General features: G+C 34.6%; 12 protein-coding genes across 15 annotated transcripts; 1 reads left to right on the top strand and 11 right to left on the bottom strand.

Annotated features, from left to right (window-relative positions):
• Positions 1–3351: 3351 nt before the first annotated feature.
• Positions 3352–5790, bottom strand: LOC108990261. Its single transcript, XM_018964203.2, has 2 exons — positions 5665–5790; positions 3352–5348 (listed from the first exon to the last, which is right to left on the bottom strand). The coding sequence occupies exon 2, from the start codon at positions 5317–5319 to the stop codon at positions 3541–3543; it is 1779 nt and encodes a 592-aa protein (XP_018819748.1). The 5' UTR covers positions 5320–5348; positions 5665–5790; the 3' UTR covers positions 3352–3540.
• A 19757-nt stretch (positions 5791–25547) lies between these two features.
• LOC108990462 lies at positions 25548–26471 on the bottom strand. Its single transcript, XM_035690339.1, has one exon. The coding sequence runs from the start codon at positions 26469–26471 to the stop codon at positions 25548–25550; it is 924 nt and encodes a 307-aa protein (XP_035546232.1).
• Positions 26472–27174: 703 nt separating this feature from the next.
• Positions 27175–29220, bottom strand: LOC118343753 (UPF0481 protein At3g47200-like). 2 transcript variants are annotated; one of them, XM_035690235.1, is made up of 2 exons: positions 29139–29220; positions 27175–28879 (listed from the first exon to the last, which is right to left on the bottom strand). In XM_035690235.1, exon 2 carries the CDS (start codon positions 28860–28862, stop codon positions 27249–27251), a length of 1614 nt encoding a protein of 537 aa, XP_035546128.1. In that variant the 5' UTR covers positions 28863–28879; positions 29139–29220; the 3' UTR covers positions 27175–27248. The 2 variants fall into 2 exon arrangements, with proteins under 2 accessions (XP_035546128.1, XP_035546129.1); XM_035690236.1 differs by having other exon boundaries at positions 29142–29210.
• Positions 29221–41276: 12056 nt separating this feature from the next.
• Positions 41277–42656, bottom strand: LOC108990424 (UPF0481 protein At3g47200-like). Its single transcript, XM_035690338.1, has one exon. It carries the CDS (start codon positions 42654–42656, stop codon positions 41277–41279), a length of 1380 nt encoding a protein of 459 aa, XP_035546231.1.
• A 4849-nt stretch (positions 42657–47505) lies between these two features.
• Positions 47506–49807, bottom strand: LOC108990401 (UPF0481 protein At3g47200-like). Of its 2 annotated transcripts, XM_018964371.2 has the most exons (3): positions 49531–49776; positions 49350–49436; positions 47506–49160 (listed from the first exon to the last, which is right to left on the bottom strand). In XM_018964371.2, the coding sequence occupies exon 3, from the start codon at positions 49136–49138 to the stop codon at positions 47741–47743; it is 1398 nt and encodes a 465-aa protein (XP_018819916.1). In that variant the 5' UTR covers positions 49139–49160; positions 49350–49436; positions 49531–49776; the 3' UTR covers positions 47506–47740. The 2 variants fall into 2 exon arrangements, with proteins under 2 accessions (XP_018819916.1, XP_018819908.1); XM_018964363.2 differs by lacking the exon at positions 49350–49436 and having other exon boundaries at positions 49531–49807.
• A 17920-nt stretch (positions 49808–67727) lies between these two features.
• On the bottom strand, positions 67728–70006 carry LOC108990447 (UPF0481 protein At3g47200-like). The gene is made up of 2 exons (XM_018964418.2): positions 69736–70006; positions 67728–69370 (listed from the first exon to the last, which is right to left on the bottom strand). Exon 2 carries the CDS (start codon positions 69346–69348, stop codon positions 67969–67971), a length of 1380 nt encoding a protein of 459 aa, XP_018819963.1. The 5' UTR covers positions 69349–69370; positions 69736–70006; the 3' UTR covers positions 67728–67968.
• A 22915-nt stretch (positions 70007–92921) lies between these two features.
• On the bottom strand, positions 92922–95123 carry LOC108990307 (UPF0481 protein At3g47200-like). The gene is made up of 2 exons (XM_018964233.2): positions 94983–95123; positions 92922–94743 (listed from the first exon to the last, which is right to left on the bottom strand). The coding sequence occupies exon 2, from the start codon at positions 94724–94726 to the stop codon at positions 93050–93052; it is 1677 nt and encodes a 558-aa protein (XP_018819778.1). The 5' UTR covers positions 94727–94743; positions 94983–95123; the 3' UTR covers positions 92922–93049.
• Positions 95124–103509: 8386 nt separating this feature from the next.
• LOC108990413 (UPF0481 protein At3g47200-like) lies at positions 103510–105422 on the bottom strand. The gene is made up of 2 exons (XM_018964383.2): positions 105305–105422; positions 103510–105107 (listed from the first exon to the last, which is right to left on the bottom strand). Exon 2 carries the CDS (start codon positions 105088–105090, stop codon positions 103678–103680), a length of 1413 nt encoding a protein of 470 aa, XP_018819928.1. The 5' UTR covers positions 105091–105107; positions 105305–105422; the 3' UTR covers positions 103510–103677.
• A 4887-nt stretch (positions 105423–110309) lies between these two features.
• LOC108990248 (UPF0481 protein At3g47200-like) lies at positions 110310–112749 on the bottom strand. Of its 2 annotated transcripts, none has more exons than XM_018964149.2 (2): positions 112589–112749; positions 110310–112038 (listed from the first exon to the last, which is right to left on the bottom strand). In XM_018964149.2, exon 2 carries the CDS (start codon positions 111995–111997, stop codon positions 110516–110518), a length of 1482 nt encoding a protein of 493 aa, XP_018819694.1. In that variant the 5' UTR covers positions 111998–112038; positions 112589–112749; the 3' UTR covers positions 110310–110515. The 2 variants fall into 2 exon arrangements, with proteins under 2 accessions (XP_018819694.1, XP_018819701.1); XM_018964156.2 differs by having other exon boundaries at positions 110310–112028.
• A 2442-nt stretch (positions 112750–115191) lies between these two features.
• LOC108987782 (UPF0481 protein At3g47200-like) lies at positions 115192–116583 on the bottom strand. The gene has a single exon (XM_035690337.1). It carries the CDS (start codon positions 116581–116583, stop codon positions 115192–115194), a length of 1392 nt encoding a protein of 463 aa, XP_035546230.1.
• Positions 116584–135662: 19079 nt separating this feature from the next.
• On the bottom strand, positions 135663–137007 carry LOC108987524. Its single transcript, XM_018960455.1, has 3 exons — positions 136063–137007; positions 135863–135934; positions 135663–135671 (listed from the first exon to the last, which is right to left on the bottom strand). The coding sequence occupies exons 1-3, from the start codon at positions 137005–137007 to the stop codon at positions 135663–135665; spliced, it is 1026 nt and encodes a 341-aa protein (XP_018816000.1).
• A 2091-nt stretch (positions 137008–139098) lies between these two features.
• LOC108990242 (RNA-binding KH domain-containing protein PEPPER-like) lies at positions 139099–143957 on the top strand. Its single transcript, XM_018964138.2, has 8 exons — positions 139099–139509; positions 140140–140241; positions 141612–141830; positions 142019–142077; positions 142187–142278; positions 142397–142509; positions 142862–142924; positions 143614–143957. The coding sequence occupies exons 1-8, from the start codon at positions 139165–139167 to the stop codon at positions 143692–143694; spliced, it is 1074 nt and encodes a 357-aa protein (XP_018819683.1). The 5' UTR covers positions 139099–139164; the 3' UTR covers positions 143695–143957.
• The last annotated feature ends 222 nt before the right edge of the window (positions 143958–144179 follow it).

Here is a 144179-nt window from a genome sequence, read left to right as displayed (position 1 = left end):
CACTCAGTTGCTCGGTGTTCTTGTTCGCCACATCTGAAACACCTGATATTGGAGTTAGAACTCTGGCCCTACGATGGTTGAGGTGTAGGAAGAGATCCCTAAGGGCCTAAAACTCGACCATTTTGATCGCTTCTAATTATTGGCTTCCTGTTTAGCTATTTCTCCACAATGAGTTCACACTGGTATACTTCAAAAACTGTCCATAGAAAGTGAAGATTGAGGATATCCTGCAGGGGCTGCCGCAAGCCACCCAAATACCGTGCCACCATCTTCTCCTCTGTTTCAGACAGATCATTCTGAGCTATCAATTGATAGAACTCTTCCGTGTAATCCTCAACTAATCTCGTGCCTTGCCTCAATGTGTGAAGTCGTTGAAACAAGGTTTGAGTGTAGCTGAAAGGAAGGAAGTGACCCTTCATCTTTTTCTTCATCTTCTCTCAGTCAGTAATCTTGGTCTTACCTTACCTGTCTCGTGATTATCGCAACTGCTCCTACCAAGCAGATCCTCTACCCTTTAGTTTGATGGTGACCAATTTTACTTTTACACGATATGGGACTTCCTTATAATAAAAAAGAAGCTCCACTTCAAGCAACCAAACAATAAAACATTCAGCTTGTAACATACTAGAAAACTCGGGCAGATCCACTTTGAAACAAAGGTCCCCATGACTCTCCTCCTGAGCATGGTGCTCCCAGAATAGAACACAATTGTGATACGGGTTCTCAAGATTGGAATCAGAATCGTGATCTTCCATCTCATGACCATTGATATCGTGCGCCGCTAAACGTTAGGTTAACTCTGCAACCTATCTCTGCAAATCCTCAATCATCACATCCTAAATGCCATGATCACAGTACGGGACTTCTTCGTTCGGAACCTACCCACGACAACGATGACCGCCAACCATGGAAATTGATGAGATATAACCCCAGGAAAGATGTTTAAGCTCTAATTCCAACTGACGACGGACATAATTTAGGTTAATTCTGACAGCTAATTTCAACAGATGATCAACACAGAGAAGACAAGAGATTCGGCCAAAAAATACAAAAAAAAAACGGCTTTGATGTTCAATTCAAAATTATCAAAACTCACAAATATCGAAATCAACCCACAAGTCGGGCTGTAATAGCTATAATTCGAAAATATCATAATTTTACCAAACGTAGAAAAATCTCAATAAACATACAAAAAATAAATACGTAAATAAAGAAGTAATCTACCAAAAATATGGCCAAAACTAGGTTCAAAATCACTTCCTAAATGAGAAATGAAATATAACAATAAAAGGCAAAAAAATATCTTAAAATGGAGGTTCGAATGGGAAAATAGATGATTTTGACCTAGAAAATAATGTACACCGAGCGTAGATAAGTGACCACGAAGTGTGTTCCAAAAAGAGTTTTTCGAATTGGGGTCATAGGCGAGGTTCCGATACCCGTAGCCAAAGTTATGACTAAAATACCGACACGTGCTCACAACTGCCCCAAGTCAATGAAAGATCATCGTTTCCTGTTGTACTTGTTTTGGTCTACCATCTCAAGGTAGTTCAGCGTACGGTCGGAAAATGGCATTTTTGGGTCATGTTCGTTGTAAAGTTATGAACATTTGACTATATAAGTCAACCAAAACTAAATCCGTTAAGCTCTAAACGTGTCAAACTTCCAAATCCTAACCCAAGTTATTTAGATAACGAGTCATGTTGTGTTACTCATTGTTACTCGTTTAATAATTAATTAAAAATATATTAACATGATATAACTCATTTAAATCCATTTGTTTCATGTAAATGAGTTGAATTAAAACGTATAACTCATTTGATCTGATTAACATAATTTCACATAAAAGTTAAAATCTATATTTATTAATAATTACCACAATATCTTAAAAAATATATATTAATATTTTTCAAATTTAAAAATTTAAAACCAATATCACAAACCATACAATAACAAATATAAACATACTAAGAAATACCAATATTATAACCTAACAATAATAAAATTTTAATTTTGAAATAAATTTTAAACGGGTCAAAACGGGTTGATTATTGACCCGTTTATAAATCGTGTCTTAACGGGTCAACCCGTTTTGACCCGAACCCGTTATCATCAAACCCAAACCTACTAATTTTGTGTCGTATTCGTATTGAGTTTACAGGTCATTTCACATATTGCCACCCCTAGTTTAGTGCTATCGCCATACAATCTGACAGCTTAGCATCATCTGTCTCAGATCCTCTGCATCAAATTAGGAAAAAAAAACTTCTAGGCATAACAAGCGAAAATGATGTTTTTATTTCATCTGACATTTGATAATATCAAATTAAATTAAAATATAAATTAGTTTAATCACCAAATGTTATCAAGAAGTAAAATAATTAAAAATAAATATTTTTTATTTAAAATGGAGAGATCCTAGTTTATGTTTTACTATAAGAAAATTGTAAATTTATGACCAATTATTTTTAGCGATAATTATTATTTTATATTAAAATAAGTCTATATTATCATAAATAATCGTTATTGTTATAAATATTTTGCCATAAATACTCGTTTTTTTATTATGTACGTGGCCGGTATATTGAAGTTCGTCCACACTAAACCATTGTTTTTAATTTCGTACCGTACCGGCCGGTACGGCCGAAATTTTTCGTTTCGGCCGTCCGGCCGGTACAGGTACTAGATATATACCGTACCGGCCAAAATAACCGTATCGGCCGGTACCGGCCGTTTCGGCCTAAATGTACCGGCCGATATTTTTTTTTTTTTCCTACTACAAGTTTATTTTTTGACCCCCAATTTTGGATTAGACTATTTATAATTTATATGTATGTATGTATTTATATATAATTTATTCATATATAAACTATTATTTTAGAATATAATTGTTATATATATTTATATATATAATTTATTCATATATCGACTATCCCGAAACGGTACACGAAACGGTACCGGTACCGAAATATTTCGTTCCAGTATCTTGACCGGTACGCCATCCGGTACGGTATTCAAAACATTGCACTGAACTCTACCGCCAGTCTGCACGTACAGTGGAATTTGCGAGCACGCCGAGCAGCAGTTTTGGAATGGAAGTTTAAACAATTCATTTTGCTATTTGTTTGCTGTTTGGGCTGTACAAAGTATAGATTATATAAAAGGATTATATAAAAATAATTTTATAAAATAATATAATTTTATATCTTAAATCTATTTTATAATAAAAATAAAATTATGTTTTGATAAATCATATCACGTCACAATAATTTTTGAGATTACTTTTATAAATTACGTCTTGGCTAAACTATTTTTCTTTCTAAAAATATCATCAATTTAATACTTTTTCGCTTGAAGAAAAATTGGACTCTTTTAAGACAATTTCTACATTAATGCCATGCAGCAGCTTCTGGCTTTATAATTTGCTGGTAATAGTAACAGACAGAGAATTTAATTTGCTGCAATACAGACAGACAGACAGACTCTCCACTGATCGTTCGATGCTAAAACACTCCAACAAACACTACAGATGCTTCAAATCTAGTATTTGCCAAGACTCCATCTAAGGAGCCTCTGGAAATTCCACAAAGTCAAACCCAGTACAATAATTCCAGCAACAGTAGCAGTGCCTTTAAAAAAGTCTGAGAAATACACCTTAGTCAAAGTACCCACCAGACGATTCCAATTGTTCTCGTAGTACTCATTAAGCTTTTCACAGAGCTCTTCGTAATGGTTTCCACTTTCTTCAATCTCCAGGCCGAGGTTGTTAACCAGTTTCGTCACTGCAGCGCTGGAACCTAACTCGTTAACAATTATCTTCTTTTCAACAAGCAACGTTACATCTGCTTTAGTTGTGATAAGATCATCCAACAGCACAATGTAATCGCAAATGTAAGTTTCAGATGGATAATGGCACTGCTCCAAAGCCATCAGGTTTCGGAAAAGACCTTCAGTTTTGTCGTCTACCCGAAGGGGTGGGACTTCCAAGAAACGTTGCATATGCACCAAGCAAGTGCTTTTCAGGCATGGTAAGCATGACAAGAGCCATGAGAGATTGAGCACCGGGCAGCGTTTTATTAAGCATTCGCAATTGTTCTCCCGAAATTGTATTTGAAGTAAAGGTCTTTCTGAATCTGGCCTAGCGATTTTCAACCCTGCCTCGTCAAGCTTTGTTGCAGTACATAGGGGTTTAGTTCTTTTCTTTTCTGGTTTTGACCCTTCTCGTTTTCGGTTTGATGGACGGAAAATACGTCTCACCAAATCTGTGCAATGCTTGGGTTCGGGTGGAGGGAAAAACTCATGGCTCACCGAATCTGTGAAATGCATGGGTACTTTGCGCTCTGGTGAGCTTGGTTTTGGGTCTTCTTGTCGAGGGCAACAACATCCCACCCAATCTGGGAAACACTGCTTTACATGGCCACACTTCTTGGAATTTTGCCCCTCTTTTGATGGTGGACAGAAAAAATATCTCACCAAATCTGTGAAATGCTTTACTTCAATGAAATTTGGTGAGCTTCGGTCCTGTGGAAAACGGTTCACCAAATCTTTGATATGATTTACTTCATCGTTCTCGAACTTCTCGGGCTCTGGTGAGCTTGGGCTTGGGTTTTGTGAAGTGCGAAAACATCCCACCAAATCATGATAAAAACACTTTTTGGACTCTGGTTTAAAATCATAATCGAGATGACCAAAAAACCCACAAGAGAGCTCAAGAAGAGTCGGTTTTTTGGTCTTGGGTTCCCCATTTTGGTGGCCTACATTCAGCTCAACATTAAAGTATAACTCCTCAAGAACAAAGAAAGGAATCTGATTCTCAAGTAGAAGCAGGTCATGTTGTATGCCGCGTTCCATGCACGGTCGACATAACATATAATCTTTTTGAGCCATTGATTTTTGAGATTTCCTCCAGAAGAGCTCAAGGATAAACATAGCATCCAGTACAATCATGTTTGCAAACCCTTCACTACTCATGTGTAGAAAGGTCTCTGAATAGTAGCAGCGGATTTTCATTTCTAAGGGCCGGATGATGCGTGCAAGATACTCGATGCTCTTCCCAGTACGATTACAGAAATCCCTCAAATATATGAATTTTTGTCTCTCCATATCCTTCAACTCTTCACTGCGGTGATGAAAAGGACCTATAGAAACCAGCCGAGGGGTGTAGGCCATTGGTTGGACCTCGCGAAGTCTCTTGGGAACTCTGTATATACAGCACTCAGGCCAAGGAGGCTCCAGTTCCGGTGTAAAGTCAATGATCAGCTCTTTATATTCAACTTCTTGTTTACTGAAAGCATTGACTGCAGGTGCAGGGCTGCCCATCTTTTACCTTCCTGATCAAGTTCCTTTTCCTAGTGACAAGAAAGAAGATAGCAACATCATGAGTACTGATTCATTAGTTTTGACAATATCTTATACCTTCAAATATGATGTATATATTATTAGGGATCATTTGTTTTAAAACGAATAATCGGATCTGAGTTTTAACTCTTAAAAAAAAAAGTGATCAACATGGAAATTAATTTAGAACATGCTAACTTATGGGTCCAAAGGTTTTGCCGTTTTGGTCTTTTTGTTAGCAATTAAAGGTTCAAATAGCTACTAATCCGAAAATTTCAACTTTGCATAACAGAGTACTCAAAAAATGGAAGAATAAAAGGTACGTACCTACAAATTTTGGTTGCAAGAAATGCTTGAAAGTACGTACTTGAAGAAGTCGGATCACTCTACTAGACCAACGTACGCCATCGTTTAATCCCTTGTTCAGTGCTGATTGTGTATCCTTCGTTCTTCCCTCAGACGCATATATATAGGGCTGGTCATGTAATTAAACAGGGGTATTTGATTCATTTACTTCCACTTATACCTATTTTGGACAATACCTATTTTGGACAATATGAAAAATATCAGAATTCTTAAAATTTCTGTTTCTTACTTAAACATCATTTAAACATAAAAACATTTTCAAATTTAAATTTTTAAAATTTTTATCTAATCATTACCTAATTATTATTTAAATACAAAATCAATATAATTTTTACAAAATTTTAAGATACTAGCTCAAAGTGTCTAAACATTCCATTAATGTTTGATTTAAATTTAATATAAAATAGAGTTCTAAAAATAATTGAAAAAAAAAACAAATTGTATATACATCATCACATATGGACCAAATAATTGAAAGGAAAATGGTAAATAATTCATATTTGTTTTTTTTAAATAATTGAAAATAATACATATTATAATTTAATGATCGCACCGGCCTTATCCTGATGACGCGGTGTTATCCATCCACCTTGTCATTTTCGTTCAAATGAGATAAAGACATGAGCTATAGTTTTAAAGAAAATAATTGAAATATAGCACTTTTTATAATTGTTTGTACTGTTATATTTTAAATGAGAAGTATTTTTATAAAATAATTTATAAAAATAACATTACTTTATATAAATACTTTCATTTAACAATATAATTATATAAAAATTATAAAAAAAATTGTACATATATTTTACTCATATTTTTAACTCACCACAGACCATGATGGCTTGATCCAAAGACCATAAAGAAAAGTCAATACACATTTATCTTATTTAATGTACCTGTCTGATCAAGTTCTTTTCAAATTTTTATCTAAATTTATGGCGTTAATAAAAGAGAAATAGATAAATAAAATAAATCTTATGAAATTTATTACTATCAATAAAAATATTTTGAGTATAATTAAATGAGTAATCAATAGAACAAAGTGCTATTTTTTTATTTATCTATATTTTGAAGTTCTCGAGTTCGAATAATCACTTAAACAAATCATTTTTTATATTATTCATTGACGTATAAGGTTAAATATAATTTTAAAATGTGTAAGTCAGCATATTCTATTTAAAATAGAGTAAAATTTATTATTAAAAATTAATCTTTTTATATAAATATCACATTTATTCATTTTCTAAAAAATAATATACGAAGTTTGAATACCTTAAAATTAAAAATATTTATTTTCATTCATAACATTTAATGTTCATGTGTAGTCTCTGTTTCATTTTCAAATCAAAAAAAGTTAGTCAAAAAGTTACGAGGCTCTTGATAGCTATTATTACGTACTTGACTAATTACCTAATCGTAATCTACTCCAAATTAAATTATCAACAAATACGACAGGTAGCTTTTAATGTAGTAAGATATTTATGTGATGTATACTGGCTAACACCTGATATATATTGACTGTAGCTGTCAAACATAATTTTGGAGTCTACTGCGAGCCTTTTTCTCTTTGATAAACGCCTCTTATCGATTCTAATTGATATATGGAGGTTATATCTCACATGACAACCTTGCCACATCAGGTATTTAAAACATTTCCTTTTTATATAATAATAATAATAATATATTCACAGGCCTTTTTCTTTGGATTTAAACCGACTGTCTTACATGAACAATATTTATAATTCATGCATGTTTCAATTTATTTACAAAAACTTCTTGACACTAATTTTCTCATTGGGTTGGGGGTTTTTTTTTCACACATAAAGATTGATGAACATGGCATGATGCTCATAAGGCAGGTTTTGTGAATTAAAATGATTTATAAGAAAGTATAATCCACAGAATTTGATTGTTGAAGGGCTCAATGTATGGATCATGAATTAGGTTTTCAGGGTGTTGTTATTGATCTAATGACATCCTCTTCACAAATTAATTGAGACTGAATACGACCTAATTGACTAGTTGTCCATTGATAGTGAAACAAACTCAAGTCCATTCAATCAACCTGTGTGCCTATGTAGCAATAAATATGAATTTTTTTTACGTGTTTTTTCCTAAAAGTTTTTAAATCATTTTAAATATTCACAAATATTTATCCCGTGGTAGCAAGAAGCTTCCCCAAGTGCGACAGCGAGTAAAACTCACACACGACATAAATCGCGCGCGAGGTTTTACGCGCTGCTCGTATGTGCAGATTTCTTCTGCCGTCTAGAAGATCGATGCCTGAGGAGGTCGATGGCGGGGCATGTGTCCTACCTTACTCGCCAGAAAGTAACAAATTGACTACTTTCGATGCTAACAAGTAAAAGCTAATTAAAAAAATGAAAAAAAAAAAGAGACCGAGGCTGCTGATGGAGGGAGGTGGGTGGAGTCGATGCTCCAACCCCCCTCCCCTCAGCGAATGAATCAAAGTCCTGAAAGGGGCGATGGGTTTACAAAAACGAGAGAAAAGTTTCCTATGAGAGATTAAACTTGGACCATCTAGTTACAACTAATTCCTAATCGTGAAGTAAAGTGGTAGGCTTTTTAAAAAAATTTATAATTATTTTATAAGGCAATATATTTTAATAAGATATATCATATTTATTTTATATTAAAAAAAAATTTATAATCTAATATACTACTTCAAACTAACATAATCTTTTATAATTTGTATTTTATGTATCTGCTATTTCCCTTTTAATATAATTGACTATTTTTCTGTCAAATATTTTAAATCTAATCATTTAAGTATCTTATAGTTATAGTCTCTCATATATTATATAAATAAATAAATAAATAAATAAATAAAATGGTGTTGGAATGTGAGTGAGGATTTGTTAATTAAATTAATCCATATAAAGTTTGAAACAATAAAAAAATATAAATATGTGCCAAAGTACTTTTCTACTCATTATTCTCACACATCACACCGCACCACACCACACCACACATTTTTATTTATTTATTTATTATTTTTTAATTTTTTTTTAAAAAAATTTAGTTTTATTCTTCTTAGAATAATTGAATTTTTCTATTAATCATTCATATATCACAAATTTTGAAGAGAAAATTTTTTTAAAAAAAAAGTATATGATATATGATTCTGATGAATATAATTTTTTGTGCCAAAAAATGGATGGTTGGTGTAATGATTGCAGGCGGAACCACCTATATGGTTGGAGCCCCTGAAACATTTTGAAAAATAAGAAATTTGATAAATTCTCTTAGCTAGGTTTATAAAATCATTTTTACCACCACCCAATTTTTTTAAGTCTCGTTTGATTATAAAAATGAGATGAGATAAGAAAATTATACTTAAAAAGTTTATAAAAAATTTATTTTTTCATGTGTCAGTTATTGATATATTAAAAGTTATGAAATTTGAAATTCAGAATTTGAATTTTAAAAAATATTAACAAAATAAATTTTATACGTAAATTATATGTAGATATAATATTATTAATTCAAACATACATGTTTTATGTTGTAAGAGGCGAAACATTGGATTCGGAATTAGAGATGGAATTTTCGATAGTGAAGTCAGTCGGAATTTTTATATCAATCCAATTGGAATCAGAAGCCCTTTTGTTTTTACGAACATTGACATCCTGCTCCAACATTATTTTCTGTATGAAATAAGATATATATTAAATATTCAATTATTTCATAATATGATCATATATTATATAATTATATTGGAAATCTATAACTTTTACTTAATATTAGTATAAGTGTTATTAATTTTGTCATAATATATTATGGTCTAAGGTAGGGGTGTGCATACGGCGATCTCGACAGAAGATCTTATTACCAACAAGGGATTGTCGCATTTATGACAATCTGAATGGACAAGACTTCAACGTGAGTAGGACTGTTCATCTGGATTCCGTATCGAATATCCAGGAATTACTCAAGAGATAAATTCCATTTTATCTAGTTTCTTTTGGGGAGATGTTAATAGTATTCAGAGGATGAAATGACGAGTTTGGCCAAAGCTGTGCAAACCGACATCAGAGGGAGGTTTGGGGCTGAGGGACCTCTTAGAAATTCAATATTTGCTGCATATGAAGTTTGCTTGGAGGATTATGTCGATGGAAAATTTGTGGATTGATTTCTTCTGTGCTAAATATTTGAAGTCCGTACATCTTGTTCTAGCCTCTTCAACCTCATCGGGATTTAGATTCTGGAAATCTATTTTATCAGCTTTACCTGAAGTCATGGAGAACACGTAGGTTTTGGTGAGAGGCGGAAATGCTTCGTTTTGGTTTGACATATGGCTTGCCTTGGGTCCTCTTTCGATTCGAGTGGAAGACATTCAAAATAATTTTTTGGAAATAAAAGATTGTTGGTCCAATAATACATGGGATTATGATCGGTTGGTCGATCTGGTGGGAGTAGAAATCACAACTGAGATTGTTCAAAATATTTCGGTCGGAAGAGCAGGGTCATATGTTTTTATTTGGAAACCTTCCAAGGATGGTATCTTTTCTTCTGCTAGTGCTTGGGAAGTGGTTCCTGAGAGGGTAACCATTACAGTGGCATGAGTGGATATGGAATAAATTGCTTCCGAAAGGGGGGTCTGTGTGTGTTTAGAAAGCTAAATTTCGAGCTCTAGTGGTGGATGGGAGGGTGTAGAGCAGGGGTGCCTCGATGGCGTCGTGTTGTGATTATTGTAATGCTAAAAACTTGGAAACCATTGACCATGGATTAAGTAGGGGTGAGTTTGCACTCTGTGTATGGGAAAAAGCAAGTTCCGAGCTGGGAATTCCTCACTTGCGTTCGACGTCCTGGTGGGCGAAAATGTTGGCTTGGTTTCGTTGTGCAAAGAGGTCCACTTTCAGAGGTATGTTGATAGGTCTCATCTCTTGTTTTATAACTTGGAGGTTATGGACAAGGAGGTGTAGGGTGCGTATGGAAGGGGTGCTTGATTCAGTTGAGAATGTTTGGTGGTCGGTAAAATATTGGATTCGTATGATTGCAAATGACCTTGCAGCATCAGGTCCTCTATCCTCGCATGATAGGCAAATTCTTTGTAATTTGGGTGTGCCTCAGCCAGTCTAAAGGTTCCGTAGACATCGTTTGGTTGCTTAGAAGAGACCCCTTATTGGTTGGGTTAAATTAAACTGTGATGGGAGTTGCCGTGGGAACCTAGGGAGTAGTAGAGGTGGGGCAGTGAGATAATTTAGGCAGGGTCCTGTGGGCTTTCTCCGCTCATTTTGGTTTTGGTACCAACAACGAAGTTGAGTTAAGAGCCATTCGAGATGGTGTTGTTTTGTGTAAAATGCTAATTTTTTTTTAATGTGATCATTGAGAGTAACTCTAAATTAGTGGTGGATTGGCTCATTCAGGGCCGATGTTCAATATGACATTTCTGGGATTTTTGGGATGACTTACTCGGATTTTCTTGCCAGACAAGGTGAGGAAGGGAGGTCCATTTGTTATGTAGGTGATCGGAATTTGTCAAGATTATTGAGGGGGATTGTTTGGATTGATAAGGCGGGACTGAATAGTTTTAGGCCATATATCTCTAGTGGTTTATTTATGTTGTTGGTTTCGTTTTAGGCTATTGGTTTGTTATGTAATATTGATTTTCCTCAGTCTTAAGCGAGAGCTCTTAATAAATTGAGGGGATTTTTTCCTATTTAAAAATAAAAAAAAAGGGTAACCAGGTATACCCGGCCTAGAACTCGGGTATAAATGCTTTCTTTTATTTAGTTTTTCACTTATCAAAACACTTATATAGCATATATGTTTTGGATAAAGTAGCATTTCCTCAGTAGTACTTTAGACAATAGTTTTATAGTTTTATATTATGAGAGAGAGTTTGAAACAATTATTGTACGGATTAGTTTCTTAGAACATATGGTTTTTGCAAAGACAAGTTTCAGGATTTATGTAATTCTCAAAAGCTCTTCTTTTGTTTATAAAAGGTTTTCCTCCACGATGATTATAATTAATAAAATTGAGAGTACTGTTTCTCTCACTTAAAGAAAATTATTAAATAAATATGTATCGTGTAATCTCTTTTTAAAAAAGTGAATTTGTTATAAAAAAAAATAAAAAAAAATCTATTATTTTTTAGTAATACCGCAGATTTCCACGTTTTAAATTTGTGTGTAACATTTCTGTTATAAAATATATGTGCATGGATTTTTGTTTAGGGTTCTCTATTGGATCACGCCAACACGATTGATGGTGAGTTGCATTGTTGCAATACAACTGTCTTCATGTCATTTGCTATTATCATTTTCTACAGTTGGAAAAATAAAGATCATATTTAAGAAGGAGGGTATACACCACACAATTTGGTTGGTTGTTGAGGGGCCCATTGTATGGATCAGGTTTTCAGGGTGATGTCATTCTAATGACGTCCTCTTCGCAAATTAAATGAGACTCATGTTTACAACCTAATTTGACTAGACGTTGTCCATTACGGTGATACACGCTCAAGTCTATTCAACCAGCCAGCTGTGTGCATATTTAACAATAAATATGCTAATTTTTGTTATTTTATGTGTTTTTTTCTATAATTTTTTAAATCATTTTTAATATTAAAAAAATAATATTACAAACTCATTTAAAAATCTTTTATTAATTATTAAGTTGAAAAAATATGATCGATAACCTTTTTCTATAGTTATCCTAAGTAAAATAAACATTTGCCTATTATAAATAGAGAAATAATTTGTACAAATTTTAAATAAACAAATTTTATATATGTTTTTATAAAAATGTAGATCTCACTTAAAAAAAAAAAACTATATAAAATTTATCTATTTAAAATTTATACCTAACATTAATCTTATAAATATTACTATTACATAACTTTTATATAACTATTTAATAAAATTTTACTTTTTAAAAATTTTTACTTTTATTTTTAACATTTAACTTCAAACAATAGTATTTTAGTTGTAACATGTGCAATAATCGTATCTAGCTATTCTAAATTAACAATCATTTGTTAAAAGGAGATACTACATTACAACTAATTCTTAATCGTGAAGTAAAGTGGTAGGTTTGTTTTTTTTAAAAAAATTATAATTATTTTATAAGTCCATATATTTTAATAAGATGTATCATATTTATTTTATACGATAAGATATTTTATAATCTAATATATTGCATCAAATTAATTTATATAATATGTGAAAATGATGTATAGAATTTTTCATATGCCAAAAAATGGATGGTTGGTCTAATGATTGCAGGAACCATCAGTATGGTTGGACGCCCCCAAAAATTTTGAAAATTAAAAAATAGATAAAATTCTCTTAGGTCTATAAAATCATTTTTACCACCACCCAATTTTCTTAAGTTCTCATTTGATTATACAAATGAGATGAAATAAAAAAATAGTATTTAAGAAAATTTATAAAAAAAAAAATTAATTTTTTATGTGTCAGTTCTTGATATATTAAAAATTATAAAATTTGAAATTTAAAAAAATACTAACAAAATAAGTTTTATACATGTAAGCAGATATAACATTATTAATTCAACCACACATGTTTTATATCGTAAGAGGCAAAACATTGGATTCAGAATTAAAGATGAAATTTTCAATATTGGAGCTGGTCGGAATTTTTATATCAAGTCCGATTGGAATCGGAAGCCCTTTTGTTTTTATGAACACTGACATCCGGCTCCAACATTATTTTCTGTATGAAATAAGATATATATTAAATATACAATTATTTCATAAAATGATCATATATTATATAATTATATTGGAAATCTATAACTTTTATTTAATATTAGTATAAGTGTTAATAATTTTATCATAATATATTATGGTATAATGTAGGGGCGTGCATATGGACTGAAAAAAAAAATCATAATCCGGTCCGAAACTCGAAAATTTGGATGAATCCAGACGAGTAAGATGATATTATAATGCACCTATATGTATTCATTACTTTGTAATCATCTCCAAACTATCAATTTGACAATCACATAGCCAGACTACAAATGAATTGTACGTTGTTCAGTTTCCATTTTCAAAGACAAGTAACTATAAAAGTTCAATGAGAAAATATAAAATAATTTTATTTAGAGAAAAAAATAACAACAAAACGACCGCCTAAGTGTGTGGCTCAACCTAGTGTTGCTTGCAAAATTCTTAGTTTGGGGAGAGTATCCTCTAACCGTTTTGCTCCTGTCGTCTTCTTTGGAGGCTATTAGGGTTCGAACGGCTTGGGTGGAGGTGGTCAGTGTCTTCCTCATTCTGGTGGGGGTATTGCAAGAGTCTATGTTTACTGAGGTAGACAGAGGGCAGTGCCATGGAAGGGTTGGAGGATATGTGGGAGAAGCTAAAATTAGGAGAGGAGGAGAGCGAACCCATTGAAATTTCATCCAGCGACAATGATGAACTGAAGAATTTGTGGGAGAGGAGCCTGCTGGGGAAGGTATTTGCTGACCGTAGGATCGGGAATGAGGTTATTAGAAACACCATGGAGAAAATCTGGAAGGTACGTTCACCTCCGACCTTCCGAGAACTGGGTAATAATTGTTTTGATATTTCCTTTGCAAATCGTTTCGATAAGGTATGCCCATGGTTGTTTGACAACCATTTGTTTGTGCTAATGCCATATGAAGGGAAGGCCCAAATCCACTAGATAAATTTTTTTAAACAGAATTTCTAGGTCTAGATGTTCAATCTACCTCTGGATTGTATGAACCGTAGTATGGGAGAGAAGTTGGGGGAATCTATGGGGGAAGTATTAGAGGTAGAAGTCTAGGACTGGGATGTAGCTTGGGGGAAGTGTTTTGAAGGTTAAGGTGATTTTGGATATGATTTAGGATATAAGAAGAAGTCTAGGTAGAGGGAGGACAATCAATCTGGAAGGGAAGAAGTTGTGGATCTCTTTCCAATATGAGAAGTTGCCACGGATTTGTCTAAAGTGTGGGTGCATAGTACATGGGTCAAATGGGTGTTTGAGGGAAAATGGGGGGTCAGGCCAATATGGTCCTTGGTTAAGAGCAAAAATGTGGGGACGAGGTCGAAATGAGAAGGTGAGAGAAGAGGTGGAGGTAGAGGAGCAGAAGAATACTAACCCTGAAAATAGTGAAGAGAGTGAGGGGGCCAATATTGAAGGGTTAGAGAAAATTCAGAGTGAGGTGGAAGGAGTGTCAAAAGAGGGAAGAGGTGAGGGTCATTACGTGGGGAGGGGGGAAATTTTAATGGGTAATGGGGGACTTAAGACACAGGATTCTGTCAATACCTTCATTGTTATAGACAACATACTTAACTATGAGGGGTTGATGATGAAATTTTGGTGGTAAAGGATACAAGGGAGTTTGAGGGAGGGCAAGTGGAAAGAGGGAGAGGAAGGAGAAGGGGTTGGAAGTGGAGAGCAAGGGGGGATGGTGTAAGGGGGGTCAGTAAATCGTTCATTTCTAAAAGATCGAATGAAGGAAGGGGAGACAATGATCTTGTGGAAGGCAATGTGAAAAAATTAAAAAGGGTGGAGAGAATGGAATTGATTGACACTGAGATTATGGCGGAGGCTGCTAGGTTGCCCTGCCAATTATTATGAATTCTTAAGTTGGAACTGTCAGGGGTTGGGCAACCCTCGAACAGTTCAGACCCTTTGCAGTTTAGTAAATGTGAATAAGCCCAGTATTTTGTTTCTTATGGAAGTTATGATCAAGGTAGGAAGGGTGGAAGTTTTAAAGAGTAGATTGGAGATGGAGGGTTGTTTAGTGGTGGAACCCATTGGGAAAAGAGGTGGGTTAGCTTTATTTTGGGGAAAAATGCATTAATCTAGAAATTTTACATTATTCTCAATGGCATATAAGTAGTATTATTAGGGGAAAGGTAAGTAAGAATTGTTGGAATTTCTCTGGCTTTTATGGGCATCCAGAGGCCTCAAAGAGGAAGTTGTCTTGGGAGTTATTAGCTTCATTGGAACCAAAAAAAGGAGAGGCGTGGTGCATTGGAGGGGACTTTAATGAATTATTAGTGCAGAGGTGAAAATAGGGGGTAAATTGAGAGATGAAAAAGGGATGTGACTATTCAGAGAGGTGTTGATAGAAAAAAACCTCATTGATTTAGGGTATGCAGTCTACCCTTTTACATGGAGTAATAAGCATGGGGACCACACCTTCACCAAGGAAAGACTAGATAGATTTTAGCAAATCATGAATGGGGGGAGATGTTTAAAAGGGTGAAGGTGACGAATTTAGCATCGATATGTTCTGATCACAGACTCATCTTGCTTGAGGCAAATGATACATCTTTTGTAGCTGGAAGAAGGGAGAGAAGATTCTTTTTTTAAGCTTCATGGGTGAAAGAGGAGGAGTGTAAGTAGGTGGTGAGAGGGGGATGGAAGGTCAGGATCAGAATGTTGAACCTATAAGTAAAGTCCAAGGGCTATTAAGAGTGTGCAGTGGAAAATTAAAGGAATGGGCCAAAGGTAAGGAAAGGGATAGAGGGAAGGAAATAAACAGGCTTTCTAAGGAGATAAAACAACTGCAAGATAATGAGACGCCAACCCTTTCCCTTTCAGTTTGGTTTATGAGGGTACTCAACCCTTCTGCACATAAGAGAAAAAGGTAGGGAGATAATGAGTCTCCCTCCCTTAGACCCTGAGATGGTACAAAAGAGTTTCCAGGTTTTCCATTCACTACTATGGCATAGGAAACTGTTTGAACACACTGCATTATGAGACCCACCCATTTTTCTCCAAAACTCATTTTTACCATTACTACACTTAGGAATCCCCACTCTACCCTGTCATACACTTTTAAAATATTTAGTTTTAAAGCCTTACTCCCCTTATTACCTCTTTTCTTCTTCTTCATGGAGTAAAGAATCTCATAAGCTGTAATTATGTTATCTGTAATAAGTCTCCCGGGTATAAAAGCACTTTAGTTCAATGATATCACATGGTTGAGCACTCTCTTAAATCTGTTGGCTAGAATCTTTACAATGATTTTATAAAAAACATTGCAAAGACTAATAGGTCTAAAATCCCCAACATTTTTTGGTTCCTTTATATTTGGGATTAGAACCACATGTGTATGGTTTAAACAATTCGAGCTACCCTTCCCCCTAAAAAAACTAAACATTGCCTCTGTCACCTCATCCCCCACCCCCTCCCAGTAGCTTTGATAGAAAGAGGCACCAAATCCATCTGGGCTGGGGGTTTCAAAGGCCCAATCTGTTACACAGATGCCACCACCTCTTCTCTACTAAACTCTCTCTGCAAATCATCATTCATCTTGGTAGTTATGCATTTCTCCATTGCAAAAAGACAAGAATCAATAGCCTCCTTAGATGGGGAAGTTGACTGGTAAACTTGTGTTATAGTGGAAATAAAATGCCTCTTCAATTTCCCCATGCTCCTCCCATAGCCTACCACTAGCATCCCTTACCTATTGAATCTGGTTCCTCTTCCTTAGTTGAGAGGCACATGCATAAATGAAAATTTTCTGTTTCAAAAAATAATATAAAAAAATCTATTGTTGCTCGCAAGCACAACCCAAGCAACAACTGAGTGCTGATGCCTAGTTGGCGCAACATCAGAGTTACCTAATGGCTAATTCCCTTCAAGTCTTCAAGATGGTGGTTTTGTTAAGATCAATTTCTCAAATATGTATAGGATTGATCTGATTAGGCCAAACTCCACCAAGAACAGTCTAGCAGCGAAGATAATTGAGAAAAAAAGAAGTAAAGGAATCCCAATTTCCATTTTAGAACCATAATGTACTAGCTAGCTTCAATCATGAAATCATTTCAACTGTTTTCCATGTCACACTATAGTTACTATAAGTATTGTTGATAAATACCGTTCTCTCATAAGGATTGAGCTGTCTCTATTAAAACAGTTTCTTCAACACTTAATTGCTGGTAAAACATAGTTAAAACTAAGAAGTATGTGCAATTCGATGAGTTTAGTAAAGAGGAAACAAAAAACAGAGTAATTAGAGGGATTTCAGCATAAAAATTTCCGTACAGTTGAGATGTACAAAGATTACAAAAATATGTGCATGGACTTCTTTATGGTCTCTTTGGGATCACGCCATCCTGACGGGTGGTGAGTTCAAATACAACTGTCTCCATGTCATTTGCGGCTATCATTTTCTATGATTGGGAAAATAAGGATATTTATCATATTTAGTATATATCGAGTTTTGTGCTACAAATTAAGTTCCTTTCAAATTCTTATATAAATTAGGACATTAAATTAAAGAGCGATAGATAAATAAAATGAGTCTTATAATATTAATTTGTTGCTATCCGTAAAATTATTTCGGATTACATTAATTAAATAAGTAATAAAAAATATATTTTACTTATTTCTCTCTCTATGTTCTCAAATTCGAATAACAGTTTTATTTTATATGTATTTATATGATTTGTAATAACATCTATTGGTTTCCATAAATATATATATATATATATATATATATATATATATATTTACATAGTGGTAATGTAACGTCCAAGGGACGTTTGCCCAGTGGAGAAAAAAAAAAAGATAATTGCATTATAAAAAAAATTATATTTTCTTAACTATATATAGATAGTTAAGAAATACAAATAACATAACCACATCATTAAAAAAAAAAATTATATTTTCTTAACTATATATAGATAGTTAAGAATTATAAATAACATAACTTCATCATAAGAAATTATAAATTAGATAACTGCAACAATCATACTAATATATACACACAAGAAGTCTTATATAAGTTTACAAAATGAAGTTATATTTAAATTCTAAAGAGGAAGTAAACTTCATATCACAACCATATTAATCAGCAATTTTCTTTTTATTCTGCAGAATCAACCGATAAGATATTAAAATTTTTATGGCATTGTTGGTTCATTTGGTCTATATCTGCACGAAGTTCAATTATCCATTCTTTTTTTGAGATTTCCTTAGTTATATTTTTCAAGAATAGCAAATGCTCTTGTAAATAAATAAAAATTTATTATAAAAATTTATTAGTTTAAAAAATGTAATATTATGTTACATTGCCAGTATGATTCATAAAATGAATTACTGAATAACCCAACGTTTTTTCTGCGATTTCACCAAACATTATCGTAGCTAGTTATCATGTACCATCATCAAGTTCAACATATGCTCGACAACTATTATCAATAAAAATATAGTTATTTGTTAGAATATCTAGAAAAGATATGTTAAATTTTTTTAAGTGAGTGATATAAATTGAAGGTTAAAAAAAAAATTACATACCATGGTTGTGCAACGCTCATGTGTTTACAATGGTAACATGAAAATTTTAGCAAATATAGAACGTCATTATTTATCTTTTTTTTTTTATGTCTCGATTTAATTCAAGGACAACTTCTTTCTAGATTTAATTGAAGGGCAACTTCTTTTCAAAAAAGTGATGAAGGATAAATTGACACGACATATTTTATATACGCAGGTGGGTGTTCAACAATAATGATTCTAGTTGATCAATAATATCATTTCGAGTTATATGTTTATCTTAATTGGTAGTGAGAATGCTGACAAATATTGGGACATTCCAACATGTCGGCCATCCTTGAGGGGAAAGTAGAGGTAAAATAAAAACAGGAAAGAGAAAGTGGTAGGTTTTTTATGATAGATTATAGTGCACTTCGTGTTGCTATCTGATCCTCTCTATAAATCACAACACGGCCAATTGCTATCTTTCGTTCAAATGCTAGACGCTTTCCCTCGTCCTCCGCCTCAATAGTGATGATTATGTAATAACGATTTATTCAACATACAGTTGTTGGATTCCACGTATAGCTATTGCGCACAATGTTAGAATAAAATAACTATATCGTCCAGATGAATTAAAGAAAGGAAACTACTAGGCCGGCCCTGAAAGTTCTGTCCATAAGTGCATTTTATTTTATTTTATTTTATTTTTGTATGTTATTTTTTTATATCATTTTAAATATTTTTAAAAAAATTACAAACTCATTAAAAAATAAATTTGTAACTAATAAAAAAAAGTAATAGCGCCTTTATCTTACAAAATATTAAAATTTTCATTATGATGGTAAATTAGATATATGTCAGGCACCTTAATCTAGGTCTAGTACAGCAGATCGATTGTGGTAATCAAGGTTAAGTTATCATGAGAAGAGTACGTAAAATGTCCACTTTATTATTAATAATAATTTTTTGGCTCATGAGCATACATGAGAAAGGCAACCAATGTGCGGCAAGCGATAAGATAATGTTTTGATGGTTTTGAAGCCCTCCACTCCAAGATTTCACAAGCGATAAGATACACAAGCCAATGCCGACCCATTGTGCACTGTTTGTTCATCCGGTTTTATGTTTTATGTTTCTTTCTTGTTTCTTTTTCAGTGTTTTGTAGTTAATTTATTTATGCTTTTGTTGTTTTTTGTTGACCTGAGGGAGGTTTGGGCCTTTGGATCGGACGTAATCTGGGGCAAGAGTCTTTCGAGAGTGGTGGGCGATGCTATAGCCGGTGGTTGTACGGCCGGGCTGTTGTGATCCGCACTCGAGCTGGGTGCTTGTTCCATCATGGTTCAAGATGACGATGCTTGCGGTGGGCGTGACATCTGGGGTCTCACCAATGCTTGTGGTCTTGTAGTTTTTAATGTGTTTATTTGTAGTTGTTTGTTAGTTTAGGTTTTAATAAAATAGGAATAGGCTTATGGATTTGATGTCCATAGCAGTGTCCCGTACTCTTCTTCTTTAGGAGGATAAAGAAGGCTTTTTAGTTCTGTTTTACAGAGCGTTTTCTCTATTTTGAGAAAGTTTGGTTAGAAGTTAAGACAATGTCCGCTACAAAAGAATTTGTGTGGCGAAACCCCAGAGCTGATGCGTAGTTTGGATTATAGATTGGATTTTCCATGTATTGGATTTTTTTGTATTGATAAGTCACATTTGTAACTTCGGTTCATTAATGAAATGAGTATGTTTCTTTAAAAAAAAAATAACTTAGTGGCCGTATGTATTAATATCGAGAGAGAGAGAGAGAGAGAGAGAGATCAAAATATTGATTAATAAATGGAGTACAATGAGTTTACTAATTTAGTGGCCGCATATATTAATATTGATCGAGAAAGAGAAAGAAAAAGCTTCTATTAAGTGGTCCATTTAATAGAGTACATAATGTATGTAAAAAGAAAGAAAAAAAAGAGTCACGAAAAAACTTACCTTTGCAATGATTTAAATGTTGGGGCTGTATTCCTTTTTCTATGAGTGATCATGAATGTAAACAGTAAAGTCCACGGGTTGCAAAGATATGTATCTTCATTTTCATAAGCTTTTATAAATATGACTAATATGATTATAAAAGACAAAGCAGGGCATTTCTTATGGCTAATATGACTAATATAATCCGGCGGCTCGAGGCAATAAAGTTTTTGTTGGCATATGGGCGGGACTCGAGGCGCCTGCCACACTATTGAATAAAAAAATGCCGCAACCCGATAAATGCTACAAAATCTGGAGCTGCTTGGATTTACCCTTTTGTTTTCTTGTTATTATTGCTTTGATCATAAATCCCAATTTAAAAAGTGAAAAAATAAATAAATATATATTTATCTAAAACAAATCACTAAACATAAAAAATAATAATAAAAATAAAATTTGTTGAGATCCAATTAATACCCAACTCTAGGTAAGAGTATCATTTTTCATTTCATAATACATACTTTTTCTATTTAATTATGATAGTACAAAAAAAGGTAGTCATTTTAACTATATTATCTGCTTAATTGCTTTTGAGCACGTTGAATACCACACAAGCTGTCAGGTTAAGTTTAAAATGAAGGCCCTTTTTCTCTTTAGTTATGCCTAACCTTTTTATGAGTGAAGTGTAAGCTTTTGGTCCGAATTAGCCTTTTAATGATGTCTATCAAGCGATTTAATTAAAAAAATTGACATCTATTTCCAACCAAAAAAATTAAAAATATACAAACTTTAACATATAAGCAGACAATTACTCAATTGTCATATACATAAAGTTTCTCTCCTACTTTTTTGGAGTCTTTTTCTGTTTGATAAAGGCCTCTCATCAATTCTGATGTAAGGTTATATCTCACACAACCTTGTTACATCACATATTTGCAACATTTTCTTTTTACGAAAAAGAAATCATTTGAGTGAGGGAGGGACAAGCTGATATTAGATTATTTTGAGAAAATGTTTTCTTCCACATATCAGAGCAGTCAGATGGATTTCTTAGATAGCCTCGAGGGTAGAGTAACACCTACCATGAATGAGGCTTTGCGTGGAGCCTACTCTGAGATAGAGGTGGAGCTAGCCTTAAAGGAGATGCACCCTTTAAAGGCTCTCGGGCCTGATGGGATGCCTCCTATCTTTTTTCAGAAATTTTGGCCAGATGTGGGAAGAAAGGTGATTGAGGCAGTTCTATCGGCCTTGAACACTGGTGAGTTCCCTTCAAGTTTAAACCATACATTCATTACTCTGATTCCCAAGAAGCTTAGGCCTATAAAAGTTACTGATTTTAGACCTGTGAGCTTGTGTAATGTAATGTATAAGATGATGTCCAAAATGATTGCAAATAGGCTGAAAGGTATGCTCAGTCAAGTTATTTCTGAATCACAATCTCCATTTGTACTAAGACGATTGATTACGGACAATGTATTGATAGCGTATGAACTCATTCATTACCTGAAACACATAAAGGTAGGTAAAAAGGGTTACATGTCGATTAAACTAGATATGAGTAAAGCCTACAATAAGATTATATGGGAGTTCCTAGAAACAATAATGAGGTCTATGGGTTTTGATGAAAGAGTTGTGAGCATGATAATGTTTTGTGTGAGAACTGTATCCTATTCAGTGCTGATTAATGGAGTTCTTAAGGGACCAATTGTTTCAAAGAGAGGTTTAAGGCAACGGAATCCTCTATCCCTTTACCTATTTCTATTATGCACAAAGGGTCTTATCTCTCTATTGAAGAAGGTAGGAGAAGAAAAGAAAATCAACGGGGTGAGAGTGTGTAGGGAGGCCCCAGTGATTAATAACCTCTTGTTTGCAGATGATAGTGTGGTCTTCTGTCAAGCTACTGTTCAAGAGAGTCAAAATGCCCAATCCTTATTGAAGGTGTATGAGTTGGCTTTAGGCCAAAAGATAAATATGGAGAAAACCTCCATAGTGTTTAGTCAAAATCTGAGTACTCAGACCCGTAGCTAGATCATGGACATGTGGCACATTGAGGTTGAGAATAAATTTGAAAGGTATCTAGGCTTACCACCTATTATTGGTAGATCAAAAGCAAGGGCCTTTTCAGATATTAAGCATCGTGTTTGGAAGAAGTTGCAAAGTTGGAACGAGAAGTTACTATCACAAGGAGGAAAGGAGATTCTGATTAAAGCAGTGGCAATGGCAATTCCAACATACACCATGAGTTGTTTCCTCTTACCTAAAGTGCTATGCTTTGAGTTGGAAGTCATGATGGCTATGTTCTGGTGGGGTCAACGAAATGATGAGAGAAAGATACACTTGGTAAGCCAGGCTAAAATCTGTGAGTCTAAAGCTTGTGGAGGCATTGATTTTTAGGACTTGAGAGACTTTAATTTGGCTCTTTTGGCAAAGCAAGGGTGGAGGATCTTAAATAATGAAGGTACTCTGCTTCACAAGATCCTTAAGGCTAGATATTTTTCAAAATCTAGCTTCTTTGAAACCAAATTGGGTTGTAACCCTTCCTATACTTAGAGGGGCATTTGGGAGGCAAAGTCTGTCTTAATTAGAGGGTGCAGGTGGAGGATAGGAGATGATAAGACTACGACGTATATGGCAGGTCTACTGGATACCAGGTGTTGAACCAGTGTTGCTACACGACTCACCTTATACTGCGCAGGGGGAGCTGACAATGGGATCGTGGATCTATTACTGGATAGGGTTACCAAATGGTGGCATGTTGAGAAGCAGAGAACTCTCTTCAATCCAAACATTGCTGACAAAATTCTGAGGTTTCCGGTATTCCCAAGGGCACAAGCTAATAACTTAATATGGGGTAAGGATAAAAGTGGAGGTTTTAGAGTGAAGTCGACTTATAGGTGGCTGAGAGCCAACAAAAGACAGGCTGGAGGGGAATCATCTGCTGCTCAATCCCAAGGGGATTTATGGAAGGCAATTTGAAGGCTGAAAATCCAACATAGGGTAAGGATATTTTCATGGAGAGCTTGTATGGATTGCTTACCAACAAACTAAAATTTACAGAAGAGGAAGGTGGATGTGAGTGATGGTTGCTGCTTTTGTGATGCTGACACAGAAAACTTGCCACATGTATTGCTGAGTTGTCCAAGTATTGCGAGTTTATGGACATGCTATCTCCATGTTATGGCTCAAGTAGATAGAAACCAGAGTTTTTTTAATGTTGTTATGCCGGTGAGGTCTTTAGGGAATTTGCAAGATTTGGCAACTTAATTTCTTTTCTGTAGCCTTGAGTATATGGTTTAGAAGAAACCGCAAACGTCGTGAGGATGAGATTCTTGAGGCAAGATGGGTGTTTGATCAAGCTGTAACCATGCAGAGACTGTATGGGGAGGTGAAGGTATGTCTAACTTTGGGGTTGAAGAGCTTTTGTGGCTAGCAGCCACCACCTGTGGGATCTGTGAAGCTTAATGTAGATGGAGTTGTTTTCCATCATCTTCATAAAGTAGGGGTTAGAGCTATATTGAGAGATGCACAAGGGAAGGTCATTATGTTACTTAGTAAGGGTGAATGGAAAGTGGAACAACCAGAGGTGATAGAGTTCATGGCTGCTCTACGTGACCTACAACTTATTTCGCACATGGGGATCACACACCTGGTAATGGAATCAGACTGCCTGTTGGTGGTGAAGGAGTTGAATGAAGCTTCTTCAGACCAGTCCCCTTGGGGGCTATCATCCGTGAGATTAGGCTACTGCTGGATACTTTTATTGATGTAACAGTTTGTCATGTGAATAGACTAGGTAATGGGGCAGCTCATGGCCTAGCTAGACACGCTTGGATTGTAGATTCCATCGTAATGTGGTGGATTTCCAGACTTTATCTCTCAAGCCATTTGGCTTGATAGTCGTAATATCTTCTTTCGTCTTGAATGCAATTGTTGTTTAAAAAAAAAAAAAATACAGTGTTTGTATTATTTTCCTTCGCTTTAGCATATTCATGGGTTTGTGGGGGTAGTGTTTAGTTGACGACGAAATGTAAGAAATTGGAATTATCTATATCCAATTGAATCGTGACTTGGAAAAGTTTGAGTGGTGTATGGTGTGAAAAATAAAACGGGTTAATGTTTATAATTTTTCTAACTAGAATATGCTTCGTTGCTATTAATTCATTGAATTATGTGCTCTTAGTTATGACAAAAAACTTCTCGGCATAATTAATTAACAAGCGAAATCATATTATCATTTCATCCGAAAATTGGATTATACTCTCCAATTAAATTAAAATATTACAATTTATCAACAAGTAAATAATTAAAAATATAATATTTTTTATTTAAAATGGAGAGATCGACCTAGTTTGGCGTGGGTATATTGATGTTGGTCCAATACAGTGACCTCTATTACACAATGTAGGGGTTCTAAGCAATGTGAGATTCTTATATTGCTTTGATCATTTATAAAAGAATCATCCAACTACACTATAATTTACATAAAATATAAATAAAAATTCTATCTAATACATATTACTATATTTATATATAATATAAGTAATAAATATTTATAAATATATAAATATATATTTATATAATCAAATACAAAAGTACGAGACGGGATTGGACCTTTGCGGGGCACCAGGGTACTGCAAACGCACACTTTTTTTTTTGAAATTGTACCTCTGTATTCATTCATTGAACTATAAACTCATTACATGATTTTTCCTTACAAATAATACTCCTAATACAATTAGGAGTCTCTTCAATCCAAACTATATCTGTATGTAAAAATAAAGCTTCTTGAGCTAGCACATGAGCTGCCATATTTGTTTCCCTATAAACAAAATTAACACTCCAGTTCTCTATAGCTTTTAACAGCTTCTTGGCATCTTCAATTACACTCCCATAAGAGGAGTAGTCTTCATCCCCTTTGTTAACAGCATTCACTATAACTTGAGCATCACCCTCGAATAAAACTCTGTTGAAGTTGAGCTCTCTACACACTTCCATAGCTTTCCATAATGCAAGACATTCAGCTGTTGCAGAATCTGTCAAGTAATTTATCTGTTCTCTTGCAGCAACCAAAATCTCTCCTTCCTCATCTCTAATAACCACCCCGAGCCCCACCTTTCTATCTTTTTTTGACATTGCTGCATCCCAATTTGCTTTAACAAAGGACTCTCTTGGTCTGCTCCACAACACAGCCCCTCTTTCTACTCTTGGAATTGGAGTCTGTTTTGCATTATGTTGAACCAGTTGGAAAACTCTCAATTCATCTCTGGTTGCTTTAATGACTTGGCTTGGACTTTTGAAAACTCCCTCAAAGATGAACTCATTTCTTCTTAACCAAATGTTTCTCATAACCATAACAGTCTCCTCTAACACATCTTTGCTTACCTTCTCCACCAAACTGTCCCATAATTTTAATAAATCAATTTCATACGAGCTCCACTTCTGTATGACAATGTTTGATTCGGACCAAACATCTGCTGCTGCTGGACAGTACCATATTGCATGCATCACTGATTCATCATCATTTTTGCATATTGGGCAAGATGAACTATCTGTTATTTTCCTCAAAGACAGATTCACTCTAGTTGCTAGTAACTCCTTCATAGCTCTCTACATAAAAAATTTGACCTTCCCTGGAATATTCAATCCCCATATTTCCTGCCATCGAGTATCCCCTTCTCTGCCCTTTGAACTTTCACCCTTCAATGCTTCTTTCTTGTTCATTTCCATCTGATATGCACTGCTAACAGAAAATTGTCCCTTCTTGGTACCTCCCCAAATCATTTTATCTTCAGAGTTTAGTCTACTGATAGGGATGCTACAAATCTGTTCAACTTCTTCTTGAGTAAAAATTCTTTCAATCAATTGCTTATTCCATTTTCCTTCATAGATCGGCTCACTGACTTTTGCTTCCTCATCTAGCAAACGCACACTTCATTTTGCAGTTGGGCTGCACAAACTACAAATTATCTTGAAAAACAAAGCATCAGTTTTTTGAGTTTTAACTTGCTCCTGGATGTAAATAAACTTAATTATAAGAGCGGAAAAACAAAAAGTAAATTTGTAAGTTTGAAAAAAATATATATATTCTCGAGCGTGGAGCACATGATTAGTAAAGTATTTGTATGATATAATTTAATTTAAAAAATAAATTTTAAAATTTAAATTTAATAAATTAAATTTTATAATATGATGTGAATGATATTCTCTACTCATAAACTTGAATACAATAAAATATCGTTAGAAAATTTCAATCTAGTACTTTTTCGCATGAGGAAGATAAATTGGCTACATGCGATCCACTGCGCGCATCTAATAGCTAGCTAGCTAGCATTTTATATAGCACTCCAACAAACACTACCCACATGAGATGCTTCAAATCTAGTACTTCCTAGCACTCAATCTAAGGAGCCTGTTGAAATTCCACAAAGTGAGACCCAGGACAATAATCCCAACAACAGAAGCAGTGCCTTTAAAGAAGTCTGGGAAATACACGCTAGTCAAGGTTCCCACCAGACGATTCCAATTGCTCTCGCAGTACCTATTAAGCTGTCCACAGAGCTTGACGTAAAGGGATCCACTTTCTTCAATCTCCAGGGCGAGGTTGTTAACCAGTTTCGTCACTGCAGCGCTGGAACCTAACTCGTTAACAATGATCTTCTTGTCAACAAGCAACCTTACATCTGCTTTAGTTGTGATAAGATCATCCATCAGCACAATGTAATCGCAAATGTCAGTTTTATCTGGATAATGGCACTGCTCCAAGGCCATCAGGTTTCGGAAAAGACCGTCGGTTTTGTCGTCCAACAGAAGGGGTGGGACTTCCAAGAAACGTTGCATATGGACCAAGCAAGTGCTTTTCAGGCATGGTAGGCAAGACAAGAACCATGAGAGATTGAAGATCGGGAAGCTTTCTAAGCATCCATTCGGCCGGAATTTTATATCAAGTAAAGATGTTGCTGAATCTGGCGTAGTGAATTTCAAACCTGCCTCGTCAAGCTTTGTTGCTGTAAAATGTAGGTGTTTTTGGTTTCCTTTGGGCCCTTCTTTTTGGTTTTCTGCACTGGAATCCGGTGAGCTCTGGTTTGGGCCTAGTGGAAGGAAAAAATATCTCACCAAATCTGTGAAGTGCTTTACTTCAATGAAATTTGGTGAGCGTCGGTTCACCAAACCATTAAAACACTTCTTGGACTCTTGCTTCCAACCATGATAGAGATCACCAAAAAACCCACAAGAGAGCTCAAGAAGAGTCTTTTCTTCTGTATTGGGTTTCACATATTGTTGGTATAACTCCTTAAGAACAAAGAAAGGGAGCTGATTCTCAAGTAGAAGCAGGTCATGCCGTATGCCGCGTTCCATGCACGGCCGGCTTAATATATAATCTATTTGATAATGAGCCTTTGAGTTTCCAGAATCTTTTTCTTGAGCCTTTGAGTTTTCAGAATATTCTTCACGAGGCTTTGAGCTTCCAGAATATTCTTTTTCAGATTTCCTGCAGAAGAGCTCAAGTATAAAGATAGCATCCAGTAGAATCATGTTTAGAAACCCTTCACTGCTGAGTAGAAAGGTCTCTGAATAGCAGCTGCGGATTTCCATTTCTTTGGGCCTGATGATGCATTTAAGATCCTCGATGCTCTTCCCAGTACGATTACAGAAATTCTTGAAAATTAGGAATTTTTGTATATCCATGTCCTTCAACTCTTCACGGCGGTGATGAAAAGGGCCGATAGAAACCAGCCGAGGGGTGTAGGCCTTATTATTGACCTCGCGAAGTCTCTTGGGAACCCTGTAGATACAGTACTTATCAGGACAACGAGAAGCCTCCAGTTCCAGTGGAATGTCAATGATCAGCTCTTTGCATTCAAGTCTTCTTTTTTTTTTACTGGAATGATTGGCAATGTCAATGACCAGACCTTTGCATTCATGTAGCTTTTTTTTTTCAATGGAATCACGATCGGTTGGGTTTATTGCAGGGTAGATGAATGTCTGTTCCATTCCTCAAGTTCCTTTTCCTAGTGACAATAAAGAAGATCATATAAGATATCTTATATATATATATATATATTATATATGAGATTTGTTTCAAAACGAACATATAATCGGATGATCTGAGTTTGACAACTTAGAGCATGCATGCTTATGGGTCAAGAGTACTGAGAAATTAATTTGATAACTCGGATACAAACAGAGTACTGAGAAAATGGAAGATTAATAAAAGGAATTTACAACTTTTGGCTGCAAGAAATAATATGCTTGAAAGTAAGTACGTACTACCGGAAGTCTTGCAGCTCCAACGTTCGACCAACGTACCGGCCTATCTTTTATTTCCAGCTTTTGCTGATTATGTATACTCCGTAAGTCCGAAGTTCTTCCCTTACATATATATATATATAACGATCCGATCGGATTCTTCAGTATGGGTCCATTAATAATGCATACGCACATGTTTTGGTCGGCCATTAATGTGTCAGTGTGATCAATAATGTATTGAATATGACGCGACGAGTGTGCATGTGTACTGAGTAATATAGGAGTGAGTAATTACAGTATTGCAAACATGAAAAATTTTTCAGTATTGCTCTGAAAAATGTGCATCAGGTTGAGATGAACGAGTCTTCAAACAAGAAGTTCTCAAGCCTTTCTACGAGATTACAGTAAAACATCAAGATGGTAAGTTTTTTTTATGATTTTTTTGCTTTGAAATATTTTTAGTGAACTTTCTGCTTTGAAATAATTATATGGTTTATTATTATGTTATCAGCTGCAAATTTTAGAATTAATAATGAAGACAAATTATTTATTTGATGTAAATCGGTTTAACAAAAAACAAGAGCCTCCTAATTGAATGCATGTATTTTGAAACGTAGACTTTTTTTTTTTTTTTTATTAAGAGTCGAAGGTCACATGTCCAATTGTGACCTGTCCCAATTTTATTAATACCCTCACTTTTGGCGGAGGAATACCGTGGTTACATCCAGGAGTCTGGAGTTACAAATATAGAACTAAGACCAAAACCAGACCTCAAAAATCCAATTTAATTTAACAACGGTACAAAAAAAACTAAAGGATACAAAACCGAGACCCAAAGTATTAACTTGCAATAAAAACATACCTAGATCGATGTCCCCCCTAGCCAACTCTGCGAACTTTTTGAATATAGGGAAGACCCCCTCTATCAAGTCTAATGTTACCTCTAATGGGAGCAGGCAACTCAGATAACGTAGCCCAAGAACCAGTTAAACCTTTCGCACCCATTTTAGCCAAACCATCAGCAACCAAATTACTTTCTCTGTAACAATGAACTAAATAAACTTGAAGTTCAGCTAGCCTTCGTTGTACTTCTTCCCAATAATCCTCCATATACCATAGACCATATCTCTGAGCCCTCAACCAGTTAAGCACTAACAAGGAATCCAATTCAATTTCCACACATAAAAAACCCAACTGATCAATGTGCTGAAACTCATGGAGTAAACCCATCAATTCAGCAAAGTTATTAGAATTATAACCAATCGTAGCGGCAAACCCACAAATCAAATCCCCTTTATAATCCCTAATAATCCCCTTTATTAGAATTAATTAACATTCATTCTTTATTTACTTTTGAATTAATTCATATTTATAGGGAAGGGAATAGCTTCCCTAATATTGCTTTAGTAAATTTAGTAGTTTCTGGTATAAATGCTTCCTTTTATTTAGTTTTTCACTTGTTAAAACACTTATATAGTCAATGAGTAATGTTACGTACAGTCTTTAAATGGGGACTGTATTGCAAGCCTAGTTAATTTTATTTTAAAATTTTTTTAAAATTACAATGATATCCTTATCAAAATGGTATTTTTTTTTCATTTAATGAAAAGTTTGTACATGCAGTCCCATTTGAGCACATACAGTCCCCATCTAATAATCGTAATTAGAAGAGAAAAAGAGATAAAGCAATATTCATTGGGGACGGTCAAACTTCACCAGCTCTCTCTCTGTCCATAAATAATGAAGAGAAATTCTATTTGCAATCTTTATTTTGAAACTGCATATGCAAGTCTTAAATAAAAAAATATATATATTATTTTGATAAAGATATTATCATAATTTAAAAAATATTTAAAGATCAAATTAATTAAAATTGTAATGCAGTTTTCGTTTAAAGACTATAGGTAACATTGCTCTTAAATTTGTGCACAACATTCCTGTAAAATATATGTGGATGGATTTCTTTTTGTTTAGGGTCTCTCTTGGATCACGCCGTCACGGTGGATGGTGACTGGTAAGTTCAAATCACTGTTTTAGATTTCATACCGTACTGGTCGGTACGATCGATATTTTTCGTACTGATCGTTTGGCCGGTACAGGAACCATACCTGTTTCGTATCGGCCGTACCGGCTTCAATTTCGGTCTGTACCGAACTATATTTCGAAATGTTTTTTTTTTTCCAAACTACAAGCTTATTTTTAACTCCCAATTTAAACTAGATTATTTATAATTTATATATACATATATATGTATTTATATATAATTTATTTATATATAGACAATTATTTTATAATATAATTTATATATATTTATATATATAATTTATTTATATATCAACTAATCCTAAACGTTATTTCGAAATGTTATCACAAAACGATATCGATATTAAAATATTTCGTTTTAATACCGTAATTTAAATGACGTCGGATACTATACTTAAAATATTGAATCAAATACAACTGTCATCATTTTCCACAGTTGAAAAAATAAATATCATATTTAATACGGAGGTTCACACAATTATTATTGGAGGGCTCAATGTATGGATCATGAATGACGTTTTCAGGGTGATGTCATTCTAAAGACGTCCTCTTCGCGTATTAAATTATCGAGAAAATATAAATCGCACTTTACTGTACATAACAGCCGTTGTACACTAAGTGTATTGGGTGAAAAAAAAAAAAAAAAAAACCACAGCACGGATGTGCTGCGGCTATGGGCTGATGCCCAGAATAACTCTAAATTATCATCTAATCATAATTTACTATTACTTTTCGAATATAATTTAAATATAAAAGTTTTAAATTAATTATTATAATTGTTTTAAATTAATCATTATAATTTTTTTAAATTTTCTAATCAAATTAAAAAATAATTCTAACTTTTTCAAATTTCTAAACAAAATAATATTGTAAAACTATATTATTACAATATTTTAATTTTATAATATTTTTTATTCAACTTTATCTCTTTCTTTTTTTAAAATTCAAAAAATATTCAACTCAAACTATCTTATTACTATTCACAAATTCTCATCTCACGTTCCAAACAAACCGTGAGTACGAGTACTTAATGACTAGTCGTCCATTGATAGTGAAATAAGCGCAAGTCCATTCAGGTGAGGTTTAGATGATGAGTTGAAATGAGATGAATAGAAATGAAAATTAAAAATTGAATAAAATATTATTAGAATATTATTTTTTTAATATTATTATTGTTTTTAATTTTTTAAAAATTAAATTATTTATTATATTTTATGTAAGAATTTTAAAAAATTGTAATGATATTTGTATCCAAACCTAATCAGTGGCCAGCTGTGTATATATCTAGCAATAAATATGTAATTTTTATTTTATTTTATGAGTTTTTTCCTATAATTTTTTAAATCACTTTAAATATTTTTTAAAATAATTACAAACTCATTTAAAAGTACTTTATTAATTATTAAGAAAAAAAAATACGATGGATAGACTTTCTCAGTTGCTATCTTCGGTGGAATAAGCACTTGCCAATTATAAATAGAAAAATAATTTGTAAAATCTCAAATAACTTTTATATAAGTATTTAATAAAATATTATTTTTTAAACATTTTTACTTTTATTTTTAACATTTAATTTCAAAGATAGTATTTTAGTTGTAATATGTGCAATTATCTAAATTAACAATCATTTGTTAAAAGGAGATACTACAATTACAAGTAATTCTCTTACCTGAAGTAAAGTGGTAGTTTTTTAAAAAATTTATAATTATTTTATAACTCCATATATTTTAATAAGATATATCATATTTATTTTATACTAAAAGTTAATTTATAATCTAATATACTAGGTCAAACTAATTTATAACATAATATTTTATAATTTCTTTTCATGTATCAAGTATTTCCCTTTTAATATAATTGACCATTTTTTCAATCAAATAATTTAAATCTACTCAATTAAGTATTATATAGTCTATCATATTTTTATTTTTATTTTTATTTCTTATTTTATTATTATTATTTTTTTGTAGGAGAGTGATGAGTGAGGATTTGCTAATTATATTAATCCACATAAGTTTGAAGCATTAAAAAAAATATAAATATGTGCCAAAGAGTTTTGCTACTCATCATCCCTATACATCACACATTACACACCACACATTTTTATTTATTATATTTTTAATTTTTTTCTAATGTTTTCTTATTTTATTTTTGTTATACTAATTGAATTTTTTATTCATCATTCATATATCACACATTTGATAAGAGAAATAATAATAATAATAATAATAAGTATAATTCATAGTGCATAGAAATGATGAATATAATTTTTCATGTTTCAAAAAATAGATAATTAGGTTGTGTTTGGATGTTGAAGTGAGTTAAGTTGAGTTGAGTTAAGATGATAAAATATTATTAGAATATTATTTTTTAATATTATTATTATTTTGAGATTTGAAAAAGTTGTAATGATTGTAGGAGGAATCACCTGTATGGTTTGAGCCCCCAAAAATTTTGGAAATTAAAAAAAAGATAAATCCTCTTAGGTCTATAAAATCATTTTTACCACCACCCAATTTTTTTATGGTCTCGTTTGATTATATTAAAAAAAATAAAAAAATAAAATAAAAAAAATTATATTTAAGAAAAATTTAAAAAAAATTTACTTTTTCACGTATCAATTATTAATATGTTTAAAAGTTATAAACTTTGAAATTCAAAATTTAAATTTTAAAAATATATTAATAAAATAAATTTTATACTAAAATTGTAAGTAGATATAATATTATTCATTCAACCACACATGTTTTATGTCGTAAAAGGCGGGACATTGGACTCGGAATTCGAGATGGAATTTTCAATATTGAAGTCGGTCGAAATTTTAATATCAAGTCCGATTGGAATCGGAGCCCTTTTGTAGTTTTGTTTTTACCAACAGCGACATCCGGCTCTAACATCATTTTCTGTATGAAATAAGATATATATTAAATATACAATTATTTCATAATATGATCATATATTATATCATTATATTGGAAATCTATAACTTTTATTTAATACTAGTATAAGTGTTAATAATTTTATCATAATATATTATGATATTATATAGGAGTGTGCATACGGACTAATAATCTAGAACTCAAAAACTCGGATAAATCCAGATGGGTAAGATGATACTATAATGCACCTATATATATTCATTAGTTTGTAATCATCTCCAAACTATCAATTTGACAATCACACAGCCAAACTACAAAATGATTTGTACCTTGTTCAGTTTCCATTTTCAAAGACAAATAACTATAGAAGTTCTATAATAAAATATAAAATAAAATAATTTTATTTAGAGAAAAAAAAAAATAACAACAAAATGACCGCCCAAGAGTGTTGCTCAACCTAGTGTTGCTTGCACGCACAACCCAAGCAACAAATGAGTGCTGACGCCTAGCTGGCGCAACAATATCGTGGTGACTTAATGGCTAATTTTCTTCAAGATGGTAGTTTTGTTAAGTTCACATTCACAAATATGTATAGGATTATCTGATTAGGCCAAACTCCACCAAGAACAATCTAGCAGTGAAGATTATAATTGAGATAAAAAAAGGAAAGGAATCCCAATTTCTATTTTAGAGAACCATAATTAGGGCTGCAAACGGTCCGATCCGGTTCGGTCTGGCGATGGACCGAAAGTTTTCGGTCCATCATTTTTCCAGACCGGACCGGACCAAACACCCAAAGGGACCGGACCAGACCGATAGCTATCGGTCCGGTCCGGCCTTTTTTTTTTATTTAATTTTTTATATAATTAATAATAAAATTTATTTAAAATACTAAATTAAATTAAGTGACTTATTAATGTGGATTATGTAATAAAATCAATAAAAAAATATTTTATATGGTCAATGATAATAAATTATATGAAAATTATATTATTAATTTATATAATTACTATATAATTAACTAATTGATATTATATATTTATTAATTCATAAAATATTAACAAGTGTTAATAACATATTTAAAATTTTATATTGTTAATAGTGATAGATTAGATGAAGATATATATAAAATATTGTTAATTTATAAAATATTAACAAGTATTAATAATATATTTAAAAATTTATATTGTTAATTGTATAATTATTATATATATAAAATATTTCTTTTTTTAATTTTTCATTCGGTCCGGTCCGGTCCGAAAAAACCGTGGACCGTGGATCGGACCGAATGTTTTCGGTCCTCTAAAATATGGACCGGACCGGACTGGTCTAAGTCTTGATCCGGTCCGGTCCGGACAAAAACGGTTGGTCCGGTCGGTCCAACCGGACCGTTTATCACCCCTAACCATAATGCACTAGCTAGCTTCAATTATGAAACAATTTCAACTGTTTTCCATGTCATGACACTATAGTTACTATAAGTATTGCTGATAAATACCGTTCTCTCAGAAGCATGGAGCTGTCTCTATTAAAATAGTTTCTTCAACAATTAATTGCTTGTAAAAAATAGTTAAGACTAGGAAGAATGTGCAGTTCAATGAGTTTGCTAAAGAGGAAACAAGAAATAGAGTAATTACAGGGACTGCAAGCATGAAAAATGTCCATACCGATGATTACAAAATTTAAATACATTAAATCAAAATCAAAATTAAATAAATAATTTAAAAAAGATTATTTTATTTAAAAATTATAAAAAGATTGTAACTCTATATTTTGTTTTCTTTAATTTTATAACTGGAGAATTCATGATAATTTTACGGCCGGAGACAAGTCGGACTCCCTTTGAAAAGACACAAGTCTATGGACGATTCGCTGATGCCAACTAGGATCAGACATGGAAATTAAATCCACTCTTTCTCATGGTCCAGACATGGATCGGAGCAATTTAATGCATCGTAGGATGAGTCTATATCAGTTTACATATAAGTGTCTATCTAAACATGCATGCCGTTAATCTTTGACAAATGCATACCTGGTTATGTTGTTTCATTGACCTTTGCTTAATTTACAGGTAAGGTTTATAATTTTATCAGCTCCCAAACAAAGAATAATGGATCATATATTTACAATTGCATTAAACATTTATGTGGTAGTACTGTCACTTCGTAAAAGCATTGAATTTTTTTTTTTTTACTTGGATTTAAATTTAATATAAAATAGAGTTCTAAAAATAATTGAAAAAAAATAAAATAAATTGTATATACATCGTCACATCTCGACAAAATAATTGAATGGAAAATGCTAAATAATACATATTATAATTTGATGATCTCACCCTTATCCTCGTGATGCGGTGTTATCCATCCACCTTGTCATTTTCGTGTGCATATGACACGAAGACGTACAGCTCTGTATTTTAACTCACCACACACCATGATGGCTTTGATTCCAGAGACCATAAACAAAAGTCAATGCACATTTATCTTATTTAATATATACTGAGGTTCACTCTGCCAGATCAAGTTTTTTTTTTTTTTCAAATTTTGATCTAAATTTAGGAAGTTAATAAAAAAGAGATAGATAAATAAAATAAATCTTATAGTTTATTACTATCAACAAAAATATTTTGAGTATAATTAAATGAGTAATCAATAATACAAAGAGCTATTTTTTTTATTTATTTATCTCTCTCATAAGAGGTTTTCAAATTCGAATAATCACTTAAACAAATTATTTTTTATACTATTTCATGATAAGTAATACTAGATATAATCTTAAAGTGTGTAAATTTAATGCATTCCATTTGAAATAGAATGAAGTCCATAATTATAATTTTTTAATATGAATCTCATATTTATTTATTTTTTTAAAAGGATATACAAGATTTATACACTTTAAATTGTAAATATCAATTTTAATATTTAATGTTGTGTAGTTTCTCTTTCATTTTCAAATTAAAACAAAAAAAGTTAGTTCAAAAAGTTACGTGCATGCGAGGATCTTGATAGTTTGTTTTTCTGCCAAGTGGATCTTGATAGCTATTATTACGTATTTGACTAATTACCTAATCCTAATCTACTCTAAATTATCAACATATACTACAGGTAATATTTAATGTAGAAGATATTTAAGTGAAAATTAATTCACATAATTATATGATATTCATAAATATAATTTTGGAGTCTACTGCGAGTCTTTTTCTCTTTGATAAACGCCTCTTATCGATTCTCTTTGCACATCAGGTATTTGCAACATTTCGTTTTTTTGAAATAATAATAATAATAATAATATATTCACATGCCTTTTTCTTTGGATTCACACGGATTCTCTTACACGAACAGTATTTATAATTCATGTTTCAATTTATTCGAGAATGAAACTAATGAGAAATTAATCAGCATCTTGACACTGATTTTCTCATTGGGTTGGGTTTTTTTTTTTTTTCACACACATAAAGACTGAAGAACATGGCATGATGCTCATAAGGCAGGTTTTTGTGGATTAACATTATTTATAAGATTAGATAGTATACTCCACACAATTTGGTTGTCGGGGGGCTCAATGTATTGATCATGAATGATGTTTTTAGGGTGATGTCATTCTAATGACGTCCTCTACTCAAATCAAATGAGACCGTGAAAAAGATTGGAAGCCCTAGCCATCTCTCCTTTTCCCCGGCCCCCTCTCTTTCGTAAAAAAAAGTTTATGGCTCCATATCTTATTTTTATGGGAAGACCTCATTCTCCTTCTCTTTCATTCTTTCCTCCATCAATTCATCTTGTCTATTAAAATAATTTTTTTTTTTACTTCATTAAAAGTTAAAAAATACAAATCTACAACTTTCTAACAACTCTCTAGAGACATGCGCGGCACAAACAGACTCTCAAGTCGCAAATCTTTTGAAAGAAAGTGGCAATTTTGCGAGTGGTCCTCACGTGCCACACCTTCAGACTGCTCTTCTCGTCACACGCACTAAATCACCGGAGTCGCCACCACCAGATCTTTCAGATTAGACCTTTGTGACTAAAAGAGACAAGCGTGTTGCCTTCACACGCTGTCATAGATTCCGAAATCTACCGGAAGTCTAAACTGTAATTCGTCATTTTTCGTATATATCTTACTAATATTATTTTTAGTTTCCTTATTGTTAATTAAAACAAAATAAAAAATTTGTCTCTCGGACTTTTTTCTATAGAGGTTGAATCTTCTCCTTCTATTAAGCTTTTTATAAAGGGTCAGGTTGAGTTGTTTCTTAGATGTTTGTCAGTAAAGAGTATCAGCAGTAGTAAAGACCCAACCAGTCATAAAAAAAAAAATTTACTGATAGAGCTCTAAATGTATTATTTTGATTTATGATATTATGTTTGATATGAGGACATCCCATAATGTATTCACTCGTGAATGTAATAATTTTTTGATGAATGAATTATGACAATTTTCTTAAAAAAAAATTAAATAAGACTGTTTACGACCTCATTGTCTAAGGGTAATTGTCCATTATTGATTGTGAAACAAGCTAAGACCGGACCTCGTTCAATCATTCACTCAGCCTGTGTGCAACTCTAGCAATAAAAATTATAAATATCACTGCCACACATATTTTATACAATTATTTAATAAATTACTACTTTTTTAAACATGTTTATTTTATCTTTAATTTGATGCGTTCAAATTCAGAAAGTATTATATATTTTACTGTAAAATTTTAAAATAATTATAAAATAATTATATCCATCTCCTTTTAACATATTATTCATGTTCGACGTACATACAATAAATACACAGACTTTGCAAAATTATATAATAAAATATTAGTTTTTTTTAAGTGTCATTTGCATTATCAACAGATTTTGAAAAATTATATAGTAAAATATTACTTTTTTTAAATATCATTTGCATTATTAATTATTTATTTAATAAGCACAAATATTTAATAGAAATCACGTACTCGCCAACGAACGATCCCCGTACTCAACGAACGATCGATCGTGAAGTGAAGGGGTAGGTTTATAAAATATATAATTATTTTATAAATTCAAATTTTTAATAAAATATATCATAGTTATTTTATATTAAAAAAAATTTTACGATCTAACGCATCAGTAATCTGTTATATATAATTAGCTTTTTCATGTATCAGGTATTTCCTTTTGAGTATAATTGAGTGTTCTTTTAGGTCTCCCCACGTTATGACTTTATGGTTCCCCACGATTGAGACATCCGGCTCCAACATTATTTTTTGTAAGAAATAAAATATATGTCAAATTTTCAATTATTTCATGATACGATCATATATATAAATATATATATACACACATATATGATCATAATAATTCTACAATCTTATTTAATTGGCTACCGTACTCTTCTTTAAAAAAGAAATCATATATATATATATATATATCATATACTTGTATTGGAAATCTTTAACTTATATTTAATACTAGTATAAGTTGTGTTAATTATATCTATTTTGGACATGTTTCACCGTTATCACCGAACGGTCACCTGCAATCAAAAAATATGGTGGCTTGGGGGTTCAAGGGGGGTTCGAGAGAATGCCTCCGATACCTAAGTCAGTAGTTGTAAATCACTCTTAATATCAAAGAAATCATATCCCTTCTACGTACCTGGATTTTCCTCTTATATAAAACTTTTGAACTATTTCGTTGCTTAAATGATAATATATATATATATATCTATTTTAAACTTGAAAATGAGGGTTCATACTTTAATAGATCATCATTGTAACTGTTTTAATCTTTTTATTGCTGCTGGGTGGTTACCTAATCAGTTTTGACAGGGAACTGGCCCCTCTCGATATTGATGGGCCTATTCAATATTGGGGCTAGAACTAGGAATAAGCAAAGGCCCATGTCCATTCTGTGCTAACCAGGCGGGATGCCCTCTCCAATATCGTAATATATTATGGTATGACGCATTACTTCTAACGACGTTGTATGCACTGAATCTGGCAACCCTTGTGGTGGCCCCATTTCGTCGTGTATTTAGATCCGTTAGGAAGTAATCAATTAAACTAAGTCTCGTTTATTTTTACAATTCTTTTTAATTTATCTGATTTTATTTAATTATTATAATATTTTTAAATTTTCACATAAAATAAAATAAATAATTCAATTTTTTTATATCCCAAGATAAAAATAAGATTAAAAAAATATATTCTCGTAATATTTTATTCAATTTTTAACTTTAATCTTAACTTATTTCATCTATAAAAACAAACGAGTTGAGAAAAATAAATGTAGCAAGTGGCTGAATGCATGCATGGGTGTGAAATGAGATTATTTTATTGGCTTTGGCTATTAATTTATTTATTTTTCTACAATATTCCTTTAATTTTTGGCAATTCTTGGTCCAACGTCAATGGTTTTGTAGCTGTCAAAAACTCAAATCATTACATATTATATATATATATATATATAATATAACCAAATATTAAATAATATAAGGAGATATTTGGATTCAGAGATGGGTTGAGATGGATTGTGAATAGTAGAATAAAAGTTAAATTATTTATTATATTTTGTGTGAGAATTTGAAAAAGTTATTTTGAGATTTGAAAAAGTTGAATTGTTTATTATATTTTGTGTGAGAATTTAATAAAATTGTAATAATAAGATGAGATGGGCCGGGTTGAGATGGGTTTTGAATGCAAGTTGCTTATAAACTACTGTACTTCAGTTGTTGTGAGATTGCTACCGGACATAAGAATTTAATTTAACTCTATATATTAATCCATTGAATATTAATATGATCTTTGATTATAATAAAGAACTTCTTAATCATGGATAGTACGTATATATTATTTAATATAAAATATAGAGTAGTTCAATCCTTTCACGTTAAGTTAAATTGTAAATAATTAAAATATTTGCTGGTGGCAAACTATAAATTTCAATTATTAATCTTGACTTTTGTTTATGAAATTACCGCTTGTATAGAATGATGGTTCGAATTTATGATCTCTGCTGTAAAATTATTACTATTTGTAAAAGGTATATATAACAAATTCTTCCCGTAAATAACTTTATAATTATTTGGAAAATATCAAATTGGACTCCTAAGAACATTAGTACATTCAATGCCAGAACTGCTGGCATTATTTGCTGGTAATTAATAACACTGCACAAAACTTTATTTGCTGCAATACATGAGACTCTCCGGTACAAATGCTAAAACAATGCTATAAACTCTCAAAATGAAAATGCTATAAAATTTACTTGCGAAGGAGCCTAGCGAAATTCCACAGAGTGAGACCCAGGACAATAATTCCAACCAGAGTAGCTGTGCCTCTCCAAAAATCTTGGAAATACACACTTGTTAAGGTTGCCACGAGACGGTTCCAACTGTTCTCGTAGTACCCATTCAGCCCTTTACTGAGGTCCAAGTAAAAGATTCCATTGCTTTCAATCTCATGGCCGAGCTTGTTAAACAGATCCGTCACTGCAACGTTGGAACCCAACTCGTTAACAATGATCTTCTTGTCAACAAGCAACCTTACATCTGCTTTAGATGTAATAAGATCATCCAACAGCACAATATAATCGCAGATGTAAGTTTCGAATGGATAATGGCACTGCTCCAAGGCCATCAGGTTCCGGAAAAGACCTTCGGTTTTGTCGTCAACACGAAGAAGTGGGATTTCCAGGAAACGTTGCATACGCGTACTCAGGCAGGTGGATTTGAGGCATGGTAAGCAAGCCAAGAGCCATGAAAGGTTGAGGCACGGGAAGATTTCTAGGCATTCATTCTCAAGAAATTGTATTTCAAGTAAACTCCTTCCTGAAGCTGGCCTGAATTTCAACCCTGCCTCTGCAAGTTTTGTTGCTGTATATAGCTGTTTAATATTCCTTTTACTTTCTTTTGGTTTTGGTTTGGGCGGAGGGAAAAAACATCTCACCAAATCTGTGAAATGCTTTACTTCACCGATCTTGGGCTCTGGCTGCTCATCATCATAAAGATCACGAAAGAACCTGCATGATAGCTTAAGAAGACTATCCTTTTTTGTCAGCAGTACTTCATTCTGCTGATCACCACGGTATAACTCCTCGAGAACAAAAAAAGGAATTTGATTCTCTAGCAGAAGCAAGTCGTACCGTATACCACGTTCCATATACGGTTGGCTTAATATATAATCTTTTTTATGAACCTGAACTGTTTCAGATTTCCTCCAGAAGAGCTCAAGTATAAAGATAGCATCCAGTAGAATCATGTTTACAAACTCTTTACTGCTGAGTAGAAAGTTCTCTGAATAGCTATGGCGGATTCTCACTTCGTTGCGCTCGATGATGCATGTAAGATCCTCGATGCTCTTCCGAGTACGACAACAGAAATCCCTCAAATATCTGAGTTTTTGTATCTCCATGTCCTTCAACTCTTTTCTCATGCAGTGATGAAAAGGGCCGATAGAAACCAGCCGAGGGGTGTAGGCCATATGTTTGACCTCGCGAAGTCTCTTGGGAACTCTGTAGATACAGCACTCAGGCCAACGAGGAGGCTCCAGGGCCAGTGGAATGTCAATGATCAGCTGATCTTTGCATTCAAATTCTTCTTCTTTAATGGAATCATTCGCTGCAGTTGCAGGACAAACCACCATTTCCATTCCTCAAGTTCCTTTTCCTAGTGATCATCACAAACAAGTAACATGAATTTTGGCCCGTCAATTATATACGTTTCAATATTGGAAGGGCCAAACAGCTTGGAAGCATATGATTATTATTTGATTAAAAGTGATAGTTGGAAGATATATATAAATAGTGTATTAAATTTGATATTTCGAATTAAAGCGAAGTGTAAAACATGTTTTATCCCAAATTAATCTTTCATATATATATAAATGCATAACAAATTAAGTGAAATGAGAGAATAAGGAATTACCTACGAGTTTTTGCTTAGCAAGAAATGCTAATTTGTAGTGCTAGCTTGAAGGTTGAAAGCACCGGACGTCTTACTCCTGGCCTCGTCGACCAAATTAGCGCTCTTATATATATCTTTCAATTCCTTGGGTGATTATAATGGATCATCCTCCGTTCTTCTCTCACACGTATATATAGGGTCAGTGCTCTGTCCCGGTAACTTCGACCTCATGGGGAGGGGGGAAAGACAAAACACTTTTGTCCAAAAGCAAACGACTGTCCTAAAAGTACTAGGTCAACAGTCAACTCTGAATGCTCTCTCCTGGTTTCTTTCTTCCACACGAGTCGATCACAAGAATAAAAATAAAATAACATGTTCAATTCCTACTCATTATCATGAGTCCTATGCCACATTTTACTTTTTAATTGGTCTTCAAACTAATTTATTCCCTCTTCCGCAAGACATAATTATTGCTAGGATCCTACGTACCAAATCGCATCAAATCTTAATTGTTGTTATTCATATTTATATATATATATATATATATATGAATATCCTTAATGTTTGGTACAAGATGATAAATATATATTATATTCTTAATATTTAGCGTGATATCCCATTAAGGTAATTGGTGAATGAAATCGGTTCATAATGCTTAAAAATAAGAAATATTTTTATTAACGTCGTGTTTCGTACGTCTTTAGATTAGATTTTAGCAACTCGAGACTTCAGCTTGTGAAAACGAAGAAAAAAAAAAGCTGGAAGAGGGGCAACGTTGAGGTCAGAAATCTCCAATACTAAAGTCAGTAAAGTGTTTTGGGAGTATGTAAATAATGAGAGAGTTGTCCAAAGAGAAAGCGACCTTTTTCGTACTTGAAAATTGCTATTTATACCGGGAGTCTGGAAGACAGATCGTGCCTACCCCCATGGGATCTTCACTATTGTTTTCTTTGTCAAGATTCTTTAATGCAGCGTACCTCTGCAACGACGTCATTAATGTGTCATATTGCTCGAGTAGTGGTGCCATTAATGCGGCATGGCTTCCTGATCGCTTTACTCTGTAGACCTTGTTGGTCATTCGTCAATGTTCCCTTGTCAGAATATCAAAGTTCTTCGTCTTTTCCGTTCTACCATGTACTAATCCCCATAAGCAAGGATGCGAATGGACGGCGTTAGGCCTGTCCGCCCCATCAGTCATCATTGCTTATTTTCTCTTGCAAGCGAGTTGATTCATGGGCAAGTTTGGGTCTTGGGACTGGGTATCGGGACAAAACCCATTACTCTCGGCCGAGCACCCAGTGGGCTTATGAGCAAGGGGGAAATCCTCTTACAACTTATACTTCTTTATAATAGTTTCAATGTGACTCTAATAGATACTTTTAGTATTTACTGTTTGTCATATATAATATATATATATTGTTTTTCACTTCATATACTTCTGCATGCTTAATTCATCTGATCTTCTTTTATATTTTTGCTAGAAGATGCCAAAATTCATTATATATATACGAATTTCTTTAATGAATAAAGTTGACAATCAACAGGGAACTACGGGCCGGGGTTGAAAATGAAATCTGTGCAGCATATATATATATATATATATATAATGTGTGTCATGTGCGCGAGCACAAATATAAAAAGACTCATGAGGTGGGTGGATGGTGCAAACGACCAGTCATTGTTACATTTACTTGCTTAAATACAATATCTGACGAAGTCTTCGATCTGTCTGTGTTCATCCCCTGGATCTCTGGTCTCTTTGTGAATGCATGCATGCCTTATTAATTCATGCAGATCAGCTAGATCATAAATTAAGGAAATTTCGCATGCTTCCACACTTGGCCATTCCGTCAACGGAACGTCGTACAATATTTGCCAAGTCAAAAATATAAGACACTGATGACTCTTTTAATAACTTTTTTTTTTATTACTTTTGTAAATATATTTTAACTAAAGATATATTTTATACAATAAATGGTAAATAAACTTGCTTATTAATTATATAAAAATATCATTTATTTAAAATTTTTAACTTTACATAATTTATAATGTCCCAATGCCCTATAATATAAAAGAAATAGTCAATAATATAATTAGAGTCTTATTTAAAAATTATAAAGAGCATAAACTTCTTAATTTCAAGTAATATGAGATCTCATATATCTCTATACCTTTATCACTGAATAATCCAGTATCACATAATACTATCATTTTTTGTGAAAAATTAGTGGATACACATGCATAATGATCATGAACAGTACTCCTCCGAGAATAATTTAATAGATCACAGACCGTTTTGACAATACATAAATTTCAAACGAATTAATCGAACTTTATGCTAATAAGAGGTAATTTATAATTTATTACATCCTTGGATAAAAAATTAAAATAACCAGATCAAAATAAATTAATTAATGAATATACTTGCAGAACTAGGTTGAACGGGAAATGAAATATATATATATATATAGTTTGGGCAAGTCTTCGTCAACGTACGTCAAGGCTTTCACAGTTGTCATATAATTATACAACATGACATTAAATATCTAAACTTGGGTAGTTGAGAGATGGCCATGCATGCATGCATCCACACACACATGTCTATATATATATATATATATATATATATATATATATATTTCTTTTCACGTGACAAGATGGAAATCGATATTCAACAAGATAAAATATATTTATAATTGTGATCTATGCAACTAGCGAGTAAATATTTTGAAATAAATAAATAAAATATAAAATTTATGTAAAAAAAATTAATTTTTTAATAATAAATTTTATTTTTTTAAAAATAATTACGCGACATTTATATATTTTATGATTATATGTAATATTATTTATTATAAAATAATGTTAGAGAGCAAGTTCGTGATCATCTTTATGAATCTGAATATATATAATACAAAGTTGTTTGTAATCTACACGAATATTAGGACGTACGTGCAGTACTCTTGAAAGATGTTTGCTGAGTAATAAAAAGTACCCTAATTTATTTTTACACTTTCATCACAATTCATTTATCTAATCTTATCACATCTCATCTCATCTAATTATTATAATTTTTTTAAATTTTTATATAAAATAAAATGAATAATTTAACTTTTTTAAATTTTAAAATAAAAATAATATTAAAAAATATATTTTAATAATATTTTATTTAATTTTTTAATTTTAATCTCAATTTATTTTATTTCATGTAACTACAAGAAAAATAAGTTTTTGTGATTAATTTATTATAACTAAAAAGTTAGAGAAATTACTTATATCAGCCTACTGTTGATGTAAGCCTCAACACACCAAGTGTTGTTGAGTTTAAAAAATAAAAAATAAAAAAAAATAAGTTACGGTGTACAGAGAATGCGGCTGATGCGTAGCCGCACTCAAAAAGTTATTTGTAACCTATTTTAATTATAAATAATTATTTTATTAAAATTAACTAATTATAAATAAATAATTTTTTTTATAATGAGATGAGTTTTAATACAGCTTGGGATGGTCAAGTCTAACAATTGTAAAAGAGTGGTTTACTCTATAATGGCAAAAATATAATTTATTTTAAGAATAATGATATATATAATTGTAAAATGTGTAAATATTATATAATTATTTAAAAAAAGAAGATTTATAATTAAAAAGTTAATTTTTTTATATAAATTTTATATTTATTTATTTATTTTTAAATAATTCACGATTATAAGAATGAATTCCTTATTCTAACGAGTAATAGTAGATGGTGTTGAGACATTGCGGAGACGTCAATTATTAGAAGAAAGCATGGGGAATCAATAGCATCAGTGGCAGATGGACTCTTTTCATTGTTACTGATAAAAAAGTTGATCTTCTTTTCGTGTTGGAATGGACGGCAGTAGTACTAATCAATCATCGCGTCAATTTTTATACGTACAATAATTTACATATACGACAAAGTTCGCCACAAATTATTGATACACAACAAATTTTTAAAGTGATGTAAATTGAAGATATTTGTATAAAATAATATTTTTTTATATGTTATTATATAATAATATTTTTTATTTTAAAATATAATTATAAAATAGGTTGTGAAAAGTATTATATATTTATTATTTTTCTTAATTATTTATTTTCTAATTTGAAAAGCGCACGGCATTGTAACTGTAATAATTTATCATAATTTAATTTAGAAAACAATTTTTAAATTTAAATATTATAAATTAAATATTACTATTTAAATAATTTGAATAATATGACGTTCTACCAATTAAAAAAAAATAATTCTTTTAGAAAAATATTTAAGATCCAATTTAGATATAAAAAATATTTCATTTCATCTCATTATTATAATTTTTTAAATTTTCATATAAAATATAATCAAAAATTTAATTCTTTTAAATTTAAAAATAATAAGAATATTAAAAAATAATATTTTAATAATATTTTATTTAATTTTTAATTTTTATCTCAATTCATCTCATATCGACTCGCTATCAATCTGCACCTAAATGGCAAAAAAAAGAAAAAAGAAAAAAAACATAAATCTTCTACTAAAATCATGGGATTTAATGATGTTTGGTTTGTGAAGATTGAAACTCTCAAACTACTCTGAACACGTTATAGCTAGGCATTATATTTGATGGAGTATTATTACAGAGGATATTCAAACTTTATTAGCTGAAAATACAGACTGATCTCCATGGCCGATATTGCGGTAGTAGAACTTATTAGGGTTGAAAAGGAGATCACAACCAAAACATAACGATGATTTCACATGCAACTTCACCAATACAAAGCAAAGCAAAGCAAACTTCAATCAATACTAAAGGAGCGAGAGAATTAGGTCCGAGGCATTTTGACGAAATGTCTAAGGAAGATATTCCAGACAGTCAAAAACAGGATTAAAATTCCAACAACCGTTGCTGTGCCTCTCCAAATATCCCGGAAATAGACCGTTGTCAAGGTTGCCATGTTTCGGTTCCAGAAATCTTCGTAATGCTCGTTTAGCTTTCGACTGAGTTTGTAATGACAGGAATTAACTTCCACAATTTGATGGCCAAGTTTGTTAACTAGTGTCGCCACTGCTTCGTCGCTTCCAAGCTGATTAACGATTACTTTTTTCTCGACCAAAAGATCGACATCTTTTTCTGTGTTGATCAGATAATCCAGGAGAAGAATATAATTGCAGATGTAAGCCTGCGTTGGATAATGACACTGTTCCAAGGCCATCAGGTTTCGGAAAACACATTCAGTCGTGTCGTCTACTATAAGGGCAGGGAGTTCCAGGAAAGGTTGCATGCTTTTCAAGCAGACTAAGCATTTCAAACATGGCAAGCAATTCAGGAGCCAGGAGCAGTTCAGGTACGGGCAGTGTTCCAAGCAGCTTCCCTTGTGGAATTGAATGTCAGTTAAATGTCTTTCTTCGACTGCTTCGAATTTCACTCCTGCCTCGTCAAGCTTTGTGGCACAGTATAAATGATCGATTCTTTGACTTTCATTTTCCCCTTCTTTAATTCTCAACAGGTTTGGTGGAAAGAAGAAATATCTCAACAAATCTGTGAAATGTTTCACTTCCTCACCGATGTTGGGCTCTGTCTTCGGATCATAATAATTAGAGAAGTAATTGCGGCAAAGCTGAAGGAAGGGATCAGTGTCCCCTTTGTTGGGGTAGACTTCTTTTTGATTGGAAGAGCCATAGACGGATGTATACAGATCCTTAAGAACAAAAAAAGGAAGCTGGTTCTCGAGTAGAATCAAGTCATGCTGTATACTGTTTCTCCGCCAGGGTTTGCTTAATATATAATCGCTTTTCATCTCAGAAGTCCTCAAGAAGAGCTCAATTATAAAGATACCATCCATCAGAATCATGCTTACGAACTCTCTGCTTCCGAGTCTTGAGGGCTCTGCATAACAGTGACGGATATTTGCTTCCTTCTTTTCAATGATGAGTGCGAGATCCTTACGGTTCTTCTTTGTTCGAAAACAGAATTCCTTGAAGTATCTCTCTTTCTGCTTTTCCATTTCCCTCAATTCTCTTTTGCGGTAATGGAGAGGGCCGATTGAAACCAGATATGGAGTATAGGCTTCTTTGTTTACGTTGCGAAGTCTTTTGGGAACCCTGTAGATGCAGCACTCATCAGGCCACTCGGCTGGCTCCAGGACTGAGGGGATGTCGACGACGCATTCTTTGCATTCAATATCCTTTTCCGAAACACGACTTGCAACGCGGCAGGCCATCTTCTCAGATGACAGACAAACACTACAACCAGAAAGAAAGAATAGATTCACTGTCTACAAAGCATATTTCTCAATACAAGAGCATGCACAATTCTAAGTTTTGTTGCTAACTTCTCAAATCAATGGTATGAATCAGAGTAATAATTCATAGCACCCTTTAAATACTCCTTAAATGGGATTAAAACTCATAAAAAGTAATGCAATTTCTCACCCAGTACTTGTTGAAAGTCATCTTTTTTGCCTTTTTTTGGCTGTAAAAAGTACTTACAAACCCACTCCTACAACACAAAGTATGTTTCTGACAGCAAGCTAGCATGAATAATAGGAGTGAAAGAGAAAAAGATCTTTGAAGAAATATATAATTCTATCTCATATTCCAGTAGTGAACATACCTTGTCTGCATGTGTGCTTGATGAAGAACCTACAAAATCTTGCTAGCAGGAAATGTCTCACTGATTATATCTGTGTGCTTAATGATGCCACCAGAGTTAGTTCTGTTAAATGTATCTCACCCTCTTTCTCACTGATTATATCTGCTTTCTTCCTCTTTTGCTCGATTATTTTATCTCATGTATGGGGTTAAGTGCTCTCTTTTTCTCACACAAAAAGAGAGATAAAAAGCACAAAGGACAATCAACTTTTGCAAAAGCAAAGAGAAAAAGAAAGGGCTAGCTGCTCTGAATATCCCACTGTAATGAGCTTTATTGACCACACTATACCCTGCATAAATTGACATGAATAATGGAGATACTCGTGATCTTCCCGGCTGTATTAGGAAATAATCTTACGAATATTTCAATTGCTGCCAAATTTTAGTGAAACTGGTAACAAGATTTTAAGTACAGTGATAACGTGAAATTATTACTTTTCTTAAAAGTTAAAAAGAAATAGATTTTAAGTACAAAAATTGACGTTTTCTATTTACACATCCACGTAGAATTTTTGCTCCAATTTCAATTCAGCAGTATTAGTTTAAAAACAAGATAAGATTTAATTTGTGTTTAGCTATAGCTGCATGTTTGTTTTTGTAGAAATGATATTTACTGACGGATGATATTTTAAATGCATGTCTCCTTAATATAGTTTAGTTTTTAGTATTTTACAAATTAAGTGGAGATTGAGCTACTAGTAAAAGAAAAAGTGTTACCGTCACAAAAGAATTATACGTATAGAAATAATTTTATAAATTAATGTACCTTCATATAAACCACTAGATTTATTTTATAATATTAAAAGTAACTTCACAATTTAACAAATCACATAAAATAATATGAATCTATAGAATTATTTTTGTATAATTCTTTTGTCTCTAACATATTTCTACTAATAAAATAGGGTTACTCTGATCTGATCTAGAAAATTAGAAATGGTTAAGAACTGTTTCTCAAGCACCGTACGTTGCAATTGTTCAACGAAAAGAACATGAAATGGGATTGTAGCGAAGCTTTTCCTGATCAATTCTGTGCGCGCGTACGTGGAAGATTTGTTTTACTTTGAGAAACATCAACTAATAATTCATGTCATCATCTTCGCATATATAGCCCTACCGTACGCAATTAACCCGCAGATCAAAGTAACTTTAATAAGTAGTTGATTATATATGGCGAAGTACTCATGTATCGCATGCATGCTGTTTTTCCAAAGCGAAAAAGGAAGAAAGATTCCTTGTGTTCCCCGCTTTAATTATTGTGAGCCTGCCTGCATAAAAGATTAAGATGAGTAATGCTATTAGATCATACAGTCGCAAAGTGATTAAATGTCGCGTAAATTATTTTTTTTTTAAAAAATGTAATTATTATTAAAATATTAATTTTTTATCATGTAAATTTTATATTTATTTAATTTTTTAAAAAAATTACGCGACGCTTTCACATTTCATAACTGTAAATATTATTTCTCTTAATAATATTACGCTTATAATAAATCTTATAAACAGGATCAGTACTGTACCTATTAGGGGTGTACAGGAACCGACCAAACTGGCCGCAACCGACTGGAACCGACCGCCGGAGTCAGGAACCGGTTAGAATCGGTGAAGAACCAGCCGGCATGCGGCAGATATTTGTTAAAACTAAAGTTTTCAAGTTCGATCTCGATTCGACCCAATGAGAAATGGATGAACCTGCCGATCGGTTCTGCTATTCTTTTTTCATTTTATACCTATATAAAAAACGACGCCGTTTCACTTAAATGAGTGAAACGACATCGTTTTAATCCCCCTAGTTGAAAAAAAAAAGAAAGTAAAATGCGTCGTTTGGTCTCAACCAAACAGCGCCATTCTATGATTAGGTTAAGATCCCCCTTCCCCTTTCTCATTCTCATTTCTCTGCAGTCTGCGCCATTCTCTATCTCAGCTCTCTCTCTTAGATTCTCTCATTTTCCGGTTCGGTCTCAGCTCTCTCAAATTCTCTCGTCTCCCTCTCAGCTCCCTCTCTCTTCGATGTCGTCTCTCTATCCCTCCATCCATTTGCGCGGTTTCATCTATTTGCGTCATTTCAAGCTCCCATCTCCGATTCGTTGAGGTTTGTTGATGGGGACGAGGGTTCTTTTATTTTCTCAGAGACGGTACCGATTGTATTGTGATAGTGTGATATTTGTTGTGAATCATTTGATATTTTTTGTATATCTTGTAATTTTGTGAATCTGTGATGATGGAGTTCGAGTTTACGTGTAATTTTGTGAATCTATTTTTGTGTTTCTCATTCCTCTCTCTCTCTCTCTCTTCATGCCACCGACGACGCCGACGAATCGACCTGTAGAAAATCGAGACCGACGTTGACGGTTTTCTTTCCCTTCACCGACTGGTTTTGGTCAAGATATTCTTTTTTTTGAATATATCGGTGCAGTCTCGGTTTCAACGTCTAAACTGAACTGATAGGTCGTTTTTTCACCCGTAGTATCTATGAGCTCATCGATTCGGCTCTATACTTAATTTATTTTAAGAACTTATATAGTGTCCAAGTTAAACATATAGTGTCTATATATTGTTTATTTTATATTTTCATTACGAAAGTGGAAAAACCTTTCAACAGATATGTACTACGTACTTTCAATCCATTTCTATGATCGATCCGAAATGACACGGCTGGCCTGTTGGTTTCGATAATATTGATTAATTGCATGAAGCTGACACAGATCACATGATGAATTTTCTAGGTCTGCAATATTTTTTGGAGTCTACTGCAAGTCTTTTTCTCTTTAATAAAAGACCTCTTATCAACCCTTATGTATGGACTGAATATCTCACCAAACCTTTTCTATAGTTGCAACTACTCCATTATATATATTATTATTTCGCAAGTGTTCAATGAGCTTGCAATTAAGGAGACGTCATTCTAATGACGTCACTGCATGCATCATGTTTAAATTTATTTATTAATTTATGTATTAATATTATTATTTTTATATTTTAAATTTAAATTAATATTATTTTTAATAAAATTTATTTTTTGATTAATTATATTAAATAAATACGCATATTAATAAACAAAATCTCTTCCAATTAGATTTTTCTGCAAATTAATTATTAAACCGAGTCTGCAGATAATGAAAGAAGCCGCAACGACTTTTACGTCGTCCAATCATTCAATGAACCTGCACGCAACTTACGCAAATTATTGTTAATTGAGAGATCATATTTACAGGGTTGCCTAAATTTTGTATATATTTTTAAAAGAATTCCTAAATTTGAAACTTACATTAAAAATTATTTTTTAATAATAATTTCTACTTTATCTAATAGAGTACGTGCATGAATTTACACATCTTAATATTATATTTAACATTATTCTTATTCATGATCATTAGCTGAACACAATAAAAAATCAATGCCGGCCCAATGAACGATTATAACCATGCTTAATGCGATTCTTAAACTTGGAGTGTCATGATTATATAAAGCAATTATATATAAATTGATCGAGTTGTCTAATATAATATATCATGAAAATTAGATTTAAATGTTTCAAATATTTGGATTAATTAGTATATATGCTTTCTAAAGACATGATCTCTTAAATTGATATTCTCAGCTTATTTGTATTATCTTTATCTATCTTAATATTTTCTTAAATAGAGTTATTTGTATGTAACGTAAACAATTATTGATGTCGGACAAAGTAAGAATTATCCTGACCGTGAGTTAATCAATGGAAAGTAAGGAATAAAATTGAGAAAATATGCAAAACAGAAAGAAGACTTTGAAAGTAGGATTATTGATAAAATTCGAACCTAAGCTCTAAAATCCACTAGTCGGGCTCAAATAGTTAAATAAATTCGAGAATATATGAAAATGTAGAATCCCAATTATTGCATAGAAACGAAATATGTAATAAATAGGAATCTTCTAAGAAATCTAACCCAAATCGGAATTAATCGTCATGTCTAAAAGTGAAAGTGAAGTATTTTCATAAAAGACAACAAAATAACTTAAATTGACTATTGGAAAAAGAAAAATGCTTGATTTCAGAGTTGAAACGAGAAAGATCAGGTATAGCATGGTGATCATGACCATCGTGCCGAAAATAACATTTCAAATTGTGGTCATATACACGATTCTAATACTCGTAACTAAAGTTATAACTAAAATATTGACTTATGCACAATATTGTCTCAATTCGACATCATTATGACTCGTGCGATTCTTTGCTAGGAATATGACCAGAGAAATAGTTCATTCATAGAAAATTTTTGTAAAAATAATATATAAACTAACCTGACTTGAAATGGTACACTAGATTGTAAAATTATTTTTACTCGTAAAGTATCTAATGTACCACATCATACTATATATATATATATATATTTATATATATATATGATAACACAAATAATATGATTAAGTGTAAGAAAAACTCTATTTGAAAGTTAATGTGTAAAATACATCATTTATTTTTATTGGCGTGGCAAGACTTGATTTGCTAAAAAAATTTAAAATAAAAATTTTGACAAATTAAATATTGTCATATCAATAAAATAAAGGGGGTAGTTTTAAGTAGAACAACTTGAGTGTAAATATCATAGCATATACAGAACTCTGCTGAAATAGATACACTCACGTACTTGATTACAACAATGCTCTTCCGCAAACATTAATAATTAAACCGCCAATGTTGCTTCAATATTATTGCAGGACAAAAATGTTAGAAATGCAGGTTGAATAAGGAAAAGAATGAAGCTAATCTGAAATATGTTACTGCAAAGAATATTTATCGCAAAATGTTAGTATTCCATCAACAATAGATTCGCTCCGTCAGCAGAGTCCTACTAAAACTAAAACTGCTTTCGGATTGTTTATTTAAGAGATCCTACTGGTTAGAATTTGTAGAGATTTAGAACTGAATATTTTCTAGAGCAATTTTCAGTGCATATTTTGGTGAGAAAATTCTTTGGAGAATTTTCATATTGGTTATCTCAAAGAGTGTGATCGTCCTTCATGATGGAGAATTGATTGGTCGAGTTTCAGCCACTAGAGTTCCAGGAGAAAAGTCAATGTTTAAAAAATGTTAGAGGTCTGGCTGCTACTGCGGTAGATTTGACTCATTTGTCTTGTCAAGTTAGAGTGTCAATTGATAAAAAAATGTTAGAAATTCAAGTTGAATAAGGAAAAGAATGAAGCTAATCTGAAATATGTTATTGCAGAGAAGATTTATAGCAAAATGTTAGTATTCCGTCAGCAATAGATTCGCTCCGTCAGCAGAGTCTTACTAAAACTAAAATTTCTTTCAGATTATTTATTTAAGGGATGCTATTGGTTAGGATCTACAGAGATTTATATCTGAATATTTTTTATAGCACTTTTCAGTGCATATTTTGGTGAGAAAATGTAATTTTCATATTGGTTCTCTCAAATAGTATGATCGTGATCCATGTTACAGAATTGATTGGTCGAATTTCAGTCATTGGAGTTTCAGGATAAAAGCTAATGTTTAAAGACTGTCAGAGGTTTTGCCTGCTACTGCAGTAGAAGACAAATGAGTAATTTGTCTAGTCAAATAAGAGTGTCAATTGACAAATATTTTTGTAATTGAGTTTTACTTATAATTGATTTTCAAATAATAAAATTGATGCTTTTGGATTTGGATGCTCAGTAGGGTTTTAGTTTTAAAGAGTTCTTTAAAATATTTTTTTCCGATACCAACCTTGGTGTTATGCAATTTATTTACTTTATGTTATTGCTTAATTATTTAATAATTACATGATTAACAATTAACCAATTTGTTGAGTGAATTGGTAGATATTTTTGCTGCGTTATAATACAGAAGTACTTGAATAATTTCAAGTTGAAACCAAGATCATAATCACGTGCAAAGGGATCATCATCATCATTAACAGAGAACCATCTCCTTATATAATTGTTCTTTCTCGTTTCTTACTTTGTACGGCTACGGCCTTATGAAGCTTGAGCCAATTCTTTACCTGCGAACGTAGGGCTTGTCGATCTTGTTGTCGTGCCTTGTCCCATATATGTTTATGGGCTTCACAAATATATACCGCATTACTTCTAACATTCATGCTGAATGATCTGGTCACACTTGTGGCCGGACATTGCGTCATGTAATATTAGATAATGGTTTCTTCATAGCACGGGGCTGAATGCAGGCTGTGAATTACTAGTGCTGAAATTGTTTTATTGGATTTGGCGATTAATTCATCTACTTTTCTACAATATTCCCTTAGAATATTCCCTTGGTCGAAAATCAATGCTTTTAATTGTAGCTGTCGAAGACCAAATTCAAATCATTACATATAATATAAATATTGAACAGCAATATTAAGCAAGTTGCTAATTATAATAAACTATAATTCGGTTGTTGTGATCAAATGGCTGTCGGATATAAGAAATTGAAGTTGCTATTAACCCGTACGTTGAATAATATGCTCTTAATTATGATAAATAAGTTTTTAGTTGTGGATATTATTTATTATTTAATGTAAAATATAGATTAATATTTTCATCTTTTCACTTTATGTTGACGAGTAAAATAATTAAAATATCTGCTGGTGAGCTGTACAAACTATAAATCTCAATTACCTGCCATGACTTTTTCCGCTACCAAGGCAATGTAATTTGGACACAATGAGAAATTTTCAGAATTCTCAAAACATCTCATAAATATTTCATTTTCATAATCGCTCAAATATAAAACATATTTTAATTTTAAATATTTAATTTTTTTTATCTAATTATTGACTAATTATTATTCAAACTTAAATACAACTTTTAGGAATTTCAAAATAAAACAAAAAATTAATACATCTTTTACAAATTTTATATTATTTTTATTCAATTTTTTCTCAATTCTTGTCCAAAATCCAATAAAATATCCTCACTCAAATTATTTCATTACAATTCATCAAATTAGATAATCCAAGTATCCAAACAGTTCCTAGTATCACTACAACATATCAAGCCTTTTGCCTACAACATATCAGGCCTTTTGCAGCCAAATCTTTTGCTGCCACATTGTTATTGGTCGCTAAAGGCAACTTTTTTGCCTTTCGGTCCCAATATTTCCAGCAAATACATATTCGTCACAAAATGTATGTTTTTTGCATTGACTATATTTCGTCACAAAAAAAAATTGACCAACTAAACTCTAACACGGCGTTTAGTGAGTTTTTTCCAGCAACTTTACTTTGCAGCAAAAAATACCCCAACACATCAAGTTTTAGCAGCCATATATTTTGCGACCATGTTGTTACTGGTCGCAAAAAATAAATAGCGTCCCACTATTTTTAGCGAATATACATTCGTCACAAAAATAGTATTTTTTGCATAGATTGAATTTCGCCGTAAGAACAAAGTGACCATCGTAAGACAAAAGCGTCGCTTAGTAAATTTTTTACATCGACTTTAAGTTGTTGCTAAAGATCACCCAACACATTAAGTTTTAGCGGCCGTATATTTTACGACCATGCTATTATTGGTCACAAAAGATAAATAGCGTCCCATTTTTCCAGCAAATATGGTTTCCTCACGTCAATAATATTTTTTGCGTTAATTAAATTTCATCGTAAAAATAAGTGCACTGATTGAACTCTAAAGTATCACTTAGTGAGTTTTTTGCAGCGACTTTATACTGCCGCTATAGATCTCAATTTATATATGATTGGACATAAGTGGCCGCAATTTTTGAACCGTGTAATTTAGTTTAAATAGATTACACGTGGTGGAAAAGGTGGGCAAATGTGGCGCGATTTGCTCAAATTGATAGGGATGTTTATGTAATTTTCCCTTGTGTCCTCTTTAGTCTTTATCTTATCTTCTTCTATTTTCTTACTTTGGGCAAATAGACACGCAGATAAACACGCAGTCTCACAGAAAGATCTCAAAGCTGAACAATGGGATTTTGAAAGGTCGGTGACTGGCGTTGACAACAGTTGCTGAAATGTAGCTTCCGGCATACAACATTCTCAGTAAGTTGGAAAAGGAGTGGGAAACATCCATTCTAAGTTTCTTATTTTCTTATCTTTGAGCACGAAGTATGATTTTTTGTAAAGCTTGAGTTGTGGTTTGCGATTATAGGGTTTGAGTAAATTGTTTGCATTTCGTATATGTGGCAGTTTCAGAACATGCAAGTTTCTAAATGGTTAGTGTATCAACAATACTATAAAATTTACTTGCGAAGGAGCCTAGCGAAATTCCACAGAGTGAGACCCAGGACAATAATTCCAACCAGAGTAGCTGTGCCTCTCCAAAAATCTTGGAAATACACACTTGTTAAGGTTGCCACGAGACGGTTCCAACTGTTCTCGTAGTACCCATTCAGCCCTTTACTGAGGTCCAAGTAAAAGATTCCATTGCTTTCAATCTCATGGCCGAGCTTGTTAAACAGATCCGTCACTGCAACGTTGGAACCCAACTCGTTAACAATGATCTTCTTGTCAACAAGCAACCTTACATCTGCTTTAGATGTAATAAGATCATCCAACAGCACAATATAATCGCAGATGTAAGTTTCGAATGGATAATGGCACTGCTCCAAGGCCATCAGGTTCCGGAAAAGACCTTCGGTTTTGTCGTCAACGCGAAGAAGTGGGATTTCCAGGAAACGTTGCATACGCGTACTCAGGCAGGTGGATTTGAGGCATGGTAAGCAAGCCAAGAGCCATGAAAGGTTGAGGCACGGGAAGATTTCTAGGCATTCATTCTCAAGAAATTGTATTTCAAGTAAACTCCTTCCTGAAGCTGGCCTGAATTTCAACCCTGCCTCTGCAAGTTTTGTTGCTGTATATAGCTGTTTAATATTCCTTTTACTTTCTTTTGGTTTTGGTTTGGGCGGAGGGAAAAAACATCTCACCAAATCTGTGAAATGCTTTACTTCACCGATCTTGGGCTCTGGCTGCTCATCATCATAAAGATCACGAAAGAACCTGCATGATAGCTTAAGAAGACTATCCTTTTTTGTCAGCAGTACTTCATTCTGCTGATCACCACGGTATAACTCCTCGAGAACAAAAAAAGGAATTTGATTCTCTAGCAGAAGCAAGTCGTACCGTATACCACGTTCCATATACGGTTGGCTTAATATATAATCTTTTTTATGAACCTGAACTGTTTCAGATTTCCTCCAGAAGAGCTCAAGTATAAAGATAGCATCCAGTAGAATCATGTTTACAAACTCTTTACTGCTGAGTAGAAAGTTCTCTGAATAGCTATGGCGGATTCTCACTTCGTTGCGCTCGATGATGCATGTCAAGAATGTGAAAAATAGAATATTTTTATTGTAATGACTTGCCAAATACAATGATAGGTTCTGGTTTAAATAGATACAAGAGGCTAGACTGCGAATGGAAATAAACATATACAAGGAAAGAAATAATAATTACAAATGAATTCCTAGAATCAATATTTACAAATCAATTCCTAGAATTATGATGAGGATTTCATGGCTGATTTTGTGTATTTTGAGATCCTGGGAATGAGCAGTTTTGGATGGTGTCAATACTCCCCCTCAAGTTGGCGCATGAAGGTCCGTAATGCCCAACTTGCATAAAAAATGATGAAAGAGTTCTCGGCCTAAGGCTTTGGTGAAGATGTCCGCAACTTGTTCATGTGATGACGTATGGACGGCAGTGAGGAGACCAGACCGGATCTTGTCTCGAATAATGTGACAATCAATCTCAATATGCTTGGTGCGTTCATGGAACACAGGATTATGAGCAATGTGCAGAGCAGATTGATTATCACAATGTAAGCTAAAAGGTTCAGGATGGGAAATACCAAAATCAGCGAGGAGTTGTTTTAACCAGGTGAGCTCACAAGTGGTGACGGCCATGGCACGATATTCAGCTTCAGCGGAAGAGCGTGCTACTGTCGTTTGTTTCTTGGTGCGCCATGAAATAGGACTAGTGCCAAGCTGAATGAAATAGCCGGTGGTAGAGTGACGCGTTGTGGGACAGCTGGCCCAATCTGAATCAGTATAAGCAGTGACATGTAAAGTAGTGGAAGAGGGAAAGAAAATGCCTTGGCCTGGGCTACCTTTGATGTATCGAAGAACACGAGTGGCGGCTTGCATGTGTGGAAGGCGGGGGGCATGCATAAACTGACTGAGGATGTTCACTGCGAAGACAATATCAGGCCGAGTGATGGTCAGGTAGATGAGTCGTCCCACGAGTCGTCAATAGGTACTAGGATCAGAAAGAAGGTCGCCATCTTGATTTGTGAGCTTCAAGTTTTGTTCCATGGGAAAGGAAGCGATCCGGGCGCCAAGTTGACCACTGTCATTCAGAATATCAAGAGCATATTTTCGTTGATTCAGGAAGATGCCTTTTTGGGAACGCGCAACTTCGAGACCAAGAAAATATTTGAGGGGGCCGAGATCCTTGGTTTTGAAATTGGTAGAGAGTGCATGTTTGAATTTCTCTATTTGGGAAAGATCATTTCCAGCAACCAGAATATCATCAACATAGACAAGTACGATGGTAATACTCGTGGGTTTGACCAAGGTGAATAAAGAGTGATCTGCTTGAGATTGAGTAAAACCTGCATCAAGAAGCACAGTTGTTTGTTTAAAAAACCAGTTGCGGGATGCTTGTTTGAGGCCGTAGAGGGATTTGCGGAGGCGGCAGACACGAGTCTCCCCCTTAGGGCAATATCCAGGAGGTGGTGTCATGTATACTTCTTCATCAAGGTCGCCATGTAAGAAAGCATTGTTGACATCGAGTTGGTGAATGATCCATTGCTGAGCAGCGGCTACAGCTAACAAGCACCGAACAGTAGTCATTTTTGCAACAGGTGCAAAAGTCTCATGATAATCGAGGCCTTCAACTTGAGTATAACCTTTTGCAACTAAGCGAGCTTTATACCTTTCAATTGAACCATCGACTTTGAGCTTGGTTTTAAAGACCCATTTGCAACCAATGGGCTTTTTACCAGGAGGGAGTGGTTCAAGTGTCCAGGTAGAATTAGCTTCAAGTGCACGGAGCTCATTAGACATTGCTTCACGCCAGTGGGAATGACGAAGGGCAGTGGAATAGCAAGAAGGTTCAACAGAAGAGGTAAGAGCATGTAAAAATGTAAGATGAGAAGGTGAGAAACGAGAATATGAAAGAAATGCAGATAAAGGGTGAGCAGTACCTGAGGTTGATGTGGCGAGTGATGGTGCCGTGGGCTCTGTGTGTAGAGTCGGACAAACATAATCCTGAAGGTAAGTGGGTCGAGAAGTAGTGCGACGAGGACGAAGAGAAGTAGAGGGAGAGGGAGAGTCCGTGGCGGTAATAGAAGGAGGAGGGGGTGGTGTTGGAAGGGTTGGGTCGGGAGCAGGTAATGAGAGGATAGGTTCGGGGACGGGTAAGGGGAGAATAGGGAGAGAGGGATGAGAAATATCTGGGAGATCTTGAAACGGAAAGATGTCTTCATGGAAAGTAACATCTCGAGAAAAGAAGATTTTTTGTGTGTCGAGATTATAGAGTTTGTATGCTTTGTGGTTACTGGGATAACCAAGGAATATGCATTTGGAGGCACGGGGGGAGAATTTATCTCGATGAGCACAAAGAGTTTGTGCGTAACATAAGCAACCGAACACACGGAGGTGATTGTAATTTGGAATGGTATTGAAGAGAATTTCAAAAGGAGATTTATTTTGAAGGAGACGACTCGATGTACGGTTAATGAGATATGCCGCTGTGAGTACACATTCTCCCCAAAATTTTAGAGGCAAGTGTGCTTGGAAGCGAAGACTACGAGCAATATTGAGAAGGTGCCTGTGTTTTCGCTCCGCAACGCCATTTTGTTGCGGAGTTTCAACGCAAGTACGTTCATGAATAATGCCGTGATTGTGAAGATAAGATTGAAATTTTTGCGAAAGAAATTCTTGTCCATTATCAGTACGAATTTTTTTTACTGTAGTATTGAACTGAGTTTGAACAAGGGCAAAAAAATGTATAAGATTTGTATAGGCCTCTGATTTATAACGCATAAGATAAATCCAAGTGGTGCGGGAAAAATCATCAACTATAGTGAGAAAATAATGAGAACCACAAAGAGAAGAAGTATGGTATCCACCCCAAATGTCACAAAATATTCTATTGAAAGCAAAAGAACTTTTATTATCACTAGAGGAAAAAGGCAAACGTGTGTGCTTAGAACGAGCACAAACATCACAATTTGAAATAACATGAGAATTATTAAATAATTGAGGAATAATAAGGCGGGAAGGATGACCTAGGCGTTGGTGCCATAAGTCTTTATTAGCAGTGGATTGAACTGAGAGAGCCAGAACATTGTTGGGCCGGTACACATAAAGCCCATTGCAAAAATCACCCGCTCCAATCAGCCTCGTCGACTGTGGGTCCTGAAACAAAAAAATTTTAGAAGAAAAAGAAACAATGCAATTTGTGTTAGATGTGAGCTGAGGGACAGATAGAAGATTAAAATGAAACTCAGGGATATAATAGACATTTGAGAGGGTAAGATTCGGGGATAAGGTGCAGGAGCCGATACCCATAATAGAGAGGGTATGGCCATTCGGGAGCTTCACCGAGAGAGAAGGGGAGGGGGACTTAAGAGCAGAAAATAGGCGGCGATCGTGGCACATGTGCGCACTAGCGCCGCTGTCCACGACCCAATCGTGGTGGCTGTCAAAGGAGGAAGGAGAAGTAGTGACATTACCGACGAAATTGGAGGAAGAGGGTGTCGGTGTGAGCAAGTCCAACAATTTTTGGTAGAGCTCCGGCGTCAATCCCGGTACCGGCGAGGAATCTGCGGAGAAGGAGGCTTGATTTGCGACCGGAGTTAAGCCAGAAGGTGGTTTGCCGAGTAAGGAGGGGCGCGGCTTGGAGCGTGGGTCACGGCCAGATGGGTACCCGATTATTCTCCAGCATCGGTCGCGGGTGTGACCCGTTTTGCCACATTCAGTGCAGCGAAGATGGCTTCGGGCAGTGCTGGAGTTGGTTGCTGCGAAGGCCATGGATTCCGTCGGCAGTGGGCGGATGTGCAGAAGGCGCTGCTGCTCTTCCTGAAATAAAATAGAGAAAACTTTTGTGATGGAAGGAAGGGGTTCCATAGCTAGGATTTGGGTTCTGAGTTGGGCAAAGGAATCATTTAGACCAAGAAGGAACTGGAAGACGCGTTCGTCATCGAGTTGTTTTTGTAAATCCTTGAGGTCAGTGTTGTTTTGAAGATGGCTTAATTCATCCCATATTTGTTTGATATGGTTGTAATACTCATGAATGGAGGTGGTGTTTTGTTGCAGAGAGGAAAGCTCACTTTTGAGGAGATAGAGACGGGCATTATTGCCGTGACTGAAACGAGATTGAAGGTCAACCCAAACATCTTGTGGATTGGTGTGATATTCAAGGGAGTTGGCTAGAGATGGACTGATGGAGTTTAAAATCCAGGTAAGGACCATATCTTTGGTTTGATTCCATTGGTTGTAATCTGGAGAGGTCGAATCAGGGTTGGGGAGAGAGCCATCAACAAAACTGAGTTTGTTCTTGGCGTTGAGTGCTCGAGTCATGGCTTTTTGCCATTTTGGAAAATTGTCGCCCGTAAGGAGGCCGGATACAAGAATTAGACTAGGGGAATCAGAGGGGTGAAGGGAATATGGGGAGGTAACAGTGGAGTTTGAAGAGGAAGCCATGGAGGTTTCGGGTAGGCTAGGAATCGTCTTTAGGCTGATACCATGTCAAGAATGTGAAAAATAGAATATTTTTATTGTAATGACTTGCCAAATACAATGATAGGTTCTGGTTTAAATAGATACAAGAGGCTAGACTGCGAATGGAAATAAACATATACAAGGAAAGAAATAATAATTACAAATGAATTCCTAGAATCAATATTTACAAATCAATTCCTAGAATTATGATGAGGATTTCATGGCTGATTTTGTGTATTTTGAGATCCTGGGAATGAGCAGTTTTGGATGGTGTCAATAATGCATGTAAGATCCTCGATGCTCTTCCGAGTACGACAACAGAAATCCCTCAAATATCTGAGTTTTTGTATCTCCATGTCCTTCAACTCTTTTCTCATGCAGTGATGAAAAGGGCCGACAGAAACCAGCCGAGGGGTGTAGGCCATATGTTTGACCTCGCGAAGTCTCTTGGGAACTCTGTAGATACAGCACTCAGGCCAACGAGGAGGCTCCAGGGCCAGTGGAATGTCAATGATCAGCTCTTTGCATTCAAATTCTTCTTCTTTAATGGAATCATTCGCTCCAGTTGCAGGACAAACCACCTTTTCCATTCCTCAAGTTCCTTTTCCTAGTGATCATCACAAACAAGTAACATGAATTTTGCCCAGTCAATTATATACTTTTCAATATTGGAAGGGCCAAACAGCTTGGAAGCATATGATTATTCTTTGATTAAAAGTGATAGTTGGAAGATATATATAAATAGTGTATTAAATTTGATATTTCGAATTAAAGCGAAGTGTAAAACATGTTTTATCCCAAATTAATCTTTCATATATATATATATATATATAAATGCATAACAAATTAAGTGAAATGAGAGAATAAGGAATTACCTACGAGTTTTTGCTTAGCAAGAAATGCTAATTTGTAGTGCTAGCTTGAAGGTTGAAAGCACCGGACGTCTTACTCCTGGCCTCGTCGACCAAATTAGCGCTCTTATATATATCTTTCAATTCCTTGGGTGATTATAATGGATCGTCCTCCGTTCTTCTCTCACACGTATATATAGGGTCAGTGCTCTGTCCCGGTAACTTCGACCTCATGGGGAGGGGGGAAAGACAAAACACTTTTGTCCAAAAGCAAACGACTGTCCTAAAAGTACTAGGTCAACAGTCAACTCTGAATGCTCTCTCCTGGTTTCTTTCTTCCACACGAGTCGATCACAAGAATAAAAATAAAATAACATGTTCAATTCCTACTCATTATCATGAGTCCTATGCCACATTTTGCTTTTTAATTGGTCTTCAAACTAATTTATTCCCTCTTCCGCAAGACATAATTATTGCTAGCATCCTACGTACCAAATCGCATCAAATCTTAATTGTTGTTACTAATATATATATATATATATATATATATATATATTTGAATATCCTTAATGTTTGGTACAAGATGATAAATATATATTATATTCTTAATATTTAGCGTGATATCCCATTGATAAAAGGTAATTGGTGAATGAAATCGGTTCCATAATGCTTGAAAATAAGAAATACTTGTGTTAATGTTGTGTTTTGTACGTCTTTGAATCAGGTTTTAACAACTTGAGACTTCAACTTGCGAAAATGAAGAAAAAAGAAGCTGAAAGAGGGGCAGCGTTGAGGTCCAAAATCTCCGATGCTAACGTCAGTAAAGTGTTTTGAGAGTATGTAAATAATGAGAGAGTTGTCCAAAGAGAGAGCGACATTTTTCGTACTTGAAAATTGTTATTTATACCGGGAGTCTGAAAGACAGATCATGCCTACCCCCATGGGATCTTCACTATTGTTCCATTTGTCAAAATTCTTTAATGCAGCGTACTTTTATAACGACGTCATTAATGTGTCATGTTGCCCGAGTAGTGATGCCATTAATGCGACATGGCTTCCTGATCGCTTTACTTTGTAGGCGCTGTTGGTCATCCGTCGATATTTCCTTGTCAGAAGATCAAAGTTCTTCTTCTTTTCCGTTCTACGGTTCTACCCTGTACTAATCCCCATGAGCAAGGATGTGAATGGACGGCGTCAGGCATGTCATTCCCATCAATCATCATTGCTTACTTTCTCTTACAAGCGAGTTGATTCATGGACAAGTTTGGGTCTTGGGATTGGGTATCGGAACGAAACCCATTACTCTCGACCGAGCACCTAGTAGGCTCATGAGTGAGGGAGCAATCCCCTTACAACTTATACTTCTTTATAATAGTTTCAATGTGACTCTAATAGATACTTTTAGTATTTACTGTTTGTCATATATATATATATATATATATATTGTTTTTCACTTCATATACTTCTGCATGCTTAATTCATCTGATCTTCTGTTCAGAAAAAAAAAAAAAAAAAATCATCTGATCTTCTTTTATATTTTTGCTAGAAGATGCCAAAATTCATTATATATATACGAATTTCTATAATGAATAAAGTTGACAATCAACAGGCCGGAACTACGGGCCGGGGTTGAAAATGAAATCTGTGCAGCATATATATATATATATAATGTGTGTCATGTGCGCGAGCACAAATATAAAAAGAGTCATGAGGTGGATGGTTGGTGCAAACGACCAGTGATTGTAACATTTACTTGCTTAAATACAATATCTGACGAAGTCTTCGATCTGTCTGTGTTCATCCCCTGGATCTCTGGTCTCTTTGTGAATGCATGCATGCCTTATTAATTCATGCAGATCAGCTAGATCATAAATTAAGGAAATTTCGCATGCTTCCACACTTGGCCCTTCCGTCAACGGAACGTCGTACAATATTTGCCAAGTGAAAAATATTTATAAAAATATAAGACACTGATGACTCTTTTAATAACTTTTTTTATTTTTTTTATTTTTGTAAATATATTTTAACTAAAGATATTTTTGTATACAATAAATGGTAAATAAACTTGCTTATTAATTATATAAAAATATGATTTATTTGAAATTTTTTACTTTACATTAATTTATAATGTCCCAATGCCCTATACTATAAAAGAAATAATCAATAATATAATTAGAGTCTTATTTAGAAATTATAAAGAGCATAAACTTCTTAATTTCAAGTAATATGAGATCTCATATATCTCTATACCTTTATCACATATTGGAATAATCCAGTATCACATAATACTATCATTTTTTGTGAAAAATTAGTGGATACACATGCATGATGATCATGAACAGTACTCCTCCGAGAATAATTTAATAGATCACAGACCGTTTTGACAATACATAAATTTCAAACGAATTAATCGAACTTTTTGCTAATAAGAGGTAATTTATAATTTATTACATCCTTGGATAAAAAATTAAAATAACCAGATCAAAATAAATTAATTAATGAATGTACTTGCAGAACGAGGTTGAACGGGAAATGAAATATATATATATATGGTTTGGGCAAGTCTTCGTCAACGTACGTCAAGGCTTTCACAGTTGTCATATAATGATACAACATGATATTAAATATCTAAACTTGGTAGTTGAGAGATGGCCATGCATACATGCATCCACACGCACATGTATTTAGATATTTCTTTTCTCATGACAAGATGGCAATCCACATTCAACGAAATAAAATATATTTATAATTGTGATATGTGCAACTAGCGAGTAAATATTTAAAAATATATATATAAAATTTATATAAAAAAATTATTTTTTAATAATGAGTAATAGTAGACGGTGTTAAGACATTGCGGATACATCAATTATTAGCAGAAAGCATGGGGAATCAATAGTATCAGTGGCAGATGCACTCTTTTCATTGTTACTGATAAAAAAGTTGATCTTCTTTTCGTGTTGGAATGGACGTACAATAATTTGCATATACGACAAAGTTCGCCTCTAATTATTGATACACACAACTTTTAACGTGAAGATATTTTAATGAAATGATGTTATTTTTATATAGTATTTTATAATAATATTTTTTATTTTAAAATATGATTGTAGAATATATTGTAGAAAGTATTGTGTTTATTATTATTTTTTAATTATTTGCCTTCTAATTTGAAAGTAGCACCACATTATAAATGTAATAATTTATCATAATTTAATTCAGAAAAAAATTTTAAAATTTAAATATTATAAATTAAATATTACCATTTAAATAATTTAGATAATATGTTCTACCCATTAAAATAAAATTATTCTTTTAAAAAAATATTTAAGATCCAATTTAGATATAAGAAATGTTTCATTTCATCTCATCATTATAATTTTCTAAATTCTTATATAAAATATAATAAACAATTCAATTTTTTTTAAATTTAAAAATAATAATAATATTAAAAAATAATATTCTAATAATATTTTATTTAATTTTAAATTTGTATTTCAATTCTTCTCGTATAGACTCGCTAGCTATCAATCTGCAACTAAATGACAAAAAAAAAAAAAAAAAAAGACATAAATCTTCTACTAAAATCATGTGGATTTAATGATGTTTGGTTTGTGAAGATTGAAACTCTCAAACTACTCTGAACACGTTATAGCTAGGCATTATATTTGATGGAGTATCATTACAGAGGATATTCAAACTTTATTAGCTGAAAATACAGACTGATCTCCATGGCCGATATTGCGGTAGTAGAACTTATTAGGGTTGAAAAGGAGATCACAACCAAAACATAACGACGATTTCACATGCAACCTTCACCAATACAAAGCAAAGCAAAGCAAAGCAAACTTCAATCAATACTAAAGGAGCGAGAGAATTAGGTCCTAGGCATTTTGACGAAATGCCTAAGGAAGATATTCCAGACAGTCAAAAACAGGATTACAATTCCAACAACCGTTGCTGTGCCTCTCCAAATATCCCGGAAATAGACCGTCGTCAAGGTTGCCATGTTTCTGTTCCAGAAATCTTCGTAATGCTCGTTTAGCTTTTGACTGAGTTTGTAATGACAGGAATTAACTTCCACAATTTGATGGCCAAGTTTGTTAACTAGTGTCGCCACTGCTTCGTCGCTTCCAAGCTGATTAACGATAACTTTTTTCTCGACCAAAAGATCGACATCTTTTTCTGTGTTGATGAGATAATCCAGGAGAAGAATGTAATTGCAGATGTAAGCCCGCGTTGGATAATGACACTGTTCCAAGGCCATCAGATTTCGGAAAACAATTTCAGTCGTGTCGTCTACTATAAGGGCAGGGAGTTCCAGGAAAGGTTGCATGCTTTTCAAGCAGACTAAGCATTTCAAACATGGCAAGCAATTCAGGAGCCAGGAGCAGTTCAGGTACGGGCAATGTTCCAAGCAGTTTCCCTTGTCGAATTGAATGTCAGTTAAATGTCTTTTTTTAACTGCTTCGAATTGCACTCCTGCCTCGTCAAGCTTTGTGGCACAGTATAAATGATCGATTCTTTCACTTTCATTTCCCCCTTTTTTACTTCTCAGGTCTGGTCGAAAGAAGAAATATCTCAACAAATCTGTGAAATGTTTCACTTCCTCACCGATGTTGGGCTCTGTCTTCGGATCATAATGAGAGAAGTAATTGCGGGAAAGCTGAAGAAAGGGAGTGTCCTCTTTGTTGGGGTTGACTTCTTTATGATTGGAAGAGATGGATGTATACAGATCCTCGAGAACAAAAAAAGGAAGCTGATTCTCGAGTAGAATCAAGTCATGCTGTATACTGTTTCTCAGCCAGGGTTTGCTTAATATATAATCGCTTTTCCTCTCAAAAGTCCTCAAGAAGAGCTCAATTATAAAGATACCATCCATCAGAATCATGTTTACGAACTCTCTGCTTCCGAGTCTTGAGGGCTCTGCATAACAGTGACGGATATTTGCTTCCTTCTTTTCAATTATGAGTGCGAGATCCTTCCGGTTCTTCTTTGTTCGATAACAGAAATCCTTCAAGTATCTCTCTTTCTGCTTTTCCATTTCCCTCAATTCTTTTTTCCCGTGATGGAGAGGGCCGATTGAAACCAGATTTGGAGTATAGGCTTCTTTGTTTACGTTGCGAAGTCTTTTGGGAACCCTGTAGATGCAGCACTCAGGCCACTCGGCAGGCTCCAGGTCTGGGGGGATGTCGATGAGGTATTCTTCGCATTCAATATCCTTTTCCGAAACACGACTTGCAACGCGGCAGGCCATCTTCTCAGATGACAGACAAACTCTACAACCAGAATGAAAGAATAGATTCACTGTCTACAAAGCATATTTCTCAATACTAGAACATGCACAATTCTAAGTTGTTGCTAACTTCTCAAATCAATGGTATGAATCAGAGTAATAATTCATAGCACCCTTTAAATACTCCTTAAATGGGATTAAAACTCATAAAAAGTAATGCAATTTCTCACCCAGTATTTGTTGAAAGTCATCTTTTTTGCCTTTTTCTGGCTGTAAAAAGTACTTACAAACCCACTCCTACGACACAAACTATGTTTCTGACAGCAAGCTAGCATGAATAATAGGAGTGAAAGAGAAAAAGATCTGGGAAGAAATATATAATTCTATCACATATTCCAGTGAACATACCTTGTCAACTGTGTGCTTGATGAAGAACCTACAAAATCTTGCTAGCAGGAAATGTCTGTGTGTGGCATTAGTTGTGTTAAATGTATCTCACCCTCTTTCTCACTGATTATATCTGTGCTACCTTCCTCTTTTGCTCGATTATTTTATCCCGTGTATGGGGTTAAGTGCTCTCTTTTTCTCACACAAAAAGAGAGATAAAAAGCACAAAGGACAATCAACTTTTGCAAAAGCAAAGAGAAAAAGAAAGGGCTGCTCTGAATTTCCCACAGTAATGAGCTTTATTGACCACACTATACCCTGCATAAATTGACATGAATAATGGAGATACTCGTCTTCCCGGCTGTATTAGGAAATGATCTTACGTATATTTCAATTGCTGCCAAATTTTAGTGAAACTGGTAACAAGATTTTAAGTACAGTGATAACGTGAAATTATTACTTTTTTTAAAAGTTAAAAAGAAATAGATTTTATTATTTAATTTATATCTTAACAAAAATTGACGTTTTCTATTTACACATCCACGTAGAATTTTTGCTCCAATTTCAATTCAGCAGTATTAGTTTAAAAACAAGATAAGATTTAATTTTTGTTTAGCTATAGCTGCATGTTTGTTTTTGTAGAAATGATATTTACTGACGGATGATATTTTAAATGCATGTCTCTTTAATATAGTTTAGTTTTTAGTATTTTACAAATTAAGTGGAGATTGAGCTACTAATAAAAGAAAAAGTGTTACCGTCACAAAAGAATTATACGTACAGAAATAATTTTATAAATTAATATACTTTCATATAAACCGCTAGATTTATTTTATAATATTAAAAGTAATTTCATAATTTAACAAATCACATAAAATAATATGAATCTATAAAATTATTTTTGTATAATTCTTTTGTCTCTAACATATTTCTACTAATAAAATAGGGTTACTCTGATCTGATCTAGAAAATTAGAAATGGTTAAGAACTGTTTCTCAAGCACCGTACGTTGCAATTGTTCAACGAAAAGAACATGAAATGGGATTGTAGCGAAGCTTTTCCTGATCAATTCTGTGCGCGCGTACGTGGAAGATTTGTTTTACTTTGAGAAACATCAACTAATAATTCATGTCATCATCTTCGCATATATAGCCCTACCGTACGCAATTAACCCGCAGATCAAAGTAACTTTAATAAGTAGTTGATTATATATGGCGAAGTACTCATGTATCGCATGCATGCTGTTTTTCCAAAGCGAAAAAGGAAGAAAGATTCCTTGTGTTCCCCGCTTTAATTATTGTGAAGCCTGCCTGCATAAAAGATTAAGATGAGTAATGCTATTAGATCATACAGTCGCAAAGTGATTAAAAGTCGCGTAAATTTTTTAAAAAAAATAAAATTTAATTATTATTAAAATATTAATTTTTTATTATGTAAATTTTATATTTATTTAATTTTTTTAAAAAATTACTCAACGCTTACACATTCCATAACTGTAAATATTATTTCTCTTAATAATATTACTCTTATAATAAATCTTATAAACAGTTCAATACTGTACCTATTAGGGGTGTACATGAACCGACCAAACCGGCCGCAACCGACTGGAACCGGTAAAGAACCAGCCGGCGTGCGGCAGATATTTGCTAAAACCGAAGTTTTCCAGTTCGGTCTCGGTTCGACCCAGTGAAAAACCGATGAACCGGCCGACCGGTTCTGCTATTCTTTTTTCATTTTATACCTATATAAAAAACGAAATCGTTTCACTTAAATGAGTGAAACGACATCGTTTTAATCCCCCTAATTGAAAAAAAAAATAAAGCAAACGGCGTCGTTTGGTCTCAACTAAACGGCGCCGTTTCATGATTAGGTTAAGATCCCCCTTCCCCTTTCTCATTCTCATTTCTCTGCAGTCTGCGCCGTTCTCTATCTCAGCTCTCTCTCTCTCAAATTTTCTCATTTTTCGGTTCGGTCTCAGCTCTCTCAGATTCTCTCATCTCCCTCTCAGCTCCCTCTCTCTCCGATGTCGTCCCTCTCTCCCTCCATCCATTTGCGCCGTTTCATCTATTTGCGTTGTTTCAAGCTCTCATTTCTGATTCGTTGAGGTTTGTTGATGGGGACGAGAGTTCTTTTATTTTTCTCAGAGAGGGTATCGATAGTGTTGTGATAGTGTGATATTTGTTGTGAATCATTTTATATTTGTTGTATATCTTGTAATTTTGTGAATCTGTGATGATGGAGTTCGAGTTTACATGTAACTTTGTGAATATGTTTCTGTGTTTCTCATTCCTCTCTCTCTCTTCACGCCACCAACGATGCCAACGAACCAACCGGTAGAAAATTGAGACCGACGTCGACGGTTTTCATCCCCTTCACCGGCTGGTTTCGGTCAAGATATTCTTTTTTTCAGTGTATCGGTGCGGTCTCGATTTCGACTCTAAACCGAACCGATAGGTCAGTTTTTCACCTCCAATACCTATGAGCCCATCAATTTGGCTCTATACTTGATTTATTTTAAGAACTTATATAGTGTCCAAGTTAAACATATAGTGTCTATATATTGTTTATTTTTATATTTTCATTATGAAAGTGGAAAAACATTTCAACAGATATGTACTACTTTCCATCCATTTCTATGATCGATCCGAAATGACACGGCTGGCCTGTTGGTTTCGATAATATAGATTAATTGCATGAAGCTGACACAGGTCACATGATGAATTTTCTAGGTCTGCAATATTTTTTGGAGTCTACTGCAAGTCTTTTTCTCTTTAATAAAAGACCTCTTATCAACCCTTATGTATGGACTTAATATCTCACCAAACCTTTTCTATAGCTGCAACTACTCCATTATATATATTATTATTTCGTGTGTTCAATGAGCTTGCAATTAAGGAGACGTCATTCTAATGACGTCACTGCATCATGTCCAAATTCGTGTACTAATTTAGAAATTAATATTATTACTTTTATATTTTAAATTTAAATTAATATTATTTTTAATAAAATATATTTTGTGACTAATCATATTAAATAAATATATGTATTAATGCATAAAATTATTTACAATTAGATTTTTTTTTGCAAATTAATTATTAAACCGAGTCTGCAGATAATGAAAGAAGCCGCAACGACTTTTACGTCGTCCAATCATTCAATGAACCTGCACGCAACTTGCGCAAATTATTGTTAATTGAGAGATCATATTTACAGGGTTGCCTAAATTTTGTATATATTTTTAAAAGAATTCCTAAATTTGAAACTTACATTAAAAATTATTTTTTAATAATAATTTCTACTTTATCTAATAAAGTACGTGCATGAATTTACACATCTTAAAATTATATTTAACATTATTCTTATGGATTATTAGTTGAACACAATAAAAAATCAATGCCCAATGGACGATTATAACCATGCTTAATGCGATTTTTAAACTTAGAGTGTCATGATTATATAAAGCAATTATAGATAAATTGATCGAGTTGTCTAATATAATATATCATGAAAATTAGATTTAAATGTTTCAAATATTTGGATTTATTAGTATATATGCTTTCTAAAGACATGATCTCTTAAATTGATATTCTCAGCTTATTTGTGTTATCTTTATCTATCTTAATATTTTCTTAAATAGAGTTATTTGTATGTAACGTAAACAATTATTGATGTCGGACAAAGTAAGAATTATCCTGACCGTGAGTTAATCAACGGAAATTAAGGATTAAAATTGAGAAAATATGCAAAACAAAAAGAAGACTTCGAAAGTAGGATTATTGATAAAATTCGAACCTAAGCTCTAAAATCCACTAGTCGGGCTCAAATAGTTAAATAAATTCGAGAGTATATGAAAATGTAGAATCCCAATTATTGCATAGAAACGAAATATATAAATAGGAATCTTCTAAGAAATCTAACCCAAATCGGAATTAATCGTAATGTCTAAAAGTGAAAGTGAAGTATTTTCATAAAAGACAACAAAATAACTTAAATTGACTATTGGAAAAGGAAAAATGCCTGATTTCGGGGTTGAAACGAGAAAGATCAGGTATAGCGTGGTGATCATGACCATCGTGCCGAAAAGAACATTTCAAATTGTGGTCATATACACGATTCTAATACTCGTAACTAAAGTTATAACTAAAATATTGACTTATGTGCAATATTGTCTCAATTTGACATCATTATGACTCATGTGCGATTCTCTACTAGGAATATGACCAGAGAAATAGTTCATTCATAGAAATTTTTTGTAAAAGTAATATATAAACTAACGTGACTTAAAGTGGTATACTAGGTTGTAAAGTTATTTTTACTTGTAAAGTATCTAATGTACCACATCATACTATATATATATATATATATAGATATATATATGATAACACAAATAATATGATTAAGTGTAAGAAAAACTCTATTTGAAAGTCAGTGTGCAAAATACATCATTTATTTTTATTGACGTGGCAAGACTATATTTGCTAAAAAAATTTAAAATAAAAATTTTGACAAATTAAATATTGTCATATCAATAAAATAAAGGGGTACTTTTAAGTAGAACAACTTGAGTGTAAATATCATAGCATATACAGAACTTTGCTGAAATAGATACACTCACGTACTTGATTACAACAAAGCTCTTCCGCAAACAATAATAATTAAACCGCCGATGTTGCTTCAATATTGTTGCGGGACAAAAATGTTAGAAATGCAGGTTGAATAAGGAAAAGAATGAAGCTAATCTGAAATCTGTTACTGCAGAGAATATTTATCGCAAAATGTTAGTATTCCATCAGCAATAGATTCGCTCCGTTAGTAGAGTCCTACTAAAATTAAAACTGTTTTCAGATTGTTTATTTAAGGGATCATACTGGTTAGAATTTGCAGAGATTTAGATTTGAATATTTTCTAGAGCAATTTCCAATACATTGGTGAGAAAATTCTTTGGAGAATTTTCATATTGGTTATCTCAAAGAGTGTGATCGTACTTCATGATGGAGAATTGATTAGTCGAGTTTCAGCCACTAGAGTTTCAGGAGAAAAGTCAATGTTTAAAAATTGTTAGAGGTCTGGCTGCTACTGCGGTAGATTTGACTCATTTGTCTTGTCAACTAAAAGTGTCAATTGATAAAAAAATGTTAGAAATTCAGGTTGAATAAGGAAAAGAACGAAGCTAATCTGAAATATGTTATTGCAGAGAAGATTTATCGCAAAATGTTAGTATTCCGTCAGCAGAGTCTTATTAAAACTAAAATTTCTTTCAGATTATTTATTTAAGGGATCCTACTGGTTGGGATCTGCAGAAATTTAGATCTGAATATTTTTTATAGCACTTTTCAGTGTATATTTTGGTGAGAAAATAGAATTTTCATATTGGTTCTTTCAAAGAGTGTGATCGTGATCCATGTTACAGAATTGATTGGTCGAGTTTCAGCCACTGGAGTTTCAGGAGAAAAGCTAATGTTTAAAGACTGTCATAGGTTTTGCCTGCTACTTCGGTAGAAGACAAATGAGTAATTTGTCTGGTCAAATAAGAGTGTCAATTGACAAAGATTTTGTAATTGAGCTTTACTTGTAATTGATTTTCAAATAATAAAATTGATATTTTTGGATTTGGATGCTCAATAGGGTTTTAGTTTTAAAGAGTTCTTTAAAAGATTTTTCTCCGATACCAACCTTGGTGTTATGCAATTTATTTACTTTATGTTATTACTTAATTATTTAATAATTACATGATTAACAACTAACCAATTTGTTGAGTGAATTGGTAGATATTTTTGCTGCGTTATAATATAGAAGTACTTGGATAATTTCAAGTTGAAACCAAGATCATAATCACGTGCAAAGGGATCATCATCATCATCAACAGAGAACCATCTCCTTATATAATTGTTCTCTCTCGTTTCTTACTTTGTACGGCTACGGCCTTACGAAGCTTCAGCCAATTCTTTACCTGCGAACGTAGGGCTTGTCGATCCTGTTGTCGTGCCTTGTCCCATATATGTTTATAATGGGCTTCACAAATATATACCGCATTACTTCTAACATTGTGCTGAATGATCTGGTCACACTTGTGGCCGGACATTGCGTCATGTAATATTATATAATGGTTTCTTCATAGCACGGGGCTGAATGCAGGCTGTGAAGTAGTACTGAAATTGTTTTATTGGATTTGGCGATTAATTTATCTACTTTTCTACAATATTCCCTTAGCTTTTGGCAAGTCTTGGTCGAAAATCAATGCTTTTGTAGCTGTCGAAGACGAAATTCAAATCATTACATATAATATAAATATTGAACAGCAATATTAAGCAAGTTGCTAATTATAATAAACTATAATTCGGTTGTTGTGATCAAATGGCCGTCGGATATAAGAAATTGAAGTTGCTATTAACCCGTACGTTGAATAATATGCTCTTAATTATGATATATAACTTTTTAGTTGTGGATATTATTTATTTAATGTAAAATATAGATTAATATTTTCATCTTTTCACTTTATGTTGACGAGTAAAATAATTAAAATATTTGCTGGTGAGCTGTACAAACTATAAATCTCAATTATCAGTCTTGACTTTTTCCACTACTAAGGCCGGCATGTAATTTGGACACTATGATAAATTTTCAGAATTCTCAAAACATCTCGTAAATATTTCATTTTCATAATCGCTCAAATATAAAACATATTTTAATTTTAAATATTTAATTTTTTTTATCTAATTATTGACTAATTATTATTCAAACTTAAATACAACTTTTACAAATTTCAAAATAAAACAAAAAATTAATACATCTTTTACAAATTTTATATTATTTTTATTCAAATTTTTCTCAATTCTTGTCTAAAATCCAATAAAATATCCTCACTCAAATTATTTCATTACAATTCATCAAATTAGATAATCCAAGCATCCAAACAGTTCCTAGTATCACTACAACATATCAGGCCTTTTGCAGCCAAATCTTTTGTTGCCACATTGTTATTGGTCACTAAAGGCATCTTTTTTGCCTTTCGGTCCCAATATTTCTAGCAAATACATATTCGTCACAAAATGTATGTTTTTTGCATTGACTATATTTCGTCACAAAAAAAATTAACCAACTAAACTCTAACGCGGCGTTTAGTGAGTTTTTTCCGGCAACTTTACTTTGCCACAAAAAATATCCCAACACATCAAGTTTTAGCGGCCATATATTTTGCGACCATGTTGTTACTGGTCGCAAAAAATAAATAGCGTCCCACTATTTTCAGCGAATATACATTCGTCACAAAAATAGTATTTTTTGCGTAGACTGAATTTCGCCGTAAGAACAAAGTGACCAACGTAAGACAAAAGCGTCGCTTAGTAAATTTTTTACATCGACTTTATGTTGCCGCTAAAGATCACCCAACACATTAAGTTTTAGCGGCCGTATATTTTACAACCATGTTGTTATTGGTTGCAAAAGATAAATAGCGTCCCACTTTTCCAGCGAATATGGTTTCGTCACGTCAATAATATTTTTTGCGTTAATTAAATTTCGTCGTAAAAATAAGTGCACTGATTGAACTCTAAAGTATCGCTAAGTGAGTTTTTTGCAGCGACTTTATACTGTCGCTAAAGATCTCAATTTATATATGATTGGACATAAGTGGCCGCAATTTTTGAACCGTGTAATTTAGTTTAAATAAATTACACGTGGTGGAAAAGGTGGGCAAATGTGGCGCGATTTGCTCAAATTCAGAGGGATGTTTATGTAATTTCCCCTCGTGTCCTCTTTAGTCTTTATCTTATCTTCTTCTATTTTCTTACTTTGGGCAAATAGACACGCAAATAAACACGCAGTCTCATAGAAAGATCTCAAAGCCGAAAAATGGGATTTTGAAGGGACAGTGACTGGTGTTGACAACAGTTGCTGAAATGTAGCTTCCGGCATACAACATTCTCAGTAAGTTGGAAAAGGAGTGGGAATCATCCATTCTAAATTTCTTATTTTGTTATCTTGGAACACGAAGTATGATTTTTTGTAAAGCCTGAGTTGTGGTTTGCGATTATAGGGTTTGAGTAAATTGTTTGCATTACGTATATGTGGCAGTTTAAGAACATGCAAGTTTCTAAATGGTTAGTGTATCAACAATAGTGATGGGGGTTTACTAGCTTTGTGTTGAGTTTTGTTTCGTAGCCAATAACAAGAATCTGGGTTTGTTTCCTTACTGAAAACATGTGCATTCTCTCTGTGATGCATGAATAATAAAGGAGAGCTTTTTCTTTTTAGCCGTCCACAATGATTCCTCCTTTTCTGGCCCTATTTCTTATTTGTGAAAGAGGTTTTTGTGCTTAGCTTCAAATAGAGCACGATTTTTATATGCTACAAATTTAGTCTTACAAGGCTATGCATCATCGGAGCATAAACATATAGTCTAGAGGGTCCATGGCCCCTAGTCTCCCAAAAAAGAATTAACAATTCTTATTCAAATTCATTAGAAATTTGAATACAAATACTTATAAAAAAAAAAGTTTTGGTAACAAATAACATTGGTTCCAAAGGATTCTGAGAACTTCTTGAAATTTGAATACATTATACAGGTCCATAAATTTTGCCTCCAAAATATAAAAATGCTTAAAGATACTAAAAAAATCTGAAAATATACCTCTTCAAATTTAAAAAGTTGAAGATATTAATTAAAAAAAATCCAAAATTCATTTGCTTAGAAGCTGAATTTATAAATTTACATGCATTCATGCATCATATCTTTTATAAAACCCAAAAGTGATTCTCGGTTTAGAAAAATTTAATGTCTCTTTTTTTAAACCTTTAATGCTAGATATTCATCAACACTCTCCTTGGACTTTATGCAGTTTAGCCACTTGGTATACCCGATTGGATTGTCACAAAATGGTCATAACTTATAGAGGAAGAACACCTGGACGAGCTAGAAGTACACGGGTTGGTCTATCGTCAACCAGCCAATATTTGCAATCACCACCACCCAATGAACCGATACTCAGAGATGACTCTACCACTCAGTCTGATGAATCAACTTAACCTTATTTGAAACGGAGTTCCTGGACCCAATAATCGACACAGGTAGAGTGTTAGGTATTACACTCATGCACAATAGTATAGAGGTGCATTTAGTTATTCGTATTAAACTGAGGAATCTATGTTTTTGCTCGTGTTGGTTAGGGGTGTAACCAGTCCGGTCCGGTCCGGTTTTTGATAAAACCTAGGACCGAACCGATATGTACCGGTTTTGTATTTTTCAAAACTGATTACGCACCGGTTACCCTCCTAAACCAGTACTTTCAGTTTTACCGGTTTCTGGTCCAGTCCGGTCTGGTTTTCCGATTTTTTTAAAATGTAAATTTCACAATTTGTCATTAAAAATTTGTTTATAATAAAAAATTGATTTAAAAAAAACTGTTTTATACTTTTGTTAATATATTAGACTAGGGGTGTAAACCGGTCGGTCCGGACCGGAGAAACCGACCGGACCAACCGGTTCGGTCCGGACCGGACCGGACCGACCAAATGCATGGTCGGTTTCGGTCCAATAAATAAGAATGTTTCGGTCTTCAGTCCGGTCCCGAGGTGGAGATTTCTCGGACCGGACTGGACCGGACCGACCGAATAAAAAATAAAAAAAAAATAAAATATTATATATATTATTTATATAATAATTATACAATTAACAATATAAAATTTTAAATATGTTATTAATACTTGTTAATATTCTATAAATTAACAATATTTTATATATATCTTAATCTAACCTATCACTATTAACAATATAAAATTTTAAATATGTTATTAACACTTGTTAATATTCTATGAATTAACTAATATATAATATAAATTAGTTAATTATATAGTAATTATATAAATTAATAATGTAATTTTCATTTAATTTATTATCATTGACCATATAAAATATTTTTTTATTGAGTTTGTTACCTAATCCATATTAATAAGTCACTTAATTTAATTTAGTATTTTAAATAAATTTTTTTTATTAATTGATTTTAAAAAAATGCCGGACTGGACTGGACCGATACGGTTCGGTCCGGTCCCTATGGGGAGTTCGGTCCGGTCCGGTGATGGAACCATCACCGGACCGGACCGACCGGTTTACACCCCTATATTAGACTATATAATAGTATTAATATTAGACTATTGGTATAGTTATAAGTTATATATTAGTATTAGTTATAAACTTTTAGTGATTTAGTATTAACATTTTATGTAATAATTTATAAATTATGATAAGAAATTATTTCATATATGAATATATATGTTATATATAAACTTTCACATAAAAATTTATAATTATACATTATATATAAAACTTATATATATTAATATTTAATATATATAAAATATTTTGTATAAAACTTATGTATAAAAATATTTTTTTTTATTTTCTTTAATGAACCGGTCCGGTCCGGTCCAAAAACTCCCGGAACCGGACCGAAACCGGCCGGTTTTTACATTTTAAAAACCGGTTATGGACCAGATCGGTTCAAAACCGGTCCGGTTCGGTCCAGTCCGGTCCAGTTTTCTGGTTTGAATTTACATCCCTAGTGTTGGTTGTGACATGGCACTTTTGGTGATCAGTGAGTAAGAAATCTGGACTTGCAAAGTGCGCAATGTTTGAGAAGCTTTGAAAGTTTGGACAGATACCTTTGACCATTAGGAATGGGGATACTAAGTTGTAGTGAGAAAATGAGAGCATATTTACTGGAAGGGTTTCGTGGATTGTCAAACATCATGCTAACATGAGTTATTCTCGATGGAGTGATGTGCCGGCTGTCAAGAAAGAGGAGCTATGTAATCGTGTCTGAGTAAGCCTCACAAACACATTTTGGTAGTGATACATTTTGCTTCTGCAATTTAGTTTAAATAATATAATATGTCATGTTTATACTATGGTGTTTAGGCTGATTTTATCATAAAATGGGAGAGGAATATTCATCGGCAAGCAGCTAAAAACACATTTTAGTATGTCATGTTTATACTATGGTGTTTAGGCTAATTCAACTCATTTTAGTACGAGCTACACAAAATCTACAATGGGTATGAAAGTCATAAAGTGGCATTGGTAGGAGGGACCTCCTAAATTGGTCCTAGCTTTTTTAGAGACTATTGTTGAAAATGTCCACTCTATGTCTAGACAAAAAGAGTATTTTGAGAGAAGTGGATTAGTTTACTTGTAATTTCAACATGGTCAGCAGCTTCTGCCATATGGTTCCATACAAGAGGGACAATAATGCAATTATGGTGCCACCAAATATTGAGAGGTACTATTCCTATGCTATTTGTTTTTGTATATAGTTTAACATGCATGATGGCTAGGTCATATCATATTTTTTGTGTGAATATTTCAATTTGGTAAAGATTAGAACTTTTTTTGGTGGTTGGGTGTTAGCTTTAGGAGTTGAAATTGGTATGCATGATTGGGTATGCTTATATATCTGAAACTGCTTATGCTGGTTGCAATTTGTCATTTTATTACTGTAGTACATGATTGATATAGTACCTTACATTCCAAGAGCAAACCTTTTTGCTTACCCTTTTACTATATTCAAAAGCTATGTTTATAGGGAATTGTTAAGGAGGAGAAAGTAGGTATTTGGCCTAAATAGTTGTTAAAATTTAAGTTTAAATTTGCAAGAGATTTTAATTCGGTTTGATCTCAGATTGCAGCAGGATTTTCCCCTTTTGCTATAATCATGCATATTATATCACTTTGTGATATGATATCATATTCTAATGTAATGTCATATTGTGATATAATATCATATATATTCTAATGCACAAGGGTTGTTCTCTCCTGCATGGTACCTTTTACTTTATTTTGTCTAACCGAGGCTTCTAAGTACTGCCCATGTGCACCATAGTTAGAATTAAAAAGAAATGAGAGTAGAACTGGTAGTTAGGTGAATATATCCAACTTGTCACCTTAATGTATATGGTAGTTATTTAGTTGAACATCATATGGTAAACCTAATTGTGGCATTTTTGGTGATATGTTAATCCATTAATACTTACATCATTGTTCATCACATTGTTGGATGCAGGAAAGTGGAGTTTTAGAGCTGATTAATGAAGAGACACAAGGAATGCTAATAGCACTCTAAATGTTGTGATAGGGTACTATTGAAATGTGATATGAGCTTTCTTTTTTGATATAGAAGCGGTGTATATATGGATAGAATGCTTGGAATATAAATGATAGTATTGAAATTACTGACATATATATGAGTGATTTTTTATTACATGATCTTTTTTCAATTTCATGCTTGAGCATTGCCTTCGATATTATTGGCAGATTTATTCATAACTAAATGGACAAATTTATTCATGATCAGGTTACTAAAATATACTCATTACTAGATAGACAATTAATTGTTAATTTAGAAATTTATTTGTGTCCAGTTTTGGTCAAGCTCAAACGATTTCAAATACTAACGTTAAAAGAAAATGCTCTTGAAATTGGATAAAAAAAAGGGAAATTGCATATTTTTGCCAAAATTGGTTGGTTTAGGAAACCTTTTGCAACAACAATTGTAACCAAACTAACTAAATGAAGACCACATTTTTAGGTCGGAAATAAGGTTGCACTTATGTCAACGCTAATGCATATTTGCAACTATTTTTTTTTGGTCGGAATTGCATTTGGCGTTTGTGGCTTCAATTTAAGTTTTGCGACGACATCACGTTGGTTGGTAAAGGCTGTTATTGCGTACCGTCTGTAATATTTACTGCCAAGATACAATGTTCTAGCGACAACATTAACTGCCGCTAAAGGCTTCAGTATTTGTGACCATAAGAATAGATCACCACAAGAAATCTTTTGTGGCGCTTCTTTCACGGTCACGTTGCGGCCGTCGAAAATCGTTGAAAATAATCATTGCGGCGAAAAAAGCTACTTATTGCAGCCATTTTTGACGCCGCAAATACCTATATTATGAAGTTACGTAACTTCATAATCGGGAAAATATCAAATTCGAAGACTTTTGCTCGAAGAAAAAATGTACTCCTAAGCACATTATTAGAACATTCAATGCATGCCAGCACTGGCTTTATTTGCCGGTAATAAGACATGAGCAGAAAACTTTATTTGCTTCAATAGAGACTCTCCAAATAATGCTATAAACTCACAAAAAGAAAATGCTATAACATTTACTTGCAAAGAAGCCTAACGAAATTCCATAAAAGTGAGACCCAAGAAAATAATTCCAACCACAGTAGCAGTGCCCCTCCAAAAATCTTGGAAATACACACTTGTTAAGGTTGCCACGACACGGTTCCAACTGTTCTCGTAGTACCCATCAAGCTCTTTACTGAGATCCAAGTAAAAGATTCCATTGCTCTCAATCTCATGGCCGAGCTTGTTAAACAGATCCGTCACTGCAACGTTGGAACCCAACTCGTTAACAATGATCTTCTTGTCAGGAAGCAGCTCTACATCTGCTTTAGTTGTAACAAGATCATCCAACAGCACAACTCTTTTCTCATGCAGTGATGAAAAGGGCTGATAGAAACCAGCTGAGGGATGTAGGCCATATGTTTAACTTCGCGAAGTCTCTTGGGAACTCTGTAGATACAGCACTCAGGCCAACGTGGAGGCTCCTGGGCCAGTGGAATGTCAATGATCAACTCTTTGCATTCAAATTCTCCTTCTTTAATGGAATCATTAGCTGCAGTTGCAGGGCAAACCATCTTTTCCATTCCTCAAGTTCCTTCTCCTAGTGATCATCTCAAACAAGTAACATGAATTTTGCCCCGTCAATTATATACTTTTTCAATATTGAAAGGGCCAAACAGCTTGGAAGCATATATAAATTAAGCGAAGTGTAAGACATGTTTTATCCCAAAATCTTTCACACACACATATATCTATTCTCTATTAGTGAATTCTTGTCCATCCCTTTTTTTGTATTTTACCGGTTTTGACCTGCTATTCAATACATAGGTGCTGTGCATTTTTCGTGTATTGTAAGGGTATAATTGTCTTTCGGTGGTCAGAAGCTTCAGTGTTTTTTTTTATCTCTCAGTCTTATCTCTTTCATCGTCTCTTTCCTCTGCATATTCTCCTTCCTCTTCACTCTGAAAGCAAACATTTTCTCGTCTTCTCTCTTCTCTGCTTCTTCTCATCTTCTCTCTTCTTTGGTCTTTGTTTCTTCGTTTTCTTTGTTTAGGTTTATTTTTCCAGTATTGGGTTTATTTTTTCCTTTCATTTCGTTGTTATTATGTTTCCGTTTGTTAAAACCTTAAAGTTATATTCTTTATTTCTTCTTTCTCTTCTTTTCTCTACTTCCTTATTTCTCCTCTATGTGACACCCACCTTGAGCCCTCTCTCCTTTGCAACCGATGTCGCCACCCTCGAATTGACGGATTTGGCTCAACACTCAGATCTGCCATGGATCTCAACCCTCAACCAGCCGCTCAGATTCACCATCGCACGGCATCTTCTCTCTTCCAGTAGTTTTTCACCATCCATTTTTTGCCTATTTTATCCCTTTTTTTTTTTATCGATGTCCCAGTGTTCTGTTTTATCTCTATGGGATGTGAATCTGAATTGTAGTTTGAAATTTTTTTGTTGTTTCATTCATTCTGGATTCAAAAGATTTTGTGGATTTTTTTTTTTATTTCATCTTTTGCTTGTTGAATTTTTTATCTCAATTTTTTTTTGTTCGATGTGAATCTACTTGATGGATTTCCGTTTGTTGGTATGGACCATTTTTTGTTGGGTTCGCCATTTGTTTGGATGTGAAATTTGTTATTTTTTCTTTCGGATATGCGACATTTCTGAGCTCTCATTTGCTCCTCTTTCGTCGAAGCAGCCCTTGTGTTTCTCCTAGTATCTTTCCATCTTGTAGGTGGCATTTCGGTGTCTCTCTCTTCCGTTTGGTCACACGCACACACAACCCTTGATTGAGAACACATTTCTTTGAGATTTGAGAAACTGACTCGGTAGTGGAGTCCCAAGTCCTTGAGATATGAGCAACACATCCTGATTCTGAAACCTATAAATAAAAGAATTAACCCAACAACATTCAGTACATACTTGCCAAAGAACCACTATATCGGGTATGTTTTTCATCTGTAATATATTTGTGCTGGTTGTTGGTTGAATATATTGTGTATTGCATTGGTTGCTTTGATTGCTTTCCCTCTATAAGATCAAGAGTCATAATTTGAATGATTTGCTTTCTTATGGAAAGTTTGTTGAAAACTTGATTGGGAAATTAATATACTTTTAGGTTTGAGTTCATATCCGCTACTAATTTAAGCTACTTGTAGCAAGTCTCAAAGTTGTATGTAGGTTTTGTCCTTATGTTTTGTTTCATAATACAGCAACCAATTCATTGTTTTCTAGGTTTTATGCTTAAAATCAATCAACAAAGATTCCACTGCCCACTATTATATCTCTTTGTATGCGCAGATCATTTATGAGTTCTCAAGTAGCATTAAAAATTATTTCTTAGAGTCAAAAGCATGTCTAATATAAAAATATTGGTTAAGAACCGTGAATAAATGACACTTCAAGTCATGGTATCTTTAACAATATAAGCATATAGATGAGTTTCGGCTATAAGCTTGGGTTGTAAGACTTGCCTTTGAGATTGAAAGATGTGGGCATTATAGTAAATTTTATCTCTTTTTTGTCTAGATTAAATTATCGCAAGGAGTCTATCTCTGTTCTTACTGAATTTAGTCATCTTAGGGGATCAATCTCTGGGTTCAGGTTTGTATGGTGTTAATTATTTTGAAATTGACGTTCCAAATAATCCTCCTCCTCTATTAACGTTTGCTTTGTAAATTTAAGAATTATAATTAATAATGCATAGGCTTTATGTATATGTTAAATTGTGTATTGTTTCTCTTGTGTGTTTGTTTGCTCATTTCTCATGTCTACATTCAAAAAGGGATTTTGATGGGTGCTACTCTTAGGTAAGGTTGGAGGCGTGGAAGTGGGGCTTACTCTAGGTTTGGAAGTGGGTGCTGCTCTTAAAGAGGTACATTTTTTATTTTGTATTTTGGTACTTTCGTTGTTATTTTTCATTATTATTTAGAATTTATATAAAACTTATTCCAAGTTTAGATTTAGTACTCTAGGGCTGTAAAACACAAAGTCGAAATGGTTCTATACACATCTCGGCCTTGCATGTGGGTTATTTTGTTGAAGAATCGGTGGATTCCTTTCGTTTCAATGGCCACTGAGCCGACTCAGCCATTGCTGAACTTGATCTAGTTAATGTTCGAACGTTTTCATCACGTTCAAACTTTAAGAACCGAAAAGACTTTATTGGGAAAGGTGTCTCAATCGTTCGACTGCCTATATACAACACCGTTCGAATGATTAGAACTCAAAAGACTTTCTTGGGAACGATGTCTCAATCGTTCGATTGCCTATATACAACACCATTCGAACGGTTTGAGGCTGGTCGAACGAGTAGAACCCAAAAGACTTTCTTGGGAACAGTGTCTCAACCGTTTGACTGTTTATATACAACACCGTTCGAACTCTTTGTCAGTGTTCGAACGTCTATAACCCAAAAACAAAACCTTTCAAATGCTATCGAACAGTTGAACACAGAAAACATATTTATAATTTTTCATTAAATTTATAATTTTATGATTGTTTTGAATATTATATTTTGTAACTAATCTTTATAATTTTATTATTTAAATTTCAGGTTGAAATGTCTGCTAGGCGAAGGTCAAAGCAAGCCAGACTAGGGGAACTAGGTTCTTCTAGTAGTACGGCCGATACATTGTTAGGCCATAAAGTTTTACTGGAGCGCGTCAAGTGAAGATCGGCGATTTTTAGGATCTTCTCTTCAAAGGCCAGTCCTTGACATCAGTATTTATGGAGCACGGTTCGTCACCGATTTTGGACCACAGGGATGAAGTGTTCTAATTCATGGCATATATTGATCTTGTCACTGACTTTTATAAAGAGCTTGGTGCCTCTAGTCTAGATGCTGAGGGCAAATATATTATTGGCGTGCGAGGTATTTCATTATCATTCTCAGCAGACATACTTGTCGATTTTACCGGTATCGCACGTTTGGAGACTGCATATCCAAACGTGGTGCCCAGGGAGTCTACAGCTAGTAAGGAGACAGTTGAGGAAGAGGGCACTGATCCTGATGGACTGGATGGCCTCTCAGATGCAGAGGTAAGGCAGTTGGTTGTTGGTCAAGATGTTCCTCCTTATAATGGGATGAAGAGCATCAAACAGGTTCATTTATTAGATTTTTTCAAGATTTTGAACTTAATCATCGTCCACAACATTGACCATTGGCAAGACAAGACGGAGGTTGTCATAGATAGGGTGAGATTTATAATACGTGTCGCTCATATGATGCCTATCGACCTAGTGGATTATATATTCACTAGGATGTGATCAGAGGTTTCATACGTTACGATAGATATTTTTCTGTTTGGCCCCCTAATCACACGATTCCTATTGTTGGTTGGGGTCTTACCTGATGTTGCTGAGTGTATTCGGGAGCCGATTGGACCAATCAATGCCTCCACCCTTTCACAGAGCACGAGGCACTAGAGACTTCATTTTCATGCTCCTACTACAGAGCAGGTTGATACTTAGACCAGAGATGCACACCCAATTGATAATGGAGTATCAGCCAGTCAGACATCCACCCAGCCTGATGCATCACGCACTGTTATTGCTGATCAGATTGCTGATATAGTGCGTACGGAGATCCATACTACCATTGGAAGCTTATGTACAGAGTTCATGGGTGCCATTGATTGCATGTCCCAGACTCAGAAGACGATATCTATTCGATTGACACAGATAGAGGCAAAAGACGATATCTATTTGATGTTTTCTAAGTTTAATTAATTGTGCATTATATATTTCTTTTATAAATTAATTTTTTATTACTATTATTAATTCTTAAATTGATTATTTTCTTTTATTAAATTAGATGTGACCGTTCAAATGTTAACTGATTGTTCGAAAATGGTGATTTACATGTTCGAACAGTTTTAATGGACGTTTGAAGGGCAAATTACTTTCTCGCGAACGACCCGCCAATTTTTCCCGCAACCACGAATGATTATTTCATTAAGGATGAAATTTATTGTCCTTAAGTATAGCGTTGGAATGCTTTTGAATGGGAAGCATGTTTCATAATTGTTTTAGAACGAAATCAGAATTTCATCCTTAAATCTTACATTTTGGGAAGATTTTCATTTTGTTCCAAAACAAAATTGTCCCAAAACTCAAAATTGTTGTAGTGATTGAAGTTGGTCCACACTGAACTCTACTGCAAGTCTGCACGTAGAATGGAATTTGCCAGCAGCAGTTTTCTAATGGAAGTTCAAACACTTCATTTTGTTGTTTGTGCTGTACAAACTATAGATTATACAAAAGGATCATATAAAAATAAATTTATAAAATAATATAATTTTATATTATTTATTAAATTTATTTTATAATAAAAAAATTTTATAATCTAATAAATTATACCAAACCACATTAATTTATGAGATTATTTTTATAAATTACGTCTTGGCTATACTATTTTTCTTTCTAAAAATATCATCAATTTAATACTTTTCCGCTTGAAGAAAAATTTGACTATTTAAGTTAATTTATACATTAATGCCATGCAGCAGCCTCTGGCTTTATAATAAAACAAAAGGTGATTTGTTGTGTTATGCTCTCTACCTCTAATGGCTGATGAGAGATTGTATATATATAATAAACTGTTTACAAGATAGAGTCAGTTATAAGATTTGATATTCTTAATATGATAAACGTGATCTCCTATAAACATGGGCTTGAAACGATAGTATCCGAATACTCTGGGATGGCATTGGACTTGAAGTGGATGTCTTTTGAATCTGCGTTGAACTTATCCTGGAGTTGGACTTGTTGTTTGAATCTGTTCAACCTTATCCTTATCACGCCCCTGCAAGTTCAACGGGGAAGACCTCACGTTGAGCTTGTCGCGTAGATGGGAGAAACGAACAAAAGCTAGTGGTTTAGTGAGCACATCGGCAATTTGGTCCTTACTGGATAGAAACCGAACATCCAATGATTTATTATGAACTTTTCACGGACAAAATGATAATCTATTTCCACGTGCTTTGTACGAGCATGAAACACTGGATTAGCTGCCAAATAAGTCGCTCCTATGTTGTTTCACACCATAAGATCGGACGTGAAGGGATAAATATATGAAGTTCACGAAATAAGGATAATAGCCATAAGGTCTCGGCAGTAGCGTGAGCAACAACATGATATTCAGCCTCGGTGCTTGATCTAGCCACAGTAGGCTGCTTTTTGGAGCTCCATGAAATAAGGTTGTGACTATAGTAGATGCAGTAGCCAGAAGTGGATTTACGATCATCAGGTGAGCCAGCCCAGTCCGCATCGAAATAAACTGAGAGTTGTGTTGAGGGACTAGATTTGAGGAGTAGGCCGAAATTAATAGAAAATTTAAGGTACCGTAGTATCCATTTAACAGCAGTCCAGTGGATGTCCTTTGGCTTATGCATGAATTGGCACACTTTGTTCACAACAAAGGAGATATCTGGGCTAGTGAGTGATAGGTACTGAAGAGCTCCCACCACGCTTCGAAATAAATTCTCATCTAGATACGGGTTGCCATCAAAAAGTGATAACTGTTGGGAGGAGGACATGGGAGAGGAGACTGGCTTAGCCTCTAACATGTTGGTGCGTTTCAGGAGTTTAAGAATATACTGTCTCTGAGAAAGGAGAAGACCCCCTGAAATTGAGATGACCTCCACACCTAAAAAATAATTTAAGGGCCCCAAATCTTTGATAGCAAAGTCACAGTTGAGTTGAGCAAGAAGATAAGTGATGGCATCTGCATTTGATCCTGTGATTAAAATATCATTGACATACACCAATACATACATTGTAAGAGAATCTGAGACATAAACAAATAAAGAGTTGTCGGACTGGGAGTTAATAAACCCAAGATCCATCAATATGTCACTGAGACGTGAGAACCAAGCCCGCGGGGCTTGTTTTAATCCGTATAATGCCTTGTTCAACTTACAAACATGGGTAGGAAACTGATGATGGACATAACCCACTGGCTATTGCATGTATACAACTTCAGAGAGAAAGCCATGGTGAAAGGCGTTACTGATGTCTATCTGATGTACAGGCCAGTTGTGAGATACGGCATGACTAAGAACAAGCCGAATAGTTGTAGGCTTGATGACTAGACTGAAAGTTTCATCATAGTCTAACCCTTGCTATTGGTGATAGCCCTTTACAACTAGACGGGCTTTCCATCGTTCATGAGTGCCATCAGAATGAATTTTTGTTTTGTAAACGCATTTGTTGCCAACCAAGTTCATGCCAGCTTTAAAAGGAACTAAAGACCACGTACCTTGCTTCATAAGAGCAGAGAGTTCTGCATCCATGGCCTCACGCCAGTTGGAGAATTTGTGAGCTTCAGAGTAACACGTGGGATCAGTAGAAATGGTGGAAATGGTGAGGAGAGCAGTGGGCAAAGGATACCTAGTAGTGCCGTCGAAAAATTGTTTGGGCTTCACAATATTGTTCTGTGAGCAAGTGGTCATCGGGTGAGAACGAGTCAGAAGCGATTCAGATGGCAAGGCAGTAGCGGATGGAGTAGGAACCAGAAATGGCGTTGACGATGAAGGAATTGAAAACAGGGGAGAAGACTCAATCGTCGCAGCAGAGGAAAAGGATAAGTGAGACGCTGACATTTCAGGGGGATCCGTATGCGACGTCGTAATAGGAGATGATGGAGGAATATAAACGGCAGGGTCAGAGTGGTCGTTTGAGGACACTAGAATAGGTAGCAGAGTGGACGACGATGTAGGATGAAATTCGGTAGGAACTGAAGGCAGTGTAGGTGTTGTGAATGGAAATAAAGACTCATAAAAAATTACATGCCGGGAGACGAATACTTTGCCAGAGTCAGGATCAAGGCATTTGTAACCTTTGTGCAGGTTACTAATGCCAATGAAGACACATTTTTTGGACCTAAAATCCAACTTATGTTTGTTACAGGGTCGGAGATAGGGATAGCAAGCACAACCAAAAATCTTAATGGTAGAAAAATCGGGTGCTTGATGAAATAATTTTTCAAATGGAGATATGCCGAGAGGAGCAGTTGGAAGATGGTTGATGAGATAGGTTGCCATTAAAAAGCATCATCCCAAAAACAATGAGGAGTATAACTTTGAGATAATAAGGATAAACCCATTTCAACAACATGTCGATGTTTTCTTTCAACAGAGCCATTTTGTTGCGATGTGTAAGGGCAAGAAATACGATGTTGAATTCCCACTTGGTGAAAATACCGACTAAGAGTTTGAAATTCATCACCCCAATCAGTTTGGACACATTTTATTTGACGATTAAATTGATGTTCAACCATTTTTTGAAATTGAGTAAAAATGGTCAAGACGTCAGATTTATTTGCAAGAGGATAGAGTCAAACAAATTTGCTAAAATGATCAACGAATGAAACATAATATTTATTGCCTTTTGTGGATAAAATAGGGAATGGACCCCATACATCAAAACAAATTAAATCTAGAGGATGATATGAAATAGATTGAGAAACTGGGAAAGGAAGATGATGGCTCTTCCCTTTTGCCGAACAAACACCTGGAATTTAATTGGAAGAAACTGGAAGAGAGAATTTAGACACAAGATGCTTGACGGTTTGATAGGTGGGATGTCCCAAACGACGGTGCCATACTTCCAAAGAAACACGTTGACATAAAAAAGATTGAGACGGTGAAGAGGTCGAGATGGATGAGGGGAAGGGATAGAGTCCATCTTTAGGCGTGCCTTGCAGAAGAACCTTCTTCATAACCTCGTCCTTCACAAAAAAATGAGATGAGTGGAATTTAATAAATACATTATTGTCTTTGGTAAATTGGCTCACAGAAATAAGGTTCTTTTTAATTTGTGGAACATGTAAAATATTGTGAAGGGTAAAACCAGATTGTGAGGATTTAATCTCAGAGGAACCAATGTGAGCAATAACCAAACCTGCCTCGTTTCCTACTTGAATTTGATCCACACCATTATAGGTCTCAACATGGAGATTCAAGTTCTGAATATCATTAGTAAGATGATTGGTGGAGCCGATGTCGGGATACCAACTCGTATCAACTGAGGCTTGTGGTGCTGTAAAAAATGCAGACATGTTGTTCGGCATGTTTTGATAAGCCTGATCAAAACGATGAAAGCACTGGATGGCGAGATGTCCAACTTTGCCACAGATCTGGCACATTGGGCGATTACCACCAGAAGACCCACGACGACCACCTTGGCCCCTATTATGACCACGCGAACCGGAGTACGATGGGGCACGATTTGGGTAGTGTGGCTTACCAGAGGGGCCACGGGATTGGTTAGTAAGGGTGACGACGTTGGCAGAACCAATTGTAGCTTCAATAACTTGATGATGTTGCTGTAAGCGTAACTCAAAGTTGAGAAGATGACCAAAGATATCTTCAAGCTCCATGGGATTATCCCGTGTTTGAATGGACCTAACAATAGGATCATAAGAAGAGTCTAGGCCACAAAGCAAATATGAGATAATTTCAGTGTCTGGAAGTGGATGTCCAAAGGCTGCAAGAGTGTCAGCCAGTGACTTCACACTCTAAAAATAATCTGAGATGGACAAGCCCCCCTTTGTGACAGTAAAGAGTTGACGCCGAGTTGTCGAGAGATGAGCTCGAGAATGAGAGGAATACATTTTTTCGAGTGCAGACCATACCTCTAGAGACGTGGTAACACCAACCACTTTGGCAAGAATACTTTCCGATAAAGAGGACATGAGAATACTCAAGACAATCTAGTCTTGGTCAAACCAGTGAGTAAATTCTGGATTGAGAAGCAGAGGGGCTGTAGTGGACGAATCAGCTGTAGGGTTTGAAATATATTGGGCAGGTTGAGGACGATTCCCATCAATATAGCCAAAAAGACGTTGGCCTTTGAGATATGGAGTGATTTGAGCTCTCCATAGCAAGTAGTTGTTACTACTCAGTTTGATAGTCACCAAGCTTTGGATGCTGGGAGGAATAACGGATGTGTTTGAGAGAGACCAAGCGGAAGAGGATGCCATTGACGTTAGTCACGTTGGCTCTTAATACCATAAAACAAAAGGTGATTTGCTGTGTTATATAATTTGCAGGTAATGGTAACAGACGTAGAATTTAATTTGCTGCAATACAGACAGACAGACAAAGACTCTCCACTGATCGATCGATGCTAAAACAAAGCCATAAACTTCCAAAATAAAAATGTTTAGAAAAACCCAGTCCATCAAACACTACAGATGCTTCAAATCTAGTACTTGCCAGCACTCCATCTAAGCCTAAGGAGCCTCTGGAAATTCCACAAAGTCAAAACCAATACAATAATTCCAGCAACAGTAGCAGTGCCTTTAAAAAAGTCAGAGAAATACACACGAGCCAAGGTTCCCAACAGACGATTCCGATTGCTCTCGTAGTACTCATTAAGCTTTTCACAGAGCTTGACGTAATGGGATCCACTTTCTTCAATCTCCAGGCCGAGGTTGTTAAAGAGTTTCGTCACTGCAGTGCTAGAACCTAACTCGTTAACAATGATCTTCTTTTCAACAAGCAACCTTACATCTGCTTTAGTTGTGATAAGATCATCCAACAGCACAATGTAATCGCAAATGTAAGTTTCAGAAGGATAATGGCACTGCTCCAAAGCCATCAGGTTTCGGAAAAGACCTTCAGTTTTGTCGTCTACCCGAAGGGGTGGGACTTCCAAGAAACGTTGCATATGCACCAAGCAAGTGCTTTTCAGGCATGGTAAGCATGACAAGAGCCATGAGAGATTGAGCACCGGGCAGCGTTTTATTAAGCATTCGCAATTCTTCTCCCGAAATTGTATTTGAAGTAAATGTCTTTCTGAATCTGGCCTAGCGATTTTCAACCCTGCCTCGTCAAGCTTTGTTGCAGTATATAGGGGTTTAGTTCTTTTCACCAAATCTGTGCAATGCTTGGGTTCGGGTTCGGGCTCTCGTGAGCTTGGTTTTGGATGGCAACAACATCCCATCCAATCTGGGAAACACCCCTTTACATGACCACACTTCTTGGAATTTTGCCCGTCTTCTGTTGGCGGACAGAAAAAATATCTCACCAAATCTGTGAAATGCAGGGGTACTTTGGGCTCTGGTGAGCTTGGTTTTGGGTCTTCTTGTCGAGGGCAACAACATCCCATTGGAGCTGTGAAACAGTACTGCTTTACATGATCACATGACTTCTTGGGCTTTGGCTTCCAATGTTCATAGAGATCACCAAAAAACCCATAAGAGAGGTCAAGAAGAGTCGGTTTTTTTGTATTGGGTTCCCCATTTTGGTGGCATACATTCAGCTCAACATTACAGTATAACTCCTCAAGAATAAAGAAAGGAAGCTGATTCTCAAGTAGAAGCAGGTCATGCTGTATGCCGCGTTCCATGCACGGTTGGCTAAATATATAATCATTTTCATGAGCCTTCGAGTTTTGAGAATCTTTTTCATCATGAGCCATTGATTTTTCATATTTCCTACAAAAGAGCTCAAGTATAAAGATTGCATCTAGTAGAATCATCGTTACAAACTCTTTACTGCCGAGTCGAAAGTTCTCTGAATAGCAATGGCGGATTTTCATTTCATTGGGCATGATGATATTGCATGCAAGTTCCTCGGCGCTCTTCCGAGTACGATTACAGAAATCCGTAAAATATCTGAGTTTTTGGTTCTCCATGTCCTTCAACTCTTTTCTCATGCAGAGATGAAAAGGGCCGATAGAAACCAACCGAGGGGTGTAGGCCTTTTTTTTTACCTCGCGAAGTCTCTTGGGAACCCTGTAGATACAGCACCCAGGCCAACGAGGCTCTGGTGCCGGTGGAATGTTACGAATGTGGATGGTCAGCTCTTTGCATCGATCAGGTCCTTCTTTTTTAGTGGAATCATTGTCTGCGGTTGCAGGACTGTCCGTCTTTGCCATCCCTCAAGTTCCTTTTCCTAGTGACAATAAAGAGATAGCAACATCACGAGTTTTGACATCATATACCTTCAAATATGATCTCTTATTAGGGATTTGTTATAAAACGATAATCGGATCTGAGTTTGAACCCTTAAAAAAAAAGGGCTTTGTTCTTTCTGTTAGTAATTAAAGGTTGAAATAGCTGTAGCTACTAATCCGAAAATTTCAACTTTGCATAACAGAGTACTCAAAAAATGGAAGAATTAAAGGTACGTACCTACAAATTTTGGTTGCAAGAAATGCTTGAAAGTACGTACTTGAAGAAGTCTGATCACTCTACTCGACCAACGTTAACGTACGCTATCTTTTAATCCCTTGCTCAATGCTGATTGTGTATTCTTCGTTCTTCCCTCAGAAGCATATGTATAGGGCTGGTCAGTGGTCATGTAAACAGGGGTATTAATTGATTCATTTACTTGTATACCTACCTGTTTTGGATGCTATGAAAAATATCAGAATTCTTAAAATTTTTAGTTTCTTAAACATCATTTAAACACAAAAATATTTTCAAATTTAAATTTTTAAATTTTTTATCTAATTATTATTTAAATACAAAATCAATATAATTTTTACAAAATTTGAAGATACTCAAAATGTCTAAACATAACGTTAATGTTCGATTTAAATTTAATATAAAATAGAGTTGTAAAAATAATTGAACAAAAAAATTGTGAATGATAAAGTTGCTCTTCTTTTTGCGTTGGAATGGACGTCACTAATCAATCATCACGTCGATTTTCGCACCTACAATAATTTGCATATACGACAAAGTTCGCCACTAATTATTGAAACACATAACACTTTTCAGCACGAGGTGGAATGAGAACATTTCACTGTCCTCGTTAATCGTTGGTCAAATTTTTTTTTTTTTTTTAGTGTTCAAGGAAGTAATTTTAATTAGGACTGCAAACGGTCTGGTCCGGTCCGGCGATGGATTGAAAATTTTCGATTCATTATTTTTTCGGATCGGACCGGATCGAACACTTAAAGAAACCGGACCGGACCGATAGCTATCAATCCGGTTCAATCCGGTCCGGTCCGGTCCAGTCGGTCCGCCCTTTTTTTTTTTTTAAATAATTAATAAAAAAATTTATTTGAAATACTAAATTAAATTAAGTGACTTATTAATGTGGATTATGTAACAAACTCAATAAAAAAATATTTTATATGGTCAATGATAATAAATTAGATGAAAATTATATTATTAATTTATATAATTACTATATAATTAACTAATTGATATTATATATTTATTAATCTTTAGAATATTAACAAGTGTTAATAGTATATTTAAAATTTTATATTGTTAATAATGATAGGTTAAATGAAGATATATATAAAATATTGTTAATTTATAGAATATTAACAAGTATTAATAATATATTTAACAATTTATATTGTTAATTGTACAAATGTTATATATAAAAAATATTTTTTTTTAATTTTTCATTTGATCCGGTCCGGTCTGAAAAAATAGTGGACTGTGGACCGGACCGAATAATTTCGGTCCTCTAAAATATAGACCGGACAGGATCGGTCTAAGTCTCGGTCCGGTCCAGACCGAAACGGTCGGTCCAGTCTGACCGGACCGTTAATCATTCTTAATTTTAATTATATTAGTTAATTTTTTATTTTTTAAAAATATTAAATATATTAAATAAAAAAACCTTGAACGGCACCGCCTTAAACGCTGGCGGCATAATAGCTTTATCGGGAAAAGTATCTGTGCCCTCTACATTTGACCGCCCTAGTTGCACAATAACTAATTTGCGCATGCAGTGGACGTCATTAGAATGACGTCTCCTTGCAAGCTCATTGAACACGTACGAAATAATAATGTATAATATTCACGTACAAAGGGTAGATAGGAGGTCTTTATCAAAGAGAGAGAGTTGCAGTAGACTCCAAAAAATGTTGCAGATCTAGAAAATTCATCTTGTGATCTGTGTCAGCTACAGCAATGAATCAACATTATCGAAACCAACAGACCGTGTCATTTCGGATTGATCATATCTAGCCAAATCGATGGGCTCATACGGATCCTGTTAAAGACGTCTTTCGTAATACCAGCTCGACCACCGCCAAGTATCTGCGAAAGACATAAAAAAGAGTTGGTGTGTGTCCGTACACCTTCGATTTCAAAATTAAAAATAATCTCTCAAAAAAAAAAAAAAAAATTAAGAGTTTAATATAAGAGTGACTAACATTTTTCCTTGCCAGCTTTTGGCTACTTATATCTTGTAATCGATCCGATTTGATTTTATTTTGAATAAAATTTAAGATCAAATCGATATGTATCGATTTTATATTTTTTAAAATCGATTACGCACAAGTTATTCTTATAAATCGGTACTTTTAGTTTTATCGATTTCAGGTCCAGTCCGATCTGATTTTTTGATTTTTTTTTTTAAATATAAATTTCACAGTTTTTCATTAAAAATATTTATAAAAAAGAAAGCTGATTTAAAAATATATGTTTTATACTTTTATTAAAAAAATCTGTTTAAAAAAAATCTATTAGATTATATAATAGTATTAATATTAGACTATTGGTATAGTTATAAGTTATATATTAATATTACTTATAAATTATATATTTAATATTAGTATTAGTCATAAACTTTTAGTAAAAACTTGTATTATTAATTATAAGTATAACTACAGTCATTAGTCTATATTAGATTATTAGTATTAGTTATAAAGTTTTAGTGATTTAGTATTAACATTTTATGTAATAATTTATAAATTATAATCAGAAATTATTTCATATATGAATATATATAATTATATATATTATATATAAATATTTCACACAAAAATATATAATTATACGTAATATATAAAACTTATATATATTAATATATATATATAATATTTTGTATAAAAGTTATATATATATACAATAATATAAATATTTTTTTATATATATATTTTTATCAACCGGACCGGTTTGGGCCGAAAAATATTAAAATCGGAACCAGCCGGTTTTCACATTCCAATAAGCGGTTCTGGACCAGACCGGTTCATAATCGATAAAACTGGTCCGGTCCGGACCAGTTTTCCGGTTTAAATTTATACCTTTACTTATACCCCTCACGATGGGGTCTTGTCCACTCAGATTGTTATAAATACATCAATCCTTTGCCAATACGTACTAAGATCCTCGGTCGGAAAAAGTATAGGATAAATCTAATTGCAAGTAATTATGCGTACTAATACGTGTATTTATTCAATATAATTGGTCAGAAAGTAGATTTTATTAAAAACAGTGCCAATTTAAATTTAGAATATGAAGATAATAATATTAATACACAGATTGATATACAAATTTACTTGTACATGACAAAATTCGCATATTGTAATATGGCCTTTTTTTACGTTATTCAGGCAAGAATGCGCCGACATTTATTCTGACCTGGGCCTTCTCTCTATGACTGTGGGCCAAATTTTTCTACGCCCGGCCCTTAGGCCTTAAAGAACTGAGAACATGGGCCCAGCCACACGAGGGGGAAAAATATTCCCTTCCAGTTCCATATATAGAACTTCCATTTATCAAATATTATTTGAATGCACAGTTTAGGACTTGTTTGGATAGAGAAATAATCTCATTTTATCTCATTTTATTAATATAATTTTATCAAATTTTTACGTAAAATATAATAAACAATTTAATTTTGTAAAATCTCAAAACAGTAATAAAATTAAAAAATAACATTCTAACAATATTTTATTTAACTCATTTAAAATTATCTTATCTCATCTGATTATCTCACTATCTAAACGAGTTTTCGATCTTTCAATGAGTTCATATAATTCTATTATATATACCGAGCTTCTAAGTTAACGGTATCATAGTTTATCAGAAAATGATATGTTTAGATTATTATTTGAACTTGTACACATAGCGTGAGTTATATAACATTAATTATTGTTGCTCATTAATACTCACATTAAATCCTCAAATTCGGACAAACAATTTAATGGGAGCTTCATCCTCCAATGCATCTTTATTGATCTATACATTAACTTATTATAAGAGTAATATTATTAAGAGAAATAATATTTATGGTAGTAGAATATGCAAGTGATACATAATTTTTTTAAAAATTGAGTAAATATAAAATCTATATGATAAAAAATTAATATTTTAATAATCAATTTTGTTTTTTTTTCAAAAGAATTATGTAACATTTATGCATCTCATATATGTGTATATAACATTATTAATCTCACTTTTTATGCAGGCTGGCTCACAATAATTAAAGCGGGGAACACAAGGAATCTTTCTTCCTTTTTCGCTTTGGAAAAACAGCATGCATGCGATACATGAGTACTTCGCCATATATAATCAACTACTTATTAAAGTGACTTTGATCTGCGGGTTAATTACGTACGGTAGGACTATATATGCGAATTAGATTATGACAATTAATATTAGTTGATCATGTTTCTCAAAGTAAAACAAATCTTCCACGTACGCGCGCACATAATTGATCAGGAAAAGCTTCGGTACCATCCCATTTCACGTTCTTTTCGTTGAACAATTGCAACGTCGTGCTTCAGAAACAGTTCTTAACCAGTTCTAATTTTCTAGATCAGATCAGAGTAACTCTATTTGAGTAGAGCCACAAAAAAAAATTATATAAAAAGAAATTTACAAATTCATATTATTTTATGCGATTTGTTAAATTATAAAATTATTTTTATTATAAAATAAATCTAACAATTTACATGAAATTACATCAATTTATAAAATTATTTTTATACGTATTATTATTTTGTGACTGTAATACTTCTTTTTTATTAAGAGAAATTCTATTTGCAGTCCTCAAATGGGGACTGCATGTACAGACACATTATAAAATGAGAGAAAACATAATTTTAGGAGGGATAATTTTGTAATTTTAAAAAATTTTAAAGTTAAAATAGCCTAGGCTTGTATTACAGTTCCCAAATGGGGACTGTATCTAGCATTGCTCTTTTATTAATAGCTCAATCTCCACTTTTGTAAAATACTAAAAACTAAACTATATTAAAGAGACATGCATTTAAAATATCATCCATAGTAAATATCATTTCTACAAAAGAAACAGCTATGGCTAACACAAATTAAATCTTATCTTGTTATTAAACTAATACTGCTGAATTGAAATTGGAGCATGAATTCTACGTGGATGTGTAAATAGAAAACAACGTCAGTTTTTATTAAGATATAAATTAAATAACGAAAAATTATTTTTTTGAACTTTTAAGAATAGTAATAATCTCAGTACGTTAGCAGCGTACTTAAAATCTTGTTACCAGTTTCAGTAAAATTTGGCAGCAATTGAAATATTCATAAGATCATTTCCTAATACAGCCGGGAAGACGAGTATCTCCAATATTATTCATGTCAATAATGCTCTTTACTGTAGTGGGATATTCAGAGCAGACATACGTCCTTTCTTTTTCTCCTTGCTTTTGCAAAATTGATTGTCCTTTGTGCTTTTTATCTTTCTTTTTGTGCGAGAGAGAGAGCACTTAACCCCGTGATACAATAATCGAGCAAAAGAGGAAGAAAGCACATATAATCAGTGAGAAAGAGGGTCAGATACAGCACTTGAGTTTGGCATTTAACAGAACTAACTCTGGTGGCATCAAGCACACAGGCATGATCGATGATACGGGTGACAAGTAAGGAAGTGCATGGGATGATACGGGTGCCAAGTAAGGAAGGTGAATAAAGAGTAGCGTCAACGTGATACTTTCTCCTTGAATATTGCGCTGTTTTCGCAATTATAATTCCATTAGCTTTAATTACGTATGTTGCTTTATTTTGGAAAGTTGAATAACGTAACGAGTATATCATTGTATGAGAGAAACAAAGAAGTTATGAAGAAAATTATTATTCAAACTTGTTTTGACAATTATTAGCCAATTGTTCTTGCAATTTTAATTCAACATAAGTAAGGTAGTACTCGATCTGGCGTCCTTCCCAGTTGAACCTCGTTTGACTCATTCTGTCGCCAAAGCTCATAACAATTTGGCATCAAAGCAGGTCATGGCAAATTCCCAAATCAAATGCCTAGAGTAGCAAATGGCGAATTTCGTAAATAGAGTTATTTGTATATAATGTAAACAACTAATGATGTCGGAAAAATAAAAAAAAATCTGATCGTGAGTTAATTAACAGAAATATTTAAATATTGAAATTGAGAAAATATGCAAAACAAAAAGAAGACTTTGAAAGTAAGGATTATTGATAAAATTCGAAATTAAGCTCTGAAATTCATAAGTCGGACTCAAATAGTTAAGTAAATTTGAGATTATATAAAAAATTAAAATATCAATTATTGCATAGAAACGAAATATGTAGTAAATAGGAGTCTTCTAAAAAATCTGACGCAAATCGAAATCAACATCATGTCTAAAAGTGAAAGTGAAATATTTTCATAAAAGATAACTTAAATTGACGATTGGAAAAGGAAAAGCGGTTGATTTTAATGTTGAAACGAGAAACATCAAGCATAGCGTGGTGATCTTGACCTTCGTGCCGAAAAGAATATTTCGAATTGAGGTCATATATACGATTCTAATACTCGTAACTAAAATTATGGCTAAAATATTGACTCATGTGCAATATTATCTAAATTTGACATCATTATGACTCATGTGCGATTCTCTACTAAGAATGAGACAAGAGAAATACTTCATTCACATAAATTTTTTTATAAAAGTAACATATATATATATATATATACAAACTAACGTAACTTATTGTGGTATGCTAAATTATAAAGTTATTTTTACTTGTAAAATATATAATGTACCACATTATACTATATATATATATATATGTATGATAGCACAGATAATATGATTAAGTGTAAGAAAAATTTTATTTAGAAGTCAGTGTATAAAATACACCATTAATTTTATTAACATGATAAGACTTAATTTGTTAAAAAAATTAAAATTAAAATTTCTTACAAGTTAAATCCTGTCATGATATCAATAAAATAAAGTGTGTACTTTGCACACCAACTTTTAAGTTGAACAACTTGAGTGTAAATAGCATATATAGCATATACAGAACTCTGCTGAAATGATACATTCACGTACTTTTTTTTTTTTTTGGGACACGATCTACATTCACATACTTGATTACAACAAAACTGATCTTCCACAAACATGAAGATCTTGTTTGTTTTTGTATCTCATCTCATTTCATTTCATTTAATGATTATTATAATATTTAAAAATTTTTATATAAAATAAAATTAATAATTCAACTTTTTTAAATATCGAAATAAAAATAATATTAAAAAAATATATTCTAATAATATTTTATTGTATTTTTTAACTTTAATCTCATCTCATCTCATCTTCAAATATCATAGATCAATGATTAATCATGTGCAAATTAGGGATCTCCTTAATTATAATATATAAATTGTTCTTTTTCGTTTCTTTACCTTGCGTATAGGGCTTGTCGATCTTGTTGTCGTGCCTTGTCCCATGTTCATGGGCTTCACAAATATATACCGCATTACTTCTAACATGCCTTCTAACATTGTGCTGAATCATGATCTGGTCACACTTGTGGCCGGACAGTGCGTCATGTAATATTATATAATGGTTTCTTCATAGCACGGGGCTGAATGCAGGCTGTGAAGTAGTACTGAAATTGTTTTATTGGATTTGGCGATTAATTTATCTACTTTTCTACAATATTCCCTTAGCTTTTGGCAAGTCTTGGTCGAAAATCAATGCTTTTATTGTAGCTGTCGAAGACTCAAATTCAAATCATTACATATAATATAAATATTGAACAGAAATATTAAGCAAGTTGCTAATTATAATAAACTATAATTCGGTTGTTGTGATCAAATGGCTGTCGGATATAAGAAATTGAAGTTGCTATTAACCCGTACGTTGAATAATATGCTCTTAATTATGATATATAACTTTTTAGTTGTGGATATTATTTATTTATTTAATGTAAAATATAGATTAATATTTTCATCTTTTCACTTTATGTTGACGAGTAAAATAATTAAAATATTTGCTGGTGAGCTGTACAAACTATAAATCTCAATTATCAGTCTTGACTTTTTCCACTACTAAGGCCGGCATGTAATTTGGACACTATGATAAATTTTCAGAATTCTCAAAACAACTCATAAATATTTCATTTTCAAAATCACACAAATATAAAACGTATTTTAATTAATTTTAAATATTTAATTTTTTTATCTAATCATTGACTAATTATTTTTCAAACTTAAATACAACTTTTATAAACTTTAAAATAAAACAAAGAATTAATACATCTTTTAGAAATTTTATACTATTTTTATTCAACTTTTTTCTCAATTCATTTTCAAAATCCGATAAAACATTTTCACTCAAATTATTTCATTATAATCCATAAAATTAGATACTCCAAGTATCCAAACATTTCCTAGTAACTATATAATCCGGAAAGGGTGGCTCTACAGCCACCGCTCCCAGTCTCGTTGGGAGCAACCGTTAGTGTAAAATGTTATTTTTTTTATTTTACTTTTTTATATATATATTTTTTTAACATTGTAAAATATTTAAAAAAAATCATAATATCATTAAAAAATACTTACTTAATTACTAAGTAAAAATAATATATTAAAAAAATAAAAAAACAAATACAATAGTAACTGCCAGCGGGACTAAGAGCGGTGAGAGTAGCTTGACTCAATCCGGAAAATATCAAATTTGAAGACTTTCGCTCGAAGAAAAAATGTACTCCTAATTAGAACATTAGTACATTATTCAATGCCAGCACTAGTGGCTTTATTTGCTGGTAATAACACATGAGCAGAAAACTTTATGTGCTGCAATAGAGACTCTCCAAATAATGCTATAAACTCACAAAAAGAAAATGCTATAAAATTAATTTACTTGCGAAGAAGCCTAACGAAATTCCACAAAGTCAGACCCAGGAAAATAATTCCAACCACAGTAGCAGTTCCTCTCCAAAAATCTTGAAAATACACACTTGTTAAGGTTGCCACGGCACGGTTCCAACTGTTCTCGTAGTACTCATCAAGCTCTTTACTGAGATCCAAGTAAAAGATTCCATTGCTCTCAATCTCATGGCCGAGCTTGTTAAACAGATCTGTCACTGCAACGTTGGAACCCAACTCGTTAACAATGATCTTCTTGTCAGCAAGCAGCCCTACATCTGCTTTAGTTGTAATAAGATCATCCAACAGCACAATATAATCGCAGATGTAAGTTTCGAATGGATAATGGCACTGCTCCAAGGCCATCAGGTTTCGGAAAAGACCTTCGGTTTTGTCGTCAACACGAAGGGGTGGGATTTCCAGAAAGCGTTGCATACGCGTGAAGCAGGTGGATTTGAGGCATGGTAAGCAAGCCAAGAGCCATGAAAGGTTGAAGCACGGGAAGCTTTCCAAGCATTCGTTCTTCAGAAATTGTATTTCGAGTAAACTCCTTTCTGAAGTTGGCCTGAATTTCAACCCTGCCTCTGCAAGTTTTGTTGCCGTATATAGGTGTTTAATATTCCTTTTATTTTCTTGTGGTTTTGGCCCTGCGTTGGGCGGAGGGAAAAAACATCTCACCAAATCTGTGAAATGCTTTACTTCACCGATCTTGGGCTCTGGCTGCTCATCATGATAAAGATCACGAAAGAACCTGCATGATAGCTTAAGAAGAATATCCTTTTTCGTGAGCAGTACTTGTTGGAGTTCTCCATTTTGCAGGCCAGATTCATTCTGCTGATCACCACAGTATAACTCCTCGAGAACAAAAAAAGGAATTTGATTCTCTAGCAGAAGCAAGTCATACCGTATACCCCGTTCCATATACGGTTGACTTAATATATAATCTTTTTGAGCCATTGATTTTTTAGATTTCCTCCAGAAGAGCTCAAGTATAAAGATAGCATCCAGTAGAATCATGTTTACAAACTCTTTACTTCTGAGTAGAAAGTTCTCTGAATAGCTATGGCGGATTCTCACTTCGTTGCGCTCGATGATGGATGCAAGATCCTCGATGCTCTTCCGAGTACGACTACAGAAATCCCTCAAATATCTGAGTTTTTGAATCTCCATGTCCTTCAACTCTTTTCTCATGCAGTGATGAAAAGGGCCGATAGAAACCAGCCGAGGGGTGTAGGCCATATGTTTGACCTCGCGAAGTCTCTTGGGAACTCTGTAGATACAGCACTCAGGCCAACGAGGAGGCTCCAGGGCCAGTGGAATGTCAATGATCAGCTCTTTGCATTCAAATTCTTCTTCTTTAATGGAATCATTAGCTGCAGTTGCAGCGCAAACCATCTTTTCCATTCCCCAAGTTCCTTTTCCTGGTGATCATCACAAACAAGTAACATGAATTTTGCCCCGTCAATTATATACTTTTCAATATTGAAAGGGCCAAATAGCTTGGAAGCATATATAAATTAAGCAAAGTGTAAGACATGTTTTATCTCAAAATCTTTCATATATATATATATGAATGCATAACAAATTAAGTAAAATGAGAGAATAAGGAATTACGTACCTACGAGTTTTTGCTTAGCAAGAAAATGCTTTGTAGTACTGCTTGAAAGTTGAAAGCACCGGATCGATCGACGTCTTACTCTGGCCTCGTCGACCAAATTAGCGTTCTATATATATCTTTCAATAATGTTATTACACATCAATCACTATTTATTTCTATATCTCATATTTGATATATTTTTTTAAAAGATATGCTGTGTGGATAAGAACGAGTAATACTAGGTGGTGTCAAGAGATTGCGGAGACATCGATCAATAGTTCAGTGGCAGATGCGCTCTTTTCATTGTTACTGATAAAAAAAAGTTGCTCTACGTACAATTATTTGCATAAACGACAAAGTTCGTCACTAATTATTTTGCCTTCTAATTTGAAAAGATCAGCACGACGTTCAATGTTACTGTGCAAGCTGAATCTGGCCACCCTTGTGGCGCCCATTGCGTCAGCGTGGTATGCATTTGGATCCATTAGGATGTGAAATGAAATTATTTTATTGGATCTGGATATTTATTTTCTACGATATTCCTTTTAACTTTTGGCATGTCTTGGCCGCCGAACGTCAATGCTTTTTCAAAGACTCAAATAATTACACGCATACATATATAACTAAACTATATTGAACTGCAATAAGCAATTGTTGCATATAAACTATACTTGGGTTGTTGTGAAATGGCTACCGGACATATATAAGAAATGGAAGTTGCTATTAATCCATTGATTAATATTAATATGCTCTTAATTATGATAAATTAAAAATATTTTAATTATGGATATTATTTATTTTGACTAGTAAAATAATTAAAATATTGGCCAGTGAGCTGTCCAGACTACGAGGGGTGGCGCTGCTACTCAGTCCCATCATTTTGACTCCCAAAATTGTTATTAGTGCAATTGCATTTTTTTTTCTTTCAAATATTTTTTAAGTATATATATTTTTTTCAAAATTGCATGCTGCTAACGTGAAATTATCACTTTTCTTTAAAAGTATTTATGAAATGATGAAAAGAAATAAATTTTATTATTTAATTTATATTTTAACAAAAATTCAACGTTCTCTATTTTCATATCCATATGGAATTCAGAATTCAATTTCAATTCGGCAGTGTTTAGTTTAATAACAAGATAAGATTTAATTTGTGTTAGCCATAGCTGTTCGTTTTGTAGAAATGATATGATATTTACTGATGGATGATATTTTAAATGCATGTCTCTCTAATATAGACGTTTAGTTTTTAGTATTTAATTTTCATAAGTATTGGTTTTGGATTTTCTCCAAAGCTTTTCTTTGAAGAAGATATATATATATATATATATATATATATATTTATATATATATAGGATCTGTCAAAAGTGGAGCTTGAGCTAGCTATTAATAAAATAGGGTTACTCTGATAATCTGATCTCGAAAATTAGAAATGGTTAAGAACTGTTTCTGAAGCACGACGTTGCAATTCATGTTCAACGAAAAGAACATGAAATGGGATAGTACCGAAGCTTTTTCTGATCAATTCTGTGCGAGATTTGTTTTACTTTGAGAAACATCAACTAATAATTCGTGTCATAATCTAATTCGCATATATATATATAGCCCTACCGTACGTAATTAACCCGCAGATCAAAGTAACTTTAATAAGTGGACGTTGATTATGGCGAAGTAGTCATCTAGCTATCGCATGCATGCTGATTAATTTTCCAAAGCGGAAAAGGAAGAAAGATTCCTTGTGTTCCCCGCTTTAATTATTGTGAGCCAGCCTGCATAAAAGATTAAGATGAGTAATGCTATTAGATACAGTCGTGGAGTTCTAAAAAATCTAACCCAAATCGGAATCAACGCCATGTCTAAAAGTGAAAGCTAAATATTTTCATAAAACACAAAAAATAACTTAAATTTACAATTGGAAAAGGAAAAATGGCTCGTTTCAGGGCTGAAACGAGAAACATCAGGCATAGTATGGTGATCATGACTTTCATATAAAAAACAATATTTTAAATTAAGATTATATGCATGATTCTAATACTCGTAATCAAAATTATGATTAAAATATTGACTCATCCGCAATATTGTCTCAATTCGACATCATTATGACTCATGTGCAAGTCTCTACTAGGAGTAAGACCAGAGAAATACTTCACTAATTCACAAACATTTTTTACAAAAGTAGCATATAAATTAATGTGATTTGATTTGGTACGTCAGATTGTAAAATTATTTTTACTTATAAAGTATCTAATTTATAACATCACACACTATATATATATATATATCAGTTTATAAATTTATTATTTAAAATTTCTTTATAAACATAGCATTTGTAAACAAATTATACGCATTATCATTAATAGAGGAAGGATATATGATTAAGTGTAGGAAAGATTCTATTTGGAAGTTGGTGTACCAAATACAATATTTATTTTATTGACATGACAATACTTGATCTGTTAAAAAATTTAAATTAAAATTTTTTACAAATTAAAATTTATCATATCAATAAAATAAATGATGTAATTTGTACACCAGCTCTAAGTAGAACAACTTGAGTGTAAATAGCATAACATATACAGAACTCTACTGAAATAGATACATTAACATACTTGATTACAACAAAGCTCTTATGCAAACATTAATAATTAAACCGCTGATGCTGCTTCAAAGCTACTGGACAAAAAGGTCGAAGAAAAATCCAAAAAGTAACTAGAAGTCTAGGACTCAGAACGATAAGTCCAAGCACAATTGCAGTACATGCGTACCTCTACTCTCCAATTCATGTCGGGAAATATAGTCTAGGGGTGGGTAGCTGGAGCCCGCCTCCATTCGCCCTGCCATCTCATGGGAGGGCTATCCCGCATCGTCCATGTGGGGCACAAAAGGCACCTAGTGGAGGCAAGGGCAGGCTGACCCTAGTGGGCCTCACCCCACCCTACGCACTCCACTTATATATTTATTATTTATATATATAAATAATTGTATATTACAATCACGTATATATATATATATATATATATATATAAATATATACTACAATTTGTTAGATTTGTTCACATTCACAAGAGTGTTATGTATATTACAATCACGTATATATATATATATATAAATATAAAATATTGTTAGAAATAATATTCTAACAATATTTTATCATCTCAACTCAACTCAACTCAACTCATTTTAACATCCAAATACAACCTAAGACTTTTGTATTGCCTTGACATCTTATATAAAAGTTGGCCTAGGAGATCAATCCAAAATACAATCTTGTGAACAAGTCTAACAAATTTAAAAATTGACAATATAATTTTTATATTATCAGTTTTTAAATTATTGTTATATATTTAAATTTTAATTTACAATTTAAATTATATAATAATTTGAGTTTGAATTTAAAAATATTTTTTTGTACCCAGAAATAATTTTTAGACCGAATGAAGTATCAGTACCCTTATAGTGGGCGGGGGGTGGGGCGGATGGGATGTCTGCCTCTGCCTCCCGGGAGCGAGTGCAGGGTTGAAAACACCACCCCTACATATGCAGAGAAGGGGTGACCCCGCCCTCATATGCACAGGTATCACACCTAAAATATAAATACTTGACATAGTAATTGCCACGACCCGATTCTAGGGGCTATCAAAAGCCGGTTCATGAGGATAATACTAATGAGTAATGCTACATACAGTCGTGGAATGCGCAAACGCCGTGCAGTCGCTTTGAAAAAGAGTGGGGTCCACTATTAAAAAATTAATTTCTTTTCATGTGGGTCCCTTATTTATTCACTTTTTTCAAAGAGACTGCACGGCGACTGCACGCTCACGACTGCAAGTATCATTTCTCAATACTAATTTTGTCAGCAAGTAATTCCACATCTTTTTCAGTTTTTTTTTTTTTTTTTGTCTTTTCCAAGAGGATGGCATCCAGTAATTTATTAATAAATCCTCATTTACAGAAGAGAAATACCATGATTACAATTAAGGACTCCTTGACATGCAATAGCGTACGTTAAAAATCAAAACCTACAGAGTTTATGTAAAGCCTTCAGATCTCTAACATCCTGGTGGTTACAAATTTTAATAAAACCATTCAAAACCAAGGCCACATCTTTTTCGATGTTGATAAGAGAATCCAATAGGCTAATATAATTACAGAAGTAGTGAGCTTAATTCCTGTGGGTAATGACACTGCTGATCCAGAGCAATGATGTTTTGGAACACATGATAAACAAAAGGAGATCAATGTTATAGATGAAAGAAGACACAACGTAACAAATAATTACGATAAAGAAGTTTCTACATTTGATTCAACTTCTTAATTCCTGTAAATAAAAATCTGATAGGAATGAAGATTATCAACTTACATTCTTTACTAACTATTCTATAACTCTATATAAAATGGATGATAGTTTTATAAAATTAAAATTTATTATTAACGAATTAGTGGCACGAGTTTATTGGTTAATTATAAAATTGGGTGGTTAAATTAATTGTAAAAGAGCTATAGATATATCTTTATCGTCCGGATAATATGATAAATGAGAGCATAGATATTGATATATGGTTTTTGTAAGAGTTTTGATTTTGGGATTTATTTAATTCCAAAACTCTTTCCTAAATTATAAAAGAAATTTCGAAGCTGTAAGTGAGAATTCTTAATACCACCAAGGTGGTAGCTCAGTTGATACGAGCTGGTATTCCATAATTTTGAAGTTAGGAATTCGAGTCTAGCATAAGTCGAAACTGTTTGCAGGAGTAGTGCCTAACCAAGAGTCTATGGGATGGGTATTAGACCGGCTGATATCTTGGTGGGGTTGTGGTGACGGGCTTGCCTATTAGGTAGTAGCTATAGCTCAAATCGGATATTCCACAACGATAAAGACTTCTATGATTATGTCCAGAAAAGATAGTTACACTGGCTATTCCCATCTCTCTTTTTTTTAAATGAAAAAAAGTGATAATTATTAATAAAATTATTACTACCGTACCTCTTAAAAAAAACATAAAGATAATATGATCATTCGGCGTAAACGGCATAGCAAAGAATTCTGCAGAGTACAGATAATATTTCAACCGACACTCACGTACGGATGCTAAAAAAACACTCACAAACTTGGAACACGAATATATAGGTAGAACCTGTAAAGAATCTAAAGATGCAGGGGAACTCAGCAACCAGGTAACCAAGTTCAACTAAAAGCAAAGCACTTGAACAAACATTACAGTACCGCCGATGTCAATGCCTCATTAGTACAAAAGGCCGAATAAAATTCCACAGAGTGAAACCCAGGATAATAAGTCCAAGCACAGTTGCAGTACCTCTCCAAATATCAGGGAAATACACGCTTGACATGGTTGCCACGACCCGATTCCAAGGGTTCTTACAGTGCTGATTCATTCGACGGATGCTGTCTTTGAAACAGGAGCTAGCAGGAACGGGGACAATCTGAGAACCCAGTTCCTTAATTAGAGTCAACACTGCTGCATTACTACCAAGACGGTTGATGATAACACTTTTGTCAACAAGTAGTTCCACGTCTCTTTCAGCGTTGATGAGAAAATCCAACAGGCAAATGTAATTACAGAAGTAATAAGATTCCGATGGATAATGGCACAGCTCCAGGGCAATGAGGTTTCGGAAAAAAAGTTCAGTTCCGGTTGTTATCTCCAATTGTGGGATTTTCAGGCATGGCTGCGTACGCTCCAAAATTGGAAGGCATTTGAACCAAGGTAAGCAATTCAAAAGCCATGAGAAATTGATGCACGGACAGTGTTCCAAGCCCTTCATCTTCCGGAATTCTATGCCGAGTAAGCCTACTTCTTTTGCAACTATCGCCTTGAAATTCACTCCTGACTCATCCAGCTTTTTTGTACTGTGCATAGGTTTAGTCCGTTCACGGCCAGTACTAGGCCTTTCACTACAATCAATACTCACAGCTTTTAGGATCGGAAGAATGTGAAATGTTCGCAGCAAATCAGTGAAATGTTTTACTTCCTTCAATTCCTTTGAAATCTCAACCTTAAATTTCAAGCAAAAGAAATTGCAGGCAAGCTCAAGAAAGGTACGAGGACAATCATCACCTACAAATTGGAAGAATTCGTCGAGAAAAGAATATGGAAGCTGATTCTCGAGTAATAGGAAGTCTAGCCTTATAGCATGTATCATCCATGGTTTACTCAATATCAAATCGTTTCCATGAGCATGAGTTTGAGAGTTTGAGAACCTCAAGAAGAGCTCCACGATAAAGACAGCATCCAGTAAGATAATTCTCAAGAACTTATCATGAGCGATATGAAACATCTCTGAATACGATCTCTCGACTTCGCATCTTTTATCTGCAGCGAACTTTACAAGATTATGCTCGGCGTTCCTAGTCCGATAACAGAATTCCTTGAAAAATATGAGTTTCATGTTCTCCATGTCCTGCAGTTCTTGGTTGCCGTGGTGAAAGGGGCCTATTGAAATTAGCTTTGGAGTGTATTGTATAATTTGTTTGTCCCTGAAGACTCGGAGTTCTTTGGGGACCCTGTAGATGCAAAGCTCGGGCCACGTGGAAGGCCTCAAGGGTTCGGTGTCAAAGAGCGAAGCAGTAAGCTCTTCCATCTCTTCATCATGAGTAGCATCCTCTGGCTTCTCTACAAAAGCAGTAGCGCCCTGATCTATATTAATCTGTACAACAGCAGCCTCGCTCAACTGTATAGAAGGGGCCTCGGCCATTTTAATCTCACGTCCAAGTACTTCCTTTTTCCTACGTGATGCTGGAGGATCCAAGTTAGATGATGCTAAGTTATCAGATTGTACGATATTTGCACTGAAATACCTTGAAGTATCATATCAGCGCAAAGATGGCAGGAGATCGTGACAGATCAATAGATCATAATCTTTTCAAGATATATATATATATAGCCAATTTAATTGATTCTTGTAATACTTTTTTTTAGTTATTATATTGCTTTAGACTAATGCTAGATCATATAGTCGCAGGGTGTACAAATTGATAAGAGTTATAATTTTGTACCTCGATCAATAGTACGAACCGATCATGCATGTAATACTTAGAGTTTCCTAAAATTTACTTGTAAAATGCAGTAGTTCCATATAATAAACATTAATCAATTTATGAAACATTGCAGCCGTGCCACGTCTTATTTATTGAAGTTACACTTAATTTCTACAAATTATTGGCAAGAAATTTATACTTTTCTACTACAAATCGGAAAAAATAAGAACTGCGATAATAGGAGGTGAAAATCAATAATTTCTCAAAAAAAAAAGAAACAGAGTTGCAGAGGTAGAGTAGATCAACACCTTCAAATCATGCACGAAAGGAATGCTTGTACGCCTGAGATCGATCGAGCGCCTGATCTTAAATGCCACATCTGCCAGGACGGAATGAGCTAGCTAGCAATTAGCAGCTCCCCGCGGCCGCTTTCTGATCATTGATTGATAATACTATATATTGCATGTATCATCCTCCTTGCACTACTCGATCGTGTTTATATATATATATATAGATTGGCTACATCTCTGATCTCCCTCTAGCTCCTCTCTGATGATCACACGCAAACACAAGCAAAACAAGCAAAGAACATGACAGCCTTTTTTTTTAACTTTTTCTCGGGCGCTAAATTAATTAATAACCGGATATATATAGCTTAATTCCTCATCGTCACTGTCACAAATTCACAAACTTTGATATTCTCTCTTTCTTATACATCATCTCAAGTTACAAGTGATACTTCCTTGATGATCAATATCAACATGCACAGTAAAATCAAACTTTACTAAAGGTTTTGTGAATAAATACTTTGTCTGTCTGACGACAATGTACTCATTGTTCCATTAGCATGACCTGCTTGCTTCAGTCTCTCTCTCATTCCTTTTTGGGTTGCAAGAAAAGAATTCAGGTTGATTTATATGCATGGTCGCAAGAGATATATGGCATGCAACATCTCTCTCTCTGTCATGATAAGCCATGCACACATGAATGCGGCCTGTTGTATGATGAACATATCTAAGAGAAGTGCTATATAATATATTAATTGCAAGCATGATGAACATTAATATGATCATAAGATAAGTGTTATATTGAATCATCGTCCTTTCATTATCCCTTAATATATTAAATTATTAGAAAACTGTTTATTAAGTTTTACTTTATCATCTTCCAATAGTTAATTAATTTGATGTCACATAGGAAATTAAATAATAATTAAAATGATACTTTTTAAACATAATTCTTTAATTTCGATAGCCCCCATGCAGCTTCTTTAGTTTCATTAATCAGATTCCTCAAAACACTACGTACTTTGCTGTCCCACGCTTTCGTAAGTACACCTCGTCACTACAAGAAAAAAGGGTATTTGTGACTATTTGTTTGCGACGAAAAGATTATTTGTGATCAAAACAGACTCATTTTAGCTGTAAATAGTCATTTCGTTAAAATTAACTGACTACAAATAAGTAGTTTTCTTGTAGTGCGTCGACTAATTTCAAGATTATGCATGCCAATATTTTTTAGATATAAGAAACTTATAAAGAGATATCTTGTCAATTATTGAAGCAGTTTATATATATAGCAATAAATTAAGTTGTGCGTACTCTCATTTTCGCCGGCTTTTTTTCCTTGAATAATGATAGGGTTACTATCCTACTACTATCTATTTACTACCTAATTTGTATTTGATTTTTTTTTTAATTTTTTATTTTACTTAATGATTAAGGAAGTGAATATTAGTAAAATTATATATTTTTTTAATTTTTTCTTAATGATCAAAGATGTTAAAAAAATACTTAAAAAAAATGATAAAAAAAATTTAAAATGTACTTGGATAGTAAACGGGTAGTAACCCTATTACTACCCTATTTCTTTACTTTGCTTTATTAAATTGCGTAAGCATCTTAGATAAAAAGGGGAAAAAAGTGTCTACGTGTTTCGATCTCGATCCCACACACAACACATGCAGAGCTTTTGGATTTTTTTTTTTTTTTTTTTAGAGTAATGCCACATACCGTCTCCATTTGGAACTGTTCATGTAAGTCTGGATAATTTTATCTTTAAAACTTTTTTAAAATTACAATAATATCCCTCTCAAATTATAATAATTTCCATTTAATAAAATATATCAATGAGTCTGTATACGCAATCCTCACTTGAGGACTGCAAATAGAATTTCTCATATTTTTTTTATAAAAAAAATTATTTGTAAGTTAGTGTAGATATTACATTATCCACATGACCATTTAGTATTAACTACCTAATAAAATTTAATTTTTCAGAATATTTAGTTTTAATACTCCTTTTATAAAAATAATCCTATATATATTATCCATGCATATATGTGTATTATTAATGTCGTGTACCGCCTAGCACTGTATGGGACTCGATACCAAGAAAGTATTTTAAGCATGCAATATGCATGGTAAGCAATTCAAAAGCCGTGAAACATTGAAGCATATATACATGGAGATGAGCAATCGAGCAAATAATCTTCGATCTGGAGTTTTCTGTCAAGTATTTAATCACTCCTGCCTCGCCAGCTTTCCTTGCACATACAGATTTTTTTATAGGAACGGACGACATGAGTGAAATTATTAAATAACATCATGATTTCCTTAGTATTACAGCCATAAATTACTTAATATATATTCATCATTTTTTTATTTTAATGAAACTAGGCGACGCCTAGACTTTATTAAAAAATATCTTCACTTATGGCGAAGTAATGCTGTAAGCTGACATGCATTCCAAGATGATAACCAGCTTATTACCAAGCTCATTGCCACAAAAAAAAAAAAAAAACCAAGCACAAAAACCCAAACAGCCCGTATACAAACAACATATGAAAAAATTCGGTAGAACATATTAAGATGGAGGTTATTGAAGCAAAGCACTCCAAAATATTAGACGTCTACGAAACATAAGGCCTAAGAAAATTCCAGAAAGTGAATCCCAGGATAATTAGCCCAACCACAGTTGCAGTACCTCTCCAAATATTAGGGAAATACACGCTTGACATGGTTGCCAAGGTACGGTTCCAAGGGTTATCACAGTGCTTATTCAGCAGTCGACTGAGATCATAGAAAATGGATGAAGCATCCCCAATCTGATCGGGGCACAGATTGTTAATCAGAGTCGCCACTTCTGCATTGCTACCAAGTTGATTCCGAAAAACCTTTTTGTCGACAAGCAATTCCACGTCTTTTTCATCGGATATAAGAAAATCCAAGAGGCTAACGTAATTACAGAAGTAAGCTTCCCTTGGATAATGGCACTCCTCCAGGGCCATGATGTTTCGGAAAAGAGTTTCAGTTCGATCATCTACCACCAAGTGCGGGACTTCCAAGAAAGTTTGCATGCGCACCATGCATGGGAAGTATTTCAGGCATGGTAAGCAATTCAAAAGCCATGAGGAAGTGAAGCATGGACAGAAATCCAAGCAACTATTCTTCTGGAATTTTATGTCAAGAAAGCTTACGTTTTCTTCTACTGCCTTGAATTTCACTCCTGCCTCGTCCAGCTTTGTCGCAGTATATAGATGTTTGATGGGCATGACCACCATCCTGATCTCCCTCTCGTCAGGGTCTCTTGTTGCCGGGATAATCTTTGAAAGGAACGGACGACAATGAAATGTTCGCAGCAAATCAGTGAAATGGTTTGGGTCTCCTTCCTCTTCCATGTGTCCCTGCTCATAACTCAAACAAAAGTAATTATATGTAAGCGTAAGAAAGCTGAGGGTAACAACACGTTGCTCCTCGCTTCGATTATCGTCCATGAAGGCATATTCATATAATTCCTTGAGAACAAAATATGGAATCTGATTCTCAAGTAACATCAAGTCAACCCTTATAGCATGTCTCAGCCATGGTTTACTCAATATTTCATCGTTTTGGTCATCTGGGTTCCTAGCAGTATTCAAGAATAACTCGATGATAAAGATGGCATCCAAGAGGATCACTTTAAGTAAATATTCAGGAGCGAGATCAAACTCTGAATAGGACCTTAACACTCGATGGAATTCGTTGTCAATGAGTTTATAAAAATCCTCCTGTTTTTTCTGGGTCCGATAAAAGAAATTCCTGAAATATCTGAGCTTCAACATATCCCTCTTCTTCAGTCCTCTCTTGCCATGATGAAGAGGGCCGATTGAAATAAGCCTTGGAGAGTAAGCCTTTTCGTTGAACATGCAGAGCTCTCTGGGGATCTTGTAGATGCAACACTCGGGCCACAGGAAGGCAGGCGGCAAAGCTAGCTCCATGTCAATGATCGTAGTATGATCAGACGTCCCGTCCTCCGCTGCCATCAGTTTTGAACCTCAAGTTCCCTTTTTCTCCTACAGAGTGACATGCAGATCATGGATAAGCAACAATCGTGACTAAGACACACAAGATCAAATATAGAAATATTCAGTTCCTGCTCATATCAAAGATCAGGCACCATTTGCTCCAGCGGCCAGCCCCCAATTCCAGATCAGTTTGCCAAAGCCACTACTACTGCACATCACTGGAGCTAGAAATGAATCACAATATTGCTTTTTTGCTTCTCCCCTCTTTTCATTTTTAATTTACCTTTCATTTTTTGTAAGAGAAATATTTTAACTATAAAAAGATTCTATATAGATAAACTCACAAATTGACGTGACTTGATCATGTGATACGTTAAATTCTAAAACTATTTTTATTGTAAAGTAGATATAATGTGCGTAACATATAAAGTCATGTCAGTTTATAAATTTACTTTTATGTTATTTTTTTTAGCTATAATACTTCTCGGTTGGTAAAACAAAAACTTGAGCAAGAGATTCCATTGATCATAGAACCGGGGACACATGCTTTGTAGTACTTTAACCGTCAATAGATCTGGAACATTTTGACATTGATATATTATATATAGTATTGTCCTAATTTGATGAGGATTATAAGGCTATATACCTCAATATATATGACTAATCAAATTATAAATGAATCTGTCTACAATTATTAACGTAATTAATCCATGCTGTTTCATATTGAATTCATATTTCGTATCACATGTTACCACTCCTAGCTACCACACAAATTATAATCATAGGGATAACCAAATCTAGTGACCAGTATCTTACCTATCTAGGCATCCATGTCATGATGAGTTATTAGAATAATTACAAGATAATGTACGTACCAGCTGCTGGAGTACTCGACTCGTATACTCAGCTCAGCTCACTGATATTTCAGCTTTGAAAGATTGTTCTAAACCCAAAACTATATTATATATATATATATATAGGTGTAAAGTAGTGAAACGGGGGGAGTAAATTAAACACACCTGCAAGATTAAGTTTGCTAGAAATTAGAAACGATCGTACAGTACCTGAGAACGCCTCGCCACACTGATATATGGAATGTTCAATTTCTCTCTTTATGGTAGATCACAATGTACCCTGATAGTTACCCTCCCCTCCTATATATACTCTCTCTCTCTCTCTCTCTCTCTCTCAAAACAAAATGCATGCTTTCCACGTCATAGCTATCACAAATTAACGAGCTTTGCAGTCTTCATCGCTACTCTTAATTTCTGCATGCAAGTTACAAGTGATTCCAAAATCAAAGGTTATGAAAGATCTTTAAGCCATTAATTATTCTTATGCTTCTTTTCTTGACCATCAGTTTCTGTTTGAGCTTATTCTTAGGGCCTCATTAATTACGAGTTTAACGTTGAAAACGATTCTCATGCACATCGATCGATGATTGGTACCAATTAATCATATCGAATGATCAGTTCTATGACAGCATGATCAAATTTATACCCATACTACACTTAATTAAGCTTTATAGTTTAAACTCTTGCGCACGTAATGTAGTGTGGTGTTGGGGGAAAAAAAAAAAAAAAAGACGGTGTCAGCTTTGCTCGATTCCTTTCGAATTTCTTCTATGCTACTCCATCTTTGATTCTTTGGAAACCAACAAATTAACTTTATTTCATGATTCGTATTTAGCGGGTTTGAGTTTGATGTTAATGATTTCGGGTCAAAACGGATTAACCTGTTAAAACATGATTGATAAACAGATCAATCTACTTAACCTGAATCAACTTGTTTTTACCTATTTAGATTTTATTTCAAAATAATTATAATTTATAATTGTTGGATTGTGATATTGGTATTTTTCAGTATACTTATGTTTTATTGTTGGAATTATAATTCTGGACCTATGTTCATATTTGTTATTGTATATTTTATAATATTAGTTAATTTATTATATGTTAAAATTTGAAAAATTTTGATATTTTTTATTAGTTGATAGTCTTAATTTTTTTTCAAGATATTGTGGCAACTAACAAATATATATTTTAACTTTTATGAAAAATTATATTAATTAGGTCAAATGAGTTATGCATGTTAGTTCATCATATTTATATAACACGGTTTTAAATGAGTTGTGTCGTGCTAACCTATTTCTAATTACTTATTAAACGGGTCAAAACAGGTGATACGACACAACCCATTATCTAAATGGGTCAGATTTAGGGTTTGAAATTTTGACATGTTTAGCTTAACAGGTCGAGATCGGGTTGACCTATATAGTCGAATGTTCATGATTTGAGATGACACGGACATGACTTGAAAACACGAATTGTCATCTTGAGTGGCAACTAGAGAAAGAATATTGGCCAGCTAAATTAATCAGCGTTGGTATTTATTACATGAAATTGCATGGATTAATTAATATGTAAATAATTGTAGACAGATTCATTTGTAATTTGATTAGTCTTATATATTGAGGTATATAGCCTTATAATCCTCATCAAATTAGAACAATACTATATATAATATATCAATGTCAAAATGTTCCAGATCTATCAATGGTTAAAGTACTACTAAGCATGTATCCCCAGCTCTATAATCAATGGAATCTCTTGCTCGAGTTTTTGTTTTACCAACCAAGAAGTATTATAGCTACAAAATAATCATACAAAAGTAAATTCACAAACTGACATGAATTTATATATCACGTACGTTATATCTATTTTACAATAAAAGTAATTTTAGAATCTAACGTACCACATGATTAAGCCACGTCAATTTGTGAGTTTACCTTTACGAAATCTTTTTGTAATTAAACATTTCTCTTACAAAAAAATGAAAGGAAAATTAAAAAGATTGGAGAAGCAAAAAAGCAATATTGTGATTCTCTCCTAGCTCTAGTGTGCAGTTGGGGCTTTGGCAAATTGATCTGGAATTGGCGGTTGGCCCTGGAGCTGGTAAGTACATAGGTATATATAGCTTCAATTTGTTCAGAAATAAAAGCTATTGTTGTTCTTATAATATACCTTCGATCGATTCTACAACACCCTTTGATCCGTAGTTTTCGTTATATATAGATGATCCTTGTTAAGGCATCAGAAACATTAGCACTTACGGATGACTTTGGAATATTGGAAAACATTGATGCCGAATCTTCTTGTAACAAATTAGTGTGACTATGCTAGACAAGTGTCACTAGCTAAATGGTTGTTATCTGACAATTTTGTTATGTAAAAGTCTATATATTGTACTAGCATACATTGGAAATGTACGTGAAGAAATATTTTGAAGCAAATGGGATTATTCAAGAGCAAAATATTATTTAAGAAATTTTTACAATCACCTGCTATGCATTTAAATTTTCTTAGCTTCAACATGGTGTCTTGAGCCAAAAGGACTAACATCCGATTCTTCCTTTTCCCATTCATGGCTTCTTCTACAAATACATCCTCTCTATCCCGTTTAATCCCTCCCTTCTCAACACTGCTTCTCATTTCATTAACATCAAACTTACCATTGACAATTATTTACTTTGAAAAGCCCAAATCGTCCCTTTCTTGGAAGGACATTAGCTCATTCGGCTTGTTGATGGCTCATTTCTTCAACCATCTGCAACTCTTAATGATCAGCCGAATCTTGCGCATGCTTAATGGAGCCTTCAGAATAAGTTCATCATCTCCACCATAAATTCCTCTCTATCGATTTCAGTGTTGGCTCAGGCTTTGGATTGTTCTACCTCTTGTGAGGTCTGGACAATCCTGCAAAATCTGTTTGTTGCTAAGACTTCTGCTCATCTTATTCATACGAAATTTCAACTGGCCTCCATCAAGAAAGGGCCCAAATCTATGACTGACTATTACAACAAAGTCAGATCACTTGCTTCAACTTTGATTGCTTCGGGACATCCTCTAAATGATGTCGAGCTCTCGATTTATCTTCTTGCCGGTCTTGGTACCGAATACGAAAGCCTTGTCACCTCTCTCATTACTCGCCCATATTCTCTCTTCCCCCATCAAATTTTTAGTTATCTCTTGAATCACGAATCCAGGCTTTCTCATCAAACCCAAACCTTTCTCTCGGGTACTACTGTTGCTGCCAATAATACTTCCAAATATACACCTCATGCTCATCCCTCTCGAGGTCGCGGTAATTCTTTTCTAGGTGGACGACAAGGTCAGTGTAATGGCAGAGGCATTATTCCTCAACCCCCTCAACAGCCATACTCCTTTTTTCTCTACCCAGACATGCGTCATGTGTGTCAAGTTTGTTACAAACCTAGCCATCTAGCCTCTGCCTGCTACTATAGATATGATCACGTTTATCCCACTCCTCCTCCACCTACATTTACTGCCAACTACTCGACTCTTAACTCGGCTCCTACATCATCAACTACATGGTTCCCAGACACAAATGCTACACACCATTTCACCTATGATGTTCAGAACCTTAATGTGGACTCAAGTCTTTATCAAGGATCAGATCAAGTGTGCATTGGGGATGGATCTGGTCTACCTAGTCAGCATGTTGGATCCACTCATTTCAACACCAATAATGGCAAATTTCTTCTTAAAAATCTTCTTCATGTTCCTTGTATATCTCGTAATCTCCTCTCTGTCCGTCAATTTTTTCATGATAACAATGTATTTTTTGAGTTTCACTCTTCCATGTTTTTTGTGAAGGATGCTCGTTCCCAAGAAACACTTCTTCAGGGGCGCGTTAAGGATGGCATGTATGTATTCCAATCGGCTGTTGTGCCCCGTTCGACTACTGCTCAAGCCTTTTTAGGTGTTCAGACTTTAGCTCAGTTGTGGCACTCTCAACTGGGTCACCCTTCCTCCTGTACCACTTCATTGATTATATGACGGTTTTGTCTTCCTCTCACTATAAGCCTCACTCTTGCTCAACTTGCTCCATTGCCAAAGGTCATGCTCTACCACATTCAACATATTCTTATCGTTCTAGTTTACCTTTTAATTTGTTGTTCATGGATGTATGGGATCCAGCTTCTGTTATTTCTACAAAAGGGTCTCGTTATTTTCTTTCTATTGTGGATGATTGTTCTAAGTTCATCTGGCTTTTTCCTATGTAACTTAAATCAAATGTTCCCGCTATCTTCTCGGCCTTTCTCAACTACGTTCATACTTAGTTGTCTACAAAAATCCTTGTTGTCCAAACTGACGGAGGGGGTGAATTTCGACCCCTCCATCCCATTTTTCAACATTTTGGAATTATCATCGTCTAAGTTGTCCTTATTCTCACCAATAAAATGGAAGTGTCGAACGGCGTCATCGCCATATAATTGAAACGGGCTTGTCACTACTTTCTCATGCTTCGGTCCCAAAAATTTATTAGGCCGAAACTTTCCAAACTGCTACATATTTAATAAATTGTATGCCCACTCCAGTGCTTCAAAATCACTCTCCATTTAAAATTTTGTTGGGTACACCACCGGATTATTCATTTCTTCGGGTGTTTGGGTCAGCATGTTAGCCTAATTTAAGGCCTTATAATCATCATAAACTTGAGTACCACTCCAAACATTGTGTTTTCTTGGGCTACAGCCCGGATCATAAGGGTTATTTCTGCTATCATATTGGATTGGGCCGTACCTATGTTTCCAAGACGTTCTCTTCAATGAAACCATATTTCCATTCTCTCAACCCACTAATTCAACTCAACGCTCTAGCCCAGATCCGAACACGTCCTCATGCCTTAATTTCCCATTTTCATTAAGTGTTTTACCTACTACGTCTCAGCCCATACTCTTGAGCCCATACACTATCCGTCCATACACACTCAGTCTGAACCCACATCACCCATTTCCTCATCTCACTTAATAGACCCATACTCTTCACCTCAACATCCACATCCATCGAGCCCAGACCCATCACACATTCATTCTCCTCCATCTTCCTCTCACAGAAACCCTAGTCTTGCCGATGCGCCTTCTTCCATTCCCTCTGGTTCTTCTTAGCCATTGAGCTCCCACACTTCTAAGCATTCCATGGTTACACGATCTCAAACAAATAGTCTACGCCCTCTTCAGCGCACAGATGGGGCTATTTCTTAGTCTCTCTTTAAACCCTCGGTCTCTCTCTCTCTCTCTTCCTTTGCTTCAAATCCTTCACATTCTTCTACCATCATTCCTGAGGAGCCCCCTTGTTTCACTGAAGCTTCTAAACACCTTGAATGGAGAACAACCATGGCCACTAAGTTCGATGCCCTACTTCTAAATCAAACCTGGTCCCTTGTTCCTTTCTCTTCCACATATAATCTTCTTGGTTCTAAGTGGATCCTAAAGACCAAACGGATAGCTGATGGAACACTTAAGAGACGCAAAGTTCAGCTTTTAGCTCAAGGGTTTCATCAGCAACCCAGTATTGATTTTATTAAGACTTACAGCCTTGTTGTGAAATCCACCACAGTCCAACTTCTTTTTTCTCTTAAAGCCTCTTCAAACTGGGCACTTCACCAACTGAATATACAAAACGCATTCCTTCACGGCGACCTTGAAGAGGTGGTGTACATGAAACAACCCCTCGGGTTCATCAATCTTGATTTTCCTCACCATGTATGTAAGTTGTAAAAGTCTATTTATGGGTTAAAACAGGTGCCTAGAGCCTGGTTTGCCAAGCTCAGTGACAAATTCTTGTCATTAGGGTTTCGTAACTCTGCTTCAGATTCATCATTGTTCATCATGCATATTGGATTGGATTGTTTGTTTGTTTTAGTTTATGTTGACGATATAATCGTGACTGGGTCTAGTTCTGTGTTGATTACTGATTTCATTGCTACCTTGCGAGACTCCTTCCCTATTAAGGATCTCGGAAATCTACATTACTTCCTTGGTATTGAAGTGCACAGAACTTCCTTTGGTATTTTCTTATCTCAATTCAAATACATTGATGATTTACTACATAAAATCAACATGCATTAATCTTAAGTCTATTTCCACTCCAATGTCTTCATCTGAAAAATTGTCTGCTCTAGATGGTCATACCTTTGAGGATCCTCATTTGTATCGTAGTGTTGTTGAGAGTTTACAATACATTTCCTTTACTCATCTGGATATCTCTTTTGCTGTAAATCGTGTATGCCAATTTATGCATTCTCCTCAGCTTCCCCACTAGACAGCTGTTAAAAGAATTCTTCGTTTCTCAACAACACTCGGTACTTGGGTCTATTTCTTTCTGCAAAATCTCCTCATCTTTTATCTATTTTCTCTGATGTCGATTGGGCTGGATACCCTGATGACCGTCGATCCACAAGAGGGTTCTATATTTACTTTGGGAACCATTTGAGTTCTTGGGGATCCAATAAACAGCTTACTGTTGCTCGGTCTTCTACGGAGGTCGAGTATAAATCCTTGGCTAACACTACTTGTGAGCTTCTTTGGCTGCAATCTCTCTTGGGTGAAATTGGCATATCACTTCCTGCTCCTCCTACACTATGGTGTAACAATCTTAGGGCTACCTACTTGTCCATGAATCCAATTATGCATTCTCGCACCAAACATGTGGAGCTTGATTATTACTTTGTTTGTGAGAGGGTGGCAACAAAATCATTGCAAGTATCTTTTGTCTCTAGCAATGACCAGCTTGCTGATATTCTTACAAAACCCCTTTCTACTAATCAATTTTTGCAACTCTGATCAAGCCTTACTCTTACCATAGTGCCGCTTGAATCACGGGGGGATGTTAAGGCATCAAAAACATTAGCACCTAAGGATGACTCTGGAATATTGGAAACATTGTTGTCGAATCTTCCTATAACAAATTAGTGTGACTAGGCTAGACAAGTGTCATTAGCTAAATGGTTGTTCTCTGACAATTCTGTTATGTAAAAGTCTATACATTGTACTGGCATATATTAGAAATGTACGTGAAGAAATATTCTGAATCAAATGGGATTATTCAAGAGCAAAATATTCTTTAAGAACTTTTTACAAACACCTATTGTGCATTTGAATTTTCTTAGTTAGTGTGACTAGACTAGACAAATGTCACTAGCTAAATGGTTGTGAATTAACCCTTAGAGATTATTTGCACTCAAGGGGATTTGAACCTTAGACCTAGGGGGTATACCCCTAAGCCCAGGGCCTTTACCATTTGAGCCAACCCCTAGGGGTTAATTGGCAGACTAAATAGCTTATAAACCAATTGTTTATAAACCAATTGAGGTCCTTAGTAAAGATTTAGTAGTGCAGGCACGGAAGGAACCTTCAGCTAGTGGATTGGTGGAGTGCATTGGGGATATGGAGTTTGTTTCAGAACTCAAAGGAAAGGGGTTTGTTGGTTGTGACTCGGTGCTATGTGAGGATGTACAGGTTTTGGCACAAGCGGGTTCTAATGATATGCAGAAGGAGTCTCTCAGTGACCATGAAAGTGCTGATTTGTAGATGGTTCTGATTAAATCTTTAGAGAGGAACTGGGAGGTTGAGGGTGATATTGCCATGCAGGAGGGAGTCTCATTGTTTCGGCAGTTTTTAAAGGGTCACCAGGATTTGGTTTCTGAAATGCTAACACTGGAAAATACTATCACAGCGGCTGTGGTAAATGACGCATACAGTTCGGATTAGGAAGAAAGTGAACCTTGTCATAATTTGGCCAAAGAGAAGGGTTATGGTTCGGATTCGGATTTAAACAATCTGATGCCTTGTTTGAAGAAATCAGTGAGCCAGGAATTGCATCAATCTCGACTGGTTAGTTCTTGTCCTGCAAAACTGAATTTATGATTGAGAAGCTTATGGTGTGGAATGTGCGTGGATTGCATACGTCCAAAAGAAGATTAAAATGTTTGGTTAAATATTTTAGCCCTCTTGTTCTGGCAGTTTCTGAACCTTTTGCTGAAGAGGTTTCTATGGATTTCTGGGCATGGTTTCTTGGTTCTTCTTATTGGTCTAATGAAGCAATAGGGGGTATGATTTGGGTGTTTTGGAATGCTGATTTAATTTTTGAAGTGCAAAGCATGTCTGACCAATTTATTCATGGGTGCTTTACGAAGAAAGACAAGCGGATCTATGTGTCATTTGTGTATGCTAAGTGCTCACAAGTGGAATGTAGAGAACTTTGGCAGGATATTGATGATGCTCCCTGGATTGTGGTGGGTGACTTTAATTTCATTCGAGAAGATGGTGAGCGGATAGGTGGAAACCCAAGGCCTTTATCAGCTATGGCTGAATTTAACTCATGCATCCATAATTGTGGGCTCGTGGAGATTGGTTCTAGTGGCTGCATAATGTCATGGTGTAATGGTCATAAAGGTACGTCCAAGTGTTGGGCACGCTTGGATCGGGCTCTATCAAATACTGCCTTATTCCAATGGTTTTCAAAAGTTCATCCTTAATTTCTAATCGTAAGTCCTCAGATCATTGCCCTATGTTGATCCGATTTGATAAGGAAGTGAATTCTTATGGTCCTTCTCCGTTCCGCTTTCAAAGTATGTGGTGTACACATGAGAATTATAGGAAGTGCGTGGAGGATGTTTGGAGGGAAGAGGTATATGGTACGGGGCTATTTCAGTTGGCTGCCAAGCTTAAGAGGCTTAAAATGACTCTGCAAACATGGAAAAAGGAGGTTTTTGGCCGAGTGGATCAGTCCATTAAAGCCTTAGAAGAACGCATGGAGTTTCTTGAATTCAAGCTTTAAGATGGTTTCCAGTCTGAATTGGAGCATGAGTATTTATGCCAATGTTTTTAATTTCGTACCGTACCGGCCGGTACGGCCGAAATTTTTCGTTTCGGCCGTCCGGCCGGTACAGGTACTAGATATATACCGTACCGGCCAAAATACCGGCCGTTTCGGCCTAAATTTCGGCCTGTACCGGCCTATATTTCGGCCGGTACCGGCCGATATTTCGGCCTGTGTTTTTTTTTTTTCGTTTTTTCAAACTACAAGTTTATTTTTTGACCCCCAATTTAGATTAGACTATTTATAATTTATATGTATGTATGTATTTATATATAATTTATTCATATATAAACTATTATTTTAGAATATAATTGTTATATATATTTATATATATAATTTATTCATATATCGACTATTCCGAAACGGTACACGAAACGGTACCGGTATCGAAATATTTCGTTCCAGTGTCTTGACCGGTACGCCATCCGGTACGGTATTCAAAACATTGATTTATGCACTAAGGCTGAATTGGAAGTATGGGAAAATAGAGAATAACTGAGATTAGCGCAACAAGAAAAAAGGAAATGGGTTGAGGAAGGAGATCACAACACAAAGTTTTTTCATGCCTTTGTAAATCAAAGTAGGAGAACATCGACTATTTCAAAAATGACACTTCCTAATGGGGTTGGTTTGGATTCACCAGAAATGGTTCACACTGAGGCAGTTCACTATTTTCAGAAGTTCCTCACGAGAAAGGGGCCTAATGTGCGGCCAAATTTAAATGATCTATTATCTTCGGTGGTGACTGATGAGGAGAATAATTCTCTTTATCAAGAACCTTCCGAGGAGATTTGGAGGGTTTTATATCTTCAATTCCTAAAAATAGTAGCCCTAGGCCAAACAACTTTCGTTCAGTTTTCTATCTAGTGTTGGGAAATAGTTAAAAGGGATGTTGTGTAGTTGCTCGGGATTTCTTTACAGGTACTCATCTGCCAAGGTTTTATTCAGCATCTTTTATTGTTCTTATTCCTAAAGTGCAAGACCCTCAGAGCTTTGACAAGTTCAGGCCTATTAGCCTGTGTAGTGTTGCCTATAAAATTTTTTCTAAGATCCTTGTGAACCGCTTGGCTAGTTTGCTTCCTCGCATGAACTCTTGGGAACAATGTGCTTTTGTTCCGGGATGTAATATTTTTTAGAATATAACGCTAAAGAAATGGTTCATTCTCTTCATCGCAAGAGCAATGGAGGTAATGTAATGTTGAAGATTGATATGACAAATGCATATGATCAAGTTGGTTGGTCTTTCTTATGCTCGGTCCTGAAGGGATTTGGCTTGTCTGAAAAGGTTTTGTGGTTTGGTGGAGGCTTGTATGAAGTCTCATTGGTTTTCGATCATGATGAATGGAACATACAAAGGTTTTTTCAAACCTACTCGGGGTCTACGTCAAGGGGATCCTCTTTCTCCATATTTGTTTATCATCATGTAGGAAGTTCTCAATCGTTTATTGCGAAAGGATTTTGAAAAAGGAGAAGTCGGCTCTTTTTTTGTCCAATAAGATTAATTTTTCTAGGAAGTGTAACCTTCTTAGAATTATAGGATTTACGGAGGGTTTTTTTCCCACTACTTATTTGGGGGTGCCATTGGTGACGGGGCATCTTATGGCTAGAGCTTTAGAACCTTTGGTGACTAAAATTCGTAACAAGGTTGCGGGGTGGAAATTAAAAATTCTATCTTAAGGTGGTCGTCTCACCTTTCTTAGACATGTGTTGTCTTGTATGGCGACACATCTTTTGGCAGTGCTTAATGTGCCTAAGGTTCTCCTTACTAAGCTCAATTCTATTCTCTCGACTTTCTTTTGGGGTGAGTATAACGGAAAAGCTAAAAAAAAATGGGTTTCATGGTCTGCTATTTATAAACCGATCAAGGAATGAGGCTTAGGAATTCGGGACTTTAATAAAGTTCAGCAAGCCATGCATATGAAGTTTGCTTGGCGTCTTCTAACGTTAGACAATCTTTGGACCCATTTTTTCCAAGCTAAGTACGTAAAAGAAGGCAATCTTGTTTTGATGGCTTCACGTGTAAGTGGTTCACGATTTTGGAGATCTATTATGCAAGTTTTTCCAGAGGTTTATGATCATTCTAGGGTGCGGGTCATGGAAGGAAGAGTCTCTTTTTGGCATGAACAATGGCTGTCGAGTGGACCTCTAAATGTTGACGTTCATAATATTACAAATCCTAGTCTCCAAGTCAGGGACCTCTGGGTTGGAAATGTTTGGGATGAATCTGCTCTACTGAATCTAATTGGAGAAAATAAAGCTCTTGAGGTGATACGTTCGATGGTGGCAAGAAAAGAGGGGTCGGATGTTTACATCTGGGAACCAAATCGGGATGGACACTTTTCCACGACATCCGCCTGGGATATCATACAGATTCAAAGTGAGGACTTTCCATGGAAGGATTGGTTTAGGCATAAACTCCTTCCCGGACGAGTGGTTGTTTGTGTTTGGAAGGCATGGTTCAAGTGCTTCCCAGTGGATGCTCAAATTATATCTATGGGTATCAACCTTGCCTCCCGTTGTGATTGTTGTACGAATGGAAGTTCTGAAACTTTGGATCATTTTCTGTGTTCTAGAGATATTGCTACGGCAATTTGGCGGGAGCCTCGACGGCCTTAGGTTTTTGATGCATGGCATCATCATCATGGCACACGCGCATTTCCTGTTGGTTCAGTTGTGCTAAACGTTCATCCCAGTGTGGCATCCTTGTAGGCATACTTCCATGTCTAGTTACTTGAAGGTAGTGGGTAAGACGGTGTAAGGCTAGAATGGAGTCGGTTTATGAATCGGCAAAGGAAGTTTGGCTTGCGGTTAAGTTTTGGCTTAGCCGAATTTTTGAGAATATATCTAAGTGCAAGAGGCTTTCTCCGAGAGATTATGAGATTCTTAGCGATATTAATGTGCCTATCAAGCATGTTTCTATGAGCCGACCTCGGGCGGTGGTGTGGAGTAAACCAGCGGCAGGGTGGGTGAAGTTAAACGTTAACTGGAGTAGTAAGGGAAACCCGGGATCTTGTGGAGGGGGTGGAGTGATTAGGGTATAAGGAATGAAGATCAAGCTGCCATAGATCAAGCACAAAATAAAAACAGTCCAGCAATCACTTGATTTCAGCAACTTACCTTAAGCTGTATCATGGTAACAGATGCATGATTTTAGAAAGATATCCAGCTGTATAATCATTATGTAATTCATTTATTTTAGCATTCTTTCTATATTGTACAGATTCCTAGTTTAGAAACAGTTGTACATGATCAATATATAAATGAATGAAAGCACACTCACTCAAGTAACTCGTGAGATTGTTTTTCTCAAAAAACTTCTTTATGGTATCAAGAGCCAATACGGGTTGCTAGAGAGTTGTGTTTTTTTTTTTTTCTTTCTTCTCCTTCAATGACTTCATCCATTCCTTAAGATCCCTATCCATATCCTGTCTCACAGAATTTGTCGAATTATGTGTCTCTCAAACTCACTTCCAGCAATTTCCTGCTCTGGAAAACTCAGATGCTAAATATCCTTGAAAGCTATGACCTTTAAGGATTTATCACAGGTGACATACACACTCCACCACAATTTATTCTTGATGAGTCTAATACCTCTCAGTCTAATCCACTTTATCACAAGTGGCGCAGGTCTGATAGGCTTGTTAAAGGATGGCTTACAGCCACCTTGAGTAAGGAAGTTTTAGGCCTTGTGGTTGGTCTAAATACTGCCTCAGAAGTTTGGAGTGCCCTTGTTCATGCTTTTGCAAGGGTGTCTTCTGATCGGAGTCTTGCACTTAAGCAAAGACTCACCTCAATCACCAAAGGATCTGATTCCTTGAGTGATTATTTGAGGAGATTTAAAACAATTTGTGATGAACTTGCTGCTATTGGCAAACCTGTTTCTGAACACAAGAAGTCTTGGTGGCTTCTCAATGGCCTTGGTAAGGATTTTGAAGTTTTTACAGCCACTATGCTTAGGCCACCTGTTCCAGTTTTTTCAGAATTAGTTACTTTATTGGAAAGCTATACTGATCGATACAAGGTTGATGTTACTCCTCCTATGGTTTTTTATGGCCAAAAGTCATTCAAACAAAGGAAACCAAACTCTAGCACTAGTTCCTTTAACTCAAAAGGTCGTGGCTTTGTCCAAGGCCAATCCACTGGCTCAAGATCAAGCTCATCCAACAATCAGTCTCGTGGTACCTCTTCAAATTCAAACTCTAAAACAGCAGGCAAAGAAGAAGTTGTGTCAGATATGTCACAAAAGAAATCATACTGCTCTTAAATGTTTCAATAGGTTTAATCATTCTTTCACAAATGATAACCTTCCACAGAGTTTTGCAGCCATTAAAATGGATGAGGCTCCTGACACAGCTTCATGGCATCCTGACACAGGTGCAACTGACCACATGACTGCCAATGAAGGTACTCTTCACTCACTACTTCCATATAATGGTCATGATGGTATTATGGTTGGTAATGGTAAAGTTTTACCTATCACTCATGTTGGACAAGCAATGGTTGGTTCAACTCAGTCCCCAATACAGTTGAATGATGTGCTAGTGGTACTTGAAATTAAGAAGGATTTATTATCTGTTAGTAAGCTTACATCTGATTATCCACTGAGGTTTGAGTTTGATGGACATGGTTTTGTGATAAAGGACAAGACAACAATGAGAACAGTGGCGACAGGAAGGAAACAGAAGGGACTATATATTTTTGATGATGCTGATTCGACCCCTCAGAATAAAAGGAGTTTTTTCTCCTCCAGATTTAGATCCACAAATAAAGAGAACTGGCATCTCAGGCTTGGACATCCAAATTCAAGAATCCTAGACTATCTTTGTAACAAGAAGTTTATTACTCTTGATTCAAAACAGTCTTCTTCTGAAATCTGTACAAGCTGTCAAATGGGAAAAGCTTGTAAATTGTCATTTCTTTCAAGAGACAATATAGTCAATGTTCCTTTTGAAAAAGTTCATTGTGATCTATGGGGACCTGCTCCCACTGCCTCTAGAGAAAAGTATAGATTCTATGCTATCTTTGTTGATGAAGCTACTAATTTCAGTTGGTTAATTCCCCTCAAACACAAGTCTGATTTTAATTCTGCTTTTATACAGTTTCATGTGTTTGTCATGTGCCAATTTAATGCCAAAATTCGGGTTTTCCAAACTGATGAAGGAGGTGAGTTTAATAACAAGAACCTTACTGATTATTTCCAAAAATTTGGCATTCTTCATCAATCAGCTTGTCCAAAAACACCAGAACAAAATGGCAAAGCTAAAAGAAAGCACAGAAGTATAACCAATCTAGGTTTAACTATGATGTTTCATGCAAAACTTCCACCTAGATTCTGGTTAGATTGCTTCTCTGCTGCTGTGTTTTTGCTTAACAGATTGCCTTCTCCTCTACTCAATATGGACTCTCCTTTCTTTAGACTATATGCCAAATATCCTGATTATAGCATTCTTAGAACTCTTGGGACTCGATGCTTTCCTTATCTTGGAGAATTTAGGTCCAATAAACTTGAACCTAAGTCTTTGCCATGTGTCTTTATTGGTTACAGTACCAAACACAAAGGCTATAAATGTCTCTATCCACCCACTGGTCGAATTTATACCTCAAGGCATGTTGTATTTGATGAGTCTGTTCTTCCATATTCTAAGCCAACTCTGTTATATGATTCTCCTGCTGTTGAGGGAGATTTTTCCAGCTTCATTGAATGTCAAAATAGTCTCTCAAATGCCTCTGTGTTGCCCCCTGCGTTTGCACCTCCTTCTCATTCATCAATTCAAGCTGCCATCATTGATTCACAGCCTATCCAGCAATATACAAATCCCTTACCTACAGAAACAAATTCTTTGCAAAATACACTTCCTCCCTCTCCTGTTGAAACTGCAGTACAGCCATCAGTACAACATCATATGCAAACTAGGTCTAGGTGTGGCATTCACAAACCTAATCCTAGATACGCAAACTTGCATAATTTGGTCTCTATTCCTACTGAGCCAAAATCTGTCAAAACTGCCAAAAACCATCCTGGATGGTCTGCTGCAATGGAAGAGGAACTAGCTGCACTTGCAGTTAATCAAACCTAGAAATTGGTTCCAAGAACTGCTGACATGAATGTCATTGGATCCAAGTGGGTTTACAAGGCAAAACTAAAGGCAGATGGTACACTTGAAAGGCTCAAAGCAAGACTAGTTGCTAAAGGTTTCAGTCAAATAGATGGGGTTGATTTCTCAGAAACATTCTCTCCAGTTGTGAAGCCTGCTACTATCAGAATGGTCCTCACAATTGCTACTGTGAAAAAATGGGCACTTCATCAGCTAGATGTTAAGAATGCTTTTTTACATGGTTGTCTCAAAACTCCTGTCTACATGCATCAGCCACCAGGCTATACAGATGAACATTATCCTCAGCATGTGTGCCAGCTCAACAGAGCCTTATATGGTCTCAAACAGGCTCCTCGAGCCTGGTTTGACAGACTTAGTGACTTCCTCCTTCAGCTTGGGTTTTATTCAAGCTCAGCTGATCCAAGTCTATTTATTTGTCACTCTAACCATGGGCTACTAATTCTTCTTCTATATGTAGATGACATGGTGGTAACAGGTGACAATCCAAAAAGCATCAAGTGGTTGATCTCTCAACTCAGTTCTCAATTTTCTATCAAGGATCTTGGCTTTCTTCACCATTTTTTAGGCATAGAAGTTCACAAAATTGGTTCAGATCTCCTCTTATCTCAGCACAGGTATATTATAGAGTTGCTAACTCGAGCCAATATGCATGACTGTAAACCTTTGTCTACACCTATGCCATCCAAAGGTCAACAGCTCAAAGCCTCCGAGGAGCCTTTCCATGATCCAACTACTTACAGGAGCATAGTTGGAGGTTTGCAGTACCTGACATTTACAAGACCAGATCTCTCTTTTTCTGTCAACTATGTTTGTCAATTTATGCAAACACCAACAGTCCAGCACTTTCAGCTTGTTAAGAGAATCCTAAGGTACTTACAGGGCACAGCAAAACTTGGTCTACATATAACCTCAAGCAGCACACTCGACTTGTATGGGTTCTCTGATGCAGATTGGGCAAGTTGCCCAACCACACGAAGATCTACTTCAGGGTATTGTACCTTCCTTGGCAGCAACTGCATTTCATGGAGTGCTAAGAAGCAACCTACAGTGTCTAGGTCAAGTGCTGAGGCTGAATACCGAGCCATGGCCTCAACTGCAGCTGAGCTGACTTGGCTTTCAAAACTACTAAGAGATCTTGGAGTACCTCAAATAAAAGCACCAACCTTATATTGTGACAATATGAGTGCTCTATATCTCACTGTTAATCCAGTTCTTCATGCTCGAACAAAACATATAGAACTAGATTATCATTACATTCGAGAAAGAGTAGCACTTGGGGCTTTAGAAACTCAGTTTGTTAAATCACTAGATCAGCTAGCTGATATTTTTACCAAGCCATTACTCAAGGGTCCTTTCCAGCAGCTGCGAGACAAACTTGGCCTATGTTACCATACACAACCAAGTTTGAAGGGGAGTATAAGGAATGAAGATCAAGCTGCCATAGATCAAGCACAAAATAAAAACAGTCCAGCAATCACTTGATTTCAGCAACTTACCTTAAGCTGTATCATGGTAACAGATGCATGATTTTAGAAAGATATCCAGCTGTATAATCATTATGTAATTCATTTATTTTAGCATTCTTTCTATATTGTACAGATTCCTAGTTTAGAAACAGTTGTACATGATCAATATATAAATGAATGAAAGCACACTCACTCAAGTAACTCGTGAGATTGTTTTTCTCAAAAAACTTCTTTATAGGGATCATTTGGGGAATGTCAAGGCTGCCTTCTCGGAACACCTAGTTTTTGGCACTAATAATGCAGCAGAACTAAGGGCCCCACTAAGAGGCATCGAGGTTTGCAAAGAGTTTGACTTTAATCATGTAGAGATAGAGTGTGACTCTGCGTTACTTGTTCACTGGTTGACTTCAGGTGCCTACAATGTGTGGTATCTCTGGGACTATTGAGAGTTGTTGCTTGAAAGTCTTGAAGGCATGATTTATTCTTTTTCACATATCTTTCATAAGGGCAACCAAGTTGCTGGCCTCTTTGCTCGTCAAGGGGAATCTGGGATCACGAGGATGTATGGAGGTTCTGAGTTATTATCTTGCGGTGAGGGGCATGATTCGACTGGATAAAATTGGTATTCCTTCTATAAGATTTTAAGTTGTGAATATTTTGACTTGTTTACTTCGATGTTTTTTTTGTCATTTGTTCTGTATTCCTCCACTATAAGTGAGGCATTTTTTAATAAAGTATTTTTTACTTAAAAAAAAATACCAATTGTATAACCTATAAAGACTTCATCCGATTTTGATATAATCTAGAAAAATCAAATAAACAAGGATACTACTACAACTCAAACTCTAACCTAAAGCTAAAACAATAGAGCTAATTATGACTGATATTAAGAGCAAAGCCACCATTGAAAAACAAATGCATGACTGCTATTTTTTTCCTGGGAATAGATTCACTAACAACACAGAAAACAGAAAAGGTAAAAAAGAAACCAGCTATAAGAAGCTTGGAGCTTATGCTACCACCACTGTTCCCACAGCTATAGGAAAGAAAGGTCATGACCAGCGCCATTAGAAGATCTTAGGCAAAAGGTTCGTCTTCAACTGAGTTAAAAACGGCAAGTAAAAGGGTTATGCCACTTACTTTCTTGCATGTTCCAAAAACACAGGTAACTATTTGCCATATTGCACCCGCAGCATTCTAGTTTAGCATACATCGCTAGACATTCCTTTAATTGAAAACATAAATGGAAACATGGTTTGATCTGAAAGTGTTAAGCTTCAATAACTACCTAAGTATGATACCAAACAAATCTTTTAATGGAAGTATCCCAACATCCTGATCAGTCCTAGAAAACAAACTCTGTTTCGCTCAACAGAACAATAGCAACCTCTTGTAAGCCAAGCATGTAAAGAAGTTCTCCAAAACCATACTCATTCAAAGGGAATACAAAATATAAACACGAAAATTATTCAGCACTCAGCAGTCTTGTCCTTCAAACTTCGATAATTTTAACTCCCATGTACACAAGTGACTACTAATAATCATTGAAACGATATAACTCTTACAACATTTCTGATTTACCTCCTCCTGATGTAGAGGATTGGAGGGCATTACATTAAGGCCTTGTTTGGATTAACTCACGTCAACTCATCTCATCATTACAATATTTTTAAATTCCCACGTAAAATATAAATCAACTTTTTCAAGTCTCAAAATAATAATAATATTAAAAATAATGTTATAACAATAAAAATCTTCCCTTCATCGTTTGTTTATGGTTGGTCTATACCTTCCTCTGAAGTCGAAAGGGATCAGTAGTCAGAAAGCCTTCAATTACCCTGCAAGCACCACAAGCAAAATTCATAAACAGTCCAGTCGCTTAAACCAAGAAATTCTCTATAATCAAACATAACAAGACCCCATTATTTTCCTTTGCTTGCAACCACAGAAACCGAGTTCACCTTCTCCTTTAAAAATAAAACAAATTCAAATTCAAAAGGTCAAAGCAGAGAGAGTCAACGTTTTAGACCTTCCCAGGAGCAACGTTGACGTTGTATGACTCCGGCGTAATCGAACTCAGCCCCAATCCCGGAAAAACACTCTGCCAATAAGAAAATAAAAATAGATAATAAGAGATCAACGATAAGTACGAAATTCTTTTGATACATAAACAATAAATAAATGAATACATATATTAGGCATCTAAATTGAATTGCAAAGTTAATTTACGTCGAGCTGTTTCTGAACGGTTTTCGCACGCTTCTTGGGTCTCCTGGCAGGCTTGGACCCAGTGAGCATGAGGATATCCTCTTCGATCTCTTCCTTCGACAGCGCGATAGAAAGTCTTGGTATTTCCTCCGAAACTTTCGAGTTCGTTCCTTTTCGTGCCCAAGCCGATGCTCCCCCAGCTCTTGATGATACTCCGACTCCATCGCCGTGGAGACTCTTAGGCGACGGTTTTCTAGGGCGCAGATTCCACGGCTTCGGCGGCAGTTCTTTGACTTCGGCGGCGACCGGTGAGGTTTGCTCCGTTGCTTTTGCGGCACCATCAGCAGTTGACTTGTTCTTGGTTGAAATACGAAGGTAGATCTTTGGCTTCGGGTCAGGTACCTTTGATTTATCACCCGGTTTCAGCAGCACACGGATAGACTTCGCAGGTTTCTTCTCCGGAATTTTCTTCGCTTCCTTTACGATCAAGCGCTCAGAAGAACCGACGAAGGAGAGGCCATTCGTCACGTCAGCCCCCGGATCATTTCGACACCGGGATTTAGAACGCGTGCTAGTCGAACCGGCTAGTTTACCGAGCAAGTGGTGATCGGACTTCAGCGGATGAGCGAGCTGAGGTTCCGAGCCAGGAAACAGAGTCGCATCGTCGAGTTTACGGACCGCCAGGGAAGTATGATCTTCATTGACCGCGGGAGGATCATTCGCATGGGGCTCCGAGTCGGGAGTCGACTCGGAAAGTACGTTGCAGAAGTGGTAGCGGTGGTCATTGGCGGCTGTGGTGGAGGAGGGATATTCAAGAGGCCACTTAAGGTTGGACAAAACGAAGCTTCTGAGAGGATGAGGCTTCGAAGAGGGAACGGAGGAGGACATGGGTGGTTGTGGTGGTGACGGTGGTTCAGTCGACGCTACTGGTGTTTCTTTGGTCTCGAACACGGAATGTAACTCCATGTTTCGGGGTGAACGTATGGAAGGGAACTCAGAGGTTTATCAATGGAGGGAATCGATCGAAGAGCGAGGAAGTGAAAAGGGGAATCGCTGAGAAAAATAAAATGGTGAGGTTTGGAGATCACCGGAACGGAGACGAGAGGCAAGCGTTTGTTTATGATTTTGTGTAATGAAAACGATATATGTAGTAGCGGTTATCAGGTCTTCTTGAGATTGTTGGATTGTGGTAGGAAACAGTACGTATCTATTTTTTGTTAGCCGAGATATTGGAGAATCCTACATTACCCATTTGAAATAGGCTACTATGCCGCCCCAAATCTATCGCTTGGTTCAAATTTTTTTTTTTAAATTTAATGATTAAAAAAGTGATTTTAAGTATATTAATATATTTTTTTAATTTTTAAAAGTATTTAAATTTAATAAAAAAATAAAAAATAACTAAAAATAAAGTAGAACGGATTATTTTAGATGGCAGAATTAACCAACTCTTACCCTTTTTTCCTCTGCATCCAGAGACAAAATCTAATGTAATGTGCCATGCTCAAATGAAATTTAGTATATGCAAGCATAACACATTAATTTTTTTTAAAAAAATTAAAATATAATATTTATATAAAAAAAAATTTATAATAATAAAGAATTGTATTTAACGTCACTTTACTAAAAAACTATATCCAAATAAATAAATAAAAAGGTCAATACTATATATTGTCTTTAGTTTTATTAATAATTACTAATATATTTTAAATTTAAGAAATTACTTAAAATATCATGTGCTAATTGAAATGATTAATGGATAACGAAGAAAGTTAGAATAATATAAATATTTATTTTTTATTTTTTTAAAACTCAACTGACAGTCTTTTTTTCCTAATCATTCTTATTTTCTTGTTGTAAAGTAAGTGTCGAATGAGGTAGAATTCACATGATATATCTATTTCTTTAAAATTTGAACATTCAATTCAATCAAATAAGTTTTTTTGTTAATAGATTAAATTTTATTAATCATAAAATAAACAAAGGTACGAGTGTATGAGATATATACAAGAGCATCATTTATGCATACAAGTTGAATGATATAAAGAAAGCGGGAAAAATCATGCTATTGAAATCAATTACAATCAATCAATGAAGTAGAATATTAAAAAATAGACTTTTAAGTTTATCTATTGATCACTCTCATCAATTTTTGAAGTTTTTTCATTCATCTTCCTCTAAATATATATCCACGATAGAGAATTATTAGAACCATTTTTCGTACTGTTGCAACAAGAGAGTTGCCATAAATGATTTGCCAAAAAGTTAAGAGGTTAATTGCATTAAAATCAATTAAAATCAATAAAAAGGCATAATAAAGATTGAGTAACAAATTTTAAATAGATAAATTCTACCTGAATTTTGGGTTTTATTAATAGATAATCATTTTTTTATATTTTTTTAAGATATAATTTACTTTTATACAAAAATTTATGCAAAATTTATCTATTTTTCTAAATGTATTAATGGATTTTAGATTTCTCTTACGCGCAAAAACGTAAAATTGAATGCTTGTAGAAAAATATTATCGTTAACATATAATCATAATCATTAACAAACCATATTAGATTGTCTTCTTCTTGCTATTTGAAAGTCTTTATATTACATCATATTTATGTTATATAATTTAATTTAAAAGATAAATTTTAAAATTTAAATCTTATAAATTAATCATACCATGTAAATGATATATGATGTAAACATTTTCAAATAGTCTTACGGCCTCATCCTTATTTTTAAAAAATAAATAAATCCAAAAATCATATAAAAAAGACCCTATTTAATAATAATAATAATAATGCAAAACTTGCTCATTTTAACACAATATCGAACACTACTTGTTAGATTAAAGTCATAAAAGGGTCTGCCAAAAAAAAGTCATAAAAGGGTGAGTGTCGTCCGTACAGGGTGACACGTTGACAATTAAAAGAGAGTGAGTCTGAATTACGGTTGGAAATAGATGAATGAGGAATTAAAAAAGGGTAGTTTCGTAAATTAGTTCGAGTCCAATCGGCTTCATGTAGCCTTATTGGTAAATTCGATGGTGCTGTTCGTGATCTCTTTGTTCTTTTTCTTCTTCCCCCAAAACCTCTGTCAATTCCTCTCTGTAAACACGCCTTAACAATGGCCCATCCAGGCCAAATCCCCATGAACCCTATGATGCACCCATCAGTACCGGTACCCGTTCCTGTACCTGTACCCGTACCCGTACCGGTGTCTTTTCCCGTACCAGGATCCGGACCTGGACATTCGTTTACCGGGAAGCGCCGCCGAGAGGACGAGCTTCCCTCACCTTTGGAGACCGAGGAGTCGGCAGCGAAGCGGCGCGCGAGTTCGGCGCAGGACGTGCTGTTCAGAGTTGTGGTGCCGTCGAGGCAGATCGGGAAGGTCATCGGCAAGGAAGGCTGCCGAATCCAAAAGATTCGCGAAGATACCAAGGCCACTATAAAAATCGCAGATTCCATAGCTGTAAGCTCTTTGTTTCTTTTAATTTTGTTTTTTCAAATTTTTATATTGTCGCGTCAGGGTTCTGAGAGAAGTTAGAGAAAGGAAAAGTTGGGGATTTTAATGCTTTTGTAATTGAAACGAGACGCTCGTTATTATTGAAATGTTTTTGTTCCATGGAACGGAAAGCTCACAACTCGTAAGCTAAAATCAGGTTCTTTGTGGAAACGTCGAAAGAGCCCTTGATAGAGCTCAAGTTTCTTTCGCTTATCTTTAATACGTGGTATTGCATTAACAAAAGCATTTGCAAGCATTTATGTTTCAGAAGTTTTTTTAATTGGTAAGATATTAGAGGAGCTGATTTCGAGTTAGTGCTCGTTGGGTTTATGTTTTACTGCTTATGATGGTATTTACCCACCTCAAAAAAACTGTGTTTTACAACGTTGACCTTAAACGTGTAGGAAGGACTCAGTTGCCATTGGAAGTGCTAAGCTAAACAGTTCCATTTACCGGGCCGAGAAATTGCCAAATATTATTCTTGTTTCAATTTCTTAGAATTGAAGCCAAATTTGTTTACAAACAAATGGGATGACTAGTCTAATTCCACTTTTTTAGTGGCTGTGGCACGTACTAAATCTTTCTTATGGATTGCAGCGACACGAAGAGCGTGTAATTATTATAAGTTCTAAAGACAGTGACAATACAGTGTCTGACGCAGAGAATGCACTCCAACAAATAGCAAGTCTAATACTAAAGGTGATGTAATTTATGCCTGCGCAGCTCAACTAAGCTTCATGTTGTGGGTTCTTGAAATTTAATGTCAATGCACATCGTTGTTGTTAATTTATGGGTGTGCTTTTCTGTAAATTCCTTACTAAACAATGTGCATTGAGTTTTATATGGTTAACTATTTCGTGGGTGACCCTTAGTTCATGGACTTATTGAAATATATTCAACAATAGACAATGCTCTTATTTGTAATCACTGGAAAGTGGTTGATCAAGGTTCTAATTCCAGACATCATCCTTACTACCAAAAAACATAAAAAATACTAAATCTGGTGCAATGGTGGATTGCATGATATTGATAAGGTGGCCAGACACGTAGTCTCCAAAGCATTCTATTCACTTGGATGCATATAGTCACTCATGAATTAACCCTTACGGGTTGCCTCAAGTGGTAAAGGCCTTGGGCTTGGGGGGTATGCTCCCCTAGGTCTAAGGTTCAAATTCGCTTGGGTGCAAACAATCTCTGGAGCCATCAGACTGGTGAATCTTCCCCTTGAATACCCGAGGTGCACTTGCAGTAAACTCCTTGCGAAAGGCCTGTGTTCCCCTAGGATTAGTCAGGACTCTGTTCCAGGACACCCAGTGCCAATCAAAATATATATATAGTCACTTATGAATTATGTAGGTCTGGTTCCCACTGCATTGATGTGAATTATGAATTCGTATATGATGCTCTTTTCATTAGAATCATCAAACTGTCTTTCTATAAACCAATGGCTGAGGTCTGAAGTATTTTTTTTATAAGTGGAGGTTGGAAGCATTTAGTTTGAAGACTTTCCCTTCCACTAGCTATCTTCTTGAAGTAGGCAAACACAGACCATTTTCTTATTTTTGGGTTCACTATGTGTTAATGTGATGCTTCCTAGGTGGTTCATGTTATTTCATGTCCTAAAATCTCCCGTTTCTGATAGTTTGCTTGGAATGCTCTTACAGCATATGCAACTAATCAAAATATGAGGAAACTTCGAATCCACTGAGTAGTAGTCTTGCAACAACTTTTTATCAAAACTTTTGGAGTTTCCATAAAAGCTGAATGCATTTGAAGTTCATTGGGCATGAAGTTCTTAATCATTTGAAGATTACACATTCTGGAAGCCCTTGGATTCATGATACACTTGGAAAATGAGCAAGACTGCTTGGAACCTTGGATTGTTTCAAGCTTCTTAGGATAATGGCTGTCATTTGTTTTGTACTTTCCATTCCATAGCTATTGTTACCAAGTTAAGAAGTTGAAGACCTGTGGGATTGGGTTTTTTTTCTTAAACTGTGCACAAAAAACCTGGCAAATTGTTTTTCATGCTGTGGTGGCTCTGATGAAATAAACCGTTTTCCCTACAGGAAGATGATAGTAGTATGGAGACAAAAGTAGCTGCAGGGCATGTGGCTGCCAATACAATTAGGCTTTTGATTGCTGGGTCCCAGGCAGGTTCTTTGATTGGGATGTCTGGTCAAAACATTGAGAAATTGAGGAATTCCTCTGGAGCCACAATTACAATTCTTGCTCCAAATCAGCTGCCTTTGTGTGCTTCTGCTCATGAATCAGATCGAGTGGTACAGGTGAGTTTGTGTTAGCCGTCAATGTTGAACTGAAGAAAATTGATGCATTTGGTGCAGGTGATGTTCCTGCACTAAATTCCAGTGCTAATTTAATTTTAATTTACCTTCTGTTATTCATGCTTAGTTATGCCTCTTGTTTCTTTCTACCGCTAACAATGAATAATGATTTGGGTTTCTGTTAAACTCAGATGTCAGGTGATGTTCCTGCAGTACTGAAGGCTTTGGAGGAGATTGGTTCTCAACTAAGGTCTAAAGTGAATTCGGGATGGACAGTACTCTGTCTTTTAGACTTTAATCAAGTGTTTTTTTTTTTTTTTTTTAAATCAATGTTTATAATCCAGCTCCATTTTATTCAGGGAAAACCCACCGCGACAAGTGATTTCTATTAGCCCAGCATACAACTATACTGCAATCAGACCACCCCAACCATTCTTGGACCCAACTTCAGGTTATTGATATTTTCCCATACCAAACGACTCATTTAGCTCAACTGCCATGTTTTGCAGTTATATCAAGTTTTAATATTTGTCATAACCACATCATCTTTAGGACAACCAATCTTGCAGCTGATTATGTAACCTTTGAGATGGTGATATCGGAAACGCTTGTTGGTGGGTTGATCGGCAGGTGTGGCTCAAACATATCGAGGATCAGAAATGAGTCTGGGGCAATGATCAAGGTAGGCAGATCTAAAATCTTGAGGTTGTGATCTCTTGCCGTGAAACATTGCATTGTCCCTAGTTCTGTTAGGAATGAGTGAGGAATAAGTTGCCTCTTGCTGTCGCTGTTAAGGACCAGTAATCATTGCTTCACATGAGACAACTTGGCTGATGAGAAATATATCCACTTCAATTGTGGGTCTTTTATCATTTATTGGTTTCAAATTTCAATGTTTTCCCAATTCCAGCCAGTAAAAATAAATTCTTAGCATCTAGATAAAGTTCATTACTACATTATTGCTAAAAACCCTTAAAAATATTGAGGACCTTTGCATATGTTTCAGCTGCTATATATATATTTTTTTTTTCCAGGTCTATGGTGGGAAAGGTGAACAAAAACATCGACAAATTCAATTTGCCGGTAGCACTCAACAGGTATGTCCATCTTTCTTGGTTATATAATAATCATTTGTTAATACCACCAAAATGATGACAGAAAAAAAAATTAAAAAGAAACTCAATGTTAAAAATAATAATCATTTCTTATCATCTTGTTCGTAGATAACAATTTTTTATTCTTGTAATATGGAAGAAGCTAATATTTTTACATTACAATCTATCCTTTCTCCCCTCACCCAAAAATAAAAAAACTAGGAAAAAACCCAAATAGAAGCAAGAGAAGTCGTTTCATGCACAAATATAATCCATTCTCTGAAGGACTAGGAAAAATTTAGAACATTTTTTCCCTTTGCATTGCTTGGTTTGCAAGAGGATATTTGTGCAAATTGTGAAGTGAGGGAAAGAAAAGGACCAGGAAGAGCTAGCACTGTTAGGTTTGAAATGTTCCAGGGTCAAGTAATAGCTTCATGTAATCGAATAGTTTGATTAATATCAAGAATGCTGCATTAAGTACTTGTCAAAAAAAAAAAATGCTGTATTAAGTTCGAAACAGTGATATATATATCTGATATCTTGGCAAAAAGAAAAATGGCATTCTTGTTTTTTCCCCCAAGGAATGAAGAGGCCGATTTGCTTGTTTTTTTGGATGAGAAGATGGATATGTATGCATCATGGATCTGCTGTCTTTTTTCTCTCTCTCTCTCAAATGTTTAGATGCTTAACAGGTAGCATTGGCTAAGCAGAGGGTTGACGAGTACATATATTCTCAGTTGATACAACAAGCTACTGCTCAACAGGCGGCATAAACTATCTTTCTTGCCTCCAAAAATGCTCTTAGTTGTCCCCATATGGGTTTTTTTTTAGGTCTGATAGCATATTAACAAAATTTAAGGAGTTTTGTGTGTAGGTAATGGCCAGAGAGTTGGTCATTTTCCATTTGTTGATTTTCTCCCGTTAAACTCTCGTTGCTCCTATGGGACAGCTGCAAACCTGTGTAAAACATTGGCTTAGTTTGATGTAATCACAAAATGATTGTTGAGGCAACCTCCGGACATTAAAAAAAAAAAAACAATATAACGATATGGATAATGTCTTCCAGCATTGTTTCCTTCTTTTTTTTTGTAAACTTCCAGCATTGTTACCAAGTGTAGCTATTAAATGTTTTGGAAATATCTACACAACTTTTTTCTATTCACACAACTTTTTTTAAAAAGAATAAATTTTAAAAAAAAGTTAAAAATATTAAAATTTAAAAAAAAAATGTGATGTGTGGAGGTTTGGGAGGCTGTGT

This window comes from Juglans regia, chromosome 5, assembly GCF_001411555.2.
Source record: "Juglans regia cultivar Chandler chromosome 5, Walnut 2.0, whole genome shotgun sequence".
Taxonomy (NCBI): domain Eukaryota; kingdom Viridiplantae; phylum Streptophyta; class Magnoliopsida; order Fagales; family Juglandaceae; genus Juglans; species Juglans regia.
The sequence above is the reverse complement of the archived record's forward strand: the minus strand, read 5'-3'. Positions and strand labels throughout refer to the sequence as shown.

Bases quoted from the DNA above. Each gene is read 5' to 3' on its own strand.
- LOC108990261 (XM_018964203.2), bottom strand. From the start codon at position 5,319: ATGGGCAGCCCTGCACCTGCAGTCAATGCTTTCAGTAAACAAGAAGTT.
- LOC108990462 (XM_035690339.1), bottom strand. From the start codon at position 26,471: ATGAAGGAGTTACTAGCAACTAGAGTGAATCTGTCTTTGAGGAAAATA.
- LOC118343753 (XM_035690235.1), bottom strand. From the start codon at position 28,862: ATGGAACAGACATTCATCTACCCTGCAATAAACCCAACCGATCGTGAT.
- LOC108990424 (XM_035690338.1), bottom strand. From the start codon at position 42,656: ATGGTGGTTTGTCCTGCAACTGCAGCGAATGATTCCATTAAAGAAGAA.
- LOC108990447 (XM_018964418.2), bottom strand. From the start codon at position 69,348: ATGGCCTGCCGCGTTGCAAGTCGTGTTTCGGAAAAGGATATTGAATGC.
- LOC108990307 (XM_018964233.2), bottom strand. From the start codon at position 94,726: ATGGCAAAGACGGACAGTCCTGCAACCGCAGACAATGATTCCACTAAA.
- LOC108990413 (XM_018964383.2), bottom strand. From the start codon at position 105,090: ATGGAAAAGATGGTTTGCGCTGCAACTGCAGCTAATGATTCCATTAAA.
- LOC108990248 (XM_018964149.2), bottom strand. From the start codon at position 111,997: ATGGCCGAGGCCCCTTCTATACAGTTGAGCGAGGCTGCTGTTGTACAG.
- LOC108987782 (XM_035690337.1), bottom strand. From the start codon at position 116,583: ATGGCAGCGGAGGACGGGACGTCTGATCATACTACGATCATTGACATG.
- LOC108987524 (XM_018960455.1), bottom strand. From the start codon at position 137,007: ATGGAGTTACATTCCGTGTTCGAGACCAAAGAAACACCAGTAGCGTCG. The intron at 135,935-136,062 runs GTAAATTAACTT...TCTTATTGGCAG, and splicing joins CCGTTCAGAAACAGCTCGAC to AGTGTTTTTCCGGGATTGGG.
- LOC108990242 (XM_018964138.2), top strand. From the start codon at position 139,165: ATGGCCCATCCAGGCCAAATCCCCATGAACCCTATGATGCACCCATCA. The intron at 142,510-142,861 runs GTAGGCAGATCT...TTTTTTTTCCAG, and splicing joins AGTCTGGGGCAATGATCAAG to GTCTATGGTGGGAAAGGTGA. The intron at 142,925-143,613 runs GTATGTCCATCT...GATGCTTAACAG, and splicing joins TTGCCGGTAGCACTCAACAG to GTAGCATTGGCTAAGCAGAG.